Source organism: Polyodon spathula, chromosome 25 (genome assembly GCF_017654505.1).
Source record: "Polyodon spathula isolate WHYD16114869_AA chromosome 25, ASM1765450v1, whole genome shotgun sequence".
Classification (NCBI taxonomy): domain Eukaryota; kingdom Metazoa; phylum Chordata; class Actinopteri; order Acipenseriformes; family Polyodontidae; genus Polyodon; species Polyodon spathula.
The window spans coordinates 383,205-512,384 of record NC_054558.1 but is presented as its reverse complement, the minus strand read 5'-3'; the positions used below and the strand labels follow the sequence as shown (position 1 = coordinate 512,384).

Genomic DNA, 129,180 nt, shown 5'->3' with positions numbered 1-129,180 from the left:
ATGAACTCTGTGTACATGGAAGAGCTGCTCAAGCATTGAGGAGTGCAGTCAGTGAAGGGACCTTTAAAAACGAGGCTCTCGCTTTCTAGTTTAGTAGAGTGGGGGTTACTGTCATAGCGCATATGTGGGTAATAATAATTTAACAAGGCAAGACGGCATTGATTTCACGCGAATACAGAATAGTTATAGACTTGGTAAAATAGCTGATTTCAGTTTTCTATACTTTTTTGTTATTTTTCTGACAAATATAAAATGTAAAATAAATATGAGTTTGTCGCTCTCTGTCTTTTGTGAAGTGGTTTTCTGTGACATACGTTGCAGCCAAATGCGAGGCATGCTTAAAGCACAAAACACAAACGTTTCAAGTCGAGTCTTGTTCTTGATTTTCATTGCGTTTTAGTTTTCTTTAAAGTTGCTTGACACCCATTCACTGATTCACTGTCAGGTGTTTATACCACAGAGTAAAGAAGAGCACATTGGCACTAAAGTGCATGTAGAAATGTAACTGCACAGTTATGGGGGGATTGTCAAAACAGCACTGAAGATAATACAGAAACAGAAGCACTGAATGACCTTCCTTACTGTGATAAAATGAAAGGTTCTAGTTGCGTGGTTTTCTTCTTGTGTTTGGAATATTCAGCAGTGCGATACCATCTTGCATGACGCTGACTGGATAATTTACCGTCCCTCAATGCAATCATTACCACCTCTGTCCAGACAGCTGTGCCTCAGCTCCACTGTGATCCACACCCACGTGCAGCTGGGAGATGCAGCGTTCATATATTGCAGGGCATGCCTGTTTAACCCTAACCCTCCAAGCAAGCAGCAGCCCTGTACACTGTCCAGACAGCTGTGCCTCTGCTCCACTGTGATCCACACTGACGTGAAGCTGGGAGACGCAGACGTGAAGCTGGGAGACGCAGACGTAGATTGCAGGGCATGCCTGTTCTGTTGGGACTTTCATAGTATTTGCTTGGGCCACCTTTTGCCTGGATCACAGCCTCCACTCCAGGCACCCCAGACCCCCACAGTGTGCTGGGGAGTGTGGGGATGTTAATCCATTCATAGTGTTTTTTAGACTTTTGCTGTGCAGGGACAGCACACTTTGAATTGTTGTCATGGGGTTTGATTTTCTTGATTGTCCAGTAAATAAAAGGTAGGGGTGTGTGTGTATATGTATATATATATAATTTACTAGAGCATTGTTTTTACCTCCATATCTGACACACACACGTGACTGGAACCAGCCTGTTCTTCACATTATCATCGAAGACACAAAGAGTGCTTGATTGCGGTTAATTGCAGCAATTATCTGCTGACAAGGTCTCTAATCAAAAGGAATGGGTGTGGAAACAAATCAGACCCCTCAGTAAACTGGGAGCAGAGCAGCTGGATCGGGAACACTTTTCCACTCTTGTGATAATGCAGGAGTGATTTCTTGGAGGGGAGTTTGAGGTTTATCCTTGCAGGTCGACAGTAGTTAAGAACCCTAATACACTACAGACCGAAATGTCATAAAGCAAGGGATCTATTAAACCCTGAACAAACAATAGCCTCCTTTGATCAACAAAGCGCTGCCTGCTGACGTAGCTAGAAAGAGGAGCTTGCTGATTTCCACAAGAAGGGATTCAGTCATGACAGCCTCTTAATACTCGCATGGTTAACACTGGTGTTAAATACACTGTTACGGAGGAAGCTGCGTTACCACCGAAGCAGAGTGAATGACGTGCAGGTATAACCCTGCTGAGACAGACAGGTGTGAGGGGACGACTTTGAAAGAAAGTTAGCATGCGGGTCTTTGATTTCTTGGATCCTTGGAGATTAGTGCGAGCCCACAAAGATGCACCGCGTTTCAGCAACAAACGGGTCCTTTTCTGCGAGAATACTCGTACAGATGGGGAACTCGTTCCTTGTGCCGACCGGTCTGCTTTTGGCATTCACTTTAATTGCTGGTGTTTTCGGGAACGTGCTGGTTTGTTGCGTGGTTTATAAAAGCAGAAGTTTGCAAACTGCGAATAACGCTTTATTGGTGAACCTCGCCACGAACGACTTGCTCAAATGCATCCTGGATATCCCGCTGTTCATGCTTGCCGTTATATTCGGGAGAATCCAGATTGACTTGGGAGAACTTTTATGCAGCACGCAACAATTTACGTATTGTTTCAGTAGCTGTGTGCAGTTGATAACCTTGGTTATCATAAGCGCGGAACGGTTCCGAGCTATAGCGCACCCCTTTGAAACGGATAAAAAGAAATTGAGAATCAAGTTTTGGATTTTGATGATCTGGACCTGTGGTTTTTCGATGTCGGTTTTCTCAATTACTTTGACAAAGGTCACCCCGCTTTACGCAATGTGTCGACATCTTACAATCGACGCTCGTGCTTACTTTAATCCATTTGGAATGTACATCCTGGTTCCATCTTGGGCTGTCAGTTTGGCGCTGATTATTTTTAATTATCTGCGGATTTTTGCGGTGGTGCGACAGCATGCCAATAAAATATTCGATGCCGGCATTTTATCTCAGCCCACCGCTGGTAAAACAGAGTCTACATGGCAAAATGTAACTAGTGCGGGGCCACTACACCCCTCTCAAGACAACTCTGGGCAGTCAGCCAAATCTCAAGCCGAAGAAGGTACACAAGCGGTGGCTGAAAGCACTTCGGTGCCCGCTTTGCCAGCCAGTTCTTCAGGAGCGTCTCCTCCTAAAGCTCCCGAGATTGTAGGCGCGGTGTGCCTTCTCACACCAACATCTAGGGAACACGCCAAAAAAAGGATGGAAGGGAAAGTGGCTAAACGATTTGGATACATTATCATTGCTTTCCTGCTTTTCTGGATGCCAGCGGTGATCATTGTGCTGCTGAACTTCTTTCTGGAAAAGGATTTGACGAATGTAAGCAATGTAATTTGTTGTTGTATTTTTTTAAAGTTTCATGCTGTATTTTACCAACAACCTCACATAGAATGACTATATAAATGATGGCATTGCAGTATCGTTTTAGGTACAACGCGGATGTGTATGACTTGTTGACGTTCCTGTTCGTTTACATTCCGTGCATGTTGAGCTGCAAGCACACACACACAAATCTTCACCGTCCGCTCTGTCAGGCCGTGAACTAGGCAAGCTACACGCGCGCCTTTTAGCTCTGCATATATTGTGTTTTAAAACATTTAACACAAGTTAATTTACCCTACTCTTACATAAGATGCATCTTTCGTGACTTGCGTTAAATATGCAGTCTGAGCTGACCTTGAGGGACAGGCCTGTTTCCTGAATGATGCATTTCATTACTGCTATCTGTTTGTGCAAATTAACACACGGGCTTCGGCTATAGAAGTTGCTAGGAGAGTTGTTATATTATTCAGTTTACATATTGCTGTCTAAACCTAGCTCAGTCACGTGGAGTTATGAACTGTGCATATGTCTCTTTGTATTTAACACATACAAGACACGTACAAAGCATACAGCCGCTGACAAAAAATACAAACCACCGGCCATAACACTGTCAATCAGGGGTAGGAAAACCGTGGCCATCCACAGCGGGGCTGATTGGGAAAGGTGTTTAAGTTAATGATGATATCATTTTCTGTGGATAATAGGGGGTGCCTGTCTGTCTGTCCCGCCTCTATGTAACATTGTTACATACATCTGACGAACCGCGTATTCTAGTGTCATGAAGCAGGTATTAACGTTGTCTAGATTTATTGAGTATGGCATTCTGGAGATATAGGGCGTTTCACGACACGTGTTCATTCTTATTTTGCGCGATACACACTGTAGATGCACGCCGTGGTCATCAACGTTTTAGCTCTGATCCGGAACGCACATCCCTCGCATAGTAATATAAAACACGCCTCGATTTCAAAGCAGAAAGACATCCGATTTCTCATCAGGAAACTACAAATCAGAACTTTATTCTTGCAACACTAAGCAGAGACTCCAAACAGGGTACCAGGGCAATTCATCAGCCAATTTTAATTGAGGATCGAAAGTAAAAGCAATCAATAATAAATTAATCGATTCATTGTTGTATCTGGAGTAGCTTGTAAATATACAAGCACCCGCCAACTGAGAGCAAACAATCAGCCCTCTGTCAAATAAGGTGTACTGTCTTACCTATCATGACTGAAACTGAACTGCAACTTTTATATTGCACCGGTGCTTTTACATGTGAAAGAAAACTACTTGTTATCACCTAATCTAGTAGCAATCCCGGCATTATTAGCCAGCAGTACCCCTTCAATTGGTTATTTCTTTGTGCTTCACATTACATGTACAATGTGTTTTCTCTTCCCTTCAGACCACGCTGCTTTTGGAGCTGGAAACCTTGGCTGCGGCATTAACCTGCGCTCCCGCAGCGGTCAACCCCTTCATCTACACCGTCGTGAACCGGCAGTTCCGCTGCGAATTCCAAAAAGTGTTTAACAAATGGAGAAACTACATACGAAGCTCGTAGAGAAACGAGGAGCCTGTAGACTCTGTAAACTACAAACGAGGAGCCTGTAGACTCTGTAAACTACATACGAAGCTCGTAGAGAAACGAGGAGCCTGTAGACTCTGTAAACTACATACGAAGCTCATAGAGAAACGAGGAGCCTGTAGACTCTGTAAACTACATACGAAGCTCATAGAGAAACGAGGAGCCTGTAGACTCTGTAAACTACATGCGAAGCTCATAGAGAAACGAGGAGCCTGTAGACTCTGTAAACTACATGAAGCTCTAGACTCTGTAAACTACATGAGAGGAGCCTGTAGACTCTGTAAACTACATACGAAGCTCATAGAGAAACGAGGAGCCTGTAGACTCTGTAAACTACATACGAAGCTCATAGAGAAACGAGGAGCCTGTAGACTCTGTAAACTACATACGATCTCATAGAGAAACGAGGAGCCTGCAGACTCTGTAAACTACATACGAAGCTCTACATAGAGAAACGAGGAGCCTGCAGACTCTGTAAACTACATACGAAGAAACGAGGAGCCTGCAGACTAGAGAAACGAGGAGCCTGTAGACTCTGTAAACTACATACGAAGCTCATAGAGAAACGAGGAGCCTGCAGACTCTGTAAACTACATACGACGAGGAGCCTGTAGACTCTGTAAACTACATACGATCTCATAGAGAAACGAGGAGCCTGTAGACTCTGTAAACTACATGCGAAGCTCATAGAGAAACGAGGAGCCTGTAGACTCTGTAAACTACATACGAAGCTCATAGAGAAACGAGGAGCCTGTAGACTCTGTAAACTACATGATCTCATAGAGAAACGAGAAGCTCATAGAGAGAACGAGGAGCCTGTAGACTCTGTAAACTACATACGAAGCTCATAGAGAAACGAGGAGCCTGCAGACTCTGTAAACTACATACGATCTCATAGAGAAACGAGAAGCCTGCAGACTCTGTAAACTACATACGAAGCTCATAGAGAAACGAGAAGCCTGCAGACTCTGTAAACTACATACGAAGCTCATAGAGAAACGAGGAGCCTGTAGACTCTGTAAACTACATACGAAGCTCATAGAGAAACGAGGAGCCTGTAGACTCTGTAAACTACATACGAAGCTCATAGAGAAACGAGGAGCCTGCAGACTCTGTAAACTACATACGATCTCATAGAGAAACGAGGAGCCTGTAGACTCTGTAAACTACATACGATCTCATAGAGAAACGAGAAGCCTGCAGACTCTGTAAACTACATACGATCTCATAGAGAAACGAGGAGCCTGTAGACTCTGTAAACTACATACGATCTCATAGAGAAACGAGGAGCCTGTAGACTCTGTAAAATACATACGATCTCATAGAGAAACGAGGAGCCTGTAGACCCTGTAAACTACATACGATCTCATAGAGAAACGAGGAGCCTGTAGACTCTGTAAACTACATACGATCTCATAGAGAAACGAGAAGCCTGTAGACTCATGTTTTCCATGGCTGAAAAAAAAAAAAAAAAAAAAAAAAAAAAAGAACACGAGAGAAAACATGCACACGCTGCCCTGTCCGTTTCTCTATAGAACGCACCGCAGGAACTTCATTTAAGAACCAGAGGAGGCTATTCGGCCACCAGCGCTCGTCCGCTTCCAGCAGCTGATTGATCTCAGAACCCTGTCAAGACGGGTCTCAAACGATCCCACTGATTCAGCACCAGCAGCACCAGGATTGCAATCCCTGAGACATTCGGTGGCTTCAATCTGGACCGAGCTGAGCTCCAAACATCGCGCTCACTACTTGGGTGATTGCGCTATTGGGGACGAGTTTACATAATTGATTAGGAACTCTCTGTGGTGCTGAAGGTTAGCAGTGTAATGGTTTGAGCGCCAGTTCGTTTTAAGCTATTATGGCGCGCAAACCCTAGGTGGATACAGTATACCATCGACACTTGTACTCATGTTTGTGAAAGTAAAAAAGCTGTCAAAGGTATCGAACAGTTTTGAGAAATCTTGTTTTTCACAAACCTTTAGTGGAACAGTTTAGGAAAAGTTTAGAAAAGTTTAAGAAGTAAGTCGCTTCAAAAGACATTTTCTTATTTACTTAACTTTTAAAAAGGCTGCAGTCATGCCCTGTTGTAAAACCACCCAGATGGTTCAGTAAGTATATCAATGTATGGGCAGGTCAGGGTGTCCCCGATTGTGTAAAATGCAGGCATGAACCCAGTGCTCGCTTATTGCAGTGTGATGAGTTTATAAATATCAAATCACATGACCGGCTCTCGTCGGGGTTTCCTTTAATAGTGTCAGTTAAAGCAGGGCTGGGAGTGACTGAGAATTATTATTTTTATTTTTAGCAGAATGCTGCCACCTAGTGTCATTTACTGGAAATGACCCACAAGATGTTACCTCTTAAGGTACAAGGGACGTATGAGTCCCACAAATAAAAACGATGCTTACTTTCTTATTCTAACGATGGTGGTGATTCAAGAGCACAAAGAGCTTCCAATGCAGTGTTTGCTCCAGCAGTAAATTAACTCATATTTAAAAAAAAATCAACACAAGTAAAGCACCTGTTCATTTTACTAAGTGAAATATTCCAGGGTCATTTTAAGCGCTGTCAAGGTGTGTGTGTGTGTGCTTTATTTGAGTTGGTAGCTTTTACATGAGTTAATTAAAGAATGCATTGTACACAGCTCCTAACCAAGAGAATGCACGTTCCCATTCATTTGCTCAATGAAGAATGGCCAATTGAAATACAGTGAAGGAACAAGTGAATCTAGGGAAACTGTCTGTATTAAAGTCAGGCAATGTGGCTTCTTGCTCACTTACTTATTTATTAACACTCATTAAAACAGTTTTGCATTAAAACGTCATTGCCGTAAAATTATTTGCAGAAAATACATTTGTCTCTTTGCAGACACTGAAGTGTGTCTAAAATTCAGACTCCTGATTGCTTGGGTGCGACTCAGTGAATAAGCGTGATTGACACACATGTCTTCACAGCATTTGAACAGAACAAAAACACTGCAGAAAAAGAATCATTTCTCAGTGTTGGTCGTGAAACCCACTGTCATTCTGTGCACTTGTCTGTATTTATTTTCATACAAATTCGTTGCACATCTGGTCTAATAGATCACACCTGCCATGTTTCAGATTACACTGATGTGGATAAATAACACATTTCTCTCAATTCCCTCAGTGTGAGGCAGATCCATCTTTAGTGTGTGTGATAGATTCTATAACAGAGATGAATGTGCACTAGTCCACAATGTTCTTTTCTAATGCCTGTCCTTCACCCCATTATGAGGTTTAGATGTTTCCATCAGGCACACAGCTTACCAGTCTCTATGTTATTAATAGGGAAGTCAGATGAATCTGGGCTGCAGTGTTTCACAGAGCATACCTGCATTGCGTGGATATGGCTTTGACTCATGTCTTTACTGCCTACAGAAAATGGCTGATCAATTATGAAAGATCAGACGTGAATCAATAAGAGAATGAGTTTTCAATGCATTGATAAGTGCATTATTGATTAGACCTGCATTGGTATAACTGCACAAGATTAAAGCTGATAGCTCTTTGTGTGGTGCAAGGTTAGAGTATTGCAGCTACTGTCTGATCTTTCAGAAGTCAGAGCTTCTGAAATGTGCACTTCTTGCATGTGTTGAGATAGTTTCTGTCTTCTTATGTTACACTGTAAAGCTGCCACTCCATGTTTACACATGCTTGTATTAAAAGTAAGCTGCTGTACAGTATTTAATATTTGTAAAAATTGAAATTATAAACCTGAATGTGCACGTTATCATGGGTAACTGTTTGAGGAAATGTCATTTAAAATGGTGAATCGTTATTTTATTTTGATGGGTCGAAGCTATACATGTCATAACTTATTCTAATGCCCAATTGACCATTTTGTTCCTTCAAAGATTGGCTGCCTCCCACCTCCCACACTCCCACGCACACACACAAGCACACACACACGCACACGCACACACACACACACACACACACATGCATGCGCGCGCACACACGCACGCACAATTAGATAAAGAAACGCAAAGAAAACAAAATGAAATCACAAGCGTTTGATGATCAAATCCCACAGGTTTGTATTTGTTTGTAAATACAGTGATTTTAGCAGCCTGATTACACAGGTACAGTGATGGCACAAGGAATGATTCACAACATTCAACATATTCTGCACAACACAGACAAAATCAGGTCATAATGTTATGGGTTTTTTTCCTCAGTATTAGAAACTGGAGAAAGCTGTTGAATATATCAAAATGTTCTACCAAAACATATAGTAAATAATAGCATAAGCAGCTTCCACAGGGGTGAGCTTCACACCCTGATGAATCAGAGGAAAATACGCACAGGGGAACCTCCAACGCAAAGTCAAACCTACACAATCAGATGTCAAAAGTAACACTTGACTTTATCAATAGAAAACACTCTCCACATAGAAATGTGTGGACCTGCAGGTGTCGCTAAACCAGACTACAAAGGAGCAACTTTCCACCTGCTAGTGAACCAGCCCCCCCCCACTGAGTTCAAGGGCTACTATTAAAAGAAGCAGACTTGTCTCTAATCTTCAAAGTGGATGATGTAAACCAGGCATCACCTAGCTTTATTTTATTCACCTGATCACGTTATTTTAAAACAGTTGCTTTGTAAACGAGTGGTGCCATGTTGCAAGGTTTCAGATTAAAAGCAATGCTTTGTGGTTTACAGCATGTTGGTCTCATTAGAGTGGTCCTTTATTAGAGGCTGTGGGGCTGGTGCTGGAATGTGTCTGCCAGTAGAGTTTCAATCGGGTGTCCGTGAAGCAGGATGGGTCTTTACACTGCAACCAGGAATGAATCTTATGGCAGGATTTTCCAGGAAACATTCCAAGTTATTTATTGTACAGAATGTTTCTTGTTTGTTTTTATCTACAGTATACAACTCATGTAGTGGAATGCCTGGGTATCTTAACTTGACTGTTTCAAAACGCTCAGTTCGAAGGTAACGTTTATTTTGTACTTTTTGAGAATTTGAGTTATTTCAACACATTAATACAATTGCACAGGCAGCCATAGCTGATGCGCGCAGGTCTCTCAATCATTTCTAGTGCTGAGAACTCAGAGACCTATTAGACAGGTCTGTGTCAAAAGCTTTGCTTGCTGGCAGAAAGCGTGTACCCTTTTAGTGAGGAATTCAAACAGCGTTCTAGTACCAAACAATAAGGAAGCCACATATTAGCACAGAAAATGTCCAGTCAAATTGTAAGCAAAAAGCCTTAAAATATTGTGTGTTTGCCTGTGACAGAAAGCATCTCATAAAACACAGAGGTGGTGAACAGAGATATATCTTAACCAGAGATGTGTATTTACTGCGTGGATGTGCTGTGCTTCGTGTTTCACAGTAATGGTAATGCTGTTTAAGCTATTGAAATGTCCCAATAACAATCTAAGACCAAATCGTTTCTCACACATCAAGGCTGTAGAAGAACAGACACATTTCAATCTAATCACACACAACTGAGAGTAAAAGAACCGGTAAAGCAGAAGAGAGCCAGCGTCTACCAAAGCATGTCTCTCACATGGATATGAACGTCACGTAACATTACTCACACGCATTGCGCTGGCCTGCCATATCTGTTACAAAACATTCTACATATGTTAAAGCTATCTGACACGTTCAGTGTGATGAGCCATCGGCGGCCGCAGATCATTTTTCTAATATACAGAAATCTTTTAAAGTGACTCACGCACAAAAATAAAATGAATAAAATGGATCAGTTTGTGATTCTCAACAGACGCACATTTTTTTTTTTCTAAAATAAAAATGTTCAGACATCTGCATTTCCCTTGATATCAGCCATTAAAACACCGGCAAAGAAAAAGATGCTTGTGCACTTGTGAATTCGACTTTTGTACTCTTCTTTTCTTGCTGGGCAGGTAATCGTTTCCAGTACAAAACTGAGCCAGACTTCCATCCACTTGCCCTTACCAGTGCGCATCACATTGCAAAGCTCAGCTTGGAGTTCCACTTGCCTTCAGGCGCAGTTTGCAACAATCTGAACAGGGCTCTGTGTCCCAGCCTTGTGTTGCTTGTTTATAACGCAGACACTTTGACAATGTTCATGTTTCCTGTCGTGTTGATGTTTGCTGCTTGGCCGGGGCTGGGAGGATGGTTGTTGTCCTCTTCTGGGCTGGTGCCTGGAGGTATGGGGATACTGATTATCGCTGTGGTGATCTGAGAGCTTTTGCAATTCGCTCTGAAAGCCTCGTCTGACTTCATGTTTAGACTGGAACGACTGCAACAGAAAAGGAAAATCATTGCTGAATAAAAAATAGGATTGCTTGATATCTTAAAGACTATATAGAATATACACAATGCACTCTGCCTGGGAAATCCCTAGCAAAGACACTGCCCTGTTTCACCTGCAGGACAGGGGGCTCCACTCCTCCACACTGCCCTGTTTCACCTGCAGGACAGGGGGCTGCACTCCTCCACACTGCCCTGTTTCACCTGCAGGACAGGGGGCTGCACTCCTCCACACTGCCCTGTTTCACCTGCAGGACAGGGGGCTGCACTCCTCCACACTGCCCTGTTTCACCTGCAGGACAGGGAGCTGCACTCCTCCACACTGCCCTGTTTCACCTGCAGGACAGGGGGCTCCACTCCTCCACACTGCCCTGTTTCACCTGCAGGACAGGGGGCTCCACTCCTCCACACTGCCCTGTTTCACCTGCAGGACAGGGGGCTCCACTCCTCCACACTGCCCTGTTTCACTTGCAGGACACCTGCCCTGTTTCAGGACAGGGGGCTGCACTCCTCCACACTGCCCTGTTTCACCTGTAGGACAGGGGGCTCCACTCCTCCACACTGCCCTGTTTCACCTGTAGGACAGGGGGCTGCACTCCTCCACACTGCCCTGTTTCACCTGTAGGACAGGGGGCTCCACTCCTCCACACTGCCCTGTTTCACCTGCAGGACAGGGGGCTCCACTCCTCCACACTGCCCTGTTTCACCTGTAGGACAGGGGGCTCCACTCCTCCACACTGCCCTGTTTCACCTGCAGGATAGGGGGCGCACTCTTCCACACTGCCCTGTTTCTCACCTGGAGGACAGCGCTGACTGTTCGCTGCACTGGATGTGCAGGGTGCTCAGCTCCTGCATGCTGCGGAGCCGGCTGGCTGGCAGGCTGGAGTTGGGCAGGTGGCTGCTCTTCTTGCTTCGTCTGGAGCAGCAGGTGCTGGTCAGGCCGTGGGAGCTGGAGATGGAGGGGCTGCGTGACGGGTAGCTCTGCATGCTGTCCAGACAGTTCTGTTCAAACATCTGCTCGTCGACAAACTCGTGATTCTGGGGACGAGAAAGCAAGGTTGAGGAAGCAGACACAGCGCCTTTCTCTTTTGAAACGTGCCGGTTTGATCTGCCATGTTTGAGCTAAAGGACTGGGAAGTAATTCAGAGAGTTTGATCGACAAGCAAGCCTGGAGGCAGACGGAATGTGCATGCTGTGTCTGGAGTGGGATGTTGTTTTTTGCAATTGCAAATGGCTTTACAATATTGTGAGCTCTTGTGCATTTCAGATTGAATATTATGTTTTGGGAATGCCTGGTATAATGTACTGGTGAGAATGAACAATGATGTCCTCCACAAAGGAAAATGTGGTCTCAGAGGGAGTCCAGTGAAGAGCAACCAGGCTGGAAGTTCTGAAGAGATGAAGACAGGACCCCTAGAACTGCAGTGTCAGACACAGCACAGAAACCAGGACCGGGGACTGCAGAGGAAGGGAGTGGAGACATAGCGAGAGCAAGGGTATGGAATGGGTTACCACAGACACAGAGGGCAAGAAAGGGAGTGGAGACACAGCGAGGGCAAGGGTATGGAATGGGTTACCAACTCAGACACAGCACAGAAACCAGGACCAGAGAAAGGGAGTGGAGACACAGCGAGGGCAAGTGTATGGAATGGGTTACCAAATCAGACATAGGACAGAAACCAGGACCAGAGGAAGGGAGTGGAGACATAGCGAGAGCAAGGGTATGGAATGGGTTACCAAGTCAGACACAGAACAGAAACCAGGACCAGAGGAAGGTGAGTGGAGACACAGCGAGGGCAAGGGTATGGAATGGGTTACCAACTCAGACACAGCACAGAAACCAGGACCAGAGGAAGGGAGTGGAGACACAGTGAGGGCAATGGTATGGAATGGGTTACCAAGTCAGACACAGGTACAGTATGTAAACTTGTTGGTCACAATGTGTTTTTACTAATTTTTTTACAGCATTTTGGAAAGTGGAATACGCTAATCTTTGCTTTAAAAAATTGCACTGGGGGAATATTTGACAGACATTTTCAGACAGACTTAAAAATCAATAATAAAAGATTTATTATGTGTGACCAGCAAGACTAATGTTCATTAACATCTGGAAGAAACACATGCAACTGAATGACAAATGTTTCACATCTTCAGTTTTTTCTCTCAGTTTGTTCGTCAGATTTGTCCTGTGCACCAACACGCACTGCTGTGGTTAAATATTTGTGTTGATTGTGTTTTTGTTCCAGTTTACAAATGTAAAGACATTGTGAAGTTGTAAAGCATTCAAACACACAAATGAAGGGAGTGGATAAAAATGGAATACCTTGAAGATGGTAGATGTTCGTGCAGAAAAGACGGGATCATCCACAAGAAAGGACAATCCCTACAGGGTAACATGCCAACAAAAGATAAAAACACCATTGATTGCGACATTCCAGCATTCCGAGGGTCAAGCCCAGCATTCCGCTCCACGCAGGCAGGGTTCAAAGGGTAATGAACTTGCTGCTCTCTCGCTGCAGCTCTGCATGAAGCTTTACTAAGGTTAAGTGGTTTCTAATGACAGTTTGAATGTACCTTTTATGATTGCAATCATTTTGAGATACTGCAATTACTCAGACACTGTGTTTATTTGTCGTCTTCTGTGATTTAATGTGCTTTTGACTCAGATTTCAGGAGCAAGTTCAGCCAAAGCATCTTTATATTAGTAAACACCGGCACCATCTAGTGCACAGCTAGTGTATTGCCAGCAAAACAAAAGGAGACTTGAGCCAAAGTGGCAGCTCCCAGCATGGCTGTTCTAGCCTCAGATAAAGACATTCATGGCAGCAAGTAGAACTGAAGAGCAGCTCCTGAACCCACACGAAAGACTCTTAACCCAGACTTGCTACAAAATAATCACAGTAATAATAATAATAATAATAATAATAATAATAATAATAATAAAAACCAGAGTGAATATTTGAGTAATTGCAGTAAGCACCCCTCAGAATGACTTCAAATCATAAATCATTACAAGAGAAACGTACTGTTTAACAATATTTATTATATCTTTATTTAGTGTGTTCATTAAAAATCATTGGGAGTGGATACACAGCACTGCATTCACAGCAGCTGAAACCGCACTAAGTTAAACACACAGGCTGTGGTGTTATAACATAGCAATGCAGTGCAGTCTACAGGCATGGCCCTTTACACTGTGTGATGCTAACAGGCAGTGAGGTTGAAGGCTCAAGCCCTGGCTCGGTTACTCACGGTTGTCTTCTCCAGGCAGTACAGCAGGTGGTGGTGTTGGCTTTCTATCACTGACGTGGATTTGCTTAACTGCTTCTCCTCCTCCGAGGAACCCTGCAATACAACACAGTGAATCACGGTGGACCCGCTCGCTGCTTCTGAGAGACAGAGGTCTGGGTTTCAGAGTGTCTGAGAGGGGAGAAACCGGACAGCACGATGCCATTAATTAAGAGCATAAGAACGTTTACAGACGAGAGGAGGCCATGAGGCCCATCAGTGCTCGTCCCCTTCCCAGTAGGTGGTTGATCTCAAATCTTTGCTGGGTCTCAAAGGTTCCCAGTGATTCAACATCAACAAGATGACTGGGTAACTCTGGTAAGCCATTCCATAGCCCCACCACTCTCTGTGTAAAGAAGAGTCTCCTAACCTCTGTCCTACGTCTCAGTTTCACTCATCAGTCTGAAATGTACAAGAGCGGTATACAATGCAAAATCTGCTTCACAGGACAAGCACATCTTGCCTTGGCTGGATTTAATTAGTGCATGAACAGAGGCTTGTTAATTGAATTCAAATATGCAAAACATTCTGCGTTTATTGAAATTGCTTCCAAAAGATTTCTCTCCAGTTAACAAAATGAAATGATGCTCTTTAAATAAACTTGTTGTGAGTGAGTGCAGATTATATAACTTCCTATCAACTGTAAAGATTACATTCTCAACTTTATTTGAAATGGGCCCGTTTTTCTCTGAGCTGAAAGCGTTTATGTGACAGTTCCCCGTTGTTCCTCTTACCATGTTTTATGTTGCACAGTGACACTGCGGTTCTGAGTAAGTACCAGTGGGGGCTCCTCACAAGAGGCACAGAGGCTCCGCCTACGTCTTGCTTTCCAAGGTCTACTCAACTGCTATTGGCTAACATATCAAAGCAGGTTTTGCTGTTTAGCCACCCCACTTATTAAAGTCAGGAGCCGCTACTGGTAAGCACGCTGTTTACTGTGTAACTACAATGTAAACACACAGTAATAAGAGACACAATGTAAAGTGTTATCAGAGTCTTGTCTGACTGCAGCTAAAACTGACTGGCAATGCAAACAAACTGACAAGCCAAAGGGTTTCCGATGAAGCTCACTGAAGAATACAGGAAACACTTCTCCAGGAATCCTTAGTGTAAAACTGAACATGATAGTAGAGCTGCTTTAAGTAGCTCGTCATAGTATAACTGACTCATAGTGGCGATGGGTAAAAAAGGTACAAGTGAAATCAGACACGGTTTACAGGGTTCAGCTGTGTTTCCCCGCAGATATAGCAAAGAAACGATCTCAGCAGCTGCTGTGTCTAAAAATAGCCTGTGCCCTTTATCACAGAGCATCTAAAATGCATTGGCTAATGTGGATCCAGTGAAGAACAGGCAGGTTCACACTGAAGTGGCTGCACCCTCCACTGTAGCTGTACACACACAAGCATGCATTATTGCAGCTGCAGTGAGGAAGTCTGCTACAAAACACAGAGACCCATTCCCTCAACCACGAGGTACCTGAAGAAAGGTGGCGACTGGGGGAGGTGGAGCCTTCACTTTCTAAATAAACCATGGCAAGGCTTGCAGGGCTGTGGTACCATGCTGGTGCCAGACGGTGCTATCGTATTGAATGATCAGGGCTTTCAGTATTCAGTATGTGCAGTTACTTTAATCACTATCGTGAAAGCACCGCCCGTATACATGCACGCACCAGTTGGATGTATAATACAGAAGTATTGCATAGTAAACAATGCCACACTGTCCAGCACTGTAATACAGTATTATAATATTCCCTGCACATTAACAGCAAGGGCGTTGTAGTTCTAAGACTCTCTAGAAAGCAAGGATCATGCTTACTTACTGTTAATTCTAGCGGTTCACTCAGAAGGCCGTTTTGTTTGCTGTGGAGAAACGCGTTGGAACTTCCGCACTTTGCCACTCGGATCCTGGCCAGTCTCACTTTCTGTCAAAAGAAAACAATGAGGTAAGCTTGTGTCTTTGAGAACGGAGAGGGTAGGAGGCTTTCTTTTTACAGCTCTAAATGCATGGAATAGCCTACCAGGTGGAGCAGTGGGGTCTAAAACACTGGGAACATGTCCTATAAAAGGAGATCTCAGAGGCGGGCGGAGAATATACAAACAAGCAATGAGCAGTCATGGGCTGAGCGCCTCGTCTCCTTCCCAAACCTTTCAGAACACTTTGCAATTGGGTTCAGCTTTCATGTGTCCAACGGCTTAAAGATTTTCCTTGATCTGGTAATTAAATAGCTGGAAGAGCCTTCTTTCTCATTTCAGGATCACTGCACTGTAAATGAAATAGCAGAGACTGAAACCAGTATTTCTGTTAATAACAGCCCCCCCTCCAACCCCCCCAACGGCACACTGGTAATCACATTAGCTCTGACAAGTTTTCAATTCTTTAAAAAACGGTTTTCTTTTGAAAGTTAAAATTATTCAGCTGTGTCATTATTTTTTTCAGTGGATAGAAGAAGTATGAAAATTTAATTGTGCAGAGCTCATTATAGTCGCATAATTTGATTGAGCCACTTAAAGACACGAGGTGGCGTTGTTCCATGGCGATGTTCATTACTCTGTGGAGATGAAAGACTTCCCAGCTTTCTCGTGCTGCCATCTAATCTGTTCTTAGGCAAGAAGTCAGAATGAACAAAAACAGAGAATTATTTAATGCTTACTACAAAAGAGCCACGTTTCCATCTGCCAATGGGACCGAAAGCGGTTTCAAATGAGACGTGATCACTTCCATCAGCAGCACATCCAGATCAAATCTATTACAACTGGGACTCTGTCAGCCCCAATTAGGACTGCAGGCAAACACAGTTAAAACACTGGGAATATACAGCAGCAGCATCTAAAACAGTTAAAACACTGGGAATATACAGCAGCATCTAAAACAGTTAAAACACTGGGAATATACAGCAGCATCATCTAAAACAATTAAAACACTGGGAATATACAGCAGCAGCATCTAAAACAGTTAAAACACTGGGAATATACAGCAGCAGCATCTAAAACAGTTAAAACACTGGGAATATACAGCAGCAGCATCTAAAACAGTTAAAACACTGGGAATATACAGCAGCAGCATCTAAAACAATTAAAACACTGGGAATATACAGCAGCATCTAAAACAGTTAAAACACTGGGAATATACAGCAGCATCATCTAAAACAATTAAAACACTGGGAATATACAGCAGCAGCATCTAAAACAATTAAAACACTGGGAATATACAGCAGCATCTAAAACAATTAAAACACTGGGAATATACAGCAGCAGCATCTAAAACAGTTAAAACACTGGGAATATACAGCAGCATCTAAAACAATTAAAACACTGGGAATATACAGCAGCAGCATCTAAAACAGTTAAAACACTGGGAATATACAGCAGCAGCATCTAAAACAGTTAAAACACTGGGAATATACAGCAGCATCTAAAACAATTAAAACACTGGGAATATACAGCAGCAGCATCTAAAACCGTTAAAACACTGGGAATATACAGCAGCATCTAAAACAGTTAAAACACTGGGAATATACAGCAGCAGCATCTAAAACAGTTAAAACACTGGGAATATACAGCAGCAGCATCTAAAACAGTTAAAACACTGGGAATATACAGCAGCATCTAAAACAATTAAAACACTGGGAATATACAGCAGCAGCATCTAAAACAGTTAAAACACTGGGAATATACAGCAGCAGCATCTAAAACAGTTAAAACACTGGGAATATACAGCAGCATCTAAAACAGTTAAAACACTGGGAATATACAGCAGCATCTAAAACAGTTAAAACACTGGGAATATACAGCAGCAGCATCTAAAACAGTTAAAACACTGGGAATATACAGCAGCAGCATCTAAAACAGTTAAAACACTGGGAATATACAGCAGCAGCTGTAGAAATGGCTGCAGGAAATGTGCATATTTATAGAAGCTCTCTTCACAGGGCTGCTTAATTATTAGATTCTTTTAACAACAATCACTTCACTTCCTTTAAAGGCACTTCAGTTTTTATTGAAGCAAAATAGACTCTTAAATTGCCGCAGTTAATAAACAGTGTCGCTGCCAGCTCTGACAGGAAGAAGCAGGTTATTGGTAGTTTGCTCACATGTTTACACAAGTGGAAATATGAAAGTAACCTTACCTACTCTGCCACCTTAACAGTGCCACAGATGGCTCTGGTACAGCCCTGGTAAACTGGGTGTTCATTCCTGAGAGCCACAGATGGCTGTTTGTTTGCAATAGAAGAATACACAACAAGAGCTAAATGAAGAAGGATGCAGTATAAAAATAGGCCAGTGGAATCTAAATTAGGATATTTTCGTTTCTGCACCAGCTGTTTACGCGACTGTTTTACTTGGTCTTGAGAAGCTACCACTATCTGAGGTATATTATGGGATGTGAAAGCCAGAGCTGGCAAAGGGAACGTCAATGCTGCCTCTCGTTCTAACAAGACATTCATATTTCCAAAAGGACACTAATGTTATTTAGAGAAAGCACTCTGGACTTCATTACTGAAGCACACAGCAGTGCAAACAAAAACAGACTGATACAGTGCGAGTTTAAATAGTGTCACATTTATTACACCCTTCTCTGCGGAGAATAACACTTTCACTCTCTTTGAACTCGATTTCCCTGAAATGTAGTTTTATTGCCACCCTCTGTTTATTCATCTTTGACAGCGTTTCATTGAAAAGTGCACATTGTTTTTTTTTTTCAACCTCATTTGCTGTCAAATTAATTCCTCATCAGCAGAGTCCTTTTTTAATGGTGCTGAAATGTGAATAAAGCCAATGGTCTTGTGATTACACAGACAATTAGAGGAGCGTTCATTAAGAAATCATCATGAACACATATGGGAGATAAAAGTCCTGGCTGAGGGGACAGCTTTTAATTCAGCTCAGATTGTGAGCTCATTTGACATGAATGTTGCAAAGAGATGCGTTTGTTGTTCTAGTGTTAATTATACCACTAAAACTGTCCTCATGTATAGAAAAGTTGAAGGTTATGTCTTGTCATCTGATTGGGTTGAATAACTCTTTTCATGACATGCCTCTAATTACTGTGTGTTTACGTACATCATTACAACGTTATTATCCAATGTAGGCTGCTTAATGGGTACATTATTTTGCATGATATAACCCTAATCCTAACCCTATGCCTAACCCTAACGCAGTCCCTAATCCTAACCCTATCCCTAATGTACCGTATCCAGATCACGCTCCCTGCTACAACAATGCAGTGTTGAAAGGACATGTTGTGACATCACTTGAATGGAATGCAGAAGTCTGTTCAGCCTGGCATTTAGGATTCTCCAGACAAGCACAAAGCAGCTGAAAGCAGGTAAAGGCAGGCAGCAGCAGGACCCACTCAGAATAACGTGACACAGAGATGTGCCTTTCTATTAGTGAACGCAGTTATTCCAAAGCAGACACACATCGATCAAGACCCTGCTCTCAATATTCTCTCTCTGCAGGGGTTTATATCAGCACAACGTACGTTCCCTTGTTCATGCTCATCTTTCACCACTCCTCGTGTCAGATCCATTGAAGCTGAGCTCTACTCTCACACTGAGATGTGCTTACCTGCACTTTCACAGGTCAGATCCACTGAGGCTGAGCTCTGCTCTCACACTGAGATGTGCTTACCTGCACTTTCACAGGTCATATCCACTGAGGCTGAGCTCTGCTCTCACACTGAGAAGTGCTTACCTGCACTTTCACAGGTCAGGTGCAGTGTCAGATCCATTGAGGCTGAGCTCTGCTCTCACACTTACCTGCATTTTCTGAGCCCGCCGCTTGTCTGCCCTCTGGTTCTGGTGGTAGATCCGGCTGAAATTGGACACGATGACAGGGACAGGGAGAGCGATTACCAGCACGCCACTCAGAGAGCAGATCGAGCCGAAGATCTTCCCAGCAATCGTCTTTGGCACCATATCCCCGTAACTGGAAACGAGAAAGAAAAGCATGTGAGGTTCACATACGCTATGCTGCTTTTAATCCTGACTTCTAGAAGGGGAGTGGAGTGTCTTGCAATCCTCTTCTATTGCACTATGCTATTAGTCAGTGCTAAAACCAGTTTCCTGTGAGCTACAGTTCAATTTGCTCCAATATTCAGCATTCAGGCTGGGTCACAGGAAGTGATAGGAACGAGGTTCTAATTACATTCTTATTATTTATGCATTCCTGATCCTTAACCCTTAGCACACTTACATCATCATCATCATCATCATCATCATCATCATCATCATAATAATAATAATAATAATATCGGTGCTTCCGGTTCTATACAGTCACAGATCCCTAGAAGATTATAGCTTTTTAAAATAAATTGTATGATCATTTCACATGATGATTTTTGTTGTAAATGATGCTTGAACGATGTCAATGGACACATAAGTCTAACATGCATGTGTATTAAAACAACAGTACAGTACCGTTCCTGAAAGAAGGACAAAGATCTGTGCATTTAAAAAACTGCAATCACAGAGCAAACTGTTATCCCCCTGCTTCATTACAGTGTGCCACGCATGAGTGTTCCACTTTCAAGTCTCCTTTTCAAATTAAAATTATGCATTGTATCTCTTACTGCGCAAATTGCTTGCCACTTTCCGAGCCCTCTCTACCGAATGCCCTGACACAATACCACCGCTGACTGCCACGTTATGCGCCAATGCATACTCAACCCCTGTGGAAGCTGGCAACTCTGAAACAAAGGTCATTTGCTTGACAGTAGCTTTGATACTTTCTTGTCATCATGAAAATTGCTATAATTGCTTTTCACGTCAGTGACTCCAGACTAATTGCAGCATCGAGGTGCCTTTAAGAGTTTAAGATCCCATTGCAATGCAACGCTGGATCGATGAAACGTTTTTCCAGTTATTAAGTGTTTAGACAACCATTAGACTGCACTCTCTGTGAGTGTATAGGCATCATTTGAGGCTGTCAGAAACATTTCTGCAGGATCGCCCCTTGACAAGGAATGACTAGATATTAATCACGGTTTAACATGACTCAAGAGACCTGTGAAAACCAAGTGCTTTGTATTATGTTCAAGACATCTCATCAACATCCTTGGTCAACACTGAAGTATCAAGGGCAGTATCACTACAATTATCTGTTGTGATCTTCACGCTCTGACATGACGGAAAACCAGCCAGGATGTGTCTGTGAAAAGCTACCAGTTGCATGGAGTCACAGTTTATTTGTTTCCAGTCATTTCACTTGATCTTCCCATGTGCTTATTCTTTACTGATACATTCTGACAATTTAGATTTAAAATAATAAGTGTAAGCGGTAGCCGTACAGATAGAAATGTGCCCTATATCTGACTTTCAAATCTTCAGTGAACTGCAAATCCCAGCCAACACATGACATTTGAAAATAACTGCAGGAATCCCAAGAGGTCAGCTCCATCAAACAGCCCAGCCTCTATCTATATGCTAAGCTTGTGCACTCTGTGATCTATCGACAACAAGATAAAACAACTGCCTATCACTGGCATGTGTGCGTGATACACCAGCAGTCCTCTTCTGCATTCGTTTGCTGCAGGGCTGCCTTGAGGATTGGGTAATATGTGAACCCTGGCTGATCCATGATTATTGAAAGTATCATGAAGCACCCCCATGATGATCATTGAAAGTATCATGAAGCACCCCCATGATGATCATTGAAAACATCATGAAGCACCCCACTGATGATCATTGAGGGTATCATGAAGCACTCCATTGATGATCATTGAGAACATCATGAAGCACCCCACTGATGATCATTGAGAGTATCGTGAAGCACCCCATTGATGATCACGAAGCACCCAATGATGATCATTGGGGTATCATGGCACCCTCAGGCTCCTTCATGTCACTCATGCCATTGCAGAGAGTATCTCTGTTCCATGAAGCACCCCATTGATGATCACGTGTCAGCTATTGTGTAAGGATGAGATATTGTCCTCCTTGCAATGTCCTTCAAAGCCTCTAAACGTTCAAAATTATGGGGTAAGACTAAGAAGCTCAAGTAGACAACTGCTGGAAACACTTTACATTTTGGGCAAAAGTTTTGCATCACCCTGTAGAATTGACTCTTTTTGCTTCATAAAGTCGAATGAAACCTGCTGAACAAAGTCATGTTAAAGTATTGAATTACACACCACTTTGTAGTTTTCCAAATACTAGGGACACATTTTTAAATGTGCCATTCATAAATCTAACATGAAATACTGTACTACTATTATGGCTTCCGGCAGACTCTTGCAATATCATTTTAGTTTCTTTGATTACATGATGTTAAATAAGAGATCTAAGTTATATTATTTTATTTTAAACCATGTCTCAATCCTGGACTTCTAGGTGATGTAACACTTTTGCCTACAGCTGTAGCTGTTAATAATTGAAGTCACATTTTGCTTGACCAAGGCTCGGCTTAATCTGTACTTCTTTCATTGTAATCTAGTTACAAGAACTCGTTCCGAAACGGGCTCCTCCCCCTCTACCCTCTGACTGCACACAGCTGTTGCTACTGATGACCTCGAGCTGCATTTCAATTAACCTCAGATAGAGGGCGCTAAACCTCTACAGGCCTGAAAAAGGTATGCTTGGTCAATCACACTTGTCAAATTGTTTTTTTTTTTTTTATAAAGCAGCTTATTAATATTCTTGACAAGCTGATTCAGAAGTAAAGATTAAGGCATTCTTTTCTTCTATTAATTCAGTTTTGACAGATGGGAGATTTAAACCCAGACATACAGACAGGCCAGACAGATTATTACACAATCAAGAACTCGACAGGAAACACCAAATGGCTATTCATGGATCTATGAGCACAGCCATTAGGTGTGGTTTGTACAGCAAACACCCTTCTGGTACGATACTGTGCGAACTGAAATACTGTTAAAAGAAAACCAAGCAGTAGTAAAGCCCTCTTATCTGCATACAGCCTTTCTCACTCTACCTGAATGAAAAGAAACAAGCAGATTCTCTAAGCTTTTGACCCTTCATCGTTATTCAAGCTTTTCCTTTCAGAAAGTGAAGCACTTCCTAGTGTTTCCCAGGCCTGTTATTCAGGTCCGCACACACACTCTTTTTATATAGATGGCTCGTTTGTTGTGTCACAGCAATAAAAACGAAGATGCCGCAAACGGCTGATATGATGTTAACAGTATAATCAGAATCCCAATGGGCCCTCCATTCATGTCTGAGATAAGTCGGTCAGGTCGACACTAACTGAATGTTTCCTTTCTATTGTATTATGACTTGGTCAACACTGCTGCAGAAATACAGGGTTTCATGGGGTCCCACAGGGATGAGAAATATATTTTTTTAATAAAAGTGAAGCTGCTGCCTTCTCTGTTTCCCAGTTTCTTTGGAGAGAAAGCATGCTGGGCTGAATGCCAAGCCAAATAAAATAAGAAGCGTGAGGAGAAAGGTCACTCGCGTTATTCATAATCTCATGTCATTCGAGTAGCAGGTTTTATCAGATTATTGAAAAAAAGAACTTTGTAATAATTGGAATCAAAGCCCACAATTACACCAAATGAAATGCCTGGGACATGACACACTTCTGAGGATAAAATACCTTGTCAGCACTGCTGCCTGTCAAACGAGGGACAGACAGGAGGGTCATTAACTACCGCATGACAAATATTTATTACAGCAATAGCATGCGAAATGAAAGGGCGATAACAGGAGATCAAACTGAGCTGCAGACCGTCTTCCTAGCTAGCATGTTTCATAGAGAAGAGAGGGTTGTGGTAGATTGATTCATGGATAGCTAGCATGTTTCATAGAGAAGAGAGATTCATGGTTGTTGGTAGAGAAGAGAGTGTTGTGTGAGTTGTTAAAACTGTAGGCATGGATTCATGGCTAGCTAGCATGTTTCATAGAGAAGAGAGGGTTGTGGTAGAGTGATTCATGGCTAGCTAGCATGTTTCATAGAGAAGAGAGGGTTGTGGTAGAGTGATTCATGGCTAGCTAGCATATTTCATAGAGAAGAGAGGGTTGTGGTAGAGTGATTCATGGATAGCTAGCATGTTTCATAGAGAAGAGAGGGTTGTGGTAGAGTGATTCATGGCTAGCTAGCATGTTTCATAGAGAAGAGAGGGTTGTGGTAGAGTGATTCATGGCTAGCTAGCATGTTTCATAGAGAAGAGAGGGTTGTGGTAGAGTGATTCATGGCTAGCTAGCATGTTTCATAGAGAAGAGAGGGTTGTGGTAGAGTGATTCATGGCTAGCTAGCATGTTTCATAGAGAAGAGAGGGTTGTGGTAGAGTGATTCATGGCTAGCTAGCATGTTTCATAGAGAAGAGAGGGTTGTGGTACAGTGATTCATGGCTAGCTAGCATGTTTCATAGAGAAGAGAGGGTTGTGGTAGAGTGATTCATGGCTAGCTAGCATGTTTCATAGATTTTAGAACATGATTCATGTCTGATAGCATATGGAGTGTGAAATGGCTAGCTAGCATGTTTCTAGAGAAGAGGGGGTCGTGGTACAGTTGCCTGATTCATGGCTAGCTAGCATGTTTCATAGATTTTAAAACATCTTTTTTTCATGATTAATTAGTTAGGATTCAAAATGAATGAATCCCATCCAAAATCCTTCATTAACATCTTTTTTTTTTTTTAAAGAATTCTAAAAAAAAATGCACCTTTCTTTGGTGATTCAATTTGACCTTTAATTAAATGCTTGAGAAATCCTACTTTATTTAGGATTCATTTGAGCTATCTTTTTAATCCTTCAGACATGAAAGAATCTTACCTGACTATTCATTCTGTCCTTGTTTCATCTTACTATTCTAACCCTGGAACATCTTACATGTTGCTCATTCTAACCAATCATTTTACCTCGCTATTCTTTCTAACCACAGCACTGTACTTGACTATTCATTCTAACCAAGTTGGATGTTCCAATCTATTCATCCCCCCAAACTTCTTATTACCTGACTTGGGTTCTAACCAAGCTTCATCTTACCTGACTATTCATTTAACCAAGCTTCATCTTACCAGCGAATTTCAAAGCTCACTATTTATTCTACTCATTAACTTCATCTTACCTGACTATTCATTCTAACCAAGCTGTATCTTACCTGACTATAATTTCATTCTAACCAAGCTTCATCTTACCTGACTATTCATTCTAACCAAGCTTCATCTTACCTGACTATTCATTCTAACCAGAGTTCAGCATTGCAATTTGATAACTGGTTAATTTACACTGACTCGTAATGATAATCATTACCTCAGTGTGGGAGGAGCTTCAGACTGGTCCTAATAAAGTGGCCAGACAGTGATCTCAGACTGGAAGGTAAAACCTGGTTCTTAATTCTGTTCATAGTCTCAATTTAGCAAAACAAAAACAATATTCCATGAATCATTTCTACATGACTGTTATCTTTAACCCTCCCCCATTTTATTTGAATTCCTGGAAGCTGCTTATCTTCCAGACTATTCATTCTAACCAAGCTTCATCTTAGATGACTATTCATTCTAACCAACCTTCATCTTACCTGACTATTCATTCTAACCGGGTTCATACCTGACTATTCATTCTATTTGTAATACTATCATTAGATACCTGACTATTCATTCTAACCAAGTAATGGACCATTGCGTTCCCATAATATTATGGAAGCACTACACCTCTGATATTTGCATATTGTTTCAGTGCATCATTTCCAGCCTGTTGAGCTCAGAAAGTGCAGGCTTGGCATTACATTTCTATAGAACTCCTTCCAACGTCTCCACCAACAAAGATAATACTGGAGGCCAAACCTGCTTATTAAACTTAACATGCACGTCTCCACTGTGCTCGGAGGCAGAAACCAGCTTTAAAAAGAAGCTCTTTTTCATGACTATTCATTCTAACCAAAATGAATTCATCTTACCTGACTAATCATTCTAATGAATTCATCCAAAATCTATTCATTCTAAGTTCATCTTTTTTGACTATTCATTCTAACCAAAAAGCATCTTACTGACTATTCATTCTAACCCTTTAATTAAATGCTTGAGAAATCCTACTTTATTTAGGATTCATTCGAGCTATCTTTTTAATCCTTGAGACTATTCATTCTAAGAATCTTACCTGACTATTCATTCTAACCTTGCTTCATCTTACCTGACTATTCATTCTAACCAAGCTTCATCTTACCTGACTATTCATTCTAACCAAGCTTCATCTTACCTGACTATTCATTCTAACCAAACTTCATCTTACCTGACTATTCATTCTAACCAAGCTTCATCTTACCTGACTATTCATTCTAACCAAGCTTCATCTTACCTGACTATTCATTCTAACCAAGCTTCATCTTACCTGACTATTCATTCTAACCAAGCTTCATCTTACCTGACTATTCATTCTAACCCTGCTTCATCTTACCTGACTATTCATTCTAACCCTGCTTCATCTTACCTGACTATTCATTCTAACCCTGCTTCATCTTACCTGACTATTCATTCTAACCAAGCTTCATCTTACCTGACTATTCATTCTAACCCTGCTTCATCTTACCTGACTATTCATTCTAACCCTGCTTCATCTTACCTGACTATTCATTCTAACCAAGCTTCATCTTACCTGACTATTCATTCTAACCAAGCTTCATCTTACCTGACTATTCATTCTAACCAAGCTTCATCTTACCTGACTATTCATTCTAACCAAGCTTCATCTTACCTGACTATTCATTCTAACCAAGCTTCATCTTACCTGACTATTCATTCTAACCAAGCTTCATCTTACCTGACTATTCATTCTAACCAAGCTTCATCTTACCTGACTATTCATTCTAACCAAGCTTCATCTTACCTGACTATTCATTCTAACCAAGCTTCATCTTACCTGACTATTCATTCTAACCAAGCTTCATCTTACCTGACTATTCATTCTAACCAAGCTTCATCTTACCTGACTATTCATTCTAACCAAGCTTCATCTTACCTGACTATTCATTCTAACCAAGCTTCATCTTACCTGACTATTCATTCTAACCAAGCTTCATCTTACCTGACTATTCATTCTAACCAAGCTTCATCTTACCTGACTATTCATTCTAACCAAACTTCATCTTACCTGACTATTCATTCTAACCAAACTTCATCTTACCTGACTATTCATTCTAACCAAACTTCATCTTACCTGACTATTCATTCTAACCAAACTTCATCTTACCTGACTATTCATTCTAACCAAGCTTCATCTTACCTGACTATTCATTCTAACCAAGCTTCATCTTACCTGACTATTCATTCTAACCAAGCTTCATCTTACCTGACTATTCATTCTAACCCTGCTTCATCTTACCTGACTATTCATTCTAACCCTGCTTCATCTTACCTGACTATTCATTCTAACCCTGCTTCATCTTACCTGACTATTCATTCTAACCCTGCTTCATCTTACCTGACTATTCATTCTAACCAAGCTTCATCTTACCTGACTATTCATTCTAACCAAGCTTCATCTTACCTGACTATTCATTCTAACCAAGCTTCATCTTACCTGACTATTCATTCTAACCCTGCTTCATCTTACCTGACTATTCATTCTAACCAAGCTTCATCTTACCTGACTATTCATTCTAACCAAGCTTCATCTTACCTGACTATTCATTCTAACCAAGCTTCATCTTACCTGACTATTCATTCTAACCAAGCTTCATCTTACCTGACTATTCATTCTAACCAAGCTTCATCTTACCTGACTATTCATTCTAACCAAGCTTCATCTTACCTGACTATTCATTCTAACCAAGCTTCATCTTACCTGACTATTCATTCTAACCAAGCTTCATCTTACCTGACTATTCATTCTAACCAAGCTTCATCTTACCTGACTATTCATTCTAACCAAGCTTCATCTTACCTGACTATTCATTCTAACCAAGCTTCATCTTACCTGACTATTCATTCTAACCAATTCATTCTAACCAAGCTTCATCTTACCTGACTATTCATTCTAACCAAGCTTCATCTTACCTGACTATTCATTCTAACCAAGCTTCATCTTACCTGACTATTCATTCTAACCAAGCTTCATCTTACCTGACTATTCATTCTAACCAAGCTTCATCTTACCTGACTATTCATTCTAACCAAGCTTCATCTTACCTGACTATTCATTCTAACCAAGCTTCATCTTACCTGACTATTCATTCTAACCAAGCTTCATCTTACCTGACTATTCATTCTAACCAAGCTTCATCTTACCTGACTATTCATTCTAACCAAGCTTCATCTTACCTGACTATTCATTCTAACCAAGCTTCATCTTACCTGACTATTCATTCTAACCAAGCTTCATCTTACCTGACTATTCATTCTAACCAAGCTTCATCTTACCTGACTATTCATTCTAACCAAGCTTCATCTTACCTGACTATTCATTCTAACCCTGCTTCATCTTACCTGACTATTCATTCTAACCCTGCTTCATCTTACCTGACTATTCATTCTAACCAAGCTTCATCTTACCTGACTATTCATTCTAACCAAGCTTCATCTTACCTGACTATTCATTCTAACCAAGCTTCATCTTACCTGACTATTCATTGTTCTAACAAGCAAACACACACATCAGTCACAATAATAACAAATACAGATAATCTCCTCCTGTATTGTAGGCTGTAATAGTGTTCCTAGTGTAATTCTGAACCTTAAAAGAAATCATAATTATTGTTTCTTCCCACTTCTATTATAAGCCCTTCAAGGGAGTCTATTTTCACTGGGATACAGATTTATAAAAATATCCCAGCACATTGATACAAGTTTGCCAAGGGAAAATGCAAATGCTCTCAGCTGTAAATGCAGATATTTTCTTGCTTTTTGCAGAGTTCTATTGATCGCATCGCACCCCAGTGAAAATAACAAGGAAACTCAGCAGCAAACTATTAGAAGGAGAATTCAGACTGATATGCCAGTGGTGGGTTTGTTTCATCCAGACTGCGGACATCAGAAGACTCTGGAGTATTATATTTAACTGAGGCATTCGGCCCCTTCAGGTCTGTCATGTGTTCCACAAGGAAAATGAGCTCAAAAGCCACAGAATAACCTGATTATCTGCTGAGAATGAAATCAAAATTCTTTGGTAACACAAAAAATTGTTCTATTCATTAGAATCCTGCATATCTTTACTGTAAAGTTTAGATTTTAGTTTCAAACGGAATTCTTTTTTTTTGTTTGTTCAAATAAAGGAATCCTACTGATTGTATTACTGTATGAATGTTCTATGCAAATTAAAGGCAGCTGATTCATTGCACTGTGAGTCTATTTCTGTTATGCAAATCAATCCTGGGTTCAAAGCGCCGCTGCTTTAGAAACAATGTCCTGCTTTCTTTGTTTGGGAGAGGATTGCAACACAAAGTGTATTGTGGTCTGGTCAGATTATTGAGATGTTTGTCATTGTATATTCCAATGCTGTTGAGTAGTATTGTCTGGCTTGTAAGGTTGCTAATGAAGTTATCATTCACAGGGTGCCTGTATTAGGAAGACACTGTGGTTTATTCAATATATCTTGATTTTGCCAGCCAGTGCCGCCCGCACACATTTTCAGGACCAGGACAAGTTTTTATTAGTCTGTAGTTTTTCTTCCTGGAAACACGACTCAACTTCAATATAATTTAAAAAAACTGTACTGGAATTTTCTTATTTTAATTTAAGATTTTTTTTTTTTTCTTGTCACTTAATTACTTCATTTTTGTCCTTAGAGAAAAGTTTGTTTGCTGTCATCTGATATCATTTCTATAATATGAGCTCTCGCTGTGACTGCACAGAAAGGTTATGACATTTAACTTCGACATGAACAGCTCCCCGGACAGCGCAAACTAAATATTAAACATTTCATATTTTCCGCAGACGTTATGCGAAATCACTTTAAAAAGGTTCTGCTTAACACGCCCTTCAATTGCACAGACCCACCTGAAGCCACGCCGCTACACTGCTCTGTCACTGAAGCCACGCAGCTGCACCCCAGCCTCAGGTGAAACCTGCATCACCATGAATTAGAAGCAGCCTCTGCCCTGATGGCTGAAGCTCAGATACAAGGCTGTGATGGCTACGGATATGTTTTACTACACAGCTGTATGGTGAGTCGTGACAATAACAAAGATGAAGGACTGCATTAAAGACTTGCAATAGGTTTTCTAATATGTTTTGCGTTCTCTTTTCTAAAATAGTCCCCCCCTGAAGCCCATCCATACCATAGGCACCTATTCAGTGATTATGCATTCCACCTGAACCCTGTTTTACCTGTGCTGGTACTTCAGCTGATGGCTGGGGTATGTGTTGTTTTTAAAGCTATAGTAACACACATTATTTGCAGGCTCATGATGAAGCACTCAGAGAATACTGATGAACAGCTTTAGCTGTTGCCCAACACAATCCTGCACATCTTCAGTAAAGGGAATTAGCTGTAGCCATTCTCAGTCTCTGTGGATATGATGTCAGGTTTGTTGCTGGTGGGAGCTTCTTTCAAAATCAAGGTTCACATCAAATAGAATCTTTCCAAGCTTGCCTGTACACAGCATTCCCGCCAGTCAAACAGAATGTGAGCCGGTTAGAAAGCCACTATAAGCTCAGGGGAAGTCATTATTTGTATACAACACTACACCAAAGCCCATTTCAGTTGAATTGGTGCAGGCACACTCTAACAAATCACCAGATACCGTCAACACTAAAAAAAAGAGAGAGAACTCCACAGCTGAGCTGCATCGGGGGAGGTGAATTCAAGTCCCAGGTAGAGTTCGACACAGGTTCTTCATTTCAACAGAAGGCAGCTCTGCTAGTTTTTGTTATAATTCAGCACTGCATTGCTTTACAATCACAGTTCAACCACTCTAGGCGTTATCATTCAGTTTTGTTCAAAAAGCCAAAAAATAGTCGATTATTAGTCTCTTACTGCATAGATGACCTCATCTGATATTCATGAATAAGATTGCATGAGCACAACAATTGATTATATATGGAAAAGAGAAGAATGTTCTGTAATAATAATAATAATAATAATAATAATAATAATAATAATAATAATAATAATAATAATAATATATGTTTCTTTTTAACTAATTGAATTATTTTGTAAGACAGTTAGTTTTCAGGTTGTCCCTGATTTGTATTCTGTTAAAGATGAAGTCAAAGCCTTGCTGGCAGTCAGCCTCTATCGAGCTGTAATGTGCTGCCTTTCTTTCCCATTGCTTTGCCCTGTCACACGTGAACAGGCCACACAAGCACGTTGAACAGCAGATGGGCAGTGCTGATAACACACTGCCGCTGCTCCTGATGAAGCCAGCCGCCTCTCATCAACAATACCATGAGCAGCAAATGAAGAAGAAGAAAAAAAACAAACAGCTTTGCACTTTCTGATCCACGGCTCTTTTCTGCTTGTGATCTTTCATGAGTCACATTTCTAACAGCTGCTGTGCCACCTTGGTACAAGTGCAGTCTTGTTAGAGGGACATCGTACAATCAATTAGAAGACAGATCTAATGCAGGGCAAAGCCAAGGCCAACTGGGTATGTCCTAATAAAATGGCCAGCCACTTCTTAAAAAAAATCTGGTGAGTTTTCCATAGAGCAGGGTAGCAGTGAACCGAATCAAGCCCCTAGTGTGGTGGTCATGGAGGTGTGGGGTTTGTGAACCTGCATTATGAAAACCTTACAGCTCTGTGTTCAGTCATTGGGCTTACTGGGATAAAGCCCTGAGCTTGCTGATGTACTGAATGCAGTTCTGGATCTAGAAAGGGGTTAACGCCTGCCCTGCACGGACTTCACGCTGCCCTTGAGAGCTCAGTGTTCTGTGTGCTAGAATGAGGTGTGCATTCTAATCATTATAATGAAGGTTATTTCAATTGCACTTAATGTGGAAGCCAAGGTCTCCTAGCCTTTTATTAGAGCTGATTTTACTGCAGGCAGTCTCAGAGAGAGGGTTGAGTGAACTTTAATTATCTGACATTTTTTCACAACTGTTATGTGAAATATGTCATTCATTATGCAAATGGATGTTTTCTTGCCTGTGAACACACCTATGACTCATCAAATCTCAATCTAGTTGTCTGAGAACTTTTTTGGGCATCCAAGCATTGGAAATCAAGCCGAATTAAGAAGAATACAATTGCATAATTGGTAATTGGGTCACATGGACTCAGAGGATTTGGGTTAGGGTTAGGGTTAATAATAAAACATTTATTTTTAAATCTTTTTTGATTAAAAGTTTCCCAAGTTTTAAAATTGGGTTTTAAAGTTCTGTACTTCCCTTCGTGGATCATTAATAAAAGATATTAAAATAAAACGTGGGAGAATCAAAAAAATAAACAGAAACCTGTTCTCAGAGTGTTTTGCTCTGCAGACGGTGCTTTCCTTGTGTATCTTGTGAAGTGTGTTACGAGTGAAAGTAGGTCAGCTAGGACTCTGGAGAACAGGAGCCAGTGTTTCTATGATATGTGAGACGATGTCCTACTTCTTTGGGAGCCAAACCTGAGAGATGTATCTCTGAAACACTGCAGGCCACTGATGAAACACACAGAAACATGCATTTTAAATTAATGCAGTTTGTGATAATAAACTTGTGATAATAAAAATGAGTTTTATGAAACAATGCAATTGTCATTTGTGGGCAGTTCCTTGTCTCATCTGCAGTGTGCTGGTCTCTGGTCATTGGTTGTGAATCAAAGTAACCTCTTAACCCCCTTTAATAATCAGGCAGAAAGGGTTCTGAACTTTCCCAGCCCTGCTGGTCTGGTGACACAACTGCACAGGTTGGAACACTCGTTAGCCAATGAGATTGCTCACGCTATCCTTGGGATTTTTTAACTGCCTATTTTAAGAAATTAAATTTACATTTGAAGCTATTTACTGGACTCTTTTAAATAGAATCATTTATTAGGAATTGTTGGATGGGGGCGGGTCAGTTTGGTAAGGTGCTAGCTAGAGGGAACCTTTAAAGTGCAAGGGGAAACATTAGCGTTGCACAGTGCACTAATGCCCATAGGGGAAGCCTGTGCAGCGCTTATATGCTTCCCCATCTCACTTTCACCCAATCAATCTTGAGGAGTCTTTTGAAAAGCAATTTCAGCTGGAATAGTTAGGAAGCACAGCACACAATAATCGAAAACAAGTCAGCCAGAATCCTAAAGGACACTCCTGAACAGGTCAATTAAATGCAAACAGGAAATGATTTCCAGAGCTCCTTGTTATTGATTTTATAAAGACTGGGTGTGCAGATGACTATCTGAATTCTTTCATAGCTTTTTTCCTTTTCTTATTTAGACAAGAACAATAGATTTTACTCCAGGGAGAAAATAACATCTGAAGGGCAAGCACAACTGAACTGGCTTTTATTTGATGGAAAAAGAAACTGCTTGAAGTGCATAATCCCAGATGATCAGCTTTTGAAATCCTAATAGATTCCCAGTGGAAATAATCCTGAAAGATATTGTTTTCTGTTTAGCTGTTGCATGCGTGTTTTTAACCTAATTCTCTAGCATCTGTTGAACTTCATTCAATCCTTATAGGTCTGAAAAGCCAGCAATAGAAGCCTCAAATGACATTGTCTTAGTTTGTATTTTACTGTCACCTTTCATTTTGATATTTGCAATGATTCAGAGTGGGTTGCTGTGCCTATTACTTCAACTGAATTGTTTGATAATCTGTATGAAGGTGCTTTGACTAGGAGTTCTGGAGCTGTTCTCCAGCAGCAAGATTACATTCAAACTGAAACCTGTAAAATCAACATGCAAACGAAAGAGAAATAACCCTAAAACTATACATATTATCCAAAGCAGGAAATTCAAACTGTATGCAAAATGTCCTCTATAAAACATTGCCATGTAAAACAAGCAGACTTTGTTCATCCTAAACGGCTGATTTCCATTCGGCCAGTTTGCAAATCATTCTGAAAACACAGAGAGGAGCCGTGGCAGCATGCAGATTGGCACTTTATTAGGTTCAATGGCACATCCTTTCTGTGTAATAGATGGTATATAAAGGAGCCCTGTGGGGCAGCCTGTGTTCATTACCGTTGGTCAATCCAGCTAACCCTACTTAAAAATTGTGCCCCCGAGGCTCAGCTTACCATGGGCATGATTCTATTGTGAAAGTATTGTAATATGGTAAGAATATCACATAGCTGAAGATGCTTGAATATTCCAGGCACGTGTGAAAGACAACAGTAAAGTGTGTTTTATTGATCTGCGTCGCGTCTAGACATAACCCCCCCTCCCCCGCTCCCAATCCTTTTTACTGGCTCACTGGTTCTATGATTTTAAAGTGCTTTATTTTCACATCAGCACCTGCCACAAGCGTTGCGATGAGCAATTACATCCTCAGCTTTCCCCTGTCTGTTTCCAAGAAGCTCAGGCAGCACTGCAGCAGGTACTGCTGACAGCGAATGCAATCCACTTCATCAGGCATCTCCAAGTCCGTCATTTCATTTCAGGACCTGGGGGAGCACAACGTGCGGCTGTGTCTACTGCTGCTATGTCTCGTCATCAGAAGAGATTAGGAACTGGAAGGGCCCGTCCAAGGCATTAGATACGTCTCCTAGTTCAATAAAGACTAAAGCTTGACCGCTCTAGCCTAAGCTGTTTGTATCAATGGCAGGCACCAAGAACCGGAAAAAACTCCTGGACTGAAGAACCTTCTTTAACACAAACGTCTCTAGAGTTTGAGTAACTGCAAGGAGACCGTGCAGCATCTTATCAGAGAGGTATTACAACAGAGGTGTGTAACATCTGGAGACTGCCTGCCAACTCACTTAATATTAAACATGCCTTCAACAGGACCAGACTGGGACTGTACTGAGGAGCTCTCAAATCAAGGCTTCACTACATCAATAACACTGAAGAAACTTCTCAGTCCTAACTAAGACTAACTGTTCTAATGAATTCACTCCAAAGATAGCAGTTAGATTTGCCAGGCCTTGAGCTATATGGTTAAAATTAATTCTATACAATGCAATTAGTTGCTATGGCAATACATGAGGAGGAAGGAAGCTTGATGTCTATGACATTTATTCAGAGGCTGGGGAATATTGAGGCGTTAGTTTCCTGTGCCTCTCCTGGACTTTAAAGACGGATGGTAATTCTTTCTCAATTTGCTTTTAAAACAATTTGGGGCTTAGATAAAAAAAAACGAGCCAAGGAGAACGGAGAAGACATTAATGAATTAAAAGGAATTGCAAAAAAAATGTAATAATCCATTCTGCAAAGTCACTGATGGCAAGAGATATCTGAGTGGCTTTTCAATAATTTAATGAATGTAATGCTTTGAAATATCTATCTTGTACTGAGAAAAGCGATTAGCCTGTGGTATTGAAATAGCAACCCATGAATACTGAGAAAGGTTGAAACGTAACACAAGACAAAAGAAGAAAAAATACCACTAATAAAAAAAAAAAAGAATTGCAGATTACTAAAGAAAACTTGAGTAGTTTTCATTTCATTGAAGTCGCAGGACACAGGTAATAATCCCTGTGTTGGACGCTCATGCTTAGCCAGCTGTTGCTTTTATTAAAGAAGCACTCATGAGCTAAGCAGAAGAGCCTCTGCATATTCCACAGCTGAAAGGATCATCTGGGGAAAAATGGAGCAAAAAATTATTTCTTAAAAACTTCACAGAAGTGTCTGTCTGTCACTTGCAGTACGTTTTTACAGATACATCATTGACTTTGGGACTTTCATTGAATCCATAGCCACACTATCGAAATGAAGGACGGCACAACATAATGAATGAAACTGGTGTCAGAACTCTTCCCCCCAACAGCTTATTCCTCCTGTGATCTGAGGTGGTGGAGATGCTGGCAGTTAGCCAGACAGCTGACAATACCACCAGGGACATCATTAACTGAGAGGTGGGGCCACAACTGCTTCATTTCCATTCTGTTTTGTTGAAAAGAAAAGAAACATCCTACATTATTAGCAGGCATGAATAACAAAGGTTACGTGTGAACAGCCCCTGAAGGGCGACTTCGTTGAAGGTCATCCTCGTCTTCTTCAGCTGTTTGGTTGCAAACTAACAGAAATCTTAATTGAAGGAGTTGAAATAAGTAAAGCTGAGGGAAGCATACAAGCCTCTGGCTGTGGGGAACGAGCAGGGAAGTGCAACCCTATCTGAAGGAGTAGTTTGCACACTGAGACCTAGTGTAGTACCAAAGGTCATGTTTCACAATAAAAATACACACCTGCTAGAACATGTGTTTCTACAAACTGCCCATTCCAGACCTGGGTAAAGAACAGAATGCATGCAATTGTTTTGCTAGCTGCAGTAAACTGCAGTAAACTATGCGTAAAAGGAGGATCACTTTTTTATAGATTTGTCAGTTACTTCTTTATTGCCTGAATTAAGTTGCTGAAACAAAATGCAGTCTTTAAATTCAGGCGCTTGCTCCGAAACTCTGCTGTCCAGTGGGGATACTTGAGAGGAAGCTGCTGTTTAGAGGCTCCAGCTCTATCTCAGTGCCTAGAAGCAAAGCCTGTGTTTACACTGCAATGAAAAACAATCTATTTCCAGAGAAAGCATTCGGAGCCCTGCTGTTACATTTTGGCAAGTGGAGGAGACAACGTGGGAATAAGCAACACAAATCAAAACGGTCCAGAACAGCATGCAGGCTTAACCAGGCAGAACATTTGGCAGGACTTGTTGTTTCCTACACAAACTGTGAACTTCTTTGGAAAGTGTTTTAAAGATTTTGGCTTTACAAAAATCATGTCTTCTCAGAAAAGGACTCTATAATGATGGGCAATTTGTAAAGTGTTGAAATATTTAGCGTGGAAATTGTTTTGCCTTGTACGGGACTATCACAGAGTATATTTGCAGAGATTAATTTGTCACGATCCCAACATCCGTTTTTTGTGAGCGCACCATCTTTAGACAGCTTCAATGTTCAGTGTGTTATTTGGCATAAAGAGATGTGAGATGGCATTCACATACAGAAACAGATGCAAACTGGGCCAGAAGCATGTGTCTAGTTTAAAACTACACCCAGTATAGCCTTGATCTTTTTTTTAATTTAACACAATGAGCTTGTTTTGCATTCCTGTCGTTCTCCTGCAGCATGCATTCCTGCTGTCGCTCACCTGGGTGCTGGCAGGAGGGTCTGGAGCATCAGCTTCACCTGCGCTTGCCAGCTCTCAAGCCGCTAAGCCCCAGCCAGTATGAGACATCTGCACATGTTCATTCATGAAGGTGGGCTTTGCACTGAGAGGGCTGCAGGACGAAGCAGCAAGACGTTGCTTGACAGCTGGTGCTTAATAAAGCTACAAAGGGTTTTAATATTGGAAGGAGCTGGTTCTGCCAGTGCTGTGAAGTTGTGTGCTGCATGTAAACAAGAAGAATATCCTGCCTCACGAGTCTTCAGCTAGCCGCTAACAAGTTCCAACAACACAGAAGTGACACGAATTGGAACAGCAGCAGCTGCATGTGCTCCGTGTCATTACCTCGAGTGCAGTTCATTTACAGACAGAGCGCAGCATGATTATTCAGATCAGTTTATTGCAATAATCGCCCAACCTGTGATTCAGCTGGGACTGAAATCAGTTCATCTGAAGGACAAATCTCTTATTAAAAAAGAACTTTCCCACATGCATCCACAATCCCCACCCCAGGTTTGATGATGACTGGGGTGCAGGTGAGTCTTAATAGAGCACCACAGCATATCAAATAACCCGTTCAGTCTCAGTTCGCACCAGGGACGTTAGATTGCGGATTATTTCGGACACGTTTTGGTTAAACAAGTTTTAACTTCAATACACTGGGAATTTTCTTAACCATCAATAGGGTGTTGTTACTCTTTGATACACCAAAGGCAGTGAGTAAACAGAATTTAACAATATGAAGGTAAAGACCTGTGCTTTGGTATAAATCCGAAACACCTGGTAGCACATCTGTTTGTAACAAAGCTTCAGTATATCCTACCGGTACCACAATGTGTTTTCATCTTATTTTTGTTCTATATCTTCTGACAGCATCCTTCCCCATAGCTACAGCAATCAGTGAGGCTTTCACAACACAAACTTTGAGAAAGAAAAACTAAAATAAACTCAAAGTCTTTTTCTGTGTCTTCAGATATGGATGACAAGACATTGCTGCTGCTTTTTGACGGTACACTAGTGTACAGCATTATTGTGGATAAGACAACACAAGACTGGAATGAAACTGAATGAAGACCTTGCTCTGTTTGGAACGGGCAGTGTTGTGTGAAGCAATGCCGACAGGGGTTCTGCTCCATGTCAATGAGGTGAGACAAGGTTAAAAGCTCTCTAACCACACATGCAAGGAGCCTGGCTCTTTTGCATAGTGGTTAAGACACTTGCTTGTGTACTGCGAAGTCGCTGGTTCAGACCTGGCATGTTACTCACACACTTCCTACCATATAAACACTCCAGCTGGCCTGTAGTAATTAACACATTTTATTCTGTTCAAATTGCATCTAACAAATGTAAACTTCTTAAAGGAAGTTATCAGGATACATGACTGTTAAGCTCAGTTGAATAAAACCGCCTGCTCTAAAGACAGTACGTGATACAGTACCCCTGTGCTGCACCTCCCACTGCATGATTCATCCCTCTGTGCCAAAGTGTGTCAGTAATATCATTTGAACCAGCACCTGCTGCTAATATATTCAACAGCATCATTATTTGCGAAACATTTGTGTACCATTACATCTCCTTAGTCTCAAGTCTCAAAGGCAGCAAATAAACAAAGCTTAACTGTACTATGGTGAAAATCTGCAGTTTGAAATAAATCTCAAACAACTGGTAGCACATCGGCTGTTTATATCAAAGCTTCAGCATTTTCTACATCATCCTCTGTAGCTACATGTGTTAATTGTTGCAACTGGTAGAACGCAAACTAAAAGAAATACTAAATGAAATGCTTGGACTGTTTTCAATGTCTTCAGTGTTTAATAGTTAGTGGATGGAAACATGCTTCTCAGGGCTGCTGCGGCTGTGCTGTGATAGTTATTGCACTGATAAGGACAGCTGAATAACCCACAAGTACAGCTTGAAATAACCACAGCCTTCATGTGGAGTATTCTGTTTATATAACACGTGTGTGGAAAACATGCACAAGTGTGTTTAACCCTGACAGCTGATTGTAGAGAATTGCTCTGCTGAGTATCACAGGATCATGTGATTCCGCTGATTCTGTCCCTGGGTTTGAATGAACATCAGATTCCAAAATGAGAAGAAGATTTGAAACAATGGCACTGGACCGCCAGGTATGAAAACGTTATGCTAGAGATGTCAATGCTTGTTGGATCTGGCTCGGTATTCAGTCCTATCCAAGCTCTGAGGTCATTCTGCTTGTTGAATTGCAGTAGTAAGGAGTAATGCCCTGTATAAGCAGGACTCATACCTGGCAGGGCAGTCACAGGGCGCACACTCATAGGATGCTGCAGGCGCAATGGTCCATAGGCAAACCCTTAGCGGCTAATGTTTTGATGCAGGCTCTGCTGTGCCAAAGTTGCAGCAGGGTGAGGTTTTCAGCTTTTCATTTGATTTTCAGTCCAGTGAAAGATTTTCCACTGAATCAAGCAATGCAGTCAGTGGCATTGCTGTGTTGGTTCCACCCTATGGTTTTTAAAAGGTTTGCATTGATGACTCAAGAAAACCAGACCTGCTTGCCATCCTGCACATACCGGCCAACTGTTGCTTACATTATGCCTATAAAATGAATGTGTGCCTGTCTTTATTCACCAGAATTACAGTCCAGAATTACTTTTCTAACTGCACATGTCTGACCTGTCTAGTGAATGGAAGTGCACGATACACCAGGAATGAATGGGTTAACACACTGCAGTCCCATTGATTGAGACAGGCTCTGGTAAATGGTCCGGCTAGATTACAATTCAACACATGGTAATTAGACTGCTGTTAATTAAATGGATGGCACTGAGGTCAAAGGCTTGCTGCTATTTTTAAACTGAGTGTGCCACCAGACACAAGTAAAATGTACATTGAGCAAAGCAGATGTTTGATAGACCCCAATACTGCTTAACCTTGAACTGGGGGATTGTGAACCCCTGAGTTTGATATCGTTATGATAAGAGATGAGCAGGCTGGGGTTTTACTAATCCAGTTACACAAAGATATACATTCAGACGTGTTTTCTGACAAACTCAAATCAGGATGTTTTCAGCTGTTCAAAACCGGACTGCTTTTTTCTATGAAGCACACATGGATTGACTCACATGTTTAAATTACAACCGGCCGTTGATTTATAGTTGCTTTTATCAACACATATTTTCAGAGCCTCTCTCCTTGTGTTGAGCAATTGTTTTGATGCAAACCGAGCCATTCTCTCAAATGCTATATTTAGAGAGCTGGAGGAGTCAGTGCAATGACAAGGAGAGGCCCCTCCACAGAATGAGCTCACTTGAGACACTGCATTGGGTATTAAAGACCTACTGTTGCTAAAGTTCATATCAGAATATATTGAATAGATCAGATATTGAATATATTGAATATATTGGATACTGACTTTATTGGCAGGGATGGGGTTAACTTCCCCTACCTGTCTGGGTTTAAAGGAGGCCTCTGCTTCTCATTTGGAGAGAGGGAGCTGAGGAAGCAGAGGCCTCCTTTTATATCAGGTAATATATTAGATATTGAATATATTGAGGGGGGTGTAGAATAGGTTATATTATAAAGATAGGAGAGAGGGGAGGGTGTGGAATGGGTTACATGCTGTTAATAGGATCCTTTAATATATATAATCAGCTGCTGGGAACTATCTATAGTGCTGGATTTCATATAATTGCATGTCTTTAGAACCCCCACCAGTTATGCCCTATTCTCTGCATGAGGAGCAGTAATGAGGTTTATAAAGCTAAAAGGAAAGAACACTGATTTTTGGCTAGCCCTCCGTTGAATCTCAGTATAAATTTGTAAATCCAGTGACTACAAGCAACCGTATTGTAAGGAAAACAAGAATTATAGCAAGCTTTTTATTCAGCGGCCAACGTTCAACACCAAGATAAAGGAATCGGAAGTGCATCTTCTCCAGGAAAGAGGCCCGTTTATTATTGCTGTCAAGCTGCAGTTGGTTTTAATGGAATGAAGTCAAATGAAAAGAAGCTGCGTGTGTGCCTCTGCGTAATCTCTACACATGTCCAGAGCAACCCTAAATTATCAGCAGCTGCCACCAGGAAGCCAGCGCTCAAAGCACATGCTGCTGGCCCTCCAGATGGGCTCAATGAATGCAAACAAGCTCAAATAAAGCACTGAGGCATTTCACTGGTTTTCACAACCCTCTTTCATTTACCCACTGACTCACTTAAAAGAGTGGATAGTGTATTCAACTGATATGGAATAGTGGGATTATTCTAATCCAATCTGAGAACAATGTCACACCGCTGAGATACACATCCTGTGTGCTGCTGCTGTGTTGAGTGATGACAATATCACACTGCACCGCGCTGTATTAGCAACAAACACACATCAATGACACAATAATAGCAATCACTGCACTTGATCTTTGTCAGGATTCATCTTGGATAACATCATTATTAAAAAATGTTTCAATAACTATATATATAATCACATTTAATAAATCAATAAATAAATCACCTCTAGGGGGAAACGGAAGCATTAATATAGATTTTAAAAATCACTACTGCTTAGACTTTAAACATATTTTTTTTTTATATACAGAAATAGGCGTGTAAAAAGACTCAGACGCAGTTTTAGGGGTCAGTCTCGTAACCTAGGTACACTTTGCCACTGGCAGCCTTTTTCAATGTCTTCAAAATGCTGGAAATGTAATGGAAATAGACTTGTATTCACAAGGTCTGTCATTGAATTTCTAGTTTTTCTAAATTCAGCACTCTTGAAGGTTTAGCAGCTGTGGAGGATTTACGGGCGGTGCTTTTTTTTTTTTTTAATCAAATTGTTATTTTCACAATTTTAATTATGTGTCACAAGCCCTCCAGGATATGAAAAACTTTCTTCTTTGATAGTTCTCTATGCCATTCGCATGGAGAAATGATTACATGCACAGAGGTCTCAAGTGACAACACTGCAGTTTATGCTCCTGTCTTGAGTTTCAAGTCATGTTTGTAACTCCAGCTATTTTTAAAAGCTGAGCTTGGTGGGACCGGCACCATGGCAATGACAAGCAGGGCAGCGTTCAATACCTGTCCACAAACCTACACTCCATTACTCCAGAATTCATCATTCATTAGTGCTTCATTTGTTGCAAATGCGAAAGCCTGTTTGAAATTATTATCCAAAAATGAATCCATAAATCTTCCCTGTTTTCCATTAGCTAGATATGTCTGAAATGTACAGTTTTGAAAGGGTAGGGACCATTTCACCCTCCAGTAAAATACCCAAGCAAGTGTAACACTGACTGAAAGCACTGCCTGCAAACAGACATTTCTTAAAACTTCAAAACTTTCCTAATTCTCTACGCTCTTTATTATGGAATTAGTGACTCCTTACAAAGCCACTTCGGGGAATAAACAGTAATGATGAAGAACATATACTAATCATACAGAGGCTCTGAGTCTGTATTGACACACATGACGGCTCTGAGTCTGTATTGGCACACATGACGGCTCTGAGTCTGCACTGGCACACATGACAGCTCCAGCTCTGAGTCTGTATTGGCACACATGATGGCTCTGAGTCTGCACTGGCACACATGACGGCTCTGAGTCTGTATTGGCACACATGACAGCTCTGAGTCTGTACTGGCACACATGAATGAATGCTCTGAGTCTCTATTGGCACAGAGAGTGACACAAAACTGCTCTTTTAGAAGGGCATCTAAGCTGGGATTTTGATAATCCAGGTGCCAATGTCAGGACATGAACAGAAGGCCATTTCAGAAGATGTACTTTGTCACAGACGCTTAGAGGTTTCATCTTGTACCCCGTTCTTTAAAGCTGTGTTTCTTATACCGGACCCATCTCTCAATTGATAAAACCACTCTAAAGATGAAGTGGTGAAATACTGTACCTAGCATAGTTTCAGTATCTCGCGTTGTGCTTAACATTCCTATCTGAAAACTGTTTTCTGGAAAATTGAAAAAAAATACAGTGGAAAAGATTTCAGTTTTTATTGGTGGCATTTCACCTTTTTAGGGACATCAAAAGGAAAAATAACTAAGATAACTAAGAGTCCCAAATGTGTATGAAACCTCTGTGTGTGTTCCTTCTTTGCACTGCTTTGACACTGCTGTAGGAATCTGAACTGAATTGGTTGTGGTCATGAATTACAAACCCGTTTCACTTGCTCTTGGAAACAGGGATTATTTGACTTGCACTCAAGGTCATGTTTTGTATTCTGTTCAGCTACAAGCACACTGGCACATTGACGCCCACTTTAATAAAGGCTGTGCTGTATTTAATACAATTCTGTAATCCTATTACCTCCATGCAGTTCTGCGTTTTTATAAATGTCTTTGAAAGTGAAAGGATTATCAGAGTTGCCTGTCCATAGTGATTGTTTTAATAAAAAGGCAAATATACGGGTCTAGTAAATGAAGAATGGGTTTGCAGATGTTTTCTGTAATTACCTTTAAGAAGTTTTAAGTTATTAGGTTAGAGTATTTGTTATACCTTTCTTTTATACTTTTGATATAAAATCATTTATATTTTGCTTTGCTGGTTTCCTTAAAAAATACCTCATCTCCGTGGTGCACTGTGGGATTGTAGTCCTGGACAAGAAAGAGGCCTACATATCCCAGCATGCACCTCGAGAAGACTCTTAAGTTGTGTCCATGCAGTTGTGTTACATTCACCCCCTATATTACTGGACTCTGATGTAAATCCATGCAGTTGTGTTACATTCACCCCCTGTATTACTGAACTCTGATGTAAACCCATGCAGTTGTGTCCCATTCACCCCCTGTATTACACGTCCACAGGCATTATGTTTAAAGGTTCTGTTGTCACCCATGGATGATAGCTGTTCGGATATGTAATGCATTTACAGGCATAATACAAATGAAGGAAGCTGCATTTCATCACTGAATAAAAGATACTCTAATTTTTTTCCAGTAAAAGGCTCTTCTGACATATTAAGTGGGAAGGATGATGCTGACTGATTGCTAGAAGTTAATGTTTTCACTCGCTCAGCCCATAGAATTCTCAGTTCAAATCATACTTGATAAAAATCTATAGAATTCTGTTAAGGTCATATTTCATGATATCTGAGGAGCTCTGAATCATCCTGACAACTGAAGCAGGTTCTGCTATATAAAGACAATACATACATTATTCACAGCACCTCTTCTAAAAGCACAGAAGTGCTGCACTTCTAATCAGGAAAGCATCCCATTCACAGCGGGTGTCTCGTCGGACGCTGCACTCTGAATCTTTATATTGTTGGTGTGTCTAATTAACGTTGGTTTACCTTAATGAAAAGCTTGAATGATGCAGAGATCTATTTAAACCGCTATTTAAGTAACAATGGGAAACAAAGCCTTGGAATATTTGCTTATTTGATGGTTCACTGAATGTTTGCCTCGTTCCTCAATGATTCACAACACTGTACTTTAATACATTGTGTGGGATAAGGGCTTCAAAGAGAGATTCAAACAGCAAACCAGAGAGTGGCTCTGTGGACGTGTTGAAAGAGAGAGTGGATCAGCACCGCTGCGGCGTCTCTGAAAGATAGAATCCACTTGCTTTCTTTCCTATCCACTTCCTAACCTGAACCCCACTGTGCTGCACATTGATAAGAGCAACCTTCTCATGAACCATGTGTGAAACCCAGGGGCTAAAGATAGCAGAGACGCTGGCCTCCCCTGGAAGGAAATCAATGTGCCTGACAGGACTGGCTGACAGATAGCCAGCAGCAAGCCTCCTCTGCACCTGGTCCAGATCACCCCATGGTGTGCAAGCCGTCGCCATGGCGACCCTCGATCAGTGGAACTCTGTTCTGTTTGTTAACCTTCTTGTTTCTAGTCCAGACTTCAATATTTATGTGTGGAACAGTATTGGGAACACAGTGTCAGGAATGAGTATGAGTCTGCACAGTTCAAGAGTAAATCGCTTCCAATGCAATCATTCTGAGTGGCTCTGGGCTCTGCTGCTCCCATATTAAATGATCCTTTATCTAATTTTGCTTTTGGCTTTGAGCTTGCCTGGAGAATCCTGACAGCCTTCCTCATTCCATTCAAATCATGTGACAGTGTGACTCAACACTGAGAGCCCCACTCAGCTCTAAATCAGCCTGCGTTCCACACACACTCTATATCATTGTTTTAATAGGTGACTCATAGTTCAAGCACTTGCTTTGCTGTGTCACTGTCATTGATGTTTCCCCTTTGCATATCGTCCTCCACATCTACTCCAGAGTTTCAAATGTTCTGACAATGTTGCACGAATTATGACTCATTCTGTACAGGTGAATAAGAATAATAAAATATTATATACAATCTTAGTGTCATTGGTTTGTGGTCCAGTGGTTAAAGAAAGCGGCTTGTCACCAGGAGCTTCCAGGTTCAATCCCAGCCACTGTGTCACTGTGCGTGGCCCTGAGCAAGTCACTTGTGCTCTGTCTTTCGGATCAGATGTAAACCTGAGGTCCTATTGTAAGTGACTCTGCAGAAAACTTATCTGAGCACTCCATTGCTTCTGTAGTTTCATGAAATCAAACCACTGTAAGTGAAAATCCTGGAAAATTGTCAAAATAGGCAAATTTTATATAAAATAGTAAGAGAAAAGGAACACATAGTGAACACAAATGGTAACATGCAGAAGACTTGTTAGAAGTTGTTAAGATGCCTAATTAAAGCACAAAGTGGTCTAACATTTTCACACATAAATGCCTATTGCTTCTGACTGAAAATTGAAATTCTCACACCCAGAGATTTTCATGCATGTAGGAGTATAAAGGATATACATTATTATTTATTATTTATTTATTTATTTATTTATTTTTATTTATGTATTTATTTATTTCCTAGCAGATCAATCTTGAGGGGTTTGAATAGATTTGCACACGACTGCATATACTTGAAGCTGACCGTTACTCTCTCTTAAGATATGGACCCCTGCAAGTACTTTAAAACTGTAACAGGAAGCTACAAAATCCAGGTTTTGAAAAAAGTTTTTTTCAAAGCATTGAGACAGTTGAAATATAACTGGCAAATAACTTGCTGTGTTGAATGAAAGATCATTTATTTTAAACGTCCTACAGCAGCCAGCTGCCAGTTAGTATACAGTGGGGTGTATAACACACCACATCTTCTATATGCAATATGTATCAAGGTGGGATGAAAATAAAGACAGAAGATGAAAGAACCTCTTTATTTGTTGCAGCTGTCAATGAAGCACTAATACACGTTTATAACTGGACTCTAAACACAGAATAGGGCCATTTTCAAACCCATTTTCAAGTGCATAAGAAATGCTTATTTTTTTCCATGGCAATCTATTATATAATAACATTTGGAAAACAATACAGTCATTCTCAGCTATGCAGTTACCATGGGAACACCTGTTGCTAGGCATGAGGGATCAGCCAGCAATCCAATTGGGAGAGCAGGATAATAACATTATGCTGACAAAATCGATAAATATGTTGATACAATTAATATAAACACAGAGGGCTTTCTTTTCACATTAGTCTTGGAAAGGGATGAGGAGCGAGCAGTCTCAGCGTCTTATTCCAGTTCGATTTCCTGCCCGTTTGAAGCGATGGCTGTAGCTCGCCTCTTTCGGTTTCGAGTGGAAATTGTACTGAAGCCCTGTGTCTGGAGGCAGGATACAGGGGACGGCTTCAAAAAGATTCTCCACTCTGCCCAGCAAAGACACTTTATTTCTACAGCTGTGTCTAAGACTTGCTTAATCTTATTCAAAAGCTGTTTTCTGGCTGTTTTTTTAATTAAACTGCACTGCATAATAATAAACTCTTAGTCACTTCACATGGCGTAAGAGATAAGCAATTATGCACATAATCTCTGAAATGATTTGCAAACTTCATAGAAAACTGAGGCTTTAGCGAACTCATAAAAAGTAAATAGGGATAATTAAAACAACAACAACAACAACGCTGCCTCTTTCTTTTTATACAATTTTTCCAAATGCCAACATTGAAGACGTATGCCTGTGCCATCCATCCCCTGCCAAGGCTATGCATTCACAATGAGAGCCATCAGCATGATTAAAAATCAAGTGGCATTGAAGAACGATGTGCCATTCGCTGAGCGCATTCAAATACAAGTGATGACACAGATGAACAAAGCCCAGTCCAGTCCAGAAACTGCTTGGATGTTACATATGCAGGAACCAACCCTTAAGCATGTCTCGAGTATAAACGGCTCAGAAACTCAAGAGTGAAAGCGATCCCACTGGGGCTCTCAGCTCTGCTTCACTGCCCAGGTAAACGATGCCCCAAAGGCTCCCAAGTAGATAGTGCTGATCGCTTCTGGAAACCCAAGGCAGGATCTTTGCTATCTAATCTCCTGGCTTGTTGGTTTCCAGTAGCACTGATTGTATCTCAGAGGGTTATAGCTGTAGGTTCTAGCATCTGCCTCTGGAACTGCCTCTTGTATATCGTAAAGCAGGTTGAAAGGTGCACTGTTAATACAGGGATAGGGTTACAGAGGGTCCAGGAGTATACTATGGCATGTCAGTGTGTCTTTTGTATACATCTTATCTCTAGGTTTGGGTTTCTATCTGGTTTAGGTCACAGTGTAGAGGTCTCACTGGTCTTACTGGTCTCACTGGTCTCACTTACATTTGTCCACATCATAAAGCCAATGGCTCATTTTCTAAATTGGCAGCCAGTTCAGGTATGGACAGAGGTGATCGTCAAACCTGCTATCACCTTACTAGGCAGCTGTGCCTTCTCAAAATATTTCTTAAAGATCCAGCTATCATCTTAATAGACAGCTGTACCTTCTCAACATATTTCCTAAAGATCCAGCTATCAAACCTGCTATTATCTTACTAGACAGCTGTACCTTCTCAAATATTTCTTAAAGATCCAGCTATCAAACCCAATCCTGGCCTCTCCTGGCACTATTTTGTAGCAAGATGATCTGAAAGGCCTGCTCACATGACAGGAATGATTTGCACTGCTGAAGCGCTTTCTGATTTCCATGCAATATAATGCATTAGCAAATGTATTTACCCGTCTGAAAAAGGAACCATTACAATTACAAGTTACTGAGAAATGTAGCGGTAATGAGATTACAGAAATGTGTTGCATGTAATGTGTTACTCTCCGGCGTGGTGCACACGTTTCAAACACTCCAGAGAACTAGCAGATTATTCTGCTGTGCTGTCTGCTGTGTCTGTCTGCGACGCACACCTGTAAGCAGTTAAAGACACATTTTTTCTAGCTTTCCAAACACAGCCTCAGCAAGATGTCACTTTTTTTGCCAGTACAGATGACACAAGAGGCCAGTGCAGCGATCAAAAGCAAGCATTCTCATTAACGAGGGAATACAATCTCCCCCAGTGCCTACTGTCTGAATTCAAATGAGGACCTTTGAAAACTTTTATGACGCGATCACATTTACAGCTTCATTGAACCAGCTATTGTACACAGCATTCAAACTATTAAAACAATACAAATAATAATAATAATAATAATAATAATAATAATAATAATAATAATAATAATAATAATAATAATAATAATAGCACATTTGTTGACTTTACTAACCCAGATAAACCCACTAAGATAAGAAAGCTGTTTTATAAAAGCATATTTTCAGTGTTGACTTAAAAACTATAACAGTCCCAGCTGGGTGTGTTGATTCATTCATATGTCTCTATGAAGAGCACGTGGGGTTAATTCAGCTTTCATGGATTCAGAGACTGCGGCTGCAACTGCCAACACAGGGTTCAGACTTACAGGCACAAAAGATTTAGCGAAACCTTCCTGACTCCAGAATACAAGCCTTCATATGCATTCCAGGAGCTTAATTACTCCACCATTGTGTCTAATGTGTCTGGGAAAAATCCCAAATGGTTATTAGCCTTGACACAACAAATATCTATTCAATCTTTGTTGCTTTTTTTTTCTTGCATGAGACAATAAAAATGAAATCCGAACAGAAACGAGTGTCATAAACATTAGAATTCATCTTCTTACCAAATCCCAAAAGCAGTGCAATGAACGACTTTGTTATTGTTAAGGTGAAATGCGTTTTGAAATGCTAATTACTGACACACTTTGACTTCAGTCAGAGATAAAGCTGCACTTTGGAATGCCAGTACAGTTAATGTCTTTAATCTCACATTTTCCACAACAACATGCTGCACCAAAGATGTATCACCTGAGCAGAACCAGCATTAAAACACAAAAAACACTGGCCATAAACGACGGGGAAAACATTCAAAGTGTTCTTCCTCTCATTAATCAACTGCTGAAATGATCATTCCAAATTACTCATCAGGACTATCCATCTATTTGACAAACAGCATGGAGACCAGTGCCTTGATGGGGGAGTTTCAATTATAAATAGAACCCCTCAATCACCATGGCAAATGCCCTTCAGTAAAAAAACTCTAATCAAAATGTAACACATGTTGAAGTGTCTTTATATAAGCCAGTGTGGAGCCCGTTCAATTCAGAATTAGCAGGTGAGCACCTATAGAACGTGCAGAGGCACAATGGCAATGGGGATGGAATCAGCAGCCAGTGTTCTAATGTGGGACAGCTAAAAATGAACAGCACCTTTATTCCCAATCAGCCCCTTTGGTAACCTTGTTGTATTGTGTGCTCTTATAGCCTGGTAAAAAAGAAAAAGCACTACCCAGCCCCAATATCTGGTACTTACAGAAAGGGTCAGCACTGTACGGTATACAGCTACAGGTAAAGGATCTTATTAGGAGGTTTCTTGATTGGAGAAATGACTATTGTGTTCCTAGACAGAGCGAAATGAAGCATTGAGAAGCTCCCACTGGCTCATGTGGTTTTCATCTGGATTAGTATTATGGCTTTGTAACACTGCACTGTGCTGATGTCAGAAAACAGGGTTCATTATTTTGTAATTTGAGGTTTAGGAGAACAGAAGTGTTCAAGCAACTTGATCACATTCTCCTCCCTCCCATCATGCCTCTCTCTTCTGTCTAAATCCTGTTCGTTGAGCAGTTCTATTTTGGGACAGATTATTAATGACCTTTTAACAGAAGTTGGGACTGGGCTCGGTGAAATCCTTCAGAGCGATTTTCGAACACATTAGTTTGACACAGATTTTCATAGCAGGCCACTAAAGTGAACAGGAGACACACAGGAATCATTTCTGAATCCATTACCACAGCAGAGATGCAGGGGAACTTCTGGATCATCATTTGTTTTAAGGCTACGGCAGGATTCGGACAAATAATTGGTCCAAGAAGGGAATTTAATACGTGTGAAACTTGGAATGAACATTATTTAGCATAAACATAGGACATTTGTTCATATATCTAGAGAACCACAAATCAAATTATCATAAAACTTGGTAATCTGTAATCTATACTATTCTGTACATATCGCTGATACATGTCACTGACACCATACGGTCATGCCTTTACCAGGACAAGCAACACATACCATTCCTGACCAGTGACCGGTTAATGTAGCTTTCACTGGATACAGAAGCTGCAGCTCTCTTTTGTAAACCTGCTTCACTCATGGTGACAGCACACTGGACAGTCTCTGACTGGGTATATTCCTGGCTGTCTATTGCTTGGATATCCAAGACTGTACTAACGACTTCCATGACAAAATGTCTCAGAACAGATGACTGAAGGAGCCTTCGAGCCGGATTCGTGAGCTGTGTCTTCCCTAAGGGAATACAATGTGTAGTCCTTGAGGAACAATATCTTCCCTAAGGGAATACAATGTGTAGTCCTTGAGGAACAATTGAGACGGCTCGCAGGCATGTCTCGTCATGATTGCTTTGCATTTTGTAAACCTCTTTTAGGACAGGTATGTGAAACCTGCATATCCCATTGAGATTAAAGACTGGATCACCTGACTTGGATATACGTTGTACAATGAGTCCATTGGTGCTCCAATTGGTGCTTTAGTTTTTGTTGCTCGGACTCTTCTGTCTGCCTGTCAAGTCATCCTATCTGTAGGTGTGTATGGGGAGTTATATCGACCATATGAATTATAAACAAAAGAACTTGTTCAGCTCTGAATAACTTTACAGAAATAACGACATTAACAGTTTCAGCAGAGATGCACTCATTAATATATTAGATTAGTTTAGTGCTCTGCAGTGCTGCCGAGTGCAGTTATCATTCCTCTAACAGGCCTGCAGGGTAAAAGAGTTCACATCACTTAAACCTAGTATAAAGTTCACCAATGAGTCGCCAATACATTGTTTCTCTGAATGATTCATCTGAACCTGTTAAATGATTAGAAGTTATCATAGAAATGTTAGGAGTCATAGTTTGTTTGCTTGTTGAGATGCTGTGCTCCGTGTAGCGGGTTATTCATTTGGATGTGTTAGAATGGGAAAATGGATTTCCAGTGACTGCCTGAGATTTACTCCCAGACCACACTTCGGGAACATCTGGAGTTTTGATGCAGCTTTCTTTCCTCTCCCTTAATCCGAAACATGGCAGATGGTTTATCAATAATCCTCAACGTCTCCACCAGTGGAATCAAAAGGACCAGCCTTGTGCCTTGGAAACTCCCAGTACTTACAGGTGGAATATGTGAGATTAACACTCACTTGCACTGCTCTGCTGATTGATATGAAATGTCAACAGCAATACAGATCAAGATTGATATAGAGCTTCTTTGCTTTATTTTTGTGAGCTGACATTATTGAATTGATCTGATGATGCTTCAAATCCCCAATGCAATTGTTTTTTACAGATTCAGCAATCAAGGATAACACAGTTCTTGGACACATGGGGTAGCACATAATAAGAGCTACACATTCATATCCAGCTAATATTGAGGATTGATTAATATAATAATGAAGCCCACACTGCCACTAAGAAAAATCACTATAATGCTTCATTTACATAATAAGCTCACCACTCTTGCCACCACCAACTGCAGAATGACAGGGTGTGTGTGTGGGGGGGGGGCGGTATTTCCTGCCCTTTTTACCACACTGGGAACAAACCTAATATCTGGAATCCATCACAGAAATGCATCTGTGCATGCAGTTATTAATAATTCCCTGCCACTGCAGAACTATGGAGTGGAATGTCTGCACTTGATGTTCTTATTAGCGTGTTCTAGAGCCGTGCTTTTCAACTTGTGCTACACGCACCAGCACTGGTACTTGAGATTCACTGATTCAATGAGAAGACCGGTTAGAATGGGGTAGGTCTCTGTTTCACAACAGCCGTTTAAGATTGCACATAGTTACTGGTACACCTGCTGGAAACACTGGTACTTGAGATGAAAAGGTTGAAAACCAGTTTCCTAGACCTGTATGCAGTTTTGCAGTCTTGAGCTGCACACAATCTATCTAATATGCAATCTAATATACAATGACTACATCTTTGCGAGGTCCTTTGTACCTGCAATGACTGCCTGAGTCAGTTTTATGACAGTCCTGTGGGTAAAGGCTTTCCAAGAAAAATAAATGCTTTCTATGCTTGCCGAGACTTGTAATTGCATGAAAATTAGAATCGCCGTGGTTTCATTTACTATTTTGCGACAAAAATGGAGTGATTATAAGCCAGAGCTATTGCCTGGAATTTCAAAGCTGGACTGTGTCTACTGCCGAAGCAGGTAATGTGTTGTCTTCATTATTTCACTGTCTACGAATATCAAGTAGCGGAGAAACTATGGCTGACTGTCCCTTGAAATAATAAGGGTTATTTACCAAGTGCCGTATAATCAAATGGGAAATCTTTTGCATTGATGTATAGCTGGGAATCTGGAAACTGAACGTAAACAGAATCACATGAGTTTCTCTGATAACTGGTAGCTGAGCTGTCTAAAGAGCTTTGTGCTTTCATCATGTAATTTGGGGGAAAATTGTTTGAGATTTGACGGACACAATATAAATTGTTATTAGCTGCGAATCTCAACAATGATTTCTACTCTGCAATTTCTGAAAGCATAGCCTGTAATAATGTCAAATGCAAATCTAATTATGTAAATGCTCATTTATTTAACAGGTTTGTTTAAATAAAGGTTGACTGCTCTGTGGGGAATTTGCCCGGTCATTTTCAGTGTATGTTATTATATATTTACGTGGACATAATTAGCTGGGGTTTAGATATTGTTAAACTTGATTTGTAATAAAACGTGTTTAATAAGTTTTTAAACAAATGCAATCTTGCGAATCTCCTTCATTCCAACTAACCTTCAGTTACATCACCGAGTTGTCCTATTTTAACAAAAAAATCACCAGGTGTTTTTCTCTGTAAACTGACTACCATTGTTTGGATCAGACTTCCAGCCACATTAAGGACTTTAATCATATTCAATTGAATTCCTTCTGGATGATCCCAGGTCCACTTTGTGTTGGGCACACCCTGGCACTCAACACCCCCCCCCCCCCCCCCGCCCCCGCCCCCGCCCAAATACCATGGAAGGTTTCCAAAGAAGAGAGAATAGTAGAGGAGATCTGACTTAGGAGAGATCCTGAAGAGAGAGGGATTGATTTGCGAGGCGAGAGACTCTAGAGAGAGAGAGAGAGAGAGAGAGAGAGAGAGAGAGAGAGAGAGAGAGAGAGAGAGAGAGAGAGAGAGAGAGAGAGAGAGAGAGAGAGAGAGAGAGAGAGAGAGAGAGAGAGAGAGAGAGAGAGAGAGAGAGAGAGAGAGAGAGAGAGAGAGGGAGAGAGGAGAGAGAGAGAGAGAGGAGAGAGAGAGAGAGAGAGAGAGAGAGAGAGAGAGAGAGAGAGAGGAGAGAGAGAGAGGGGAGAGAGAGGGAGGGAGGGGAGAGAGAGGGAGAGAGAGAGAGAGAGAGAGAGAGAGAGAGAGAGAGAGAGAGAGAGAGAGAGGGGGGAGAGAGAGGGGGGAGAGGAGAGAGGAGAGAGAGAGAGAGCGAGAGGGGGAGAGGGGGAGAGAGAGGAGAGAGAGAATGAGAGAGAGGAGAGGAGAGAGAGGAGAGCGAGAGAGGAGAGGGGAGAGAGAGGAGAGAGAGAGAGAGTGAGAGAGAGGACAGAGGAGAGGAGAGAGAGAGCGAGAGGGGGAGAGGGGGAGAGAGGAGAGAGAACGAGAGAGAGAGGGGTGAGAGTGAGGAGAGAGGAGTGAGAGGGGGAGAGGGGGGAGAGAGACGCTTTATTTATTGTTGAGGAATGAAGCCCCCCTGATGACAACGATCGCTTTCAGACTGTCGGCAGTATACTGATGTTTCTTTCTTTAAATACTTTAAGGGCCTGTTGATAACAAACTGGTCATAAACAACGGGAGCTGGCTTTGTTAATCTGGGGTCTTTTTATGTAAATAATTTATTTAACAATGAGCTGAGAGGAGACAAGGGAATATTGCGTTCATTTACCAAGATGCTGGGCGACTGTCTTTAACAAATAACATGCACTGAAGCTTTTACTTTCTAAATAAAACAGCAGTCGCAGTGTGTATTAAAAGATTACATTAATAACTCCAACAGTGTGAAGCATTTTTGTCAATAAAAAGTCTTATCGAAACTCCTGAAGAGTTCAGAAAACTATTAATAACATAATTATTATAGTATGTGTCCTTAAAACATATTTTAATAATGTGATCTCAATAACTGCAGCCCAGTTCCTATATAGGAAATCCACTCTGCCAGGAGGCTCATATACTGCAGCGAGGTCTTTGCTGGTCCCCAACACTGCGGTCTCATTTTATCTTGTGAAAGCCGAGTCCAATATCAGCATGAAGCAAATAACAGCGATGATCACGGAACAGAAATCTTGAGTCTTCCTCACACCCGCTTTGAAGTCTCCTCTCTGGGTTATTCACCAGAGCATAAATAAACTTCAAGGACATGCCCTGTCTGGCTAGCGAATTTACTGAGAGCAACATTAGTCAATGCAAGACATGTTTTCTGAGTCTGTATAGTGATAAGTGGGCCCCGAAAGAATTCAACGTGATTCATTAAGGCCAGCAGTGTCAGGTATGTTTCAACCCCAATGTCCTGTGATGATGTCTACCTAGCATCTGACAAACAGTCAAGGAAGAACCACACCATTGTGAGCTGAGCGTAATCAGTATGCGCTTACGACTGACAAAGAGTTATCGATCTGCAGGGAGATAGTGCTAAATGGCTTTCAAATTACCCAGTTCAAAACAGCCTGTAGCAAAGGGGCCAGGAGCCTATAAATAGTAATTATATATCACGTGGCGTTATAAATAATGAGAAGAATAATATTTCAGAAGAGCTCCCTGGGAGTAAGAATACAATTAGGAGTACTGTCTCAAACCTTCTGGCTGAATATTAGTGCCGATGCATTTTGTGACGCCTGCACGGTGTTCATTGTTTTGTTTTAACCTGGATTTGGGCAATGCCACTGTGAGTCATCTTTTCAAAGCATTCATTCCAGGCTTGTATTAACTCCTACACACCTTAAGCCAGGTAAGCATATCTGGGATGAACTCGAACAATTCATCATCACTAGCCTACCTTTCTGTGTCAATTGTGTGAAATACGAATTTGTGAATGGACCCCTTGAGACATCTTCCAGCTCCTTGTGGAGTCTGTGCCACATCCTGTCAATGGCAGATAGGAGCTTCTCTACGAATCATTTGAGTATTTCAGACCAAACAAGGATTCCATATTGTGGCTTTGTGCGCTACGCAATAATTGCAACAGTCCTGCAGATCCCCATTTTTCATTATTTTAAGTCACGGCTCTGAAACAATCATAACTCGGTTCAAAAAACAAAACTGGTGGCTTACTTTTAAGTGCCACTAAGGTCGTTATTAATCAGAACAATAAACTGTTGAGGTGAGCTTGGTTTCTTGTTGAAAGAGTGAAAAACGATTGTGGGGATGTCATATGCTTTGTGTTTGGAGGGGATTGGAGTAAAGCAGGATTATTACTGTGTTGTGAAAGTGTCATTTCTATAAACGGCATTATATAATTCGATTCCCCTGCCAGTTGGGTTCATATATAGATCTGCTGAGTGTAGAGCTCTCAGACATGCCTTCTCTCTACAGCTGCTACACCAGAGTGTAACCACTAACCTGTCCCCCCTGCAACGCTCTGCCCCAGGGACTGTAAGGAATACCACAGGAGGGGCAGCTCAGTGGACACTTCTGTGGTTAGGGAGGGTGATATGTTTCAGGGCTGCTTTCAAACAGCGCTTTAAAAAGTCACCAGGACTGAGTCCGAAAATTATATACAAATTGAATCAAAACCAGTATTAAGTGTCACTGCCACTGATGTTAGTGCTGAGAGCGTGCTTACTGAGCACTCCAGCAAACACTGCCACTGATGTTAGTGCTGAGAGCGTGCTTACTGAGCACTCCAGCAAACACTGCCACTGATGTTAGTGCTGAGAGCGTGCTTACTGAGCACTCCAGCAAACACTGCCACTGATGCTAGTGCTGAGAGCGTGCTTACTGAGAACTCCAGCAAACACTGCCACTGATGTTAGTGCTGAGAGCGTGCTTACTGAGCACTCCAGCAAACACTGCCACTGATGTTAGTGCTGAGAGCGTGCTTACTGAGAACTCCAGCAAACACTGCCACTGATGTTAGTGCTGAGAGCGTGCTTACTGAGAACTCCAGCAAACACTGCCACTGATGTTAGTGCTGAGAGCGTGCTTACTGAGCACTCCAGCAAACACTGCCACTGATGTTAGTGCTGAGAGCGTGCTTACTGAGAACTCCAGCAAACACTGCCACTGATGTTAGTGCTGAGAGCGTGCTTACTGAGCACTCCAGCAAACACTGCCACTGATGTTAGTGCTGAGAGCGTGCTTACTGAGCACTCCAGCAAACACTGCCACTGATGTTAGTGCTGAGAGCGTGCTTACTGAGCACTCCAGCAAACACTGCCACTGATGTTAGTGCTGAGAGCGTGCTTACTGAGCACTCCAGCAAACACTGCCACTGATGTTAGTGCTGAGAGCGTGCTTACTGAGAACTCCAGCAAACACTGCCACTGATGTTAGTGCTGAGAGCGTGCTTACTGAGCACTCCAGCAAACACTGCCACTGATGTTAGTGCTGAGAGCGTGCTTACTGAGCACTCCAGCAAACACTGCCACTGATGTTAGTGCTGAGAGCGTGCTTACTGAGCACTCCAGCAAACACTGCCACTGATGTTAGTGCTGAGAGCGTGCTTACTGAGCACTCCAGCAAACACTGCCACTGATGTTAGTGCTGAGAGCGTGCTTACTGAGCACTCCAGCAAACACTGCCACTGATGTTAGTGCTGAGAGCGTGCTTACTGAGCACTCCAGCAAACACTGCCACTGATGTTAGTGCTGAGAGCGTGCTTACTGAGCACTCCAGCAAACACTGCCACTGATGCTAGTGCTGAGAGCGTGCTTACTGAGCACTCCAGCAAACACTGCCACTGATGTTAGTGCTGAGAGCGTGCTTACTGAGCACTCCAGCAAACACTGCCACTGATGTTAGAATTGAGAGCGTGCTTACTGAGCACTCCAGCAAACACTGCCACTGATGTTAGTGCTGAGAGCGTGCTTACTGAGCACTCCAGCAAACACTGCCACTGATGTTAGTGCTGAGAGCGTGCTTACTGAGAACTCCAGCAAACACTGCCACTGATGTTAGTGCTGAGAGCGTGCTTACTGAGCACTCCAGCAAACACTGCCACTGATGTTAGTGCTGAGAGCGTGCTTACTGAGAACTCCAGCAAACACTGCCACTGATGTTAGTGCTGAGAGCGTGCTTACTGAGAACTCCAGCAAACACTGCCACTGATGTTAGAATTGAGAGCGTGCTTACTGAGCACTCCAGCAAACACTGCCACTGATGTTAGTGCTGAGAGCGTGCTTACTGAGCACTCCAGCAAACACTGCCACTGATGTTAGTGCTGAGAGCGTGCTTACTGAGCACTCCAGCAAACACTGCCACTGATGTTAGAATTGAGAGCGTGCTTACTGAGAACTCCAGCAAACACTGCCACTGATGTTAGTGCTGAGAGCGTGCTTACTGAGCACTCCAGCAAACACTGCCACTGATGTTAGTGCTGAGAGCGTGCTTACTGAGCACTCCAGCAAACACTGCCACTGATGTTAGTGCTGAGAGCGTGCTTACTGAGCACTCCAGCAAACACTGCCACTGATGTTAGTGCTGAGAGCGTGCTTACTGAGCACTCCAGCAAACACTGCCACTGATGTTAGTGCTGAGAGCGTGCTTACTGAGCACTCCAGCAAACACTGCCACTGATGTTAGTGCTGAGAGCGTGCTTACTGAGCACTCCAGCAAACACTGCCACTGATGTTAGTGCTGAGAGCGTGCTTACTGAGCACTCCAGCAAACACTGCCACTGATGTTAGAATTGAGAGCGTGCTTACTGAGAACTCCAGCAAACACTGCCACTGATGTTAGTGCTGAGAGCGTGCTTACTGAGAACTCCAGCAAACACTGCCACTGATGTTAGTGCTGAGAGCGTGCTTACTGAGCACTCCAGCAAACACTGCCACTGATGTTAGTGCTGAGAGCGTGCTTACTGAGCACTCCAGCAAACACTGCCACTGATGTTAGTGCTGAGAGCGTGCTTACTGAGCACTCCAGCAAACACTGCCACTGATGTTAGTGCTGAGAGCGTGCTTACTGAGCACTCCAGCAAACACTGCCACTGATGTTAGTGCTGAGAGCGTGCTTACTGAGCACTCCAGCAAACACTACCACTGATGTTAGTGCTGAGAGCGTGCTTACTGAGCACTCCAGCAAACACTGCCACTGATGTTAGAATTGAGAGCGTGCTTACTGAGAACTCCAGCAAACACTGCCACTGATGTTAGTGCTGAGAGCGTGCTTACTGAGAACTCCAGCAAACACTGCCACTGATGTTAGAATTGAGAGCGTGCTTACTGAGCACTCCAGCAAACACTGCCACTGATGTTAGTGCTGAGAGCGTGCTTACTGAGCACTCCAGCAAACACTGCCACTGATGTTAGTGCTGAGAGCGTGCTTACTGAGCACTCCAGCAAACACTGCCACTGATGCTAGTGCTGAGAGCGTGCTTACTGAGCACTCCAGCAAACACTGCCACTGATGTTAGTGCTGAGAGCGTGCTTACTGAGCACTCCAGCAAACACTGCCACTGATGTTAGTGCTGAGAGCGTGCTTACTGAGCACTCCAGCAAACACTGCCACTGATGTTAGTGCTGAGAGCGTGCTTACTGAGCACTCCAGCAAACACTGCCACTGATGTTAGTGCTGAGAGCGTGCTTACTGAGAACTCCAGCAAACACTGCCACTGATGTTAGTGCTGAGAGCGTGCTTACTGAGCACTCCAGCAAACACTGCCACTGATGTTAGTGCTGAGAGCGTGCTTACTGAGCACTCCAGCAAACACTGCCACTGATGTTAGTGCTGAGAGCGTGCTTACTGAGCACTCCAGCAAACACTGCCACTGATGTTAGTGCTGAGAGCGTGCTTACTGAGAACTCCAGCAAACACTGCCACTGATGTTAGTGCTGAGAGCGTGCTTACTGAGCACTCCAGCAAACACTGCCACTGATGTTAGTGCTGAGAGCGTGCTTACTGAGAACTCCAGCAAACACTGCCACTGATGTTAGTGCTGAGAGCGTGCTTACTGAGCACTCCAGCAAACACTGCCACTGATGTTAGTGCTGAGAGCGTGCTTACTGAGAACTCCAGCAAACACTGCCACTGATGTTAGTGCTGAGAGCGTGCTTACTGAGCACTCCAGCAAACACTACCACTGATGTTAGTGCTGACAGCGTGCTTACTGAGAACTCCAGCAAACACTGCCACTGATGTTAGTGCTGAGAGCGTGCTTACTGAGCACTCCAGCAAACACTACCACTGATGTTAGTGCTGAGAGCGTGCTTACTGAGAACTCCAGCAAACACTGCCACTGAAATGACTGCGCATGGCTAATAGTGTGGAAGGGAGTTCGTGAAGCAGACAGCTATTTTGGCACTTTTATCCTTCTTCCCGTTTATTAAGCCTGGACTGCTGTAGAAAATGCTGCACAGTTAAGTTCATTTGAAGTGCTAAATCCCTCACTTTACGTGTCAAGAATTCATTAAACACTATCACACTGCTGTTAACTACGCACACTTTTTTATGTGCATCCCTGTCTGAGTTAGAAATGACTTTTCTTCTGATTTACTTAGAAAATATCAATGCTTTCCTAGAAAGCGATGGTTTCCAGGCACACAGACTCGTATTATTGGTCTCTCTGTCTTGCCAGTTTGGCATTTATGATCCAGCATCAGGATACTATTGGCGGCATCTGTTAAAAAGAGGCACGCAGCTGAGTGATTTGTTTGGTTCTATTTTTATTTCCGAAAGATTTTATTTTTTTATTAGATTAGCAGTAATGCATTTTTTAAAACAGAATGGTTTCAAATAGGAGACTGGCTTTTGCACACTTTCCAAAAGACAATTTGAAAACGTACTACGCTTTCAATAAAATATGAACTCAACTGCAAACCGTTAAATCCCTTCGTCTACTTCTGAAAAGCATTATCCTTAAACCAGCCAGACTGGGTTTATTACCATAATGCTGAGATAAAATGTTGCTGACATCATTATCTAGATAAAATAAAATTATGCACAATTCCACAGGGAGAACAACAAAGTCAATATTGTCAAAACATCCATTTGCAGTATTGAGCGAGTCTACTCCAACCCAATGGTTTAATTCTAATAATAACAGGACCATTATATAATGAACAGGGAGTATTATTTCAGCTACGACAATTATATAACATTCGCCCTTCATGGTTGATTATGGTATAAGCACCCTCTTTAATGGGAATAAATGGTGTTTGAAAGGTCAGGATTGGGTATATGAGTATATCAGGACTCTAGTGTTTACGGGCGGTTTTTAAAAGGGAAATCAGAGACACTACTGAGAGGAGAAATGTATTCAGAACTGAACACAGAACTGCATCAGGAGAGACGTAACTAAGAACAGAAATCTGTCCCACCCCAGAACTGAACACAGAACTGCATCAGGAGAGATGTAACTAAGAACAGAAATCTGTCCCACCCCAGAATTGCATCAGGAGAGATGTAACTAAGAACAGAAATCTGTCCCACCCCAGAACTGCATCAGGAGAGATGTAACTAAGAATAGAAATCTGTGCCACCCCAGAACTGAAGAGATGTCACGCGTGCACTAAGAGCAGAGACGGGGGGGATAACACTGCATTCATAAACCATGCAATGTGATTAGATGAGACAGGCATAATGAGTTATAAATCAGCAAGCATATACAGCTGTGGCCAAAAGTCTTACAATACCATATAGAATTAACTCATTTTGCTTCACGAGGTCAAATGAAACCTGCCGAATAATGTTATGTTAACATATTGAATTACATACTGCTTTGTAGTTTTCCATATACTTAACAAAAAACTGAAAAAAATTGTAAAATATGACATTTCGAAATCTACCTTGAAATACAATATTACTATTATGGCTTCCGGTAGACTTTTGCGATATCATTTTGTAGTTTCTTTGATTACATGATGTTAAATAAAAGATCTAAATTATGTTCATATAGTTTTTTTTTTTTTAATTATGTCTCAATCCTAAACTCCTAGGTGTTGCAAAACATTTGGCCAGAGCAGCAGCGTGTTTCTGTATGAATCTCAGAACATCCATTATTTCACTTGACCTGTCAGTGCCATTTCATTTCCAATGAGTTTGACATCCTCACTCAGGATGTCATTCTGCATGGGGAATTCATTTCTTCAGCTCTGATCTCTCTAATGGTATTCAGTGTTACTAGCTTTATTTTTCCATGCAGCTCCAATCATTTTAATTGGAAATGAAGGGGTGAAAGTTTCAGACCATGTTTAATTTCAAGAATGCTTCTTTTCTTGACATCAGGCCTCACAAAGTGGTTGTCATGCAAAGCAATTGCAGTTTGTGACACTTATTCAATGTATCCAATAGGCAGATAATCTCATGGCCCTCTTGTGGCCATGGGCATGACCTATGACCCCTTGACCCCTTGGCTAACAAGCAAATACCCTGCTAGGCAACCTTAATGAGCATCAATGTATTACCTAGGTCTCAAATGGGCTCTTTTGAAAGAAGATTTTAACAAACATGTACTGTATTTCCATTTTACAACATGGTTTCACAGTAGTTAATTCCACCTTCAGTACGTCGGAGGTAATCCCACCCCTGACGTTGTAATCTCTGAAGGTTTATTGAAATGAAAACATACAAAATGATCTTTTTGTATAAACTGGTGTCTATACACTGGTCTGCTTCCTTCTACTTGTTTTAAGTTACAACCACCTCAAATAAAATGAAGAAGTCTAAACAATAAACCTGTCTATGAAACAGTTGCGTTCCATAATCTTTACAAAGCATTTAAAAGAGCCTGGCCCTTAATTCAATACTAAAATCGAACAGGTTTTTAAACAGCAGCCGTGGTGCTTACAAGGTCTTGCTGAGGTTTGATCATCTTGCATTACCTAAGCTAGCCTCTTAACCACAGTACAAAGCAATGTGTGAAGCAGAAACACACCAACACTCCTAAAGGGGCCCCATCCTGCTACCGCGGAATCACTACAGTGCCGAGCAAGTTAAAGCAGTGGAAACAGAAAGATACCACAATAAAATTACACACCATCAGCATAGGCCCCAGCAGGCAAGGGCTGGGTTACCGTGGTTACTGATGCAGCTTACACAAAGCCAGCCTGGGAACACAATCAAAGACAGACAACTGGTTCGATTCTTTGAATAATAACAAAGATGAATTACGATTTCAGAATCCCAAAACTCAAAATTAACCAGAGCTGTATCTGAATGCATAACTGTCTATTAAAAACAAGTCTAATTATTTCAAATGCAGATGAAGAGCTCTGTCTCTTAGTTAATTTGACGATATTTCCAAAGGTTTGAAGAGAGACTTTTTATAATTTACACTAAATATTCACTTTGTAAAAAATGACTTGTGCTTCTTATAAAAGACAACAGAAGGGAAACAAAAATAATCAGCTGGTTTTAAGGAATCCATTTTAAAAGGAATGCAGCTCGGAGGAAGGGTGCTTGACTGAATGTTAGCTGTGATATTTTATAAAAATGATGTCCTGTATTATTAATTGACCAGCAATTCAGAATGACAGCACGGGATGGATTGCGCTTTCAAATCTTTGGCTTCAGGTAAACCAACATGGTCCTTTTCCACTGGATGCATTATTAAACAGTGCTACAATATTGCAGTGTGTGCCTCAGTACTAATTCTGAGGTATCAGTACAGCCTACTGAGTCACCAACACCACTTTGCAATTCATTCTCTCAATGTGAAAATAACAGATACCTGATCCAAACAAAACATATTAACGCAGCACCTGCTATCCTCAATACCTTGGTCATGAGAGGAGATATCTTTTAGACAGGAACACGATACCTGTGTGCTGCTTTCAATACTACAATCACATCTCATCTGGGCTTTTAATTAAATAGAGATCAATCGCATTCATGTTTAGCTAATCAGCTCCATCAATGACTAGTGATCTGTATGGATCTATGAGCAACCGATCAGAATCGTCATTGAGTTTTGACCAGGTGATTTATCTAAAGTAGTGCTGGGCATTGTGCCTGGTGGTGGAAATGAGAATGTGATTTATAGACAATCACAGAGAAAGCAACACATGGTTACTGCAAAATGAGCAAGTACAGATAATATAGTCACATTTGGTTCAGGATTTTTTTTTGTTTAACCCAGCAAACCTGATTAAAACTCATCAAAACCCCCCACATATCCTTTCTTTTTGTTGTTGTGTAAAATGATTATGTCATGTTTTATTGTCATGTTTTAATCAATGAATAAATCTCAAGGCTTCACTGAAGTTCAAGAACAGCAATATATGCACAAGGCCTGGTCCTTGTAATTCAACACTGTGCTGTTTTCTGCTTCGTTGACATTCCTAAATATTTCATGACAATATTACTCCTTTGTTTACTCAGGAGCCCTGCCTTTACAAATGTAATTTATAATCTTAAAAAGCAGACAGCACCACAATAAGGATTTGCCTGTCTTACCAGCTTACAGTCTTCTCTCTGAGTCTGACTTGCAACCATTGCATGCTTAAGCCTGCAATCAATATCCATGAACTGAACCTGCTCCTCCCCCAAACATACACCTTGGTGAAGCCCCACACAAGACCACTGATCCACAACTGTGTCCTGGATCACCTGCAGCACAAACTTTACCTCAACTGTTTTTAGTATCTGCTCTATAAAAACAATATATCAGTGATTTTTATTCTACGCTACTCCTGATAAGAGTGACATGTTATCAGACCTGTTTAACACTGTGTACTACTGGGGACATCTACTCCTCTAACATACTAAACAGAAACGCCAACATTACATTGGTATTCCTAGCACCTGCACTGCTGTACACACCCTCGGCTCATCCTGTCTGCTCACTCCCTCTATCCCAAGTCCTTGCCTTTGGCCAGCGCTGGCCTGGTCGTCCCAAGATGCTGATTAAAAACCTTCAGTGCCAGGCCTTTGGTTCTCATAAGTATTGAACTCTGCACTTGATCCAGTGAAGCTATGCTAAAGCATATCTGGGATTGTTTGCTTTCTAGCTGTGCTGAACATGTCAAGAGCTGTTTAAATTCATGAGTCGGATTCCGTGGTCAATAGACAGCTACAGTGAAGCGAGTCACTCACTCCTCGTCAAATACTGCTGTCTAACACGACCCTTTATCTAACCCTTGATCTTTCATGCAGCAGTTCTGAACGGTTTAAAAGGTCACTTGAAATTTATTAGCTTGGAAAGGTCAAATGTGCTTCAAGGGTGAACATTTGTGTGTAAAATCAAGATAAGCTGTTTTTATAATAGAACAATGTCTTACACAACAGGAAGGACCACATCATTGCCGTACTTTTAAAATCATAATCAGTTTCATTAATGTGCTTTGAAATTCCCAGCTTATCATTATAGACACATTGAAAAACTAGTAATAAGAGATGCTCAGTTACAGGCAGCAATGACCTGTATCAATACTGTGATCAGCACCAAAAATACTATCCTAGGGAACAGTGAGCTGATAAGAGTTGTGTGTAATTAGTTGTGATGACACCCCCTCTGCACTGGTGAAGCTGACAACCCCCCCTTTGCACTTGAGAAGCTGACACCCCCCTCTGCACTGGAGAAGCTGACACCCTGGGATCCTTCAAGAAGCTGCTTGATGAGATTTTGGGATCAATAAGCTACTAACAACCAAACGAGCAAGATGGGCCGAATGGCCTCCTCTCGTTTGTAAACTTTCTTATGTTCTTATGTTCTCTGCACTGGAGAAGCTGACACCCCCCTCTGCACTGATGAAGCTGACACCCCCCTCTGCACTGGTGAAGCTTGTGCAATTGTGAAGGGTTGAGAGGGGGGATGGAAACCTTTGTCAGTTTAGAACAACGCTTGTTAATAAAGATAGTGTGGCAAATATCAGAAAGATGAAAGCTTACCCCAAGGTTGTCATGGTAACGATGGTGTACCAGAAGGATGCTGGGATGCTAGTGAACTTGCTGGCTGAGGAGCCTTTTTCAGCATAGAACATCACAGTGGCAAAGATAATGATGGCCATGGTGAGTGAGAAAAGGAGAAAGCCCAGTTCGGAGGCACAGCTCTTCAGGGTATAGCCAAGGATCCGCAGGCCCTGGGAGTGACGGGAGAACTTGAAAATCCGGAACACTCGAAAGACCCTCAGAGTCACAAACGCTCCGCTGACGTCCTCGTTGTTAGCCATGACCAGGCCGATGTAGTAGGGCATAATGGCCACCACGTCTATGATGCTCATTACACTGCGCATGAAGCGATATCGGCTGGGGGCTGCGAAGAGTCTCAAGAGGTACTCCACCGTGAAGATCAGCACGCAGGCCGTGTCCATGCAGAAGAAGGCCACCCCGTACCGCTCGCCACAGGGTAAATCCTTCTGGTTCATCTGATAACTGCAGGGGACTGTCTCTACCACGTTGGTGATCACCGAGATGGCGATGAAGAACCCAGTGACATAGTAGAAGACTAAGGCCATGGTACTGGTGTGCGGGTTCTCAAAAGCTCTCCACATAGTCTCGCGGAAGTTCATATGGGGCAGGTTGCTGTCCTTGTTCTCGTTCTCATTGTCGTCCATTAGCCTCTCTGCGTTCTCTCTCTTGCGGTCCTTGTACTCTTCGTAGCAGCAGTCCCCGATGATCTCTGGAATGATGCCGAAGAAGGAGAGCTCTTCATCGTAGGCTGAAATGCACTCGTATCTGGGGTAGTGCAGCTTGCCTGTCCTGTAAAAGTTTAAGACGCTTCGAAAGATGTCAGGGTCGCGGTCGAAAAAGTACTCCTTGGTTTCCTCGTTGTAAAAGAACTCTTTCTCTGAGCTGCCCAGCAGAGTGTCCGGGTACCTATCCAGGGTGGTCCTCCAGGTCTCAAAGCGACGGCCGCTCACGTTCAGAATGATCAGCTCCTCCTGATGCTTGTTTTTGTCACTAGGGGCCATGGGCATGGGACAGTTGGCCACCGGCATCCAACCAATGGCCGCAGCCCTGGCAAAGGGTAGCCACGCCGCGACACCTCCCGCCATCGTGACTCCAAGTCAGGGCGTGGAGGGGAAATCTACTGCCTTCAGAAACAGCTTGCCTTCAGGTTAAAAAACATCTACAAGAAGATTAAAAGGAGTTACTAATGACGCTAATCGAATTCTTACTGATATACAATAAAGAAGCCTTTTAGGTAGCTGGCTGTAGTTTTATTGAACTGGTATTGGCAGCTTTTTTTGTTTTGTCGTTGTTTCAAATAATCTATAATTGATACAAAAATTAATTAACACCAAAAAATAAATGTGGCTTGATTTTTCTTAAAAGTGGCAGTAACTTACAGTCTGTATATAAATATTTGTTTTATTTCTTATGTATTTAGGATATAAGGTTTGCCATCCAGGTTTTAAACACGTTGCTGCACATTATCAGCTCATGCTACTCTTGAGTCTTGTATGGGTTAACATCAGATACACTCGGCTGGCAAGTACAATACACTAATACTACATTACAAAGTCCAATTTGCATGCGCATAATAAACACCCCATAATAATGGTTGTGAATGCCTTTGATTAATGGCTCTTTCAATAAGGAATACCGTCAGTAACGCTGTAACCTGAAAATGTCAATTTAAAGAAGCACCAATGCAGTTAGGTTCAGGGCTTACGCGCATCTATTTATTTATGTCTCTATTTTTATGTAAATGTTACAAGGATTTGCCCAAGAGAAACAATGCTGCAGAAGCAGTCTAAAATAAACTCAGCAGCAATAACATGTATCGATTTTATAGATACTTTAGTGGCAATGTAGTGTTTAATAAAGTGAAAGGCAAAGTGTTGTCGGCAGATTGTGATGCTCTGCTGGTATTTACAAGAGCCGGTACCTGTTGAGTCCGAATAAACTCTGAGTATTTAAAGCGGTGAATTAATATTTCCATTTATTGACTGTAAAATGTTTTTCTAAAAGTACATTAACGTTGCAGACAAAAATGTTATAAGATATATATAGATACATCGCGGCGTGGAAACGCACGACATGTCCTTAAAATAATCGGCCTATGTAATGAACTTTTTAAAATACATTCTTCAACAGCAAACATTTTAAACATGTTTGGATGCTGCATCAAGTCAATATTTTAATTAAAACGGTCAGAATTAAAATATAAATCTTAATGGTATATACAAAGCCGTTTTGCAAAATGCAAAAATCGATACGAAGATGAATCTAAATAGCATTTATTCAGTAGGAATAGACATAACGAATGTATTTAAAAATCTATACATTTCATGAAGAAAAACCAAGCAGAGTTAAAAAGGACGAACTTGGAGCAGCGACGTATAGAAATGATGGAATCGATTTCAGGTTCTGTTTTATAGGTGTTGTATGAACTTCATTATAAAATAATAACATTCCACGCTGACGACAGACCGCAAACACGGTTAGTTTAAAAAATCCTCCGCACTAAAATATTCCTTATTGCTGTTTATATTATTATTGAAGAATCTGGATTTTAAAAAGCACGTCAGGAAAGAATAGTAGCAACAGGGTAAGAGGACAAGTTAACTTTACAAAAGCAAAACGCTCAAAGAAAGAGAAAGAAATAAGAACTTACCTCAAGGAAGGAAAATGCATTTTAAAACATGGTGCGTATATCTATCTATCTAGATCCATCTACACAGATAGAGATATATAAATATAAAGTAAACGGGAAGCTGTTGCTACTTATCTGAACGTTAGGTCCAAACTGGAGTGATAAAGACAAAGAAATGGAACATAAGCACACAAAAAAAAGAGAATGTTGCGACAGAACCGAGGCTGCGTTTGTAACCAGCTCGTCCCCTTGCTGCAGGTCCGATTCCGGCACGAAGGTTTATCTCTTTCGCCTCATCAGCTGGGAATGGTACCCAGATCGACTGTTGTGATGACAACTCTGTGGATGCACGAATGATGGACAGAAGTGGGTGAGTCTATGGGAGCGCTTTCTCTCCCTCTCTCCCTCCCTCTCTCTCTTAGCCAGAAGAGTTCGCACAGAGGCACTGTGCGCTCTCAGAGACACAAATGGAACTCTGTTAAATCCACACCAAACGCGACACTGCGGACTCATGGAGTGCTTCTGTTTTTTTTTTTTTTTTTTTTTTTTTTTTTTAATCCTGTGGTTTTTCTTTGAGTCTCAGCACGTGTGTTTTTTAATTAAACATGCTCATACAAATTTGAATATTTGTCATTTAAAACAATAATGATATTTTTTTATTGCAGAATTCTGCTGTGACTAGTATTGGAATTTAACCAATACACGTTGTCTGTTTAGTTATTTTTAATAACTTGATGCGCTACGATGAAGTGTTTATTATTAACAGTCGACAGAGGTTCGTTACCTTTATCTGAAGCAGTTACTGGTTCGCTATATGTAAATGCACAGTAATTGGAGACACTTCATGTCAAGTGTTACCCAAGCATGTATTTGTAGTACGGGTTATCAATCTGGTGTGGACAGGGAGCCCTTGTAAAAGTTTATCACGGTGCACTTGTCTGCATGTTTATTTCCCATGGTTATACTCTGCCTTGAATATGCTGTACCATTCCTCTCTGGGCTTCACGATGTTTTCCCTGTGCGTTATGACGCTGGCTATGCTTTTACTATGGGGTACTTGTGTATGGCACGATGCAGAATGTACTGTACCTCTGGAGATTTGTAAACGAAGGAATCATTTACTCTAATGTAAACCATTTTAATTGTGATTTTTGAAGGGGTTCACTGAGTTCCTGAGGCCAGCGATATTAAAATTGTGTCAAAGCTTGAAGTGTCAAGGGTTTTAATTCCAGTCAGAAAGTAAACAACATGTAAACTATTCAAGGTTACCCTATAACCTGCTAGCAGACAAAGCTAAGTGATTTTTTTTTAATCGATTTGTATTAATTTTTAATAGATACATAACAACCAACAAGCAGAAAATTGAAGGCAGGGTTTTTATTTTCCGTTCTCTGTATTTTATGCAGCTGACGATTCCAACTGCTAGGATGGCAGCATTAGACATTTGCAGCAGCTTCTTGTCATACCTCGTTTGAGACAAGAAGTGCTTGACAGATGAGACTTTTTATAAAAGCAGCTCCCTGGAATATTTAAATGCAAACTCTCCAGGAGCAATACAATCCTGATTCATGACATACCACATTTATTTCACCTGACAATAAAGAGTTGTGGTCTGTGTTTGAATTCATTGTAGACTTTGCAATAAAATCAAGGGGAGGTTTAGATCAAGAGACAGAAGAAGCATGCCTTGTAGTTCAGGCAATGAAAACTCCAGCCATCCTCTCTAAATCACATTGTGCTGGATCACCTTTACTGATCTTCTAACTCTCTCTCATAGGGATTGGACTTCTAAACATTAGACTCACAATAGCTGCTGTGAATTCAAAGTCATGGGTCTGCCTCTGTCCGGGCAACCAACACACTTTCCTCTAACCCAGGATTACATAGTCCAGACTAGCAGTCTTGACAGGCTTTGAGGAACAGGAACGAGTAGCACCAGCAGAACGGAAGGAGCCGGAAGCAGTTCTTTCAGCTCCGCCTGTTCACAGCAATGACCTCATTTCTTGTCTTTGTTAAACTTTGAAGTATATTGAATCCCTGCTGGGACTGACAGAGTAGTTTGATCTCAGTCCACTGCTAATGGAAACGAGCAGGACTGATTTCAAAAGGTTTCAATCCGGTCCCAGTTGCAGAAGGCATGTGACTATGAGACACTGTGATGTAAATAATAATGACTAAGAATAATTCATTGTAGATGTTGTAGGTGCCATCAAACAGCACAGCTGAGTTTCCTTTCAGGGTTTGTCGTTCTTGTGGTTTATAAACGCAATCAGACTGATATGATTGCACCCTTATTATACATTGTAACAGATATATGAATTTGGAATGTCTGGTTCTTTGACAAGATCCTGAAACTGTGTTCATTCTGATGAGAAATGCCTTGCCATGGGAACCGATCGTGGATCTCCCGTCCTCTCTGGGGCAAGGCATGATTACACCCTGAGTGGCTCTTTGTCTCTGACACTGCTTCTGGCTCATACCCTCTGTGATGAATGAGTGTTTCTACATTATAATCGACAAGACTGGGCCCTCAGTGGCTTCATCACAGCCGTAACTGAGGGAAGAATTCTCAAAGGGTTCAGTGGAGAACGTAGGTTACAAATTGGACGCCGTTATTTTACGATAAAGTATTCTGGACATTGTGACTTTTCAGTAGAGCTGCAAAATCAAACTTTTACCACAAAATTACAGTTAAAAATAATTTAAAAAATCTTAAAATCCAGTAGATGTATTAATTGAATTGCTGTATACTTTAATTAGGGTTTCACTGCAGTTTTGAAATATAAAATCCTCATTGGAATCCCCAGTGAAGATCAGTGAGCTCATACAGAAAGGATGTGATCCTGTGCTCTGCAGCCTGTATTACTGCTGTGGGGACACACTGATGGAATAGAATGAGGAAGGCTGTTCAGACCCGGCTTCTAGGATTCTCCAGGCAAGCTCTCAGTGGCCAGCTAAACACAGACTCTTTCTAACAGCTTAATATTGGAGCAAGAACACCTCCAGATACCTTGAAATAGGGTTTTATTTCCGTCTCCATCTGTCTTTTTAGAACAAACTGTCATGACCCCTTTTTACAGTATAGGGGTAACCCAACAGGTTTTGTAACAAATCACATAAAACTAATGAATGCATAAATATCCTGGCACTGAGATTTAAACCTCTTGAAATGACACAAAGAAGTCAGGTGCTGAAAATGACTTGCAAATTGAAACAAAATGGTTTCTTAATAGCATGTCATCATAATGCTATCACCATTTTGCATCAAGATTCAATGATTTGAATAAACACGCTCATTCATCTCGACACACATGACCACCATAACATACATTAATGTAAACACCTGCATTGAGAGGTCCTAAACACTATGCAAATCACACACTGCAGCTTTTAAACCAGAGAGCACAGCCATGGGCTTCACTGTGGAGTAATTAAATACAACAGCATTGAGAATGAGTCAATATTCCTCAGCTGATTTGTGCATTAACAGTGTGAGCCGAGGCTCACTGGGTTATAAAGACTTTACCGTACCTCCAGCTGATTAGGTTTACTGCTGTACGAAACACAGCTTCAGTTTAATCAGAGTTAAAGAGGTAATAACAATCAAGACTTCAGAAGCATGTTCTTAGCAGAGCTGCCTCCCACGCGCCTCATCGCTTTGCTGCCGTGCTTTACTGGGAGTTTGCTCTTCTTTTACTGGGATTTTCTGCATTTACTCCTTTAAAATCCACAGAGCTAACAAAATCATTCCAGCACCTCTCATGTACATTCCAACCACTTTGAAGAGATCCCCTTTTCCTGGGTGAAAAATGTTCAACTTGTGTTATCTGTGCTTTTGATCCTTCATGGTATTTTTCCATTCTGTGACTGAACTCACACCAAGCCCTGCAAACCCCAACCCCAACCCACACCCCTGTGACCAGCGTGTGTTCTTAACATGTCTGTCCCTTACCAGGCATGCAGTGCTGGCTCCTATACTGACACTGAAAGCAACACATATATTAATGTTACCAGGCTTGCAGTGCTGGCTCCTATACTAACAGTGAAAGCAACACATATATTAATGTGAAAGCAACACATATATTAATGTTACCAGGCTTGCAGTGCTGGCTCCTATACTAACAGTGAAAGCAACACATATATTAATGTCACCAGGCTTGCAGTGCTGGCTCATATACTAGCAGTGAAAGCAACACATATATTAATGTTACCAGGCTTGCAGTGCTGGCTCATATACTAGCAGTGAAAGCAACACATATATTAATCTTGCTGGTGTTCTCTACCAAGGATGATTTATTTACTCGTCTAGTTCCACCCCCCCGTGATTTATTTAGCAGCCATGTATTCCAACGTGTGTTGCATGCCTCATTCCAATTACATTCCACCTGGCTTGGCCTGTCCAAAGAGACTGCAGCGCTGGTGCATTTGTTTTTCCACATGTGTACAATGGTCACTGTGTGCCCCAGGGCTTGTTATGTGTTGTAACTCACTTCTCTGTGGCATTGCGGAGGGTTTATGCCAGTCCTGCAGACTGCCTCGTGAAGGAGATATAGACGCAGCAAGCTGCTCAAGTGCTCTCTGTGTTACTTTGCACTTCAAAGCTGGACCCTGCCATGCATGAAGCACCTGTGAAGAAGTGCATATTGAAGAGTAACAGGGACAGAAACAGCTCTGAGAGCCTCAGGGTTCATAACACACGGAGGCATTGTTTAGCTTCTGCTTGAGTTTGTCAACAAGGTAGACTCTTTTTTTTCATCATTGCTGTTGACAAAATCTCGGTTTCAAACTTCAGTGTTTCTCTTATCTTGGACAGTAAAAACCAAATTGGGAAATGTTGAGAAAGAAGCCCACAAAATACTGTAGTTGTCTTTTTTACCCCTTCAGGCTACCTAAGGTGAAATTGAATCTACAATTAAACTGACATCTAAATTGTCCGTTGTGTGGAAGGGCACAGAGTTCTTCAGTAGTGAGGGCTAAAATAAAAAGACAAATCCAAACTTTTCATTAGGATAACACTAGCCGTTAACAACAAGAGGAAGGGGCTAAAGGAGAAATTTGAAGGGGGTAACCATGGCGATCGCCTTTTCAAACGTCCTAATAAAAAGTCCTAATAAAAAGTTAATAATAGAACCGTCAGTGTTTTTTTATTTTGGTAAACAAGGGTTTGAACAGAGTTACATGAAGCAGTGCTTGTGTCTGAGAAACAAATATTCGGGAATCGAAGCTAAAGGGACCTACTTTATATATGAACATTGCTTCTGTATTTCCTGCATATATGATGTTATGTGGGTTCTGCATGAGTCTCTTGGATCATCATTCATAGCAGACTGCTAGTGGGGAAGGGAAGAGGCAAAGCATGTCATCCCTGAGTTGTCTTTTCAAGGTTAGTTTGACATGGAAGTTTGGTAGGTAATCATCGAAGCAGAACCAACAGCAACAAATCATACAGGCCTATTGAGCAGCAATTAAAAAAAAAACTAATAACGTGTCTAGCATGCTTTGCCCGCAAAAACGATGAGAACCGTGCAAATCGTACTGCTCTCACTTGAATTCTGATACTCTGGTTAGCTAAGCAAGTCATTCTATCTGGACATATCTCGAGGGTTCACCCCTAAAAATGTTCATATTACAATCTGTACACCAAACCAGGGAGGAACGCCATCTGAACTGAGAGAGGTGCATTAAACTGGATCAAACCATCTGAACTGAGAGAGGGGCATTAAACTGGATTAAACCATCTGAACTGAGAGAGGGGCATTAAACTGGATCAAACCATCTGAACTGAGAGAGGGGCATTAAACTGGATCAAACCATCTGAACTGAGAGAGGGGCATTAAACTGGATCAAACCATCTGAACTGAGAGAGGGGCATTAAACTGGATCAAACCATCTGAACTGAGAGAGGGGCATTAAACTGGATCAAACCATCTGAACTGAGAGAGGGGCATTAAACTGGATCAAACCATCTGAACTGAGAGAGGGGCATTAAACTGGATCAAACCATCTGAACTGAGAGAGGGGCATTAAACTGGATCAAACCATCTGAATTGAGAGAGGGGCATTAAACTGGATCAAACCATCTGAACTGAGAGAGGGGCATTAAACTGGATCAAACCATCTGAACTGAGAGAGGGGCATTAAACTGGATCAAACCGTCTGAACTGAGAGAGGGGCATTAAACTGGATCACACCATCTGAACTGAGAGAGGGGCATTAAACTGGATCAAACCAGCTGAACTGAGAGAGGGGCATTAAACTGGATCAAACCATCTGAATAGAGAGAGGGCATTAAACTGGATCAAACCATCTGAATCGAGAGAGGGCATTAAACTGGATCAAACCGTCTGAACTGAGAGAGGGGCATTAAACTGGATCAAACCATCTGAACTGAGAGAGGGGCATTAAACTGGATCAAACCGTCTGAACTGAGAGAGGGGCATTAAACTGGATCACACCATCTGAACTGAGAGAGGGGCATTAAACTGGATCAAACCATCTGAATTGAGAGAGGGCATTAAACTGGATCAAACCGTCTGAACTGAGAGAGGGGCATTAAACTGGGTCGAACCAGCTGGGCTGAGCTCCTTTTCCGAGCCCCTGCAGCAGTGGGGAGGCCTCCACACAGAAAATATTTGGAAATCCAATTCGCGGCTTGACACTTGAGGAGGGGGAAACAAATTAGATTAAACGAGCTGGTTTGGTCACAGCTCCAGCATTCACACCAGTTTTAATGAACAATATAAAAGTCTTGCCACTGGAACTGTCCTCATTTTATCATACTAGCTGTGAGCTCAGTAGCACAGAATGCCAGTCAGCTAGAGCACAGCAGAACGAGGAAAGCCAAGCCTTCTTGAAAGCATTGCAAAGCACTGGAATATATGTCAGCATCACGTTCACAGGAATCCCTCCTGAAATGACCAGTCCCATGCTTTGTGAAGAGCCCATGCTTGCCCCTTAATTTCCACTGCATGTATGTGCAATGCTCCCCTCTGAGGCAGCCCTTTACATGCTGGAATCAGGTATCAGGGCTGCATGGCCCTGGCTCCCAGCTGCCCTATAATTCCACTCCACTGGCAATCTCATTCTTGCTGTAAGGCTCAATACAAAGTCCCATAACTATGGGTCCCCACTACATCACTATAATGGATATAAAATGTGTGCTATAAAATTATTACTGTCAATGACAAACACATAAATGCACCACAAGTTATACAGGAGAAGAAAATAAATAAGAAATGAAGCCTTAGCATTTCATTTTCATTTTTTTAACTAGGAACCGGAATTGAGTCTGCAGTATATATATACTTACCACGTCTTTACCAGTAAAGATTTCCAATTGTAAACTTGCAAGTGCAGTATTTTTAAATACAGAAATACAAATCTGATGCAAGGTATGATGTTTTCTATCAGTGTTGCTGATTTGGTGCTCTATCATTGGCATTAATTTGGCAAATTATTCTCAACCAAAATGGCCCGTTATTTAGATTTAGGAACTGAGATAAAATAACTGTTAATTAACTGCAAGGCCCTGTAGTGTACTAATTAAGAAATACATATACTTCAACAGCAATCAGAAATTGAAACAGATATAATTACTTTTTTTTTTTTTTAGCGCCCATGTACATTATTGCTTCTGAAACAAACGCTTAAAGAAATATTTTTAAATTCAAGATGTTGAGGTGACATTTTGAGTTGTAATTATTTAAAAGGATCAAATACTACTACTACTACTACTAACAACAATAATAATAATAATAATAATAAATAATAATAATAATAATAATAATAATAATAATAATAATAATAATAATAATAATAAGGGAAGGAGACAGTTCCCTCCCCACAGCTGCTCAGGAGAGCTGCAGATCTGTTGGTGTGATCGCAGTACAAAGCCTAACCCTAACCCTCCTTACACCCAGGGGCTTAACGGTGGATGTTGACGAGCTAGCGCCCCCCAGAGGACAAAGGCGAGCCCTGCAGGGGGTTTGTTGAGAACTTTACGGGATTGCCAGAACGATTGCGAGTCACTGTGCACAGCACACTGTCATGCCATCGAGACACCCTGTCAGCAGCACTGAATACTGAAGCAAGAACACGCTCACAGATGGCAGAAGTGACTCATTTTCAACTGAAAGGTCACAAACTGAAATCAAGCTAAAGAAAAACAGCAGACTTGCTTCTGCAAAAGATCAATTCTGTAACAAAGGAACATGCCTAAGAGATCTGCACACTCTTCAGTGATCGTGTATGGAGTTAGACTGGAAGCTGCTCCAGTAAATGTATCTCTCCTGTACAAGCCACTGTTGGGCATTCTGCTTCTTTTCAAACCCGCAGAGAATGATCACAAAGGATATTAACTGGACCCTTTGTGGATAGAAAACTACACACCTGTCTAAAGCTTCCACCTAGTTGACATAGCATACTTCACTTTCTGTCAGCCAGCTAAATGTTGTATAAAATGCCATTTCTTTTTTGTAATTTGATTGTGTGCACTGTTAGACGCCCGCTTTGTATTACCAGCGTGTCTCTGCTTCATAGACTTTACAAAGCACAAGACTGCTATGGGTTTCTCAGTATTGTGACAACAGCACAGTGTCTGACTATCCAGTTATCGCTAGTGATGTTTATTACTGCATCCCATCAGATGTGCTCAGAGGACAAGCCAGGGTGATGCAGTCTCTCTCATCTCACGGGTCTATCTGGCAGCCATGTTAGGGCAAAGGTTCAGGCTCTCGCTCATGTTGCTGGGATGTTTATTAAGCCCCGGATTCACACTAGGAAGCTGACCAAAGGCAGTAGTTTTTCTTTAAACTGTTTTTTTTTTTTTTTGCTCAGCTGTTTGTTGGGAAAAAAATTGGTAGCCTAGCTACCTGTTCATGCTTCTGTGAGGAAGATCCAGTGTCCCAGAGTCTCAGTGCTGCTAATCATGTCTATACAAAACAAAATTATTATATTCTGTCTAGCCTATCTAATGTCATGTTTTGGCAGCATTTACCAATTGTGCATTGTGTGTGTGTGTGTGTGCGCATGTGTGTGTGAGTGTGTATTTTTGCTCATTTGTTTATTATGAGTCTTTAGTTCACAGGGTGAGATGTTCTTAGTCACATTGTAAGTGTATATTTTGTGTTTTGGTGGCGGTTAAAAATCCGGGCATGAAAATTGATCTGTGGCTTCCTGGGGCTGTGATTGATTGGCTAATCAATTAATCAATTTGGTGGATTGAGTTGGTGGATGGGTGCATTATCATATTGAATGAAGTCTCTGTCACGCTCCACAAAGGATTTGTGCACAATCCTGGCACTGTGGATGGGTGCGTTATCACAACGATCAAGAACATAACAATATGCCCTTCCTGGCTAAACAAGGGACACAGGGTACACCGAAAGAACGTGCTCCACACCCACACCAGGGCAATGCCAAAGTCAGCAGGGTAATACAGTGTGTGCAGGCAAGGGAGAGAGGGACTGAAAGGCTCTCTCACTCCCACAGAGAATGGTCTCTACAAAGCAGGCCTGAGGCATGCTCAGAGGGCTCTAGAAAGAAAGCTCTCATTGTCACAATCTGTGCCTCCACTGAACAGAACGCTCTGGTTGTATCTTGTACTGGCTTAACAGTAAAGTGGTTGACTTGATCTCCAGTTGGGATGTTTGCCATGCAGCACTGGGTTAGTGGCCAACTGTAAGAGTTTTTATAAAGAAGTATGATAATAATAATAATAATAATAATAATAATAATAATAATAATAATAATGAAGCTGGCATTTAAAAGCAAGTTCTCTTTGCTTAGATTACATTCCTTACAGATGCCCCGACCCCTGTCCAGTGCTGCAGTATACAAATACAGCATCGCTCCAAATCTGCTAAAGATCCCCCTCAGTCTGTACAGGAAACAAGAAAACAAAAACTGCAGTTGTTGGTGGATTGAATTAAAATGTCAAGCATCCACAGGGATAAGCGATGTGTACTGGGTGGAGATTTATTAAGAGCAGAAGAACACGCAAACCCTTTTCAGACTGTGCAGCCTGCATAACCGAATAGAAAGGAAATTGAAAGGGAATTGCTTATCCAGTAACCAGGCAACGGGCTGTCAAGCCTCTCCATACTGGGCTACACAGTCTGAATCCAGACCTCAAACGTGTTTCAAACACACCAGCAATCCATCACAATTACACTGCACTGCTCGGCCAAAAGCTTTGCATCAGCCTGTAGAATAAACTCATTTTGCTCATAAAGTTGAATGAAACCTGCTGAATAATGTTACGTTAACATATTGAATTACACACCGCTTTGTAGCTTTCCATATACTTAATGACAAACTGACAACAACTGAAAAATGTGACATTTCAAAATCAACCGTGAAATACTGTACTACCACTGTGGCTTCCGGTAGACTTTTGCACCCTTTTTTTAAAATTATGTCTCAATCCTAAAATTGAAGGTGATGCAAAACTTTTGTCCAGAACTGCACTGAGCTGCAGAAGGCAAAACAAAAATATATGTATTTTAAAAAGTGCCCTGCCAGAAGACCCCTGATGTACAATTGAATTGATTTTTTTTTATTTTTAAGTGCATAAAAAATGCTGGCATGGTTATTATTTTATTTTTTTAAATGTTATTGTAATTAAATATTTTCACTTGTTGTAATTGTCAGATGGGTATTTTGAGTACAAAGCTAATTTAAAGCAATCTGGAATTATAACACATGTAGTTAAAAGGTATTTATTGGAAATGCACTGGCTCTAATCTGATGACTCTTGTCATATCCTATAATTTCACAAGAAAGATACCAGTGTAAACGATAAAACGGTGTTTCCCCTTCTCACTGCTGAAACATTAAAACATCAGATTCTGGGCTTGGCATCAACTGAACTAATGATACTTACAGTGCTGAGTGAGATTTACTGGAAGGGTTCTGCTCTGTGCTCTCTAGACCAGTGTGAAACCTGGGGCAGTTGTGTTGGCTGCCGCTTGATGTGTGTGTTACCTGGGGATACATTCATTCATCTCAGAACTCAAAACCTGCAATGCAGTTCTCCACAAATGCCCTGATTACATTTCTGTTCTTGTCAGGGTTTTGTTCAGCTCTGGTCATTCGCACACAGTGGTTTAATTTACCACCCCCTTGTGAATGCAAGTATCGCAGTGGGAAAATAGCATGTTAATTTAAAACTCCCTTGGGGGCCAAGTCAATTCTGGTTGTGTTTTGTTGCTAATAATGTATTACCGACCATTTGAATGAGTTATTTGCCTCTGAAAACAGTTTGCTATAATGTGTTTATTATTTTAGGATTATAAATAACAAAACCTGTTGAACCAGTGAAAACAATGGAGGCATAAAACAATAAATGATCTAAACCAGAAGGAAACAACATAGGGAAAGCAAATTACTTTGCTGAAAAAAGCTTCTGGAGGTATTTTTTGGTAAAACCTTCTTCTTCTTCTTCTTCTTCTTCTTCTTCTTCTTCTTCTTCTTCTTCTTCTTCTTCTTCTTCTTCGCTACACTGATGAATGTCTTCTTTCTAGAAACCCACCCACTGAATCCCTTCTCTTTCAATCTATTTCTTACTGTTTGCGCTGACAGCGTATTCTTCAGCTCGCTCCTGCTCAATATGTGAAGCCCTTGCTTCCCTGTTTCTCTGACCTTCGTAACAATTGTATGGTCTTGTCCTCTATGGTGGTTCTTTTCCTCCTTCTGCTATTCAAGTTGCTCTCTTTCTTCCTGCAGTACAGAGTGTGCTGTCTTGTGTGGTGTTGTTTCTATTTCTCTTTGGCTGTACCCTTCATTGGATAAAGGTTCCTACCGGCACACTGACAGCATCAGAGCACTGCAGTAAACTGGCTCTATTTTAACTTATTAATATTCATGCACAGAACCTAGAAACCGTAGCAAGAGTTGCACCAAAGATGCACATGCACCAAACTGAACTTTTCAATTTGCATTTTTCATTGAAGGATTAACACATTGAACAAAGATTACTTATGCTATTCTTCCAACGACGTAGCATGTCCCATCATTTTGGCCTTAAGTCAAGTCGCTGCATGGCTAAAAACAAATGATTACGTGCATGCAATTAACAATGACAATATATGAGACTTGAAAGAGTTCCTCGAAGCCCTGCAATGAGTGGAAGCTCTCATTCGTTGCCCAGGTCCCTGAATAAAAGCCCCACCAACCCTCAGACCTTCAGCATTCTAATACCCTAATCAAAACATTGAGACCATGGGATTGCTATTCGCGCCATTGACTATTTCAAAACATGACAAGCTTTTGTAAGTAGTGTGTGAAGGGTATTTGAATATGGATAACATTTTGGTATGCCACTGCACTTGTGGGACAATTGCTCATTGAAATCATTAGCATGTATTTGGAGATGGTGCATGATCTATTTCGGAAGATATTTCATGACCAAGCAACAGGTCAGAATAGATAGAACTAGCAACACATTCTGCACTACGAATAGTCTAATAGTCCTGCTTTTAATCATCTACAGGGGTGGCCAGCCCTGGTCCTGGAGAGCCACAATCCTGCAGGTTTTCTGGGTATCTCTAAATCATCAGAGGCTAAAGTCCTGGAAAGCATGTCAGTGTTGACACATTAACAAAACAATTGGTTCACTCAGGTAGAATGAAAACCAAAAGACCCTGTGGCTCTCCAGGACCAGGGCTGGCACCCCTAGGGGCTTGAGTGTCCTAGCAAATATTGAGAACCAGACAGCAGGATCAACAGTAATTGCAACATTCACACAATAACATGCTTGTATGGCTTTATGGGTTTTTTTGTTGTTGTTTTTTTGTTGTTTTTAATTCTCAGAACTCATTTTGATTGAGAACTGTCAGTTTTAGTGTTCACACTTACCACTGGTAATTGCCCACAGTTTGCAATAAAAATGTGTACAATTGTTATGTGTTTTGAAAATTATCATCATCTCCTGTGTGTCAGCTGTCCATCTGCTCTTGAATGGGAATATGTATTTTTCAAATTTTTATATTCCACTTGAAACTAAATGAAGAGCTCTGTAAATCGATGCTTCATGTGAAAGACTCGCACATTGTGTTCTTATAGAAAAGTTTGTTTGCTGCTTGAAAATATATCAAAAAGAACCTCAATTATCAAAAGAGGGCACAGCAATGCCTGATTGCATTGTATCTATGTGCATTATGGATAAAATTGCTGGAATTCTGGAACAGCAATGCCTGATTGCATTGTATCTATGTGCATCATGGATAAGATTGCTGGAACTCTGGAACAGCAATGCCTGATTGCATTGTATCTATGTGCATTATGGATAAAATTGCTGGAATTCTGGAACAGCAATGCCTGATTGCATTGTATCTATGTGCATTATGGATAAGATTGCTGGAACTCTGGAACAGCAATGCCTGATTGCATTGTATCTATGTGCATTATGGATAAGATTGCTGGAACTCTGGAACAGCAATGCCTGATTGCATTGTATCTATGTGCATTATGGATAAGATTGCTGGAACTCTGGAACAGCAATGCCTGATTGCATTGTATCTATGTGCATTATGGATAAGATTGCTGGAACTCTGGAACAGCAATGCCTGATTGCATTGTATCTATGTGCATCATGGATAAGATTGCTGGAACGCCTGAACAGCAATGCCTGATTGCATTGTAACTATGTGCATTATGGATAAGATTGCTGGAATGCTGTAATATTCCAGCAATCTTAACAATGCTGTAACTTGTCCTCTGATGAGTTTCCATTATGCTGCTTTAAGTGAACAATGATTGTAATCCAATATTAAGAGTATGGAAAGTGATGCATTTAGCACACTTCTCTAAAGTAAATGTTGAGACTTTTCCCAGTAGATTTATGACCCATGATGTGTGATTAAAAAATGTAAGAGAGTTTGCAATATGTTTAAAAATATATAAGGCTGAGATACAGCCAACACTGGACACAGCAAAGGGAATGTAATGCATTTCTTGTGAACTTTGCAGGGTGTTCTGTAAACTTTAAGGAAAGCATTCTCAGCATAATACACCCCAGTAACCCCCTAAAACCCTGGTGGATAAAGAATGATCTCTTCATTGCAAAAGAAACTCATTGAAAAACTAATGTGTTTGAAAAGAATGATCAAGAAGGTCCTTCTGAAAAGTGTCTGTTACCTGCACAGTAAGAATAATTGCTATGAATAAAGCACAGCTTTCCCAAGGACACATCTAGCTTTCATTGTGTTGGGGAGAAAACCTATCAAGCCTGTGACTCGCTCACTGTGCAAAGCACAATAGATGCATAGACTGGACTTGCAATGATTCAGTTCAATGTGTTACATTGCACAATGCCTTGCATCTCAGAGATCCCAGAGATCAGAGAGATTCTTTAAAGAAGCGATGAAGGACAGGGACAAGGTGAAGACAGCATGTATTTATTTATTCATTTGCTTATTTCCAAAATCTAGACAACTATAGCACCATGACATCACAAATCTAGAAAAAGAAATACAGCACCATGGCATCACTAATCTAGAAAAATAACTACAAGACCATAACATCACAAATCTAGAAATAGAACTACAGAACCATGACATCACAAATCTAGAAATAGAACTACAGAACCATGACATCACAAATCTACAAAAAGAACATTGCGTTCTGGGTGCCATGTCTTTGCAAACGCCCTTGTGGGGAACTAACTAGAAACATCTTTTAATGATTCAGCAGATATTGGCTTGAACCTTTTTAAAATAAAGTAACAGTGGTGCTGTAACATAGATGATAGTTAGACCAAGTTTCAAATCAGTATAACAAGCTGTCCCAGAGAAACCGTTCAAATCCAGTTGCAAAGTGATGGTTCACACAGCTTAATGTGAACGGCAGGGGATCCACTTTGAAAAGGTATTAATTAAATCTGAAACATAAACAAGTTTGAATTTCAGATAAACGTTGATTTACTCAGTGTGTTCCCTCAGTAATTAATCTAAATATCCCAAATTGAATTTCCAATACTGTACTATTCCTAAGTGGTTTCTGCATCCTGTAAGTTTATTAAAATAACTTTTACATTGCAGGCTACAGCTGAACAATGGGAAGCATCTACCCTACCTCTGCAGAAAAGGGACACATTGCACTTTCCCTAAGGTAAAAGAAAATGTATTTGTAACTTGCTGTATCAGCTAAAACATATATTGCCACATCAGCTATTTGTGCAGTTTGCCCTTATACGCTAGCGTTATTACAATATGGATCATTCTATTTTAGTATCTACTCAATGAAGGTATAAACTCAAATGATAAAGACGAATCTTCTGTAAATGGAACCACATATAAAACACAGCCTCCTCTGGGCGATAACGCAGTTTGAATATTCTATATTTTTCTGTAACGGGGGTCACTGACCGAGTTCGGAAAGTTTAATGGGGCCCACATTTTGGATTCAAACTTTAAACCAAAAGGTTTCAAACACATGTTTTTGCTTCATATGCCCCATTATCATCCGTTCATTCTGCAGCTTCCTGATTCCAAACCCCTTCCTGTGCTGTAGGTCACATTCACTTCAGTACTTTTACTGCAGTTCCACACAGTGACAGGGAATCTGAAACAGTTCATCTATATTTTACAATTCAAGCAAAGAACCCAGATATCTTCAGCAAACATGAGGGCTGGGGAGCAGGGAATGCTAATAAGAAATGTGGAGCTATGCTTATCAGCAGAAAGGAGCACAGTGCTGTAATGTAAGAAATGGACTGTGTTCATAGACCATGATTACATTGCAATTATGGTGCTTCTATACCAGCTTTCAAGAAGCACCAACTAACAGCTGTGCAATTAGATTATGCTAAAGTTGCCAAAAAAATAAACAGTTTTTGTTTGTTTTCTGACTTAATTTTGTTTCCTTCTTAAAATCCAGAACAAGGACAACAGCACCGTAAATAAAATGTAATATCTGCCTTATATGCAGCAGTTACTAACGATTTGTATTTGCACTGATTGTAATTTTAAACAGCCGTGTGAGGGATAGTATAATGAATACCAAGCCAAAACATATAAAACTGTAAAATGTAAACTGTGCCTGAGAAGAACTGTTTGTAACTGCAACTAGTCACAGTCTTGTGAAAATGACTTGTAACTGCTGCAGATTACTTTTTAAATTAGCTTTGTAAAATGCCATAACACTATAATGTAGGATAATCTGTAGCTATAGAAGTGTCTCTTGCAGTATTCTGAATTCAAAGATGCTCAGGCACAGGAAAGAGTTACTGGAAAAAATTAATCTTGGAAAGATGCTGTTTGCACGCAGACTGTATACAAAACAGCCTGCTGAAAATGCACATCTAACAGCTGATCTTTCACTCCTGGAACCGTTTGAAATGCACATGGCGCGAATCGTATGTGAGGAATGTGTTCCACAGACAAATGCTTTCCTTATGAACTGCCTTCAAAGCTGGGTGTCTGTCAAAAAGGATGGCGCTGAATATTCAATTCATTTCTGTCTTCAATAGATATCCATGCACTGAGAATATGGACCTTCCCAGCATCCCAGTCTGAAGCCCAGCAAGCTCAACCCCAGCTGACATCCCAGCAATGAAAATCTCCCAGGAAGGAAAGACATTCCCACAAAGTATGCTGGTATTCAAGTATGTTCAATTCAAAGAAAAAGGTGCCTTGTGTCTGTGCCTCTTTGAATAAATGGATAATACAGGACCCAGTAAAAAGTGGGATGCAGTAATTTCCAAATGACGAAGGTATTTCAGTGGATAAAGCAGCGGATCAATACTCTTGAATGATTAGATTCTGTCTTTTTAATATCCCATAGAGAGCAATGTTCAGTCTAAACTTTTAGAAAAAGAGTGCTTTGCTTGTCAGCCCTGCCTAGACTTTATCCATCAAATAGCTTAATTTGGGATGTGCTCGTTTTAAACTCCCTGGGGTAGTACAAAGTCAATCGTGTTTGCAATAACATGTCTTTCTTTAAACACTGCACATGTGAGAGCTATGTGGCTTATGGAAGTGAGGAATGCGTGAGATTCATGGAGTTATTCTGTTAGCTACTATTACTTGAACTGCTGGAAGCCAGGTGGCAAGGCTCTTTCTATATTATAATCGGATGGGCTGTGTTGTTCAAACAGAATGTGCAGAACTCCATCTATTCTCTCTGTGTGATTGCTAGCTGCCTGCTGGCCTGCTTGCACCAGCTTTCACAGTCTGCTAATAGCTCTGTTTGGGTTACTTCAGTAATACCAGAGTGTTGTTTCTTCGAAGGAAGCCAGTGCCAGACTATGTAGACACATTACATTAATAAAGATGAATTATTACAAATGGTGGAGTGAACGAGAGGGGGAAAAAGTCAGGGAATAAAGCTCTTGAGTTTTTGGTCATTCATTTTCACTTGGTGGAAAAGAAACCCTTTGAACTGTGCAGTCAGTGTGTCTGCCCACAGAAGTGAGCTATCATTACAAGTTAGAAAGGCAGAGGTGCAGCCCGATGCCCACTAACGCCCCTCCCCAGGATAAAACAGCAGCTGCAGATTACAGAAAGCTGCAGTGAGGAAATAACATTCACTGTGCAGGAGAAAGTACAGGAGCCCAAGTGGTCATTCACACAGGAGACCTGACCTTGACCTGCTGTGTCTGTGTTCTGATTGGGAAAGACCTACACAAGCACTTCATAACATAGCCCTTTATTTACACAGCAATCTGTGTCACCCCTCTCAGAATGGATATCCATTTGCACACATTCTGAATCTCATTCTAACAGGTCTGCCACTATCTGCTCAAATAGAGTGAGCTTCTCGCCCCAAAAACACCTCTGACAAATTCACCACTTAAAGGGATGCCACTACAGGCTTTACTTACCATAGCTGTCTCAGTCGTTTTCCACATAATCACAATGGTTTTGATATTTGTATTCACACATCCTGCTACACTGACTGCTGCAGCTATTGAGAGACCTCAGATTGCAAAGGGAATCTGGCCTACGAGAAAGATCTTTTCTGTGGTCGTTTCACCTTTAATGGATCTACCATTGGGTGCTTTTGCAGAAGTGATCCCGACTTATTCCAAATTCGTATGTTTTATTTTCTAGGTGTGCAGTGAATTCTAAGTAGGCATACTTGTTCAATCTTTCTCATTTTTTAAATATCTTTTAATATTGATCATATCTCGTTATGTTGGGCAACACACCGAAGCTGTCATCAAACCTATGTTCTGCATTAGCAGAGAATAAATGTGGGTCTTTTCATCAAATGACAAGAAAAATGTCCTTGGGCTATATGCCCTTAATCTGTCATCCACTGTAAGAGAATTTGTCAGAGAAGCTGAAGAGTAAAAAAATGTCACCATAGTGATAGACACTACTTTAAATTTGAAGGAAATGATCCCTGAAATCACGTCAGTAAGAGGCGTGGGTTTAAGCATGCAGTCTATATTTGACTGTGTGATTTGATTGACTGGTACTATCAAGGAGGACTAATGAATCCTCCTGTGAGCACTGGGAGGAATGAATGGAGAATGACTGCAGATGGGCATTTGCTGTCCATTTTCCCTCCTTGTGTTTTCAATGAATGCCTTGATGCCTGAATAGACACGTGTCTTCTTTTCAGGGGTCAAAAGCGCAGACAAATTATTTTCAAAACCGAGACAAAAGTTTCTGGAATAGTATATGCAGGTGACAGGCTATATTCTTATACAGTGCATTCAAGCCAGCTGAGTCCCACCAGGTGTCATAATTCTGGGTGTAAAAGAGGAAATTGCCTTGAGGATCGGGGGAGGGACACTGTCCAGTTCTGTTAAGCTTCGTGATGGAATTTCTGTAATTGAACATTCTAACATGGGGAGAAAACAGGAGGTAAAACAATGAGGCATTCAACACACAAGCTAACTTCTACCTCAATGCACAACCTTGCAGGTGGGAGCATCACCTTTACCTGAAAACAGTGCTTAGCAACAAGAGCTTTAAGCAATGAGTGGACGCGCAGTGGGCAGTGCAATTGCAGTTTAATTGGGATCAAGCATTTGGACTAGCATGGCCTGCGTTCCAGACCATGCACAAGGCATGCTGATGATGCCGCTGTGCAGCTCTAGTCACGTGTGATAGAATGGAGCTCAGCCCAGCTTAATTAGAGAGTCCTTCTGGCAGTTTGTGTCGGAGGGAACTAAGCTGTTTGGCACCCCAGCAACAGAAATCTTTCTCTATTTTAATCTTGACTGCTCTACACCACAGTGAACAACAACAACAACAACAACAAAAAAAAACAGGTTTAGGAAAAAGAGCCACAGTTTGAATGTTCATGTTGCTGCTCATATTTGTGCATTTCCATTTGGGATCCAGCTGTAATCCATCCCATCCATTGCTATAGACAGCAGACCAAGACCAACCTGGTTTGCACTGGGACTCAACCCCAACTTGCTGCAATAGAGAACTATGCCAAAGCAAAGTTGATATTTCACTGCAGGTATAAAACACTAATTTGTCAGATTTTATAGCATCTCACCCCCCCCCCAGGGGTGTATGGGATGGCAGAGCCATGCAGACCCTAACTGGGGCTGGGCTGCCCCTGGAGGGAGGGGCTTGCAGTGGGTATATAGTTAGGTCCCAGGTAGCGGTAAGACCTCTTGAGAGAGCTACAGGATTGGCAGCAGGCTTCTGTAGGGCAGGCTGTTCAGTAATAAAGCTGCAATTATTAAAGCTACAATATGCAGCTATACTGTAGGGTTACTAAAATACTTCAACATTTCAAGCATTTCAAAGTCTTTGAAGGCACTAATAAAGACTCCCAGTTTGATATAGAAACTAGAGGGCAGACATGTTATCTGATCTCATTGTGCAGTACAATTGTACAATGGCATTAGTTTTGTTCCGTATTAAACCTCTGATAATTCTTTATGAGATTCAAACCACTTAGCCTTTGAGCCATGTTTTCCCAAGAGCTACCATGCCTCTTTCAGTGAACTTATAATAGATCAAATATATATTTAAATGAAGATAGAAAATCATTAAAATTTCATCGGTGTCTTATGACTTGTGACACTTCTCTTGTCTTGTGTACTGCAGATTAAATGTTGTACATTATAGGAGTGAAGTTCTACATGCTGGGGATTACCCTAATGTGGAAAGTGATTTCCTTTCACCATCAACCAGTGCTGCTGCTAGAACATTAAAACCATTCTATTTATGACTCTACCATCCTTGTTACATAAACTCACAGTAAAAGCAAAGGCAGCTATCTATTTGTCTGTCAGCAGAGCATTGCATTTCAAAATAGTTATTTTCCCAAATAACACCAGAAGGGAAGTAACCTAAAAAGCTAAAATCACTTATCAAGTATATGTGACCTATAAAATTCGTGTCACGTTTATTTTTGCTGGTGAATTGAACTACTGTTTGAACTGAGGGAGGACAATAAGCTTGATAGCCGGGATTCCCTAGTGGATCAGAAACACAAATAAAGCAGACAGCCACAAGAAAACAATACAGCAACTGCTTACCCCCTGAGACTCTGGCAATGGGAAACAGAGATTGTGTTGATTAACGCTAATGCTGACATTATTTTACAGAGACAGGGCAAAGTAAATAACTGAGGAACTGCACTGTATCCAATTGCAAATGTAACCCTGCCACCTAGTACCTGTGAAGATCCATCTGCCTACCAATGCTGGTCTGTATTTAGGGCACAGGAGTGCTGTGTGTGATGCATCAGACGTCTCCCTGCTGTGTCAAGCTGTAGATCAGTCGCAGGAAGCTGTCGGTGCCTCACTGCCATCACAGGTTAGTGGGATACAAATTCACAAATGACTGTAGGCAGACGAAGAGCTTAAAGACAGACCCCTCCCCGTCTGTCCCTCCGTCTGTCCGTCCTCTCTCCTGCTGGGAAAATGGTTCATCCCTTCAGGCTGTGCTACCTGAGCTACTTTTGCTTCTAAGAAGATGGATTAGATTCTCAAAGTACACACTCAATTTACCACACTAGAAATAAACAACTGGATTTTAGGGCTTAAAAATAGTCTTGAAGTACAGCTTTGTAGTTTTCCATATTCTTAACAAAACACTGACAAAATGTGACATTTCTAAATCTAACATGAAATACTGTACTGCTATTATGTCTTCGGTAGACTTTTGTCACAGTCCACAGAGCTCCCATGAGACAGGCTGCCTTGAATCACAGCCCCTCACAGCCCACAGAGCTCCCATGAGACAGGCTGCCTTGAATCACAGCCCCTGGAGCCCACAGAGCTCCTATGAGACAGGCTGCCTTGAATCACAGCCCACAGAGCTCCCATGATACAGGCTGCCTGGAATCACAGCCCCTCACAGCCCACAGAGCTCCCATGAGACAGGCTGCCTTGAATCACAGCCCCTCACAGCCCACAGAGCTCCCATGAGACAGGCTGCCTTGAATCACAGCCCCTCACAGCCCACAGAGCTCCCATGATACAGGCTGCCTTGAATCACAGCCCCTCACAGTCCACAGAGCTCCCATGAGACAGGCTGCGTTGAATCACAGCCCCTCACAGCCCACAGAGCTCCCATGAGACAGGCTGCCTTGAATCACAGTCCACAGAGCTCCTATGAGACAGGCTGCCTTGAATCACAGCCCCTCACAACCCACAGAGCTCCCATGAGACAGTCTGCCTTGAATCACAGTCCACAGAGCTCCTATGAGACAAGCTGCCTTGAATCACAGCCCCTCACAGTCCACAGAGCTCCCATGAGACAGGCTGCCTTGAATCACAGCCCCTCACAGCCCACAGAGCTCCCATGAGACAGTCTGCCTTGAATCACAGTCCACAGAGCTCCCATGAGACAGGCTGGCTTGAAGTTCACATTTCAATCTACTGTCTGTCTATGTACTCAGTCCAGGGAGGGACATGTCAATGCATCTGAAGAAGAGAAGGAAGAGACAACACAATCCTGCTGATGATATCAGCCTTTAGAGTCCCACAGTCCTGCCAGTGAGGGACTGTCAATGCACTCAGTCCAGGGAGGGACTGTCAATGCACTCAGTCCTGGGAGGGACTGTCAATGCACTCAGTCCTGGGAGGGACTGGCAATGCACTCAGTCCAGGGAGGAACCTGTCAATACACTCAGTGTACACTTGGCCTTGAGCCCGGCGATGCAGCATCATTACACTCAGCAAATGGGGATCTTCTTTTCTGGTATCAATAAGGAACACGGCTTCAGAGCTCTTAATTACAGCTGTTGAGTTTGTGTTGATGGTTGTCATGCTGTCAAAAACCTATAAATACCTCCAATGTTTTCATTCAAACACATGCTCCCTAGAGAAAGATATGTACAGCATATTGAAACATTGGGCAGCTGGCTCTTTGAGCTAATATATATATATATATATATATATATATATATATATATATATATATATATATATATATATATATATATATATATATATACACGCACACACTCACGTTTTGGTGTGTGAGTGCATGTGTGTGAGTGAGCGTGTGTCATACTTGGCAGAAAAGAGGCCATTGTTGTATTGTACTCATTCTTTTGTGACTCAGAGAGGCGTTGGTTCACAATTGCTTTGTCCTTCTGTAAGGTTAATTATATATTTTTTCAAGGTTAATTCAAAAGATACTTTTGCTGTAAGGAAGGTTATCAGAGCACTGAGTCACATTATAGTAAATTTCCAATGATAATTTAATAATTCAGTTTTAAAGTTCGAAGTGTTGATCCCTGTCTATATTGTTTTTTATGTTTTTAATAAGATCCAGGTGAACAGATTTTTTTAAAGAATAAGTACCTTCAAATGTCATTTTAAATTGCCTTTATATATTTGGACACAAAGAACAACAGTTCAAATAACGAATCTCATAAACACATCAAATTCTAAATGAAATGTTCCATTTGACTTCAGTGGGATTCCAGAGGGAGTCACATTGTCTCAGCATTCTGTGGGTTAGGAGCTGTTTCTCCTCATCGCGCTACAGCAGACCCTCCAGGCCTGGGGTCTGGGGAGCTCAAGCAGACACCTGCTGGCCTGGACATTGTCCTCCAGAGGCATGGGGTTTCCCTGAGCTGTGTGGGGGATTGCTGAGGTGAAAAAACTTAATTGGAATTGGGTGTGAAATAATTGGGCACACAAAATAAAAAAAAAATGATATGGTTGCCTGGGCTATACTTACATGCAGCGGTACAGTTTTACATGTCAGGTACTGTTTTATCACACACAGTGTTGTTGTGGTACAACATAGAGTTCATATACCAGAGATCTTCATCATTGCCTTATTTAGAAATGTGCTACACTTTGAAGGCGCTCTGGTGCGGCTCTGCTCCGCTCTCCTGGAGATGGGATGGAATGAAGACTAGTACATGCTAAAATAAAAAGCAACTGTCTTCTGGGATTTCATCCTATAAATCATGCAAACACTGTCGACTCGTATCTTTTACTTGCCCGTCTCTGAGCAGAAGGGTAAGACTTAAACACATATAAACAGGTCAGCTGGGCCCAGTTGATTAAATGAACTGGACCAGTAATAGAATTGTAAACAGCTTGGCTCCATCTCACTGGCCTCCAGAACTAAAGTAAGTGCATTAGTGAGAGCTGCCAGCTTCCGTTGTGTGACACTCTACTCAGTGCCTGTCCTATAAACACTTCACAGTGTGCTCCCTGGTTCGGCTACAGGTGCTAACACACGCTGTCCAGCTTCACTCTCTGGGGAAATGACCATGAGAGAAACAGAGATTCAGAACCAAGTGTAGCACCAGTGAAGCCCAACCAGTGGCGCTGTAGTTTGTGACTAAACAGGATGAATTATGTTTTTGTGTAAAGCAGGCTAATTCGTTGCATATTTACAGTTTTCAATACTTTTCATGACAGCCATGTGTTGTGTTGTAGACCATCAAGACACGTTGGTAAAGTATAATTGATTTATTCAACAAGTCGATAACACTCACCGTACCAGCTCTTACTCTGTACTGTGTATATCCTTCCCACTTCCCCTACATCCCCTGCTTATATCACTACAGCACAAGCCTTGTCACAGAGACATCTATTGACGCTTTTAAGGTAGAACACCACACCATGTCATTTGATGAGCAGCTTTAGGACTTGACTAACATCCGTTTTAGTGCATGTATAACTCTGAAAACTGTTGAAAACTACTACCAGAAATCAAACACAGCCCTGAAACCAGTCATTTTATAAGCAGCCCCACAGCACTGCTACAATACATTCATCACTGATAAATGAATATATAGATATTTTGACAAGTGGCTTGATATGTGAGGAAGTTCTACATGACATCATGTGGTTCATTGACGCAAGTGGAAGTTGGTTGGAATCGTTGTGTTCCTTCGTTCACATCAGCGCTCCAATTAGTTACATGCAAGCCGCTGACAGACGGAAGGAGAGCCGACGACTCCTCTAGTTTCTTTATCGGCTTCTCTGATCCACGGTGCTGAACAGCAGCCAATGCTGACGGCAGACTTCTCTCCGAAGCAGATGTTTTTCCTATAAAGTTTTATTCTAAAGACTTAGTTAATGAGGGTTTAGTTTTCAAATGCAAATTGATAATGCTTATTGCATGTCAGTGTGCTGGGTCTGGCACGTACAGAGTGAATAAACTAACCTGGGATTAGTATTATAGTGGTCTGGAGAGAGACTGGATCGCACTGTAGTACTGATATGGCAGCATAGTGAGTTTGTAAATGTTTCTTATTTGTAAAATGTTCTTTTGAAGTGCTTTCTTATTGCTGTAATTACTGTATCATAGAGACTCACTGTGCCTTCCTGGTTGAAATCCACTGATGCAGATAGATGTTTAAAGCAGGTAAATTCCTGCACATTGCCAGCCTGCTAAAGTTAAATGAAGACAGAATCATTTTGTTGTTTCTACAGCTTATTAGACAAGCTGATCATTAGGAGGAGACATACTGGAGGCTCTGGCTGAATAACAGGAGACTACAAGTTGCTTATGGCAAGGTTATGCCAATTAGGCAGAAACTGCAAGCGGCTTTTTCAGCAGCATGCTTCAACAGTCCTCCATCTGGGCTTTGCAAACTGACCTCCGGTTTAATAAAATTGGCAGATATCTCTCTCTGATGTTCCCATTGAGGAAATGCATCTGCAAATGGTTTCTGCTGAAATGTGTAAGCCAAGCATTCTAAATCCAATACCGGGCTTTAGGGAGGCACATGCAGTGTATCAGGGAATAGTTCGCCACTTGATTGCCATGAACCAGGTACTTTTTAATGAACTTGTAAAGGGACTGGCTGTTGTGCAAAGGGATTCACCCTAATCTGCAATCAATTCTCTGCTGTCTGTTCAACTCCAGCAAGGATTTTGAAAATCCAACAAAGTCACTTGTATTTGACTGTAAGTGAATATGTTGAGTGCAGGAGCTCTCACTGCATAAGAGATGTCACCTAAGTTTGGGTGAGAGGACTGCAAAGCAATGCTGAGCCATTCTGACTGCTCCAACTGTGCACAATAAGTGTAGGGAAAAATACAACTGATAAACAATATTACTCAAATATGTGTTTATTTGTATAGCTCAGAAAAGAATAACTTTAAATGGATGGAGTTATACTCCAGGCTACAGCAAGATTCAGCTGAGCTCTGAGAAATACATTCAATGCAGTATATAACTTTCACACACACCCTTGTAGTGACGTCATGTATGAACCTCCTCTCTCTATTTCCTGCAACGTGGGTCTGTCTGTTCTGCATAGGCAATACAGCTAAAGCAGCACAGAGACATTCCTTTGCTTCATAAAGATGCCTCTCATGCATTCCTGAGCTCAAGCATGCCACCCAGCTTCTCAATGTTCTGTTATAGAAAATAACATTTATAAAGAAATAGCTGTTTTAATATCTATAAACTATTACAAAATTCCCACAAGAGACATCATACACACAATATATTAACATACTATAAACCACTCACATGAAGATATATCTTTGAAATGAAAAGCATTTGCATTTTGGTAAAATATAACATAACAAGCAAAGAGCCAACAGTGGACAGGGGAGCAGTGAGAATATTGACATTAGTGCTAAAAAGGAAAGAATATGGATTTTAAACCAATGTTAGCACTCCAGCCATCAAGACAAGAGTATTATCAGCTTTTTCTTATTGAATGGTTTCCGTTCAGCTCTCAACAATCTGAATATTATTACATACCCCAGTGAGGGCTAAAGCACCATGACAGTTTTAAATATTTCATATCACTGAAGCACAAATCACCCAGCAGATGGATTTTTCTATTTGGGGAGGAGAATGAGATCTGCTATATCAATGTGAATACATTTGCATCTGGAAGTTTGAACAGATTTGATAGAAACTGCCTGTGGCAGGCTGGCGAGTGGATAGAGGCCCAGAGACAGACTGCAGTTCAAAAAAATAACTATTTTATTATAAATAAACAAAAATAAAGTGCACACGGGCAAAATAACAAATACTCAAACACAAATAAAGCAAAAACAAAAACTCACAAAAATAACAGTTTCCAGGCTGGGCAATGCCTTCACTGGATTCAAAATTTCCAAACAACCAAAAAAAACCAACCTGCTTCCTCAGCTCCCTCCTCTCCCAAATGAGAAGCTGAGGCCTCCTTTTATATCAGGTGGCTGGGCGCTGATTGATCGTTAATCAACCTAATCAACTAATCAACCCCAGCCACCTGAACATAATAAACCCAGGCAGGCAGGGGAAGTTAACCCCATCCCTGCCAATTTAAAAAGGGCAGAGCTTTGCTCTGCCACACACCTCCCCCCATGTACAACGTACACCGGCCGCAATCGGCCAACTCCCCCCCCCCCCCCCACCCTCCTCCCCCCAAGAGTCCAATTATGTCCCTTGGGTGGGCTGTTATGGTGGGTGGTGGTGGGCGGGGTTGATGTCGGAGCCCCCAAGCCTTCTTTGGTTGAGGGGGCCCCGAATTCCATGTCCCTTGGCGACGGCGGCCCGGCTCCCTCTGGTGGCGGAGGCGGCGACGGCGGCCCGGCTTGATGGTGGCGGAGGCGGCGACGGCGGCCCGGCTCCCTCTGGTGGCGGGAGGAGGGGGCGGCCCGGCTCCCTCTGGTGGCGGAGGCGGCGACGGCGGCCCGGCTCCCTCTGGTGGCGGAGGCGGCGACGGCGGCCCCGGCTCCCTCTGGTGGCGGAGGCGGCGACGGCGGCCCGGCTCCCTCTGGTGGCGGAGGCGGCGACGGCGGCCCGGCTCCCTCTGGTGGCGGAGGCGGCGGCGGCGGCCCGGCTCCCTCTGGTGGCGGAGGCGGCGGCGGCGGCCCGGCTGGCGGCGGCGGCCTGGTGGCGGAGGCGGCGGCGGGCGGCCCGGCTCCCTCTGGTGGCGGAGGCGGCGGCGGCGGCCCGGCTCCCTCTGGTGGCGGAGTCGGCGGCGGCGGCTCCGGCTCCCTCTGGTGGCGGAGGCGGCGGCGGCTCCTCCCTCTCGGGTTCTGAGAGCGGCGGTGGCTCCCTCTGGTGGCGGAGGCGGCGGCTCCTCCCTCTCTGGCGGGAGCGGCGGCTCCTCCCCCTCTCTGCTCTGGAGGACGGCGGCTCCTCCTCCCTCTCTGGCTCTGGGAGCGACGGCGGCTCCTCACCCCTCTCTGGCTCTGGCGACGGCGGCTCCTCCCTCTCTGGCTCTGGGAGCGACGGCAGATCCTCCTCCCTCTCTGGCTCTGGGAGCGACGGAGGCCTCCTCCCTCTCTGGCTCTGGGAGCGACGGCAGATCCTCCTCCCTCTCTGGCTCTGGGAGCGACGCAGATCCTCCTCCCTCTCTGGCTCTGGGAGCTCAGCAGATCCTCCTCCCTCTCTGGCTCTGGGAGCGACGGCAGATCCTCCTCCCTCTCTGGCTCTGGGAGCGACAGCAGATCCTCCTCCCTCTCTGGCTCTGGGAGCGACGGCAGCTCCTCACCCCTCTCTGGCTCTGGGAGCGACGGCAGATCCTCCTCCCTCTCTGGCTCTGGGAGCGACAGCAGATCCTCCTCCCTCTCTGGCTCTGGGAGCGACGGCAGATCCTCCTCCCTCTCTGGCTCTGGGAGCGACGAGATCGGCTCTGGGAGCGACTCAGATCCTCCTCCCTCTGGCCTCTGGGAGCGACAGCAGATCCTCCTCCCCTCCTCTGGCTCTGGCAGGGAATCTCATCCCTCTCTCAATCTAAAAAATAACCTGGCTGCCGACTTATATCCTCCTCCCTCTCTGGCTCTGGGAGTGACGGCAGCTGGGGGAGCGACGGCAGATCCTCCTCCCTCTCTGGCTCTGGGAGCGACGGCAGCTCCTCACCCCTCTCTGGCTCTGGGAGCGACGGCAGATCCTCACCCCTCTCTGGCTCTGGGGACGACGGCAGCTCCTCCTCCCCTCTCTGGCTCTGGGAGCGACGGCAGCTCCTCCTCCCTCTCTGGCTCTGGGAGCGACGGAGGCTCCTCACCCCTCTCTGGCTCTGGGAGCGACGGCAGCTCCTCCTCCCTCTCTGGCTCTGGGAGCGACGGCAGCTCCTCCCCCTCTCTGGCTCTGGGAGCGACGGCAGATCCTCCTCCCTCTCTGGCTCTGGGAGCGACGGCAGATCCTCCTCCCTCTCTGGCTCTGGGAGCGACGGCAGCTCCTCACCCCTCTCTGGCTCTGGGGAGACGGCAGCTCCTCCCCCCTCTCTGGCTCTGGGGACGACGGCAGCTCCTCCTCCCTCTCTGGCTCTCGGGAAGGCGGCTCACCCCTCTCTGGCTCTCGGGAAGGCGGCTCACCTCTCTTTATTGGAGTGACCGGTGGATCTCCCATGTCTACCGCCAGGTAATTAACCACCATGAGGGCAACCTCTGGGAAGGAGGCCGGGTGGTGCTGTTCCTCCCACTGTTCCCACCTCTCCCCATCTCGACGCCACAGCGTGTTGATAACTATGGGGAGATCGTGGACGAGGTCTGCCTCAGGGTGCATCAACCAGTCCCAGATCTCCTGGGACGGTGGTGAAGGTGGTGGTGCTGGAGGTAGTGGGGTGGCCCCTGATGGCCGGGGTGAACAAGGCACCTCTTCCTGGGCCTGGTTGTAGGGGCATCCTGCCCAGTTGTGGCCGTCCTCCTCACACCGGCCACACCAGTTTGCAGGTGGCACATCTGGGCAGGACCGCCAACGGATGGTCCTCCTTCCCGCACCAGGAACACCAGGGGAAGAGGCTGGCCGGGTCCTCCAGCGGTGGCTGCAGCAGCTTACATTTCTTCAGCTGCTGCTTTTCCTGCCTTTGCCGCTGTCTGCTCTTCTTTCCCATTTTTTTTTTTTCCAAAAAAAAAAAATAAAAAAAAAATAATATGGGCTGCTCTGAGCAACTGAACACTAGGTGGCGCTAAAGCCGGGTGGTGCTGTTCCTCCCACTTCTCCCACCTCTCCCCATCTCGACACCAAATGTGGCGTGGACGGCTGGCGAGTGGATAGAGGCCCAGAGCCATATTCTATAACTGACGGAGAAAGGCTTAACTGGAAGAGACTAGCCAATGCATTACTGCAGGGAATCTCATCCCAGACTCAATTAAAAAATAATGCATTACTGCAGGGAATCTCATCCCAGACTCAATTAAAAAATAACCTGGCATCATATTGCAGCAGGTACACAAGCCGTCATGTTTTTCTCTTACCAAAAGTAGAGATGGCTTCTGCTTTTATAGCATAGTGGGTTTAAAAGTTGATCTTGATTGAATTGTGCCCCTCTAGTTAAGTGTGCACTTTGTATTCTCTCTCAGTACACCCCCTTGCGTTTCTAGTTTGTGCAAACGTATCTACAGCCTCTACCAGGTGCCTCCTCACTGATCTCAATAAGAGCTGTTTGCTCCTTCACAGAATCTTACTGGAAACTGAGAGTTCACTTCTAAATATGAGAATAACACAATCTGTACTCCACATGAGACCACGAGCCCAGTTGGAGAGAGGGATGTTAAACATCACATTCAGAGGGTTTGGTGCCCTTTTGATGATCTGATTTTGTTTTTGATAAACAAAGCACGGCTTGCAATGCATATTGGATTTGGCCCACGATGTATGAAACACAGTTTTCAATCAGCAAGCTGAAGAAGCTAGATATCAAGAAGAAGAAGAAGTTATCAAGCAGCAAGAGTGGCAGAAGACCCACATCATCCAGTCTGTAGAAAGTGGTCAGTGTAAGTCAAGGCAACGGCAAGAGAAACGTTTCTATAGGTCTAGTTGCAGTAGCTTTGCTGTTGAATTGTTTGAAAGCCCACCTCCTGGGGCTTGAGGAACTACTCCATGGAGACTTCCCCAGTTCTGAGATCTGATAAAACTAGACACACTTTCCCTCGTGGGTGGAGCTCACTGCTCTCTGTTGAATTCAGATCTGATGAAACTAGACACACTTTCCCTCGTGGGTAGAGCTCACTGCTCTCTGTTGAATTCAGATCTGATGAAACTAGACACACTTTCCCTCGTGGGTAGAGCTCACTACTCTCTGTGTTGAACTCCTTACCTGCTAGTCAACAGTGATCACAATGATGTTCTTGGAAGGCAATGCCTAGTAGTAGATTGTGTAGCTACACTCCAAGAATTAAATAGTAGTCTAGGATCCAGGCCAGAAATAAAGCGCTACCTCCACTTTTGTATTCATTCATTGAAACCTCCCTCAAAATCAATTCATCTCATTGTTTTAAACAAACTATGAAGCTGAGGCCAAGTTATCTGCATGACAAGAAGATCCATTAGATAATTACCAGGAAACACTCAAAGTTCAAAATCCAGCTGGATTTCATGTATGGCCATTATCTTGCTACCATATTAAAAAGTCATTTTCAATTCAAATGTCATTTTCAATTCTCTTTCTACACTTTTCTAATCTGCATTGACCTGGTTTTGAGCTGTTTTGGGGACTGAACAGCCTTCCTGATTCCACTGGAGTCATGTGACATTGTGATCTTTCAACTCTGTCCACCTACAGGAAGATCACATGACACTGCTTCAGAATAAAAACATTTTGAGCAATCCAGAGAAAACATCATACCAGAAAGAGAAATTTAAAATGCAAGCATACACTTCTATACCACTACTGCTACTACTACTACTACTACTACTAATAATAATAATAATAATAGATTGGTAGAGGATGTTACAATGTCCTACTGCTGTCAGCAGGGGCTGTGTCTGTATGGCATTTCTGAGATTCTTGTTAAAGCACTACATCAATACTAACAGTGTGCTGAGAATACCAAGTTCTTCTCAATCCAATGCTGTTACTGACAAATCTTTTGAAGATTTTGTTTCTTCCCTTTGTCCTCCTGCTGAGATTATTAAGAGTAATCCCAAAGGCACCACTGTACAGAAGGTGTTGCTCTTCTACACAGTTCCATACATAATGCATCCTGTGTACCAATGAGTGCTGGAGAGAGGAATAATATGTGATAGAGCATACATACAAAGGATGGGCAGATATTGATAAGAGTCATTTTGTTTAAAACTTTTAAAATTAGGATGCATTACCTGAAATAAAACAAACATTACTAGGCAGCTGTATCTCCCCTGGTAAAGGCACGGTCGGGTGGTGTGCAGGGTGAGTCATACAGTCAGGGGAGAGCAGGGGTCCCAGAGAGTCTCCCCTGGAAAGGCACGGTCACGTGGTGTGCAGTAATTAGAGATACTTGTTGTAAAGTGTTAACGTTATAAGTTAATAAAAAATGTAATCAGATCGCAGTGATGCATTACATGTAAAGTTTTATATATATATAATTTCATATTTCAGCTACAACGAATAATGCAAAACCTATTGCTCTGCATTGAGACGGGCAAGAAGTAAACCCCCGTTGATCAAAAAAAAAAAGTTTGCAAACGCATAAATCATCTTTTGAAGCAAGACTAATTTACAAAGTCCTATTTAACTGTACAGGAGTCTTCTCTTTTTCTAATGTGTAGAACATGGATACTTGACTCTGTGCTGCATCATTTTCTACCTGAATGGTTCAGTGACGTTTAATTTTTTTTGCAATCTATGCCGGTATGCCTATACACACAGCAACCTATCTTGTATGTGAGTCAATCTAGTGCTCTATTTTATTTACTATACAATTTTAAAAAGGACTATTTTACTCTTGGAAAAAGCAATTGAGCCCCTTGTTTCTGTGCCTCTGTGTTTGTAAAAATCAAACCAAAACTAACGTCAAAGTGCCAGGAAAGTGAGAAAGGATCCGAAGTGCAATTGTGAAGAACACAGAATGAAATGCCACTGTGATTCTGCAGCAGTAAACAGCACAGATTGGTTCCCGGATTTTCCAGTCAGCTGTAGGCTTGTAAAATGGATGTCGAAGACAAACTTAATCACAAAACCAATGTCAAGCCGAGAAGGGAATGGTTATCATCATTTATTTAAATAATGTGTTTTCATCTGATATTTTAATTATTCATGGGAATGCCGGCAGTCTTGAGGAACTAGCGTTGTCATTTCTGAAGAAATGTTTCTTTTGTATTTCACAAGTTCGATTGTTTTCCATATGGGGTCATAACCTGGTCTGTGAGTTTAGTTTGCTCTGAGGCTTGCTGGTAACCTGGTCTGTGAGTTCAGTCTGCTCCGAGGCTTGCTGGTAACCTGGTCTGTGAGTTTAGTCTGCTCTGAGGCTTGCTGGTAACCTGGTCTGTGAGTTCAGTCTGCCCTGAGGCTTGCTGGTAACCTGGTCTGTGAGTTCAGTCTGCTCTGAGGCTTGCTGGTAACCTGGTCTGTGAGTTCAGTCTGCCCTGAGGCTTGCTGGTAACCTGGTCTGTGAGTTTAGTCTGCTCTGAGGCTTGCTGGTAACCTGGTCTGTGAGTTCAGTCTGCTCCGAGGCTTGCTGGTAACCTGGTCTGTGAGTTCAGTCTGCCCTGAGGCTTTCTGGTAACCTGGTCTGTGAGTTCAGTCTGCTCCGAGGCTTGCTGGTAACCTGGTCTGTGAGTTTAGCCTGCTCTGAGGCTTGCTGGTAACCTGGTCTGTGAGTTCAGTCTGCTCCGAGGCTTGCTGGTAACCTGGTCTGTGAGTTCAGTCTGCTCTGAGGCTTGCTGGTAACCTGGTCTGTGAGTTCAGTCTGCTCCGAGGCTTGCTGGTAACCTGGTCTGTGGGTTCAGTCTGCTCCGAGGCTTGCTGGTAACCTGGTCTGTGAGTTCAGTCTGCTCCGAGGCTTGCTGGTAACCTGGTCTGTGAGTTCAGTCTGCTCCGAGGCTTGCTGGTAACCTGGTCTGTGAGTTTAGTCTGCCCTGAGGCTTGCTGGTAACCTGGTCTGTGAGTTCAGTCTGCTCTAAGCCTTGCTCATATTCCTTCTTATACTGCAATACTAAAACCCCTGCTTTAATAAAGGAGCTAGAAGACAGAAGAGCTTGTCTACCCCTAATGAAAACACCAAGGATAAATAATACATCAAGAATAAATCAATCGCAAGTCTAATGAGGGAAGCTGCTGTTGAGCATTTTGAAGTATTGCCTACATGTTATTTATTAATACTAACCATTTTCATAATTAATGGATAATATGTGGCAACATCACAAAGCTTTAAAGAACCCAACAACAGTCCAGAACTGTTTTGTGAATATCAAGATTTCTTTAATCCCTCAAAACGTGCTTCAAATACCTCGTGATGTAGTGCTTTTGAATGGAGCCCTTGCTGTTTAAATTGTTCCAGCTGATGAAATGCCATCAATCTTACCTGTCACGCACAGCCATTCACATTGTCTACAGCTATGGCCAAAAATGTTGCAGAATGACTACAAAATTATATTACAAGAGTCTACCAGAAGCCATAACAGTAGTACAGTATTTCATGTTACATTTTGACATGTCACATTTTTCAATTTTTGGCAGTTTTTTGGTTAAGTATCTGGAAAACTGCAAAGCGGTTTGCAATGCAATATGTTAACAGAACATGATTCCTTCGACTTTATTTAATTCTAGAGGGTGATGCAAAGCATAGCTGTACATCTGTGCTGGACCAGCCTCCTCACACCTCAAACATCTGTCCTTTGTAAAACTGTGCAGATATAATGAACAGTCAGCTCTAATATTAGTGAGGATGATTTAATGTTACAGGGCGGTTTTTATTTCAAATGAAATAATTGACTGGCTGTGTCTGGTAACCTTCCTCTCGTGTTTATTAATACTGTCCATGTGCATATTCATGGACCACCTGGAAATGTAAGGACACATTCACACAAGCCAGGGGAGCTGGGGGTGTCACTGTGCATCTCACACACACACACAGCACTTGTGTGGGACGGTTTTGTTATAACCAGAGTAGACTTCACATTTCCCTGAACATTAAAACATTTACCATGAGAGGGAAAATATGTACTGTATGAATTCAGCAATGTAGAAATCAGACTGTTTTGTCAGACCCCACCTCCTCCAACCACAAAGAGTACATATTATGCAAAACCAAAGCTCTATATATATATATATATAGCAAATGAAAGTGTGGGGAAGATTAAGCTACTTTAAATAATTATTTTTTATATTGGAAACAGTACCCTAACCCTAACCCTGTACTCTAAACAAGCCAACTGTTTTCCGAATCAAGGCTCGACCCGATAGCCACTTTTTAACGGGTCCTGTAGAAAAGCAGCATGAATATGGGAACCAGTTTGTCTTGATTTGTTCCACTTAGCTTTCAATACAGTGCTGCTGTTTAAATGAACTTGCACAACGCTCTCTCGAAACAAATGCGCTTCCAATGTGTCCTGTCTCTCTTGTAGCTCCTAGTGAGCTAATTGGAGCAGTTATTTTATATGTCTCAAGGGTAACAGCCTGGCCCTCCATTATTTATCATCTGTGTTCCAGGTATCATCTTGAAGTCTCTGTGATTTAATTCCTTAAATTAAAAGCCAATCTATTAGCAAGTGAATCAGGTCACCCCCCCCCCCCCCCCCTTCATTTGCATCTCTTTCAGCAGGAGCCGGATTGAAACAAATTGAAGCAAATGAACCTGATATGTCTTTCAGTTTTAAAGAGGTTGTTTTTATATACGATCTGCACAGACGTAGCTCATGTCCAATTGGGTTTGGTAGATGCTGCGTCAATGTTTCCATTGAAGAGCATTATTGTTTTAGTATTTTCTGTCATGCCTGCTTTGTCATTCAGAGTTTAAGACATGGTGTTTGTTTCAGTTGTTGGGAGGCTTTGTGAAAGCTACATATGTAATTGATTCATGTAACCTATCATTGCTGCCAATAGAAAATACCTGCGAATAACACAATACAACTTCATGAGTGACACTTGATAAAGAGGTATGAAAATGAAGTGAATGATTGTGGAAGTGAGAAACGAATTGAATGTCTGTGAAATATGAGTTCCTGTAATCCCCTTTACCAGTAAAGGATTTCCACGCATCATTCAGAACCATTACACACTCAACGGTGATACATTTAGACACACTAAAGAAATGCAATGAAAAGCACTTCCCACTAGAGGGCCTTTTCAATGTCTTGTCATGTGTCGTTGATTTTCTTTTTGTGTATCTCTCTGCTTACATTTATGTGACAAATCTTTGTTGAAATTGCTTCCATTAAACTGGTTCAAAGGGATAATACCTTGACCTTGGAAATCTCTGTCTGTTCCTTAGTCTGCTGAGAGCTGTAAGACATGGAGGTGAATGACCTGCATGTTACTGCAACACATCTTCCTTTCAAAACTGCACATCTGAGGCCTGTGGAGTCAATGCAAGTGCAGAACAGTCCTATTTATGGGCTGGCTCTGTTAGCTGCAATTCATTTCAGCTATTAACCTTTGAAAGAAGAGCATTACAAAATGAAGCACTTTGTCAGCAAATGCGTCTTTCTGTCACCTGGAAGCAGGGTTACAATGTCAAAGCACTGGGTTATTCTGGAGTATTAAAACACCCACTCAGTCTGCTCTTTATGGATTTCATTTAACTGATTGTCGTGGAGAGATGAGTTTCTGTGCTTCAAGCTACATTAACAGGTATTTTCACTCATGTTTTAAATGATTGAAAAAACACACATATGCCATTAATTTGATATGCATAGGGAAAGTGAGCTTGGTTTTCATTTTGGATTAAATTACAGCCCCAAACTGAATAACACTGGCAGCTGGATTAATATTATATCAAATAAATATTTAATATGTTAAATAAAATGTATTTGGAAGACGGAAGAGGTCTAAGACGGTAAACAGCTTCTATATTCCATTAGATCAGGACTGGAGGGTAATGCAGCGGGGTAGATTGGGTTTGTAATTTCATTTAGTCTCACTAATTTTTTATCTGAAACAGTGTTTTATCAAGTAGATGTGAGTCTTGCTGTAGGCTGCCAACAGGGTGCATCAATATTCTGACTTGGTAATTTCATACCTCCAAATGCTATTAGAAATTCCTGCATATTGAAAAATAACAGAAAAAAAAACATCTTCTGGAAAGGAAAAAGGAAATGTAAGCAGTCATTATAAAGGTATCATTCATAAAATCGCTGAGTGCAACAGCCTGGAGGTGCGAAACACTTCTACAAGAAAAAGAATACAGCAGAACAACAATATCACAGCAGCAAGATCCTGCATTCTAGTAGAAGTGATAGAGCAGCCGATAGGACTGTGTAGTGTTCACCAGTCTTTAATCACTTGAACACAAGCAGCATCCATAGAGAACAGCTTGGCACAGGTCTGCAATAAGAAAACTATCTTCACTAATGTTCACTTGTTGTTTAGAAGCACTTTGCATATCTGTTACAGTCACACATCCTGGTGACTTTTTAAAACTCAGAACCCTGTGGCCTCTATAGAGCTCTCAAACATGTCTGCTCTCTTGTTCACCTTGGACACGAGTGAGTCATTGCAACCTGTCCCCTGGAACCCTTTGACCCCAGTGGATATAAGAAGGTTAAAGGTGACATGCAGGTGTTCCGGCTGTGCCTGGAAAGAAGACATGAGCTCTACAGTTTAAAAAGTCACCACAATGTGACGACCCAAACAGCAATCTAGAAAGTGCTTTGAAACAAGAACAATGTATGATAACTGTGACTTTACATTAGTATTGTGTTACTAGACACTAGACTGTAGAGTTGAGAACTGCACTCGTTAATGATATACGATCAGAACCACAGTGCTGTGGAGATGAGAACTGCACTCGTTAATGATATACGATCAGAACCACAGCGCTGTGGAGATGAGAACTGCACTCGTTAATGATATACGATCAGAACCACAGTGCTGTGGAGATGAGAACTACAATCGTTAATGATATACGATCAGAACCACAGTGCTGTAGAGATGAGAACTGCACTCGTTAATGATATATGATCAGAACCACAGTGCTGTGGAGATGAGAACTACACTCGTTAATGATATACGATCAGAACCACAGTGCTGTAAGATGAGAACTGCACTCGTTAATGATATACGATCAGAACCACAGTGCTGTGGAGATGAGAACTGCACTCGTTAATGATATACGATCAGAACCACAGTGCTGTAGAGATGAGAACTGCACTCGTTAATGATATACGATCAGAACCACAGTGCTGTGGAGATGAGAACTACACTCGTTAATGATATACGATCTGAACCACAGTTTTGTAGAGATGAGAACTGCACTCATTAATGATATACGATCAGAACCACAGTGCTGTAGAGATGAGAACTGCACTCATTAATGATATACGATCAGAACCACAGTGCTGTGGAGATGAGAACTGCACTCATTAACACTCTGACAGAAGTTATCTCTTTTTCACAAATTGAGATTTCCCAAATGCTAAATATCTTTTAAAATGTAATTTGCTTAAGTAATTGTTCTTAGTTGTTCAGGGGAAATTAAACATTCATTAAAATTATTACAGAGACTCCCGTGTGAATACACAATGCATCTGTCCTTTTCTGTTCAAAACTTGACCTTATAAAACCAGAATAATATTCAGATTTTTTTAATGAATTGCAAACTCCTTGGAATTCACCTTCACATGTTTACCACCTGCTTTTTCTTCCTCCAAGGAGAATGTGAGTTTCAACAAATTGCCTCCTACAACTATGGCCAAAAGTTTTGCATCTCCCGAAAGAATTAACAAATATTGCTTTATAAAGGCGAATGAAACCTGCTGAATAATGTTACGTTTACATATTGAATTACAGCTTTGTAGTTTTCCATATACTTAACGAAAAACTAACATGACTCCCCCATAATCGATACCTCAGTACCTCCTCCCATACTCTGTACCTTCCCCATACTCGATACCTCTGTACCACCTCTCGTACTCTTTACCTCGGTACCTCCCCCATACTCGATACCTCTTTACCTCGGTGCCTCCCCCATACTCGATACCTCTTTACCTCGGTGCCTCCCCCATACTCGATACCTCTTTACCTCGGTGCCTCCCCCATACTCGATACCTCTTTACCTCGGTGCCTCCCCCATACTCGATACCTCTTTACCTCGATGCCTCCCCCATACTCGATACCTCTTTACCTCGGTGCCTCCCCCATACTCGATACCTCTTTACCTTGGTACCTCCCCCATACTCGTTTCACAAGCTGCCACTAGGTATCCCACTAGGACCTGTTTGATTTGAACCCGCAGGAGTAACTGAGATCCCTGCGTCACAGTGTGGACTCTGCCTTGTGATCGATACGGAAACTTCAATAGATACATGTTGTCGGTTCCACATGAGCCGCACAATCAAATAATGACAAAGCAACAAAGTGCTAAAAAAACAAAACACCTCCTCTGCTCAGCACCAGTGCCACGTGTCACCTGCTGCAGGTGACATTATTAACAAGACCCGGAAGAAACACAACAACTTGAGAGCAAGTGCAGGGCACCTTTCTGACATGCATTATCATTCGCTCTTAATAATAACAGAGCCTTCCGTTCCAGACAGTGTCTCACAGTACAGTTAGCACGGTTCCACACAAAGGGTGATTGTATGACCATTATAATGTTTTACTGCAATTCTTCAAACACTGTTTTGTTATGTGTCTGTGGTGAAGAGGATCAGTTCCGGTTGCCTGCTGTAGACACACACTATAAGATATATATATATATATCAGTAGTATATATATTATATAAATATATATATATATATATATATATATTATATATATATATATATATATATATTCTCTGTTTCACTGGGCTCTCCAAAATCCCTGTATATGATGTAGTCAGCATACATACAGCTCACCTCTTAACAGGTTTCTTTTTACCATTGCATTGTTTGGAGTCTGGCTTCCTATGATAGCATGATGTGCTTTCTAGCTTCAGATCGGCTCGTCTACTAGTATTTATATCAATGTTATTCAGTCCTGTCCAGTCTATTAATATGGAGTGCCATGCCATGACAACACAGTGGGAGACAGATGAATTTTGTATGAAGGTAGAGAAGAAGTGAAAGCGTCCCTGGAGAGACCAAGCCAGGCACTGAGAAACACTGACCTGTACTCTTTAATCTACATAAAGCCTTCTACAGAGTCCTGGGAGGACCTGTGGAATCAAACCATCCCTTTGAAGATTCATAGAGAGCTTCACACAAATCCTGTAGAGGACTGCAGCAGACTGGCTATTCAGTAGCTTCCATTCTATTTCGCATTCACCCACTTCACCACCATAAAATACTTTATTTATTATATGTGATTTCTTTTTGGGATACAATTCTCATATTACCTTTTTACATTAATACAAATTTCAAGGAACCAGCAAAAAAAAGAAAAAGGTTTTATCAGTAATTCTTATTATCAGGAATCTAAGCTAAATGCATACTGTCAGGTTTTTATAGTAACACTGAAATACAATTTCAATTATAGAACAATGACAATTATTATACATTTAAAAGTACTGTGCATTTATTGAAAATACGGCTGTAAATAAACTTTTTAAAAATATGAATTAGAAAAACAGTTTCATAAAAGCTAAGCAAGTAAAGGCTGCAGTGGCACCTCGTCTTCCTGATCCATGGCGATGTATTTGCACTTGCTCTCTTGCAGGTTTCCTAATAACAGCATTTCACTCAGCATACCTGTGAAAGCAGTGTAATTTCTGCTCAGTATTATAAAGTAGGGAGCCACCTGAGACTTCCCCAAACCCCGAAACAAACTGACACAATCAAACGAGTCCAAGTGGCTGATTAGGCAGAGGGAGTGGAACATCGCTTCATACTGAAAGAGCCAATTCCTGTGGGTAACTCTGAACTGAGGCTCTATTCAATACCGTAAGCTTTGAGATTTTAAAAGCTACAACTCCACTGCCTAAACCACTGTAAAGTAATGTGTGCTGCTGCAGTATCTGAGGGGACTTACAACGTCAAATAAAGTCTGGGCTGTGTTTTTCTTTTATCAGTACATTGTGTTTGCTTATCTACAGATGCACTTATTCAGCTGCGATGATATCTGGTTAGTTTTAGCACAAGTTACAGAATGTATAAGAAACTGATGCTAGATAGAGGCATCTATCTGTAACTTCTGCTGCAGTGGAGGTCATAATCTCATAATCTACATTTTCATGTTACTGATACAGCTCTATAACCACTCCTGCAGATGAGCCTGGCTCCTTTGCATAGCAGTTAAAGCACTCGTCTGTGGTCTATGTGGCGGCTGGTCGGTGCCCCTTGTTACACATTGTTAATAACTGGGGTGTGTTCCTTTGCTAAAAGAAGCCTTGCTTAGACACTTGCATACTAGATAGTAAGGCATAGTTGGGCTGCTTCAACCCAGCTGTGTGTCTTTGATATTGTATTGACAATGTCGGTGTATGAAAATCCAGTTAACTTGTAAAGAACCTTACTTTCTGAACTTACTTTTATTCCGTACGCAGAAAATATCATTTGAGCCCCGCACTGGCGTCATTTGAAATTTTCTTCAGTGTTTTTCCGTGCTGAAGGGCACAGTGTAATAATCAGTGTATACAAACTTCAAAGCATGCAGAGAATTTCATAGCTTCTCTTTCATGTTCATTTTTAAAGATAAGATACACCATGCATTGGGAATGTTAATTTCATCTTCACTTTGCATTGTGTGACAGGTTTTACAGTTCTGGAAACAACTCAAGAAAGGGAATCTCTGCCTCAAAATGTCATGTGCTACGAAATATCAGGGATATCTTAAGCAAAACTGCAGAGGTGAAAATAGCGAATGCAAACAGATACTTCCACTCCAGCTGGACAGGCATCCAAAGACAGTGGGAATGTGTTTAAATAGGCCTGGGCTAATGGCGGGTGAATGCAGATCACATTATATTGGTAAAGTGATTAAAGCACAGTGCTCTCCCTCCTGGTCACTGTGCTTAGGTAAAGATTACCATCTCCTGACCCTGCTAAAGGCTTTCCTAAAACTGTTCAAAGCACTTATTTCAAAACTCAGAATCAGCGACTCTCAGAATCACAGAGAACATCTACAAATATCATAAAAAGATAAGGGAAGATAAAAAAAAAATACTGGAGGCTTTTCCTCTGTTCTGAATTGTCTTCAGAAATATATTTCAATGACTGGCAACTGGAACTGAAGAGCTGCTCCGAGCAGAACAAGGTATTTGATTAATTGCAATAAAAAAATACTTGGAATAATGGAGAGCATCTTAAAAAGGGTAAGGGGGCTGGATCAGAAATAAGACAAAACTCTTTGAAGCTCCTAAGTCTTTAATTAGTATTAGAATGATAGCTTTTGTAATTGTGTGCTTCTCTCCACCTCAATAAAGGGTCTTTATGAGTGGTCTCATCTCACTGCTAATCATATGTCTGGTTTACTACCCTGGTGGCTGGTTGGGGTCCCCAAGGAACAAGGATGAGACTAAACTAAATCAAGATCAAGCCATGAATTAGAGAACAGTACAGATCACACAGCAATTCAGTGTAATTACATTGAGCTCTAAACTCATTAAGAGTCCTCATTAACTGTGTAACCTAGTCTCAGTAGCTGATTGTGGGAATGGTTTTTGAAATGATCCCAGTATGTATCCTGTGGACATCAAAGTGAATTGCAGAAAGGGAGAGTGTGAGACCAAGTCCCCAAAGCTGTTGCTAAAACAGCTGTAAGCATGAAAATGTGACACCACTAAAACCTCATCGATGTCTTTAATGTCAGGTTACTTGTATCTAACTAAAGAATTCCATAAGCCTATTTTTGCACTTTTGTTAAAAACAGCAGTGCTAAATATGCACTTTTTAAAGCACAGCAAACATGTATTTCTGTTTAAAATGTTCTACTTTAGGTTAAAGGAAGTTATCAGTTGATATGCTTTTTTCACTTCATCTGCTGCACTTCCTGGGTCATTTCACCTCAGCAGTGTCTTCTGGGTCATGTTACTGGCTGAAAGCATGTCAGTCCATAGGGGAACAGCAAAGAGGTTTACGACAGGAAAGAAGAGTCGAGACAATCTCACCCTCCAGGGGACCAAGCAAGTTCAACACTGCCTGAAAGCAAGGGCTTTGCCAGCAGAGATGTGATACGATATATAATGCTTTAAAATAACAAACACATGTTTGCCGTATGCTTCATGCTTCTTCCCAAGCTGGACTTTCGAGACCTACGTGGGTAATGGAAGTGCAAAAGAGACTCGATTTATAAAATTATGTCGTAAGACTTGTAGAAACGAGGAACGCTGTTGAGTGCTGGCATTTAGGATTCTCCAGACAAGCTCAAAGGTAGTCAGATTTAGAGAATGATAATAATTCAATATTGGAGGAGAAACAGACTGAGCAGGAATGATTGCCAAGATTGTACAATACTAAGTGCAGAAATCTGACTCAGTTTAATTTCTTTTAAATATTTAACATTTCATTATTGCATATAATAATAATAAAACAATTAATAATATAAAAAGAAATTAATTTCCAAAAATAATCCTGCAGGGTGAGCATGACCTTTTAGCTCAAGGTTTAGACAGTCCTGATGAATTCCTCAGAGAACTTTCACAGCTATTAACAGCAATGTATTCTGGTGTAAATGGGCACCACTATCTCTAATATGAACTATCACCCCGCAATGGAGCCGAGGATGGAGTTACATTTTCAAAGGACTGCAGCTCAGCAAGTAATCTAAACCTGCCACTCAAAACACCTTCGATTCCCTTGATTTATCTGCTCTTCATTCACTCGTTCTTTCTATCACACCACAATAACAAGGGATTCAGCCCCGCTTGTCCGCTGGATTTCCTTGCCTTGCCTCAAAGGTCTAGTCTGTGTGTGTGCAATGTTTGCATATATCTAGAGAAGCGCTTGTCCGCTGGATTTCCTTGCCTTGCCTCAAAGGTCTAGTCTGTGAGTGTGCAATGTTTGCATATATCTAGAGAAGCGCTTGTCCGCTGAATTTCCTTGCCTTGCCTCAAAGGTCTAGTCTGTGTGTGTGCAATGTTTGCATATATCTAGAGAAGCGCTTGTCCAGTTGTGATGGAACATGCTAAAGACATTGCTATAGCTATTTAAAGTGATCCCCTGTCTGTTTGCCTGTCATTCTGTCCTTACAGTATGTCACTCCCAGTTCTAAGGAAGTGCTTCATCTACTGTGATGAAACACTCTGTGGCAGGACAATGACAATTGAGTGTCATAGTGAGGCATTCAGGGAACAGCTTACCTGTCAATGTGTCTGGTACTCCACTCAGCACAGAGCACACCCAGCAGCTCTGAAGAGTGTGAGGTACTCCACTCAGCACAGCGCACATCCAGCAGCTCTGAAGAGTGTGAGGTACTCCACTCAGTACAGCGCACACCCAGCAGCTCTGAAGAGTGTGAGGTACTCCACTCAGCACAGCGCACACCCAGCAGCTCTGAAGAGTGTGAGGTACTCCACTCAGCACAGCGCACACCCAGCAGCTCTGAAGAGTGTGAGGTACTCCACTCAGCACAGCGCACACCCAGCAGCTCTGAAGAGTGTGAGGCTCTTTCTTTATTTCAGTTAGGTGACTCTGGGGCCTCACAACTCTCTAGCAAAGCATTTGCCTCAGGAGGAGTGGGATTGGCTGAGGTCAGGAGTAATTTCAGTTTGGGGTCTCAGTGGAAATGAAGGAATATCAAGGAAGTAGCTTGAGGGAAGCATTGAATGGCAGGGCATGCTCAGAGCAGGACTGAGGGGGGCTCTCATGGGATCTCATGCTTGGAGCTTTTTGTTAGCAATGTGGAAATTGTATTTGTGTTTTTGGTTTTTTTATCTGCCATTTAAAAGTCTTTTGTATGCATTTCCTTTAATTCATGTGACACCAATGCAATTTTACATTTAAAAACATCATGACTGTGTATTAATGGCTGTGCTCTCAGTGAAGTGCAAATCAGTGGCTGTGGAAAGCTATTGTTAAAGCCACTAGGAAGACTCCATTCTGTTCCTGTGATATGCAATTAATTAATATACTGTACAGGCAGGAAGATCTGTCTTCTCCAGTTAAAGCAGTTACTGGCTAGCCAAAGCAAATCTGTTTCATTTGCACACTTCGGAAAGTCAATTCATACAAGGCACCTTGAAATGCAGACAATTATCTTGTGACATGTTTCGCTCCAGGATGAAATCAGGTGTACTGTATAAGGTCAGTGGGAACTAGCTTGCATTTTACCAAATACAATGGATGATGGTATCAGGATTTACATTCATCTAAGGATACCCTGACAGGATGCTATGAGACACCTCTAATACAATAGAGTACACTGCTGCTCATTAGAATGATAGGGGGTGCAATAATAGACCTCTTATACAATAGAGTACACTGCTGCTCATTAGAATGATCGGGGGTATAATAAGAGACCTCTTATACAATAGAGTACACTGCTGCTCATTAGAATGATAGGGGGTATAATAAGAGACCTCTTATACAATAGAGTACACTGCTGCTCATTCTACAGTAACACACACAGCATTCAATACATACTCTACAGTACATGTACATATTGGATTTATTATTACCTACAAGCAACAGCACCAACACATATTCTTTACTCAAAACATATGTGTTCTTTAACGTTGCAAATAAGTGTTTTTAATATCATTACAAAAACAAGAACAAAGGAACTTGAAACCTGTTTACTGTGTTTATTGCAAACTGTAATTTGACCGTGCTCTCAGATTTCGTCGTCCTAAATTATTATGATGATCCTTTGTATTCTGTTCAGCTTTAAAACAAAGCTGACATATGTAGCAAGCCCTTCAGCTGTGTTTCTAGGAATACACTGAGAAAATACAGATGCACCACATTGTATTTTGTACCAGTTTAGGACTGTTTAATCAAACAAAAGGAAGGCTACAATGAAATCTTCCCCAATATTCACAGGAAGCTGAATGGAAACATGATCAAAGTGCCACATGTCTGCAATTGTGAGCTGCTTTCTATCTGGTAGCAATCCCTGTGATTCTACTTAACCCTTTGGGAAGTTCATTGAATTCAAAGGCACTTGTTTGCTGGCGATGTGACTCTGGAAACTCCTCTATATTAATAACTTATTTTGTAAACATCATAAACATAGGCCCAAATATCTTATTTTTTTTAGACATTAATTGTGATTACAGCAAGAAGAGACTCTTTTCAAGCCCTGTGTTTGGACTTCTGTCATTAAATGGCTTTCCTGAATGGCTAAAGGCAAAGGCAGAGCTGCGCAGCGTGCAGGGTGAGTCCTCCAGTCAGGGGAGCTGATCACTGGGTCAGCACAAGTAGGGTGAGTCCTCCAGTCAGGGGAGCTGATCACTGGGTCAGCACAAGCAGGGTGAGTCCTCCAGTCAGGGGAGCTGATCACTGGGTCAGCACAAGCAGGGTGAGTCCTCCAGTCAGGGGAGCTGATCGCTGGGTCAGCACAAGCAGGGTGAGTCCTCCAGTCAGGGGAGCTGATCGCTGGGTCAGCACAAGCAGGGTGAGTCCTCCTGTCAGGGGAGCTGAATGCTGGGTCAGCACAAGCAGGGTGAGGCAGTGTCAAACTCCTGGGTGTAAAGAGACAATGGCTTGGTTATGGGATCAGAGGAGACCCACTGCCCTTCAGCTGTGCTGAGCAAGCACCCACTCAGTAAACACTGCAGTGGATCTTAAATCAGATCTTGATGGGTGGCTCCAGTGCTGCCAGTCTTTCCCCCACTCGCTGTGCTTTGGTTTTGATATGCACGGCACACAAGACATGGTTATACTCTATGTGATTTGATAGTTCTGATATGTGTTTTAAGTTGATCATGTTTCTGATTTATTTGCTAGCTGGTTGTTGGTAGAAATGATTCAATTCATCACTGAGTTTCTGCTCAACAGTCACCACTGTCAGTGGTTCAGGTCTCTTCTCAGACTGTGGAAAATGCTTTTGTTTGACAGCAGTAATTAGAATGGAAGCTACGATGAAGCACATTACACTCCCATGTTGTAAAATATTAGAAGTGAGCCCATTATTTTCAGTGCAAATCTCTGATTAAATAAAGAGATCTAATTCTATTCCGCTCCTGGTTAGGCAGTGTCAATCAAGTTGAGGCATGATTGCAAATCATGACATGATTATAAAATGTCTTCTCCCCTCAGCTCGCTAAACATCTTGCTACTTTAAACGATTCACCTATTCTATCATTTTAAGCTATTCCAGACATTTTCTGTGATTTTAAAATTAATTTCTGTTATCAGTCTAGCTGCTGGGTTTCCAAAATTAATGTATTCAGATCAAATGAATGAAAGGAAATGCAATTCATGACTGAGACTAATTTACTGTGCCCTGAATTCTAGGGACATCTCATAGGATATGAGGCTATTTCTCTGATTATAGCTGTGCATATACTTCATCACTTATTAGCTACGCTGTTAGAGAAACAGCTTCACGTCAATCAGTCCTTAAGTTTGATTTTACCAACAAGAACACATGGGATTCTTCCTTGTATACACTGCAGGTGGTGTTACTATATGGAGAACATAGCGAAATGTTTACTCTGACCTCAATAACATTTGTTTTAAACATTTCAACCTTTTTCTGAACTATAAATGGGAGACCTATGGTTGTGGCAAAGCTAATATTTCCTAATGGTTTTGTTGAAAGCTTGTCTTGGGATCGTTTTACTGTCCTGAACATTTTTTCCACTCAGCTTTGATGAAGTGCATTTCCTATTCCTTACTGCGTGTGGATGGCGTCTCCCATTTCCTATTCCTTACTGTGTGTGGACGGCGTCTCCCATAGCAACAGAAAAAAGTTCAAGCTTTCACAAAGGGAAAGAAAACTCTTAGTCATTATGGCCCATTTTCTGGATATGAGTTTCCTGGGAAGGAATTTATTATGTGACAGAACCCATTAATTTCTTCGATATTTTATCAGAAAGCAGCCACAAAGGCACCCAGTGGTCTTGTAAGGAATATATGTTGCAAGAACTCAAGGACACTCATTAGTTTTCGATCATGCTGTTCTCCCACACAGAAATAGGCTATTTCTTATGTGTCAGAAGAGGAGTGATTGGAAATCCAGTCGAGGCTTGCAAAGGTGGAAACAACTTAGAAGCCAATTTGCTTGTGATCCTTTAGAGAATGAGAGAGAGAAGCAGCCAGTCAATGCATCAGGCACAGATATGGTAACAGGTCAGTTTTATTTAACAGAGATTCTGTTTCCCGTTCGCTGCTTTGCTTTTAGAATTGACCCTTTCCAATACCATTCCTGGGATTTATAGATGGAAACCCTGAATGCAAATCAAGTCCAGGAGAAGAACACACTGCTCTGTTGAGCCAGTGTCTGTGCTGCCATATCATTTGTATATAAATGTGTTCAGGGCTTGTTTTTATTAAATCATGTGATATTGTGACTCCTTATGCTGACACAGTATGGCTTCCTTGGCTCCTGCTTTGTGATAGATCTAGGCTTGCTCCTTTTCAATGTATATTTATTTTTCAGAGGCTCACAAAATACCCTAATAAATCACCTGTTAGAGTAACCCATTTGTTTTATCCAGATTCTTCACATCACGAAACCTGTTCATTGTGAAATGGGTTTGCTGTTTCAATGTACTGTTTGCTTCTGAACCAGCAGCTAACTAATCTTAGCAAAGGAAAATCCCAGCAAATAAAATGGGTGCTGATCATACCTGACACTTTACTATTGTTAACTTTGGATATCTTTGCCTCAGTCACGTGTTGTCAGCTCAGCTGGTCAAAAAGGGTTCATAACCTGGTTAAACCTGCTCTATTATCAGCAGCTTTCATGGTCTTCCAGTCAAATTCACTAAAAGGGGAGTGATTTATTAAGATATTTTGTGAGCCCCTGAAAAATAACAGTCAAGAGGCACAACACTGCCTCTGCTGTCTAGTGAGGACAGACAGTGAGAACAGTATAGGAGCTGCTGTACATCACCACAGATCACTGCTGAAAAACTGAGTTAAACTGTGCTAGGACTCTGAAGAGCAGAGGCGTTCTTCAAGCGCTTCCCGAGTTAGGATTTCTGAACTGGGGAGTGTTACACATATGTCAGGTCAGTACCTCTTTAAATGCAACAATAAAGGCAAGGCAGGTTGACATAGACTTGCACCCCTGCAGTACAGCCTGGAGGGGGTGCTAGTTCCATCCAGCTCAGTCATAGCAGACTAACATTAGAGGATTTATAGAGCAGGAAGGTAAACTCATTTCACAATGTAATGGGAAACTACAAGTATTTAATACATGCCTTTGTGATTTAGTGCACTAGCTGGCATTAACAACAACTGGTTGCCCTTGAACTGTCTTTATGTTCACACTTCAGGATGGCTTGAATTACCTTTATGTTCTGACATGAGGATGGCTTGATTCAAAGTGGAAATCTTCTGCTAGCACTTGGCTACAAAACTTTAGAAGATATTTGGCACCCAGACCTGTGCATTTACTTGACTATAGAGCTCCATTCGGCTCCAAATCATGTCAGCATACTATAACAGGAATCAGTACAGTTTCAATAAAATATATCACTGCCAGAATGGGTCACAGCACAGTCTGTTATAGTGACAGATTGTTAAAACCTTACCAACAAACAGCTTCATTGGTTTGAATCACAGAAAACAGCAAAGGTGCCTGAAAGATATTCGTACCTGGGAAGCCAATGTCACAATGAGTGAAGAAATACACAGCCAGCTATTCCTAAGCAAAGTCCTCTGACGCTGGAAATAGCCGCAGAACGTTGCAGTTATTCTGAACCATCACAGTTCTAATTACTCAGGATGAATTTGTGGCATAAGCATATCCAGTTTACACCTCGAATGCTCTCATTTTCTATAAGCAAGATATCAGTAAGAATTCTGCAGCTGCCCCCACTCATTGGAAGGTACAGTACTGTACAGTTATCTGGGACCGAACACTTTTGAAATGAGATGAGGAGTTTGATTTCTCATTTTGTCTAAAATGGTTTTGTAATTTCCACTGCGCCGAGGTGACACTGGAAATCATTTGGAGAGGCTTTTCAGGGATTTGTCAGGGTGCGCAGTCTGTGAAATGAGAAGTTCACTGTGGGCCACTGAGCAGTGTAAACATTTATATTAGTGTGCTAAGTGAAGTGGCATCCTAATTAACAACGTGCATGAACACAAACACGCACACAATCCTTTCTGGTATCACGTGTTCTGAATATAGAGCTTTTTTTTCCCAGTCCTACCAGGGCAGTGTTTTAGAAATTATACAGTTCATTTGGAGTATATTTTAAAAGCTTCTCAGAAGAACGTTTTAAATATATATTAAGTTTTTGTCAAATTGTTATGTATGAATTAATACACCAACCTCCAATATTCTCCTGACAGTGTAATTAATATATATATATATGCACCTGTCGTGTCTTTCCCATTGAACAGGTAAGGTTCATTAGGTAACCATCTGCACGATTCATAGAAAAGGATTTATGCCCTCCTCTAATCCCTTCCCCCAGCACTGTGAGATGGAGAGCTGGGTTGGGGGTAGGTTAGGGTTCTGCCCTCCTCTAATCCCTTCCCCCAGCACTGTGAGATGGAGAGCTGGGTTAGGGGTAGGTTAGGGTTCTGCCCTCCTCTAATCCCTTCCCCCAGCACTGTGAGATGGAGAGCTGGGTTAGGGGTAGGTTAGGGTTTTGCCCTCCTCTAATCCCTTCTCCCAGCACTGTGAGATGGAGAGCTGGGTTAGGGGTAGGTTAGGGTTCTGCCCACCAGCAATCCAAACTGGGACTGACAGAGTGGGTTGGATCTTGATCTAATGCTGTGGGAATGAATGAGTGGTTTTCAGAGCAGCATCCGCGATCCTCTTTCGGCTCTCTGGAGGAATGGAAATATTTTTCAGGTACTGTGCCCAATGACTTTGAATGATCTAATGCTTCAGAATGCTTCACAGCATTAAGAGCCTTCATCTGTTACTTAAAAAGAGCCCCCATGGTTGAGCAAAGACTTTTCCATTTTCCTTATCTTAAATGGCACTGGTCGTGCTTTTGCTATTGCATGCTCTTTCTTCTTAGGAAAGTGTCATTTTACAGTCAATAGTAGAAGCATTATACTGTAGACTTGAACTCTGAGTGTGTGTACTGTAATCAGCTCTGACAGAAGTGGATGCTGTCTGAACTGTGGACGACCTATCAAATGACAACCACACACCTGGGATCAAGGAGAGTGAACATTGTATATCGAACAAAGTTGCACTGTGATTGGTTTTTCAATGTGATATTGAAATATGGGGTCAGGAGAAAGTCATCTTAAATAACCTCAATAAAAACATTAGGCAACAATCTTTTAACTTGCTGCAGCAAGACCCGGAAATATATAATGCTTATAGACTTTACTTGTGAAAGAATACGAAACTGTTAATAATCACTGGAAGCTCTTTGACGACACTCTGCAGTTTCCAATTTCCTGTAGTTAACACACCACAACTTTCAAAATATGGAAAATTACCAGAGTCAAAAAAGGAGTGCTCATTGTGGCGAGGTCTGATCAAGTCAGTGCAGGCTCCTCGTCACAAGCAATAATCCTCAACAGCGACCAAGAACTTGTACTAGCTGCCTGGTGAGGAGCCCTGCGGACCCCAAGAAGATGTGAGCCGAGGGGTCTGCACTGTTCTGCTTAGTGGGGAATGATGTTCCTCTGCTTTGAAACTGTGACAGCTGAGCTGTGGACTTCGAAGTGCTGAGGCGCCTGCAAGTCCTTCACCACAGAACAACTGCAGCTTCTCGGGTCTTGGACTTTGTTAGATTTAAATCCAACAGCCAGTGTTAAAAGGCCAGTGCATCAGGCCTGTCTGCATCCAAGCCTTTGGGGGTCTTTGATTATTTATGAAATGCTTGTGGTTGAGGTAGCACACAACAACAGCTGCTCGGCGGTACTGCAGAACATATTATTAATTAATCAGTCAGCCCAGGAAGCAAAAGAACTGGAAGGGGGATTTAAAACCTCTTTCTGGAGGAACTTGTTTCATACCATGTTCTTTTTAAATTAAAACATGGGAAAACTTGCCTGTAATATTTTAGAATGACAAAACCAATGAAAATCAGGGCTCTGCGGCATTAGTCTTTGTCTGGAAGGCTTTGCTTGCCAGCTGCTGTTTGGTCAGGTTTGGAGTTTTATAAAGTTCAAAGTGAATCAAAACAATCAAATCTCTTCTTCATTTCATTTGGAATCACACAAGAGCTGCTATAATTAAACTGGACTGATTTGTAACTGCGGTCTTGAAACTTGAAAGCAACTTCAAAACAGATGTTATAGACTTGAGTCAGAACTTCTACCACTGTAATGATCCTGCAGTGCCATGTAGCGTGAAACAGTCAAACTAAGAACACATTGTAATATATATAGAGGGGAATGTTTTAATTTGTTAAGACGCTTAATTAAATGCAGGAATTGTCTTGTGCATTTTGTGTAAATGGGTTAGCCACCTGGGGAACGTTAAAAGGGCAAATCATACATTAAGGACAGTGCTGGTTCATGTCCTGGCTCTATGAAATCTTCCCTGGGGATTCCACAGGGATAGCTGTATTGGCTCTGGTGCTCCTGCTGGTCAAGGACTATTTAAAATAACAATAAGGGGCCTTGTTTAACACACTCAGTAAAGCTTTGATTGCTGGACATTGGCTTGGTAGTTGGCCTTGTTTGTACAGTAGCACCTTGCAATACTCTGTTGAAAGTGCAGGAGACTATTGTATGTAAGTATTGTATGTATCTTTTTGAAGTGATTGGGAATATCAAATTAATCAATCAATTCTACAAACACCCCCATCCCAATTATCTAGGCCAATACAGATTTGACTGCAATAACAACACACCGTGTTTATAGATTGTATGACCCTGTCTTTCAGCAAGAATACATTTAGAATACCGAAGAGATACTAAATTGGGTGTTTTCACAAGAGAAAGGCCTCCATCTCTACCCATGATTGCCAACAATAGGTTGCCTAGCACTTGTTGCTAAGATACAGAAAGAAAAGAGGAGAATCATGCAATAGAAAAACTGTCATACTGTAATGTCATCTCTATTTTTAGAAGCATGTTTTATGAATCTGTGCTTTAGAAGGATGGTTTACAAAAAAAAACAACTTGTTTTTTTTATCAAAATATATATGCCTCCTTACTATATATGCTAATATAGAGTTCAGGGGGAATGCAGGAGTGAGAGCAGACTGTATATGCTAATATACAGTTCAGGGGGAATGCAGGAGTGAGAGCACACTGTATATGCTAATATACAGTTCAGGGGGAATGCAGGAGTGAGAGCACACTGTATATGCTAATATACAGTTCAGGGGGAATGCAGGAGTGAGAGCACACTGTATATGCTAATATACAGTTCAGGGGGAATGCAGGAGTGAGAGCACACTGTATATGCGAATATACAGTTCAGGGGGAATGCAGGAGTGAGAGCACACTGTATATGCGAATATACAGTTCAGGGGGAATGCAGGAGTGAGAGCACACTGTATATGCTAATATAGAGTTCAGGGGGAATGCAGGAGTGAGAGCACACTGTATATGCTAATATACAGTTCAGGGGGAATGCAGGAGTGAGAGCACACTGTATATGCTAATATACAGTTCAGGGGGAATGCAGGAGTGAGAGCACACTGTATATGCTAATATACAGTTCAGGGGGAATGCAGGAGTGAGAGCACACTGTATATGCGAATATACAGTTCAGGGGGAATGCAGGAGTGAGAGCACACTGTATATGCTAATACACAGTTCAGGGGGAATGCAGGAGTGAGAGCACACTGTATATGCTAATATACAGTTCAGGGGGAATGCAGGAGTGAGAGCACACTGTATATGCTAATATTCTCAACAGTGTTACTATATTAGTATTTTCTTTAAAAAGCTACAGCAAGGGGACTTCTGGTTTGATTAACTTCAATGAAGGTTTGCATCCTGCGCTTCACTGCGGCAGAATTTAAGATGGTCTCTTTTTATAGAAGTGAATCTGATTATGGCATCTTACTGTTTAAGTTGGCAGCACTTGTTGGTTGACTTTACTGACAGGAATTTTAAAAAGTGTTGAGTTAAACAGATTAAGCAGAAAACTCTGAGAGATGATCCAGCGCTTGCTAACAAACTAAGCCTGGAAAGCTGTGTAATAATGATGAAGCTCTGTGGATTCACCATGGAGCATTTGTGAAAGAAAATTAAATATGTACTGAGCTAATCACTCCTAATTACTCTTCTCTTATTAAGATACAGCAGCATTCAGTTTCCAGCATCGAGGCCTTCTGTTATTAAACTCATTAATCACATTAAGAAGCACCAGGTTTCTGAAAAGCAGATTCAAGGCTGATAGAGGTGTGGCCTCAGCCTTTCATTTGTTTTAAATCACTGGTCAGATGTTTTCTTTTACTGCCTGGTCTAGGCTGTACTGTAAAACACACAAGGCAAATATCCAGAAATATTCAGAAAACTTGAAAATAGCCCCAAGGTTTTGTTGAACAATAAATGCAGGTAAGATAGCTGTGGAGTATTGAAAGAACAGAGGAGATGAAGTCATTCAGTGGCACACCCAGGGATCACACTAGATATGCGAGTAACTAATAGGATTGGGGATAACTTATGGGCCTGCAATGTATCCTAGAAGCACATGGCATGGTTTTATCCTTCAAATCTGAAGGCATTTCTTAGTAAGTGTCGCTTTCAAATAGTTTTCTTAAACTCTGTCTGTCACACATTGTGCCTGTTCCACACATTTCAATCCCATTCAGATTTACAGACCTAACATATTTTCAAATCCCCACTATTGGGTCCAAGGTGAAATGTGTCCATTTTGCAGAGCGTGATGAACGAGGACAGCAGAATGATTAACATTTCACCTCCTGTGCCCAACGAACACCAAGGAGGCACGTTTATCGAGCCACCTGCGCTGCTTGTAGAGCCTGGAGAATGCAGCCCTAAAGATTTAGAACTGGAATCCTGCACATCAGTTCAACACCACGGAAGACTTCATTAACGTAAAGACTTGAGAACTCAGAAATCACATGCACTCTCAATAATTAAGATCTTTCTACACTTTAAATGAGGTTGTGGCAGAGACTGGAAAATGACTTGGATTCTAATTAAATCAAATAAACACCAGAACATACTGTATGTCAAATTAATCCATTAACATTGTGAAGAAAGTTAAAGTCTCTATTAAAATTCTAACAATTACAAAAATGATTAGAAATGTCATTTAACATTTCAACCCAATCTTTGACTAAACTGCAGAGAATTCCAGCTGTCAGCTTTATTTAAAAGACATAGAGCGAACAAGATAATTCCATTAAATCATATCGCGTATGAATTACTGTCATTGCCCAGGTCTTGCACATTCCTATATGAAATCTGCGCACATTATGGGGAAGTCATTTTTAAGTTCCCTCACTGCAGCAACACCTCACAGCAAAGTGAAGGTCAGCAGGCATCCCCTGAGCCAAACCCCAGCCAACTGCCTCCCGCCCAGGAGCGAGACGCAGATTCCAGCAAGCTCCACCCTGCAAGGATAGAAGAGCGAGATGCCGATCCCAGCAAGCTCCACCCTGCAAGGAGAGAAGAGCGAGACGCCGATCCCAGCAAGCTCCACCCTGCAAGGAGAGATGAATGGGAAGCAGAACTCACTGTAACCCTAAAGACTTTGAGAAAGACTCTGTCATTGGAAGCTCCTTTTAATATTTCTGAAATTAACGTTCATTAAAATATCAAAACATTAGGAGAAATTGCCACTTTTGAAACTTCTTGTTCATGAACGAGCCATTAAAAGCCAAACAAGATGATGGTTTCTGTGGCGAAACCTGCACTGAGCTAACTGCAGATTAAAATGTGCCTCTTTCTGGTTTGTAGGAAGCTTTTGTTCTTGAAGCAGCAGTGAAAATTATGAACTACCTTCCAGGCTTGGAGGCTTGTTGTGACAGAGCAGAACCTGACACAGCCTGGTCTGTGGTATTCAGATGGAAGGGAGAGCTGGCCCTCTGAAGTAGAACAAGTGTGGCAAAGCCTCTGCAATTAACAAACAGCTTTCCCCGCTTTTGAAAACTAGGCCCCCAGGCTCCTTTCTCTTATAAACGTCAGTGAAAATGCATCTCAAAAAACAAACATTAGGCATGCAATTAAAGAGAGACTTTAGATCATTCACTAGATTTTCCTAAATGAGCATTTGCCCAGCTTAATTGCGTATTGTTTGTATAATTATCTATTAGCTGTGCAGGCAGTACATCAGGACCCGTACCTCACATTAGATTGTGCCACTGTTCCTGATCAGGACTTGAATATATGCCACAAGGTACTGGAAGGTGTCGAAGGAATCCATTCCGTTTTTAATATTTCATTCAACTGGTGCATAGAGGTAGGCAGAAAGTGGCAAGGCAGTGTCTACCCATGACGGTGTGTACAACATTTACTGAAGCATCTCTATTTTATAATTACATTGTTAGCACCGATTGTGACTTAAACAGAACTCTCAAAAACACAATACCATTCGTGACCTTCAAAATACAAATTCAACTTACGTTTAGTGTACATAGTTATTGAATTGCATGACAGGAAAGATGTATTACATTTAATTAGTGTTCACCCCTTTTAAATTAAAATATTGAAAAACATGCAACAGCAGCAACATGTTTATATTGAAAAGAGTACATTACGCCAACAGGAGCAAAGAAATGCTTGATTTGCCTGCTCTATTAATAACATAAAAGGAGTGCATTTTAAAGCAATAGTATTCCGTGGAATAGGAATATATGAATGCACTTATCCTAATATTTCATGAACTTGCATAGGTGATGAGATATGAGCTTTGCAAAAGCCAATACATCATACTGTAGTTATGAATTAGGATTTATGTTAAAATGCCTCTCTCATGCTTGCAGGTATCTGTGAGGTTCAGGCATAAAACGTGTACACACATAAAAGGCAATGAAGCAAACTTTCAGTTTCTTTTTCTTGCCCACAGACTCCATCTAGTGGTCCCTGAAAGGACTGCTGACATTTCATTCACCCTGTTCTTTTAAAAGGACACTCTCTGTATTGATTGCAGCCCCCATCGTGCACTCCTCTATACATTGTAAAGGACACTCGGCCACAACAATGAAGTCCATTCAATTGCTGTTCATTTGAACATTTAGAGAACTTCTTGAAGCAGAAGGGAGCACAGATTAATGGGAATTATGACTGCGTTAGACTTTAACATGGACATATAATTTTCCATGTTTTTTTTTTTTTTTAATAAGCTTTCCCCTCTGTGCTTTCCAGCATTTACCTACAGTTTACTTTAGCATCCTTCTGGCCCCACATCTTGTGTTTCATGTTCTGTAGATGTTGGTTCAGCCTGATACAATGTGCCAGCGGTTGGGGTTTCCTGACAGACGCTCTTCCTGTCTGCCACAGATGCGGGGTTGGAGTGAAGCTCTGGAGTTGTAATGGACTCTCACAACCAGGCACTTACAAGAGGCTATCAGGATTCTTGGGTATATATTAATAGTGTATGCATTAAAGTGATTGTGTAGCTGATTAAACACTTGCACAAATCTTACATGAAGTGCGACTTTCAGTTTTGCAAGAAAAACGCGCTACAGTAAACATGTTGCACTCCCTCAATCATTCACCTGTAGGGGGGGCACTGTCCCTGCCCCTTTAACAGCCCATTTCCTGTATTTAGCCAAGCAGCTGCTATAAAAACATATTTCTTTCAAAAGTGAACATTGCTGATTTATAGAATTATTTTATGTAAGATGATGGAAGCGAGGGATAAGGGGCTCCGTTATCAGAACTTGGATTGAAACCCATCGAAACAGACCCACTATCTGCAAGGGAAAGCTTGGCCCTGCAACAATAAAAAAGTCATTCACCCCTGGGAGGAATTCTTGCTTTGATTAACAAATAACTCTTATCTAAAAACAGATCTTATCAAGCTAATGGGAAAGGAAAAGAAACATTCAGCACCAATGCATAGTCAAATCTAAACCCTCTCCAATCAGGAGCGTCGTATTCTCAACGGTGCTTTTAATATTGAACCCCATTTGTAATGTCTTTCTATAGTAGAGGTTCAGGGGTCCTCTTTGTACAATATTGCGTTACATACCTGTAGTGGCAGTGTGGCTAGGCTGCTATCCTCAGTCACGTCATTTCCAGGGCTTCCAGGTTGGAGGCAGACTACGTAACATGCAGTGAATAAGTGTTCTGTTATTCACTGTCCAAAACAAAGCAATAGCGTAACTGGCCCTTTAAATGCAAACACAAAAACACTGCGCGCAAAATTCAAGCAGAAACCCAGCTCGCTCGGAGCGCTACCATAACTTGGGGGATTTCACCTGTTTACTCCCTGACTAGAAAGGAGAGAGCTAATTCCTGCTCCTCTCTTTCTTAAACCAAAAGGCAATTTTAGCTTGACCTTTGTATATCCAGTTTCGCTGTCTTTCCTCCTTGGTTTCCTTCAACAGTACAACCACACCCCAAGCTACACCACCACGAGGCCTATTTGAACTGGTCTTTAATGCTAGCCTTTACCAGCTCATTGTAACCACCTGCATACTTAGCTAATGTGTTATACTCAACTGGCCTCATTAGACCATTGCCTTCTGGGAGATGTAGTTTTCCGTCCCTCTGACCTACGGCTCTCTGTCTCCAGTGCAGCTGCAGCGGTACATGGGGTATATACTCCTAGTGATACAGAAACCAATAGATCTACCCTTTGCTATTCTACCCCAGGCTTTACCTCACTCTCTAATGCTGTTTCATTATCTACCAGTCTTACTAACTCATGTACTTTTTTTACCACAGGGTCTACTTCAGAAAAGACTCCTTAAAACTGAATTTGTGATATGAAAAGTATTATAAATGTAAAAGTACTGTGCATTTTATTGATTTTTTTAAACAGAGACAGCAGTAAATGACAGTGTATTCTATGTGCTGAAGTGTTCTAGTGAAAATGTGTAATGCAACTACATTACCCTGTGCAACTGAACCCTGAGCTGAACACACAGGAAACACACAGGTTGCTGTTCACAGGCCAGTATTATTTCTTCAGAATGGTTAACACAGTGTTTTTGGGAATGTTGAAATCTGCAGCAACATCTTTCTTTTTCTTGCAGGGTGGTGCATTATTCACTGCTTTTACATCTCCAGGTTAATGCATGGGTTTATTTATACAATCCTGCATGGAAATGGCATTGATGCGTGAGCACTATAGCAACTTGAAAACTGCGTCTATGGCAATTCGAATTGCATCATAGAATCAATATCCCAGAACAGCAGTAAAATACAGTACAGAGTGTTAATCTGGGTGCAAGTGAATTCCCAATATGCTTTACACTCAGCTGCTTGAACTAGGGCAATTCATGTCATTTAAATGCTCCATAATAATTAGCACAACCAGGAAATTGGTGTTAAGTGAATTTATATTATAAGAAGTAATTTACAATAAGCAACTGCTAAATTTGTCTGGGACTGTGTAGAAAATTTGTAGTATCAGGAGATGTGTTCGAGTTAGTTTTAAATCCAAGCTTGTTTGAATGAAAATTGACTGTATATAGTGAATGGAACAATGGGTAAGGTTTATGCAGTTACTGGCTTTAAACTTCCTTTTTATTGAGTTTCTGGAGTTTACAGTAACTGCTAGCATCCTTACAGGAATTGAAGAAGCTGTATCCACTGGCAATGCAAAGGAGAAAGCTCGTTCGCTATAGAGCTCTCGATGATAATTCCTCACCTAGCTGAGTCTGACACTTTGTGCACACAAGGCTTGCTCATGATGCACTTCATCCCTGAACTGTGATCTTCTCTTTTACCATTGGCTGGGTTCTCAATCCCCATTAAACTCTGTGTGCCCTGACTTCTTTATTAATCATTACTTCAATCTGGCTTGCAGAAAAATCCCATTGCAAAGTGAAGGACTTCGTGCTCAATAGATAATTGCCAGCAGTCCTGTTCATTGCACTGCTTAAGCCTGCAGCTTTGTTATTCTATGGCAATGCTTACATAACCAGCCAAGGCTAAGACACTGAGGTGTATTCAATGCTTCAGGGCTTTATTTGGTGTCAATGCTACAGTCTCTTTTTTGCCTCCCTAACCTGTGGGGGTGCTGGAGCAAATGCAATGCTCCCTCTGGCACTGCTACGATGCTTTCCATCCCTCAGCACTGCTACCATGCTTTCTGTCCCACAGCACTGCTACGATGCTTTCCGTCCCACAGCACTGCTACCATGCTTTCCGTCCCACAGCACTGCTACGATGCTTTCCGTCCCTCAGCACTGCTACGATGCTTTCCGTCCCTCAGCACTGCTACGATGCTTTCCGTCCCTCAGCAGCACTGCTACCCTCAGCATGCTTTCCATCCCTCAGCACTGCTACGATGCTTTCCATCCCTCAGCACTGCTACGATGCTTTCCATCCCTCAGCACTGCTACGATGCTTTCCATCCCTCAGCACTGCTACGATGCTTTCCATCCCTCAGCACTGCTACGATGCTTTCCGTCCCTCAGCACTGCTACGATGCTTTCCGTCCCTCAGCACTGCTATGATGCTTTCCGTCCCTCAGCACTGCTACGATGCTTTCCATCCCTCAGCACTGCTACGATGCTTTCCATCCCTCAGCACTGCTACGATGCTTTCCATCCCTCAGCACTGCTACGATGCTTTCCGTCCCTCAGCACTGCTACGATGCTTTCCATCCCTCAGCACTGCTATGATGCTTTCCGTCCCTCAGCACTGCTACGATGCTTTCCATCCCTCAGCACTGCTACGATGCTTTCCATCCCTCAGCACTGCTACGATGCTTTCCATCCCTCAGCACTGCTATGATGCTTTCCGTCCCTCAGCACTGCAATGATGCTTTCCATCCCTCAGCACTGCAATGGTGCTTTCCGTACTTCAGCACTGCTATGATGCTTTCCATCCCTCAGCACTGCTATCAATCACCTTGATGTGCACTTCAAATGTAAATTAAAAATGAGAGAGACAGGGAATGGAAATATTGTGATGTTTAGAGAAAACACACCCAGCTGTGATGTAGGAGTGAGTTGTCGACAGGCAATATTGCTCGTGACCTTGGGACTTCATTTCCTGGGATAATTAATATTCTGCTAATATCTGACTGCCTCTCATAAAGTGGAGAATTCTGAAGAAATAACCATAAAAATAGGACCGTCGGTGCATTGAAACATACACCACATATATACAGTATTTATAAGATTCGCTCTGAGTGATTACAAGGGGAGTAAATAAAAGGTATGAAATTGTAATTTGAAGGTATATCTTACATTTGAATATAATTCCATAGTAATGCACTTATACAAAAATAAAATACCTTTCTGTTTTTCTAACAAAAAGGATCAGGATCATTGTCTGAGACACAACCGGCGTGGGTGTTCATATCACAGCACACATATTCTTCGACATGAGGCTCATTGCTTGTTTCTTGTTCTAAGCTGAATAAATTCACAAAGTGTACACTGTAGCAATCTTAAAGGAGTATTGTAAGGGTTTGCCCAGTTTCTTATACACATGATATTTAATAGACTTGTTTTCCAAACTGTCCAAACATGTAATCTTCATTGTGTTGTTCATTAACATTCATATAGTAGAGTGGGTGAAATGAGGCAGGAGAAGAAATTAGCTTGCTGGAGTGCAAACGTGATTGTGTGATTAAATTACAATTTCTATTTTGTCACTCCAATATTTAACTGCTTGGTTGCTTTCCAGTAATATACCTGTTTGAGTAGGTCTGGCAATGGCTGTGGAGTTTGCCAGGAGCCACATGGAGTGATTGGCTATGAGATGGATAAGTGCTGTTGTTTCTGAGTCACTGTGGAAAGGGTAATGCATTAAACAGGCGCCCCTGTGTACACAGCTAGAAAAACACAAATATTTGT

General features: G+C 41.9%; 2 protein-coding genes and 1 long non-coding RNA gene across 4 annotated transcripts in view; 2 read left to right on the top strand and 1 right to left on the bottom strand.

Annotated features, from left to right (window-relative positions):
• LOC121300295 (probable ATP-dependent RNA helicase DDX20) overlaps positions 1-282 on the top strand; it is an 8,655-nt gene extending 8,373 nt beyond the window's left edge. Inside the window, exon 11 of the mRNA XM_041228804.1 lies at positions 1-282. This exon is cut by the window's left edge and continues 1,124 nt beyond it. Coding sequence (XP_041084738.1) covers positions 1-39 — 39 coding nt within the window. The 3' untranslated portion in view covers positions 40-282.
• Positions 283-8,521: 8,239 nt separating this feature from the next.
• LOC121300351 (potassium voltage-gated channel subfamily D member 3-like) lies at positions 8,522-68,456 on the bottom strand. Of its 2 annotated transcripts, XM_041228914.1 has the most exons (8): positions 68,136-68,456; positions 65,465-66,644; positions 19,788-19,956; positions 15,849-15,950; positions 13,994-14,086; positions 13,065-13,124; positions 11,538-11,779; positions 8,522-10,730 (listed from the first exon to the last, which is right to left on the bottom strand). In XM_041228914.1, the coding sequence occupies exons 2-8, from the start codon at positions 66,568-66,570 to the stop codon at positions 10,529-10,531; spliced, it is 1,974 nt and encodes a 657-aa protein (XP_041084848.1). In that variant the 5' UTR covers positions 66,571-66,644; positions 68,136-68,456; the 3' UTR covers positions 8,522-10,528. The 2 variants fall into 2 exon arrangements, with proteins under 2 accessions (XP_041084848.1, XP_041084849.1); XM_041228915.1 differs by lacking the exon at positions 13,065-13,124.
• Positions 68,416-84,704, top strand: LOC121300354. Its single transcript, XR_005947517.1, has 3 exons — positions 68,416-68,484; positions 83,153-83,222; positions 84,583-84,704. It is a non-coding gene; the product is annotated as an uncharacterized LOC121300354 (long non-coding RNA).
• Positions 84,705-129,180: the final 44,476 nt, after the last annotated feature.

Excerpts from the sequence above, each read along its gene's own strand:
- LOC121300351 (XM_041228914.1), bottom strand. The coding sequence starts at position 66,570 with ATGGCGGGAGGTGTCGCGGCGTGGCTACCCTTTGCCAGGGCTGCGGCC. Across the intron at positions 11,780-13,064 it reads GAACATCTACCATCTTCAAG|AATCACGAGTTTGTCGACGA; the intron begins GTATTCCATTTT and ends TCTCGTCCCCAG. Across the intron at positions 10,731-11,537 it reads CAGTCAGCGCTGTCCTCCAG|TCGTTCCAGTCTAAACATGA; the intron begins GTGAGAAACAGG and ends TTTCTGTTGCAG.